The 126153-nt window shown below is 39.6% G+C and overlaps 2 protein-coding genes and 1 pseudogene across 10 annotated transcripts in view; 2 read left to right on the top strand and 1 right to left on the bottom strand.

Moving 5' to 3' along the window:
• Window positions 1-8934: 8934 nt before the first annotated feature.
• Window positions 8935-79781, bottom strand: P4HA1 (prolyl 4-hydroxylase subunit alpha 1). Of its 4 annotated transcripts, none has more exons than XM_027858562.1 (15): window positions 79685-79781; window positions 59830-59937; window positions 58265-58361; window positions 56830-56981; window positions 46082-46219; window positions 34501-34740; window positions 32378-32583; window positions 26093-26269; window positions 22628-22698; window positions 17108-17207; window positions 15712-15765; window positions 13052-13117; window positions 12075-12143; window positions 11437-11533; window positions 8935-10046 (listed from the first exon to the last, which is right to left on the bottom strand). In XM_027858562.1, the coding sequence occupies exons 2-15, from the start codon at window positions 59912-59914 to the stop codon at window positions 9976-9978; spliced, it is 1623 nt and encodes a 540-aa protein (XP_027714363.1). In that variant the 5' UTR covers window positions 59915-59937; window positions 79685-79781; the 3' UTR covers window positions 8935-9975. The 4 variants fall into 4 exon arrangements, with proteins under 4 accessions (XP_027714363.1, XP_027714346.1, XP_027714357.1 ...); XM_027858545.1 differs by lacking the exon at window positions 15712-15765 and adding an exon at window positions 15822-15875; XM_027858556.1 differs by lacking the exons at window positions 15712-15765; window positions 22628-22698 and adding exons at window positions 15822-15875; window positions 23826-23896.
• LOC114040767 lies at window positions 34893-38563 on the top strand (annotated as a pseudogene).
• A 22363-nt stretch (window positions 79782-102144) lies between the features above and the next one.
• Window positions 102145-126153, top strand: part of NUDT13 (nudix hydrolase 13) — a 29598-nt gene continuing 5589 nt past the window's right edge. For 4 of the 6 annotated variants that reach the window (XR_003568669.1, XM_027857116.1, XM_027857145.1 and 1 more), the window contains exons 1-6: window positions 102145-102281; window positions 111155-111306; window positions 115446-115563; window positions 120188-120327; window positions 122921-123052; window positions 124781-124887. Coding sequence is in view for 5 of the 6 variants with exons in the window: in XM_027857116.1 (XP_027712917.1) it covers window positions 111207-111306; window positions 115446-115563; window positions 120188-120327; window positions 122921-123052; window positions 124781-124887 (597 nt within the window). In the remaining variant the exon portion in view is untranslated. The remainder of the gene's footprint in view (window positions 102282-111154; window positions 111307-115445; window positions 115564-120187; window positions 120328-122920; window positions 123053-124780; window positions 124888-126153) is intronic. The other 2 variants (XM_027857123.1, XM_027857154.1) reach the window with 2 other exon arrangements.

Here is a 126153-nt window from a genome sequence, read left to right on the forward strand (position 1 = left end):
AGGGAGGGAGGGAGGGAGGAAGGAAGGCAGGGAGGGAGGAAGGGAGGGAGGAAGGAAGGGAGGGAGGAAGGGAGGGAGGAAGGAAGGGAGGGAGGAAGGGAAGGAGGAAGGAAGGGAGGAAGGGAGGAAGAGAGGGAGGAAGGGAGGAAAGAAGGAAAGGAGGAAGGAAGGAAGGGAGGAAGGAAGGGAGGGAGGAAGGAAGGAAGGAAGGGAGGGAGGAAGGAAAGAAGGAAGGAAGAAAAAAAGAGAAAAAGAAAAAAGAAAGGAAGGAAGGAAAAGAACTAGAAAATAAGGGAGTACCCATGAAGTAAAGACTAGTGGAAGAAATTGTGGTAAATGAATATATAAATGAAATATTATTTTGCTATAAGAAATTACAAAAGAAATTATTTCAGAGAATCTTAGATAGTATGAACTAATGTAGAATGAAGTGAACAGAACAGGAGAAATAGACATGGACAATAATGTTGTAAAAGAAAGCACATTCGAAAAACTTAATAATTCTAATCAGTACTTAATAATTCTAATCAGTAATAATTCTAATCAGTCAGAAAGATCTGAGTTCAAATCTAGCCTTAGATACTCCCTAGCGGTGACCTTAGGCAAGTCACTTAACCTTGCTGTCTGCCTCAGTCTCCTCAATTGTAAAATGGGGATAATCATAATATATTATTATATTAATAACATTAATATGTTAATAATATAAAATCTAATAATATCATCAATAATAACATAATAAATGGGAAAAATGATAGTGCCTATCTCACAGGGTTGTTGTGAGTATCAAATAAGAAAAATATGTAAAGTACTTAGCAGAGTGCCTGGCATATAGTAGGTGCTTAATAAATACTTGTTCTCTTCCCTTCCTGATCAGTGCAACAGCCAACCAAGTCTCCAAAAGACCTATGATGAAGCATATTACTTACCTTTTGACAGAAAGGCAATGAATTCAAATGCAGAAAGAGACACACTTTTGGACACGGCCACAGTATGAATTTGTGTGGCTTAATCATGTTTGTTACACTTTTTTTCCCCCTTTCTCAGTTTTTAATTGGGGAAGTAATGGAGAAGTTAACAACAGTGATACCAAAAAAAGAGGGCCATTGAAATGTTTTTTTAAATGCACAAAAGAGAACAGGAGGAAATACAATCAAAACCATTTTGAAAGTAACATTTATTATACACTTTTTGTTATATTTTTCATTTATAATTTATTATAAACTTTTTTTATAACTTATTGTAAAGCAAGTGGTATGACATGGAGATTCATGGCTTCACATACAATTGTCTTCATACGTTCTTTTGTGTGCATGGAATTGCTATTTTTATTGGTGTTTAAGTTCAGAATTTAAAAATTAGGGAAAAAAGGAAAAAAATTAAAATAAAAGGAGATGAGACTAGGTAATTTCTAATATCTCTTCAAGTTATAAATCTTATAATGCTATTGTTTTTATTTGTGGTCTTCCCAAATGGCATTTGATTTTAAAATACAGCATTAGTGCCTAATTCCATTTAATGAGCTTGGAGAGCACTGGCAGCCAGGCTGTTGCGTAGCTCCATTCTCAGACAGCAATCGAGCCACACACTCAGGCAGACACAGACAAGGTGCCCTCTTGTTCCTATGTCACCCTTGACTGATTTGATGAAAAGGTCTTATATAAAAGAGCCCTGGGAGTTTTATCTAACTGATTGTAATTTAGCACCCCAGGAGACTCAGACTGCAAGAGGCTACTTGACATCACCGTCTGAGGTCATTTCTATGTGTTCAAGGAGAAACCACACCAGGTACCTGCAAGCAACCATGGCACCCCCATCTTCCTTCCTTTCAGCTGAAAACCTTGGCTCATACCTCCCCGAAAAAAAATAACTGAGGCTTTTCTTTTCAGCAATTTCTCCCTCTTCTCCCCTCCATTTCCCCTTACATCGTTCAGAAGTCTTCCCCCACTATCCTCTCCTTCACCCTTCTCAGATAAAGAGGTGGCAAACCCCTCTATCTGCACCTCGATCCATCCCATACCAGCTACTCCAACAGATCATCTTCACAACCATCCCTCTCTCTAATTTCCAGTCTCTCCCTTTCTATTGGCTGTTTCCCTTCTGCTTACCAATATGCCCAAGTGCCACCATCCTTAGAAATACTTCACTTGATTCAATCACCCCTGAGAGATATCATCAAAGGTCATTGGATGAGTGAGCAGAGGTGTCTCCTCTGACAGCTGCCATCCTGCTGCCTACCCTCATCACCTCATGTCTGGGCTATTGCAACAGCCCTGCCTTGAATCATTCCTGACTGCAGTCAGTGCTCTGCTCCCTAAAGCTCAGGGTTGACCATGTCATCCCCAGACTTAATTCCCTATTCTTCCCAGATCAAATGTAAAATCCTCTGTCTGGCTTTGAAAACCTTTCACAACCTGACCTCCTCCTACCTTTCGAGCTTCTCTTTACTCACCTACTTGTACGCTACAATACTATCTGCAGTCCTTCAAACACAACATTCCATCATCCAGCTAGGAGTCATTTTACTGGCTCTCCCCCACGCCTGAAATGTGCTCTTTCTCTTCTCACCTCTACCTTCTGGCTTCCTCAGAGACTCAACTGAAGTTCGACCTTCTTGGAAAAGGTCTTTCCATTCCTCACACTGCTAGTGCCTTCCCTTCCTCATTTACACTGTATATATCTTCTACGTACATAGTCGTTCACGTGTATTCCCTCCTATTAGAATGTGAGTTCCTTGAAGCCGGGATCCTTTTTTTTGCCTTTGTACCTCCAGAGTTTAGAAATAACGATGCCCCCTCCATAAAAAAAAAATAGTCATTGAAACATTTTTTGAAATGTGCAGAAGAAACTGGGAGGAAGTTCAAAAGGAAGGAGAGATAATCAGGATAGTTTTGGAAGTAACAGGTAGAATTTTTGAGTACTTTATTGAGTACTTTAAAAAATAAGAGGGAGAGTCACAGTTTCATACACAATCTTCTTTTGTGATCTGATGAATATATACAAATAATTGTGTTTCATTTCAAAATAAAAATATTTAAATTAAAAATGTTTGGCCTCCCAAGTGGCACTTGGAGAGTTGTTTAGAAAATGTGCAGTCCAGTTTTTAGAACAGTTATGGAGGTCCTCCCCTTCCCCCCACCCCATTCTGCCTCTCATGATTACCATTAACACCATCACACTGCAGACAAAATTCCCCAAAAGACTAATGTTTTATCATAGACTTATGGAATTTAGAATTATAAAGGATTTTTAAAATCATCTAACCATAGGATCATAGAATTTGAGCTAGAAGAACATTAGAAGCTATCTTCGTTAACTCACTCATTTTACAGATGAGGAAACTGAGGCCCAAGAGTTTAAGTGACTTGCCCAATATCATATAGTAATTGTCCAAACTGAGATTTGAACTCGGATCCTGATTCCAAACATCTAGGCAGTGACAAAACATGGAATAGAACCATATTTCAGAATCCTAGTGGATAGTAGAGGTGGGTAGACGAACGCCGGGCAAAGCCCTAGGGACCTGAGGAACTCAGCTGTTCAGGAACAAAGATATACCATAGAATACAATCTTAGGATGGGAAAGAGCCTCAGAAGTCTAGTCCCAACTTCCCACTCAATGCAAAAAAACCATCTACACCTCCAATACACTCTGAACATTTTCATGGAAGAAGAGTTCATTGCCTCCTTAGCTAACTTATTCTACCGTTAAACAACTCTCATTATTAGAAGATTCTCCCTGGATCTGAGAACTCCAGAGGGGATGTGGTTAAAGACCCCCAAGTTCCTCTAGGAAAAAAAGACAATTGAAATTCAAAGGTAAAGGAACATTTGCTTCACTTCCAGAAGGGGGCTTTCACAATGTTTCTCCTTTACTGTTTCCATCTTGCATAAGTCTAAACTAGAAATGCCAAATATGCAGCCCATGGGCCCATCATCTTTACAAACCTCCCTAGTGCTGCTGGAACCACATTAAAATGTAGCTAGGAAACATTTAACAAAAATAAAAACATAACAAAATATGTTAATATGTGGTTTTCTAAGCTAATATGGCCCACAGGCATCCTGGTATAAAGTTTAGTGGCCCTGTTCCTTTTCGAGTTCGACACCCCCAGTCTAGATCCTACGACCATTGGGAGGGGGGGAAGTGAGAAGTCTTTCAATTCAACAAATACTGCGCACCAGCTTTTACAAGGAGAATACAGTAGAGGATTACAGTGAGTCATAGCGGTCACAAGATCACAGCCTTGGGGCTGGAGACCATCAGGAGAAATCCTGACAAATGATTTGGAAGTCACGAGTTCTGGTCAGATTCATGTACAAGGCCCAGCATGTGCATGTTCTATTCAAGAGGCGAGTTGTTTGTCTGCAGCATACTGGGGGATGAACCTGGAAAGAGACTGGAACCTTTAGGCTTAGCCTCATACTTTGAGTGATTTGTGATTTTATTCTTATGGTTATTTTCTCTGCAGAGGCAGACCACATCCTGCCGCATCTTCCTACCTTTTAAGAGTCCTGTCCATGCCTTTCCCATGATGTTCCACATAAGAGCCACCTCAGGAGATTGATGCCTTCCTCTTATTTACTTAATGAAGCAGGAATGTTATTTTAGTGTTGGAGCAGACCATCTGTTATCTTTTATTCCCAATACTTGAGCAGCCCACCTTTGTGGTCACACATGTCATATGACAGATTTTCTTTATTAAGTTCTAAGCTTCTCCTCCCTACACTCACACCAAAACCCTGACATCAGGGTTTTGCAGGCTTAATTATTTAAAACTGATTGTCCTGATGAGAAAGTGTTCCAGCTGTGGCCAAGGCTTTCTTTTTCTGGTGGTGATCAGAGGAAGAATTATGTCATGTCCTAATATCCTACTCTCCTGAGAGCAGAAATCAATAAAATATAACCAATGTATAGAAACAAACCAATTAGCCATCAACCACACAGCTCTGTCCTACCCCCCCCCAATTACTTACATATCTCACAAGCAAGTCAAAGGCTGAAATGTCTTTTTTACGAGGTACACTCAAACGGAAAACCTGAACAATTTGGCTTAAACTATGAATAGTTTGAGCATATTGAAAAGACAGAAGGTGACAACTTTAGATGTGCTATTTCTTCTCTGAATAAGTGCTGTGACTGGTAACTCTGGCTGGAAGTAATAAAATCTGAAGAGCTGCCATTTTATGTTGGATTAATGCAAAAGATGAAAGTTCAAAAAATACATAGTATTCCTGAACCTGTGAGAACAGATACAATTTTAGTGATGTCTTAAGGATGCTATAAGCACAATAAGCAGGAACAAAGAACCAATATGACAATAGTTTACAATGAAAATCATTTTTAAAATCTGAACACGTGATGACTTTCAGTTCCTTGAGTGCAGAGACCACGTAGTTCTTGGCCCCCTCCTCTACCACCCATTATATTGTCTTGCACATAGAGGACATTTCCTAAATATCTGTTGAATTGGCAGGCCTAGTTCCTCAAGTTAATGAATAAATGTTTCCCCTTTTGAGAGGTTACTTAAAGAACAACTTGTCTTTGTTCTGATTTAGGACTGATCCTAAAATGGAGACAGGATTAAGCATACTGTTTTCTGCCTGGCCAAAGAAGATGAAGTCCGGTAGCTAGCCTTTCAATACAAACATAATTCTCCTTTACCCTAGGCTTTTGACAATGACTTGGTAACTTGGCATGACTGCAGGGGAGGTGGTATGCAAAAAAAAAAAAAAAAAAAAAAAAAAGGCAGCTCAGCATAGTGGCAAGAATACTGCATTTGGAGGCTGATAACCAGGCCTTCACTTGTTTAAACCTTGGGCAAGTCATTAAGCTTTCTCAATCAATACTGGGTTTCCTCATTTTGATAAAAAGGGGATAAGCTAGCTCAGGGGGTTATAAGGATCAAAAGAGGACATTATGTAAAGCACTAACTTTGATAGAAAAATTGAAGGTGGGATCTGAGGAGATAGAGGGAGTTGGAGTAGGTGTGGGGGGAGTGGAGGGAAAGGGCTGAACAGGGAGGGTTGAGAAATAGCTTTCATCTATAAAAGAGAAAAAATATTTCCTCTTTCAGGAAAAAAAAAAGATTCAGAAGTTCTTTTAGGGAAAAAAAAGACATTTCTGGTAACAAATCTATACAACATGCACATAAAAGAACTAATACCTTCAGCCTCGGAGTATATACACAGGCAAATAAAAACTCCTACCCTCTATTATTTGATCACAGCAAGGCTAACAGAGATGATAGAGATGGATATGACTGGGGCTCCAAATGAATTCAAAGTATCCAGAAATCCTTATGACTAATGCTCTCTTCTAAGCATGCTTCATACAAATAAGGTTAGCTGCGAATAGCCTTGGTATCAGGATGTGGAACACATGGCCCTTGCCATTCATACCTGTGAAGGGAACAGTCTATCATTCCCTCCCAAGGTCAGAACGCTGAAAGAAGAACGTTGGCTCCTTGGTACTTACTGAAAGGTGGGTAGTACACAGCCTTTACCTGTCATTTTATTGTTTCTCTTTAGAGGTTTCAATCCCAAATATAACCAACAATTATAACTTTTTTTAAAACTTCAGCACTTTTAAAAAACTTCAGCAATTAGACGTTAGTCTAGTTGAGACTTTAATGCAGTTTTAGGGACGAAACCCAAAAATACAGGTTGATTATATCCTATCAAGAAATTCCCATATCAATGTATTTGAAATTTAATAATTCTAATGAGTATTAATAAAGCCCCACAAAGCAATGTAACTTCAAGAGAATGTGGAGGACTTTTATTTTAAACTCTACTTCTACTTTTTGAAAAATTAGGAAAGAAATCAGACAGTGAAGTCAATCACCTGCCAGTCACCAGTCATATTTCACAGAAGGCTGTGTTCACACAGACACAGAGCTCTAAATTCTGCAGTCCTTAAAATAGTTAAGAAAGGACAACGAGCAAAAAAAACCACTTCTCTAAGGCAGGTGGCTATGAGAGAAATGGGATGATACACGTGTACATGAGCAGAGTGTGAAGAAAGGACCTCTTTCATATACTGTTGAGAGCTAGTCATTCAAACAATTGCTTGTCTTATTTGGCTTCTGATTAATCTATTTTCCTATATGCTATCACCTAGAGCAGTTGCTCTTATCTATACAGTCTGAGTAAATCAATATAAATAAAGGAAAAGAGATGCATCATTATGTTGCTTTCTGTCCTGAGTTTCTAAGATTAAAATTTGAATTTTTTTCATACTTATCTCCCTTTGCTTCTAAAGTTTCTCTGTATAACTGATTTCACCCTAAATTACAAGTTCTTTTAGGACAGGTTCCTGTTTTATCTTTGAATTTCCCTTCAACTCCAGCATAGTGTCTTGGACAAAATAAAAGTAGCCTTTTATTTTTGTTTAATATTTATTCGAAGTCCTGTTGTTGTATATTATGGCACATTATGGTAAGCCTGTGGAGTCGGGAGTTTGAGGGGGAGGAGGAAAATTGTCCAAGAGACAGACATAGATAGAGCAGTCCAAAGCTTACTCTGTGCTCATACTGAGATTCGACCTGAGTTGCCTCCACATTTCCAGCCTGGGCACCATAGGGAGACCAGTCTTAAAAAAAATTTTTTTTAAATAAAAATATTGTGTCTCTTATTTAATGAACAAATGTAGGTAGTGATCTAAGTTGAGGGTGGTGCTGCAAAATGTTCATCCTGAGAATGATTTTAGAACATGTTTTACCAACTGTCACAGTTGTGATAAGGTTTATAAAATTAAGAGAAATGAGACTTTTTGCTGTGATTGATTCTGGTCTATTTAGATATTTCAATAATAAATTCTCGAGTCCAACAAGATATACTGGATGTAATTAGCCTATATCCCAATTTTACTTCCATACTTGACATTTACAGTATTTCCAAAAGTGGGGGTGGTCATAGTCACTGTAATTCATGTGACTTGTTCAGAATTTACTCGCTAAATGAAAAGTCATATTTAAATCTCATTTTGTTTCTATTAAAAAGGAAGAAAGTAAATTCATTAAATTGACAGAAGAAGAGCAAAAAATGACAGCTACATTTTCCAGGGGGGTCAATCACATTCTTCTCTGAATATTTAATTATTGCCCAAAGATTTGGTGATGATGAAAAGCTCTAAAAATGGTATTAGATTAAGCATGAGTCTAATAGATTGTCAATGCCACAAAAAGCCTTTGTATGAATTAGATTAGCTAGAAGAATATTTGTACATGTTGCTAGAAAATTCAGATAAGACCCAATTAACATACTTCATTAGGTTCCCACAGTTTTATAACAGCACAGGACAGGGACTGCACCTGTGATTTCACTGGTTGAGAAACTCCCAGGTGTGGAAACTCTCTTGACCAGTACAGGTTGGCGCCTTCTCTGTAATCTATAATTGTAGAGAGCTGTTTGGCATAGTAAGAGGTTAAGTGACTTGCCCAGGATCATACAAAACTATATTTTTAAAAATAGAAAAAAAAGGCATCTGAGTACCATTACCATCACCATGCCTGTAACTACATTAAAGTGAGAGAAATCTTTGTGAGAACTCACTCAGATTACAACGTTACTAAGTCAGGGCACCTAGGTGGTGCAGTGGATAGAGCACGGGCCCTGAGTCGGGAGGATCTGAGTTCAAATCCGCTCTCAGACACATAACACTCACTAGCTGTGTGACCCTGGGCAAGTCACTTAACCCCAATTGCCCTCACCCAAAAAAAAAAAAGTTACTAAGTCTTTGAAAACTTCCTGAAGGCATGACCACATATTTTCCAAGATAAGGTCTCTGATAACTCAGCAGGATCAGAATGAGGGTAAAGCAAGAGTACGCAGAGGCCACCCCATGTCCCATACCAGGGGGATGCCACAAAAGAGAGAGGTGAGCACCTCGTTTGAGATGCATTCAAACAAAAGAAACACACAGAACCAGCAATATTTAAAAAAAAAGATTTAAGATTATAAATAATAGGTCATTGTCACAAAACATTTCAGAATTGAAAAAGCAAACAATTTGGCTTTTCAGGAAGAAAACGCTTTCAATGCTTGTAATTTTACCTCATTATTTAAAGGTCTTGTACATTAACTTTCCAGTCTCCTAAGGCACACTTGTTGATTCAAAATGCTAATGTTACCATCCTGTTCTGGCAGGAATAACTGGCAAAGCATTAACACTAAGATGTGAGAAGAGCAGCAATTGTATGGTCACAATGATTCAGGAAGATAGGAGAAACAACAAAGTCTTGGGATTTTAGGAAGAGTCAATACTTAGGAAGTTATTTGGCAATCCTGCTAAAGGACTTCAGGTACCAATCTGATCTGAGTCTTTCATTTAAAGTCAAATGCACTTCTGGGGTCGGTGAGAGACGATGGAGATTAATGATGTGTCAGAATCTCTTTTTGAAGGCAGGAGAGCTCAGGCTGGCATATAGGTGGGATAAATTCTACACTCTACCAAGTGTAGAGGGCAGTCACATTATACCTCCTGCTTTCAGGCAGACTCTTAAGGATGAAAGGATGAAGCGAAGGGGTTAGTTAGGTAAACATGATTCGCATGCCCAAAGAAGTTGCTCTCAAAAATCAGCATGCCCATGCCTAGCCCGCCATTCATAGATTGGAAGAGAGTCATCATATAGTTTGACATCCACACGCTAGATTTCTTTGAAAGTCAAGAACTTCCTCAGGGTATATCCTATAACAGTCTTATTATCTTCTTATGCGAGACCCTGACTTGGTGTTGTCCCATCTTGTGAAACCCTAAGGTTTTATATACGCACAATGGGTATTAATTTGTATTACTTTAGAAAGAAAAAAAAAGTAGGAGATGGTCCACAGATGAAACACGGGATGAGGTTCGAGACTGCATCTGTAGCGGAGTGTTGTTAGTCAATTGTAAACTGCTAAATTTGGAAAAGTGTGTACTAGACAACACACATATTTAAAGGCTAGGAAGAAGGAAGGGAATGGGGAAAGTCTGTATCATTCCAACTCTGACAAGGTGCATGGCCTTCGGAATTCCTGTCCGCGTTCGTGAATCCATTTATTGGATACTAGGAGAGGAAAAAAAAAAAAGAGTTTATTTCTTCTTCGCCTTTCTCCAGCCTCCCCAGCCTCCATTTGCCTCATGTTTCTATGAAGAATAGCACGGGATAGCGGTCGGAGCACCAGATTTGGAGGCGCTAGGTTCTAATTCCACATCTACAGTACTGCCCCTGGGTGACTTTGGACAAGGGACGTGACTTCCCTGGACCTCAGTCTTGTCATCTGAAAAACCGAACCAGCCTTTTAACTTTTGTGTGTGTCATGGACCCCTCTAGCAATGTCTAGTGAAGTCTACGGGCAACCCTCTTCTCAGAATCAAGTTTTTAAATAAATAAAATATATAAGCTTACAAAAAAAATCACATTGAAATTCAATTTTCAAACTAGTAAAATAAACAAAAACAAGCTGATGCAGCCCAGGTCCTGAAGGAAGACCTCTATGAGGCTCTTCGAAGTGCCAAATTCTATTATTCTTCTGAACTCTTCCCATTTATTTGACCTCTAAGAGGTAAATCATCAATAAAAATCCAATGTGGGCTAAAATTTAAGAAATCAGAACCTGGCTAAGAATTTTTTTAAAATCTGATCTGCCACTAAGAATAAGAAAGAAAACAGGGGGAAAAAAGTTGCTAGACATTGAGCTTGTTTTCATTTCCTAGTGTTGGCTGCTTTTTAAAATCAAGCTCTAAAGCAACCACCCTTGTGTTCCTGTGAAGGGCACATGAATCTAAGTTCTATGTTCAGAAAAGAGACTGCAGGCGGTAGTCAAAAGTCTCCCTGCATTAGCAGAGGAGCCTTCAGAACTCAGAGTCCTTTGCTATCCACTTACTTATCTGCTTAACTGATTCCTCTACGTTTGTTTGTTTACAGGCAATACAAGTTTCTGTTCAATCCCACTTCGCACAGCCCCAGCCACTGCCACTGTTTTAAGCTATGAATACCGAAGGCAAGAAATGTCATGGCCCCAAACCCAAAGACACTACTAATGAATCCAGAAGTGAGACAGATTATGTGCCATGTAACTTTAGGATTTCCTCAGTTCAATTTCTATGAAGTTTTAAAATTACCTGTCCCTTTCTCTTCCTGGATAACATCCATTTTTAAAAAGACACTATGGAAAATAACAAGCCCTCTTTAAGGCAGTGTAAAAGGACAGCTGACCTGACTCTCGTCTCTGACACAGCCTCAGGTCTGGCTGCCTGACCCTGCAGGTCATATCTCTTGTCCATAGCACTCCCCCCAAGGTGCAGAACAGGTAACAAATTGCTCTTGGTAGGAGGTGTTAACTATACCAATGACTTCACAGGAAGTTATACCCCAAAAAGTTATACTCAATTGTATTTTACTGTGTGGGGCAAAGTTTCAAATCTTCAACAAAACTAGGAGATAAGATGCCTACCCCATTTGTTTCCAACTAGTACTGGACAGGCCGCATGCCTGGTACTATAGTCGCCTTCTCCGCTTGCAAATAGATTATACCAGAACACTGCAGTTCCCTGGGAAATGGGAGGAAAAAAAAACCAAACTCATTTTGATAGCACATAAGTCAGGCCATCCCTTCCCTGGACATTTAGAACAAACTTCTTTGCATTTCTATACAGGAGGATTCTTCTCAAGCAAAGCCATGTCTCCCCTACCCCTGTTATATCCATGTCTTAGAGAGTTAAATCCTTAGGACTTGAAAATCCTAAACTTTTAAGAATTGAACAAGATGAGAAGGCGAGACAGGATTGCAATCTGCACCAAGGGAGAGCCCCAGGAAGAGATCACAGTGGGAACAAAAACTTTCAGCTTTCTTCTTTTTTGGGGGGGCGAGGGTCACCCCACCACCCTCTGGGTCCCAAAGGAGCCTCTCTCCCATTCTAGGTCTGAAGATTTAAAACGCAGACCCTCAGTCTTCTTCCCACCTCACATAGACACATGCATACAACTGCATGCTTCAGCAGACACACCTCACAAAAACACATAACCTTAACTGAATTTAAAAAGCACAGCTCCTTAACTGATCAGCAATTAGAGTTTAAAGGCAGAATTTACCTTCTTGGGCCAAACACTGGCTCCTACTTCAGGAAAGACAGTAGCTCCCCCTGCTGACACATCACTCATCTACAAAAGACACAAAAACAGGATGATGGAATCTGCCAGGATTCTGCAGAGCTAAATACTGAAAGCCCACTAGCATCTAAACAGACTTTGGAAGCTCCATCCGGAGTCATCTGAAGCACTTAGATTTTCAAGTTGTGCCAACTTGGGGGGAAGGGGGAGACCAATTTCACTATTTTACCCACTATCTCCAGAGAAAAGAGTGATAAACTCAAGATAAGCAGAATGGAGTAACTGGTTAATCAAATACTGAGATTGACTACCACATATCATACATGGATTATTAGCTTTGAAATATTTAGAATTTGTGATGTTTCTGTTACTGTTATGATTCAAATGAGGGGAAAATAAAGCATCTGTCTCTACTCAATTCACGTGAAGACCTTAAACAAAGATGTTAAAAGTCAACTTGCTTTAGTAAGACTAATGTAGCCAACTTATAGGCAGCTAGGTGGCACAGTGGAATACTGGGTCTTGCAGTCAGGAAGACCTGAGTTCAAATCCTGCCTCAGGTACTTACTCAGCTATATGACCCTAGGCAAGTCACTTCATCTCTCAGCCTTTGTTTCCTCCTCTGTAAAATGGGGATAATAACATGTCCCTCCTAGGATTGTTGTAAGGATCAAATGAAAGTGTATGTAAAGTGCTTTGCAAACCTTAAAGTGCTATGTAAAGGCTAATACTATTATTCAGTATTAACAAAAGAGATATGAAACGAAATGTTATGACATTAAACTATGGTATAAACAAACTCTATGACATTGTCAATTCACTGGCTGGGTCAAAGTCACGTCAAATAGTGCCCAAAATAATAGAGAAACCCTTGTCATGCAGAGATTTTTTTTGTTCTAATAGAATGTGACCCATACCAACTTTCCCAGAGAGAGCAGAAAAGCCCAAGGGGAACTTACATAGAACAACCAGGTAGCGATTCTATTGCCTGTGCCCAGCTCTTTGAAAGCATCTGGTTCATCTTTCTGTGGATAAGGTGGAGAAGGTTAAATAGATGTCAACCTTTGGGAACCAAATAACCAACACACCGGCAACTGATCACTCGAAGGCTGAAGCTTCTGCCAAAATACCAGAGTTTCCTTTGCATACTCGGAGCTTTCCACACAACATCTGACTGACATTTGTAAAGTTGTACCATTTCAATATATATGTATGCTAAATACTTCTTTTTAAACCAAAATACTAACAGAAAAAGAAAAAAGACTATCTACCATCACTTCCTACCCATGTTACACCAATTAGAAACAAAACAAAGAAGATGCAAATCCAACTTCCTAAGTATGACAGCCTATAGTAAAAGGAAGTTTTTTTTTTCTGAACAGTGCTCATATATGGGGCCTATCACCTATTTTTTTAAAAGCTGCCTAGAGATTTATGCTGCTCATACAATTGATCTTTGATTAGAAAATTCTTTGAAATTCTAAAGGACAGAAGTAACTTCCACAACTGAAGGATTTAATCTTCCTCTGGCAGTTACCAAAAGACATTTCAGGGGAAGTATAAGTAGGTCATACTCTGGAGTTTTTTTGTAGGCTAAAAAGTTCAAGACACTTTCTACCACCAGGCCTACCCAACGGCAAATTTTCAGAAAAATTAAGTTACTCGGTATTATCTTTCACTGTGGACAGCTAGCATTTTAATCTCTCTATAGGAAAATGTAACTTAAATCTACTTTTACAGAGAGTAGGGTCAATTCATGTTACTGCTTAAATCCCATATTTACATAGTCATTTAAAATGAGTCATTTTTAGCTTGTTAAGATATAAGGGTTGAGAAATGTGTTTTTGCTGGCACAAACAGATATGGCATCGAGGAATTTTGCTTAAACCACTGAAGAGTTGTGCACCACAAAGGCTGATGAAATTCTTTTTGCAAAGTCCAAGCTGTTTTTAAACATTAAGGAGTCTAAAAAAGTTAATTGAAATATTTGGCACAACAGGACAAGGCGTGCTATTTCTCATAATTCTGTATAATTAATCAGAGACTGAGCAGCAAGACAGACAGTGTAGCAGCCTGTAATGCAATTATATTACTTGAATAATAAGGGAGGTGATTGTCCCACCATATTCTGTACTAGTTAGAACCCATCTGGAACACTGTGTTCAGCTTGTCACCTTTCCAAAACATGGCACCCCAAACTGAAGCATTTCTAGAAGGTGAGAAAGAAGCCATTCGATCGGAACTATAACATGGGAGGATCAGTCAGAATTACTGAGGATGTTTACTATAGGGCAGAGAAGAATTAGAAGAGCCACAGCCTTTGTCTTCAACTATTTATCTGTCATGTGGAATAAAAAAAATAGGCTTACTAATTAAAATTAGCTATTAAGAAGACAGGCAGATTTAGGCCTCAAAAGGACTCCCTAACAGCTGTCCACAACAGAAGGGTGGGCTGATTTTGGCAGATTTCTATTCCTAGAGTAGATTCACGATGCAAGGAAGAATATAACTAGATAATACCTATTAATCTCAAAGATTCCATGACCCCCGATTTTACAACTGGACTTTAAAATGTGGTTTTTGTTTTGGAAGATAAAAGGGAACAATATTTGTGCAGTAAACCTAAGCATAAATTGTCTGAAAAATGGAGGAATTACTATTTCATGACAATACTGTAAACACCTTCTCCCTCCCTTCATTAAGTAGACTATGAGGCAATGATAAGATTATATGCTATGTACTGAACAGTACCAATTTTGTTGCTGGGTACAACAAAAGAACAAAGCTCATCTTTACTGATTTACCTTCAAATTGTTTTTGTTTCTCCACAATCAAGGGATATGCTCCTGTTATTCATTCACATGTGAATTAATTTGCTTTATATGAATTTTAGACCATTTCAGAAGCTGATTCATGCAATTAATATGTATGTGCATTAGTTTCTACCATAATCAAGAAAACAACAGTGTTTTTTCATCCTACTGATTTCCAGCAAAACACATTTCATGATGGTTAGTAGACAGTCAGTAGACCACATTAGTGTCCACCTTATATTAATGCACAGACACCCAAAGTCACCAGAATTCAGCAGTGGTGTTTTAGTAATAGCTACATGTGCAAATCACAAAAATTTATTTTCGTAAAGAAGACAGATTTGAGTTTAGTCAAAAGCACAATAAACTCCAGGAAATCCAAGCAACTGGAAGGCAAAAGACCTCTTTTCTGGTACTTTTTTCTAATTGAAAGTAACATTTATATTTTCAATTTAATTTTATTCCAATCAAGTTAGGTCCAATTTACCAGTAATGCTCAGAAGAAAGTATTTGAGACTTAGAAGGGAACAACACACATCTAACTGGTTCTGGACTTTTTTTTTTTAATATAAAATGCATCATTTTCACCACAACATTCTTGACTGAATGTAACTTATGAGTTAAATGGTGACCCCCTTCATTTATCTGTTCCCCTGGTGGTTTAGTGAGCTTCACTCAAATAATTTGAAAGAGGTGGTAGGCCAAGGAATTTTTTAAAAATAGTAATAATAGCAAGAATGTGGAGAAACACTGTGTATCGCCTACACTTTAGTGGATTATTTTCACCCCTTAATCTTTTTACTTGCCCGTGCAAAGTCAAAGTGGGGTTCATACTGTCCTCCCACTCCATAATTTGCCACCTGAAAAAGAGAAACAATGCACATAAAGAACAAAATATAATAATAGCTGGACTTACCCTTCCAAAATCAAAGTGAGGCTCGTACTGGCCTCCTACGCCGTAGTTGGCTACCTATGGTAAAATGAGAAGCGACATAGCTAAAAGCAGTTACAGTTCCTGGGGAGTCGGTGAGAGAATAGGAGGCATTTATTGTGTGCTACCTTTGAATTGTTCATGGTCACTTTCAGCCAAAATTTGGGAAAAGCCAATTCTTTCTCAGTGCCCTCACTCATAAATCAGTGCAGCTGCAACATCATGGCTTAGCACTAAAATCTCAAAGGAAACATTCAGTGAAGATCAAGGCTTCTTCTCAAGTCCAAAATGGTGACGAATTCCCAACTGCTTTTGTTTTCTACTCAAACTAGGTCCTTGTCCTGCCAGTTGTGGGGGTTTTTTTTCCATTTAAGGTAGTACATAGAGTGCTGACCCTGAAGTCAGGAAGGCTTATCTTCCTGAGGTCAAATCCAGCCTCAGACACTTACTAGCTGTATGACCTTGGGCAAGTTACTTAACCCTGTTTGCCTCAGTTTCCTCATTTGTAAAATAAGCTGGAGAAGGAAATGGCAAACCATTCCAGTCTTTGCCAAGAAAACCCTGAATAGGGTCACAAAGAGTTAGACATGACTGAAAAACAACTGAAAACAGGGAAGAAGTAAACACACACACACAATCCTTTCTGCTGGATGTCCCCAGTCAAGTAGTTATAGTTTTCTTTCCATGCTAGGCTATCCTTTCCATGCTCCAAAAACCAAAGGCAGGATACTGAGCAGAGAGGTATTAGCTAGCGGTCCCTGTGAAGACCAGAGCAGGGAAAAAAGAATGAAGGAATAACTGAACATAAGGTCCACAGACCTCCTAGACATTCTCAGGATGTGTGTGTGTTGTAAATTTAAGCTTCTATACTTGGACTCTGCAAATACACCATTCCTTTCCCCCCACAGTCCTTTAAAATATATATTTACACACACACACACAAACACACACACACACACACACACACTACTGCAGGAGCAGAACAAGTCTTAAGAATACATTAGAAAGACGAGTGCTTTGATCCAATGAATGTCAAAAAAGACAGAGATCCCTAAGTCACCTTGTGAATTCTCCTATGGTGGAGCCTCTTTCACCTGCCTGTTGGAGCCTGAGCAACAGGTGACATTAAAAAGACAAGTCGTACCTGTTTTTAAATGTGGTATTGGGAAATGTATCAAGAAGGATTTCTTTAGGAATGGCAAAGATGAAAGGTCCCTGAAGCAGAGTTACGGGGCCGGGGTAGCACATTCCTTTTTAATTGGGTGACCTACCTGGAGCTCCTCGGCCGTGGAGACGTCCAGTCCGGTCAGGTCCTGTATTCTCATGTTGATTCGAGACACCACAGGGTCTTCATAGCCAGACAACCAGGCACTAAAACCAAAACCAAAATCACTTCTATCAGCAGGAGTCCAATACATTCATTAATGCTTGTTTAGAAAATAAAAAAACCCCAAGGCAACAGTCTTCTAATTAGCTCTTTAAGTCAAGGCAGTGAGCCGGTTAGGCTGTCTGATTCCCATCCCCACTCCCTCCTTTTAGCTGTGGGCATTCGTATTCTGAGGCATCATCAAGCACGAAGGGCTCTCAGATGTTACAACAGCCAAGGGAGAGGTCCGGCAGGTGCTGCACCACACTCAAAAGGTTTCGAGGACTTGCCCAGGGATGTATCTGCTGTCCAAGGCCCAGCCTGGGTACGTATGGAGAGACACAGGACAACTGATTTTTCAATCACAGAACCTCTCAAAAATCATCTACTAAGTTAAAGAATGGCTGTGATCTGTGCCAGTGGATTTGTTATTAAAAATGCCAACATATATAAAAGAAGAGAACTTTGTCTTTCTGTTTATATCTCTAGCCAAACTCTTACTATGGCGCCTACTATCATAGTAAGTTCTGAACCAATGCTTTTTTTTCATTCATTCTACAGAAGAGCAAGGTTTCAGCATGTTTTGAAGATGGGGTAGTGAGAAGAAGGGTAGAATTACTCTGAACCTTTAAGTGAAAAAGGTAGCACAAGAATCTTTCCCTTCTCTTCCTTATCTATATCATTTAAAATTATTTTTTTAAACTCCACAGGTAAATATTTTAAATATACTAGCATATTTCTGATCAAATATCAAGTAACATGAGAACATAAGAAGGGTCATAAAAAATTTTTCCCACTATTTTCTAAGATTAAAATATTATCTGAAATCGGCATTGCTTTTCTGATCTCCCTAACAGGACCGATGCAAAACTAAAATACTAAGTAACAATTCCATTACTTGACTAGTCTGCAAGAAGTTCACATGCTCTAGCAGGTGATTCAAAGCCAATCATTTAAAATACAGACAGTTCTCATTTTATGTAAATTCATATTATGCAAATTTGACTTTACACAAATTCTAAAAGAAATCTGCATTCCAAAAAAAAAACCAAAACCAAACACCTACGTAACTATACTGTACAATACTGTGCTCTCTCTCTCTCCCCGCTCCTGCCCCTTGGCTCAGTGCTCAGCAGCCTCCCACCCCACCATGCCTCCCCCAAAAAGCCAACCCCCTCCAAGTGAAAGCAGAAGAACAGATGCTAAGAGAGAACACCACTGCCCCATTCTGTCCATCTGCACGTGGGTACCACGTGTCATCGCCCTCCTCTCCTGTCCATATCCATGTGCGACTCCCATGTGTCTACCTTTCTATGTTCTTCCTCTTGGTTCCGGCCACGCCTCCACGTGGCTGACTCTGGCCCCCTCCTCCTGCTCTCCCTTCTCTATCCCTGGTCTCAACCTATCCTTGAACTGTGTGCTGGCCCCTTTCCCTCCACCTCCCACCCTCTCTCTCTTCCCCATGTCCACAGGCAAATCCACATTACATAAAAATCACTTTCCATAGAAGTCTGCAGAACAATCCACTGATATAAAGCAACAACTGTAACACTTGTCCGTGGTTGTCTATGACAACAGAAGCTGTTTCCTAATGTCCAACTTCCTGGCTATCACAAGTCTATTGTACAATGTCTACAAAAGCAAATGCCTACCCGCTAAAGCTAACGGGTACCGTGGCTCACATTCCTAGCTGCGTGAACCACTGTAGTCTCTCAGAATGGCAAAAGCAAACAAAATTAATTACCAATGTAGGCAGTCCTTCAAGACCTGAAGGGTATGACAAGCAGCCAAAAAAACCTACTTTCTCTTGTGAACAATTATTCAGAGGGAAAAAATCACATGTTTATCTAATCTCTCTTGTCTTTCCCTTCTTTGTCCATTATAAACTTCATGTGAATCCTCTTTTAAACAGAAAAAGGACATGGGCATGGTTATTGGGATTGGGGCCAAAAGGCAGGCATACATTTGCATTTCTTGTCATCTCCCCTACCCTGAAAAGTAAAATGCATGTCCACCTCTACCCCCACCCCTATACAGTTTATAAAACTGCATACTCCTTAGTCTTTTCATTTATTCACTAACCAAAAGAATCTGATTCTACCCCCTACCCTTATTCCTGGAATGGTTCTGTTTCCCAGCCACACCAGTAAAAAGAGCACTAGATTGGAGTCACAGGATATAGGTACATCAAATCCTAGGCTTGGCCACTTCCTGGGTAGCCTTGGGCCTGCCTCAGTCAAGGTATTACCTTTATTCTTCTAGGCCTTAATATGCTGCTAAATGAAATTGGAGAAAATCATGAAACTATGTTGACGGGATCCATTACAAATTTATGTTACACAACCTCAACTGGGCCCTCACTGATTGTGGCCAATCCTTCTACACTCCCTTATCAACCCACTATTCTACTCTAGACAATGGCTTTCCTAAAATTTTTCATCTCTCCTCAATCCTCCCATGGCTCCTCCTCCTCCCATGGCTCCTCCTCCTCCCACTCCCATATCGCCTCATCTTTCACGGAAAATATTGAGTCTGTTTGCTGTGAGCTCTCTCTTCTCCCATCCTCGTCATCTCACACCACTCAGATATATCTGCCACTGCCTCCTTCCTCACCCTTGTCTCATGTGAACGGGTTGCCTTTCTCTTTGCCAAAGCAAATCCCTGTGCAAGGATGAGCACCATTCCATTGTGCCAAGACACTGGAGAGGGTTTTTGTTGTCACTGTTTTGTTAGTATTCAAAGTACATTTTCTGGTAAAAAAAAAAAATCACTATCAGAAATATGCTAACAACATCAAATATAATCTTATAATTTTCTTCTGAAATTTAAAGCATGCTTATTATAAAATCCTGTTTCTTAACTTTAGCTGGTCCTTTTAACCTGCCTACAGAGTATCATCTATCAGACACTAAACTCTGTTTATTGACTGCGTGCTAAGACACAGTTAGCTCCTCCTTGACAAGACTCTTAAACAAAAAGCATTTCAAAATCTAGGTTTGAAAGACATAGGTGACTTGCCAGCAACTTGCAGATGGTCACAGAAATAAACAAAAGTCCTCTTTTCTAACAGAAAGAGAGCTACACACACATTTTGCCTAAGAAACCCTTTTTGGAGGAACAAGCAAATTCTTATTTCAGCTGAAGATGATGTAATCTTTTATAAATTTAAAAAATAATAGTCTTTGAAGTTCTTCATTGACCCTTTCAAAATAAAGATGGTCCCAGAGCAAAAGACTAAATTACTGCTTACTGACATCAGCATACATAAATCTTTTCTCATGCTATATTTGAGAAAGAGGTTCTCTCCCTGCCCTCTTCACCCTTCCCCCAGTATAATTCAAAAAAGGAATGTAAAACATTCACTTAAATACAGTACCAAGTTATAGTACCATACTTTTTTAAATAAGATTTGTAATGGAGAGAGAAAAAGTTCAAGTACACCTTGAAATATTTCTTAAATCATCAGAAAAGTAAAATTCACTTTCTAAATGCTATGCTATTTCAAAACAACTACATCACTATATTAGTTTCAGTAGTTCAGGAAGAAGAGCATTAAAAAATAATTTAAAAAAACCATAATCAATATTGACAAGACTTGAAATCATATTGGAAGTTTTCTATAGAATTGCTTTCTTAGCTCCTGCTTTATAGGTAATAAGAATATTTTAAAAGGAAAAGAAAAGGTAGTAGATCCAATTTTCCTAAGACAGACTTTCTGAACCTTACTGTGCCATGGAAACTTTTTTAACCAGGCAGTTTTTAACACACACACACACACACACACACACACACACACGTATATCTGCTCTTTGCCAACACTAAATTTATTCTGGCATTACTCACAGTTTGTCATGACTCCTGATGCTACTGGCTAAACTACCTTCCTTTGCCACGTTCTACATCAACTGTGACTATGCCCTTCCCAGAAATCCAGGAATTCCATCTTTCAGAAGAGTGGTTTCATTCTAATATGTGAGGTTTGGTTGTTTTTTTTTTTCTTTTTAAGGAAACCTGGAATGTTTAGAAATATTTAGTCCATGAGAAAAAAGTTAAGTTTCTAGACTGCTGTTCTAATAGTGATTTGTTTTAAATTGTAGTCAAAAAGCCCCATAGCTGTAAGGGCAATATATTTATTCAAAAAGCCTATTATAAATCTATGCACCTTGAAAAAATTTTCCAATAAACTAAGTTTGCACTTTGTATTTACTCTCTACATAGTTCACTGAAATGAGTCTAATCTATACATTTAGTAGTTAGTATCACTTTGACACAAAAGTCTCCAGAATAAATAACAACCTAATTTCTGTGAAAAAAGACAAACTTCCCTGTATTTGTGAGACTTTAAAGAAGAAGGTTATGTTATCGCAGAATTGGGATAAATCACTCAAAGTTTAAGAACACTTTAACTAAAAGTTGACTTTTAAAAAGTCTTAACCCCTCAGGAAGTAGGCAGACTCCAAACCTAGCTACCAAGAGAAGGCTCTCTGTGCACTGGCAGCCATTAGTAAGGCTCCTTCAATGGAATTCTCCTCATATGGCCCAAACTAAAAGCACATTGTAGCAAACACAAATTTAGTGCCACTGGATTATTTTGGTTTATGAAAAGAACACACACACTGAAAACTAAGCTAATGCACTAAAGCATACACGGAATCATGCCAAAGTAAGGAAATGCTAAATTAAGGCCCTCTTTCCAGCCTTGGCACCAGTGAGGTGATGAATTACAGATGCTATCAAATGCCTATTTCAGCTGAATTTCCTACCCTCCATAGGCTGAAACTGCCTACTCACTTCCAAGTAAGTATAATGTTTTAGCTTCATCTCCAAAGCTCCTATTTTCAAGTTTTGGTTACTGATGATCCTTTTGGATTATACAACTCTACTGTTGACCCCTCTCCTTCCAGAAGAAAAAGAGATGGCGAAGTATATGATTTATTTTGGGGAATTTAATTATTTCGGCAATGAAAGTTCAACTTCACTCATATTCAGCAGGCTGATTTTTTTTCCTCTTCATTTAGGAATTGGTATTCTCTGGGGATTTTTTTTTTTTTAGGTAGCTCCAAAGATTATGATGATAATAAATAGGCCTAAATCTTAATCATCCTTCTCTAGACTCTGCCTAAAAAGTGACTTAATAATAACCAGCCCATCTTCACTTTGACATGTTTGACAGCAGTTTAGCTATTTAAGAAAATGCATGCAGGTAGGCAAGTAACTTTTATTAGTACCACCACTATCAAAATACCACTTCATTACATTTCATATCCTTTACATTCTCCAAAAAGCAGCAAGCATAAGCATAGCTAAATTCTACTTTGCTTCCCAGTTAAAGCAAAGGGAAGAACAAGCCGGAAGATTGAACCAGTTGGGATCAGCTGGAGAACTCCTAATTTCACATATGTTCCATTGGCTACTTTCCCCTTACCTCTTAGATACTCTGTACTGTGCTGTGGTCAATTTTCCAGTCTCGGGGTCATGTACTGTAGCCCGGCTCAGCTACAAAAAAGAGAAAGGACAAGAACTTACTCTTGCAAGAGGCTTTGTTGTTTGTTTGTCTGTTTGTTTTGTTTGTTTTGGCCAAGCCACAGATGATCAGAAAGGTTCTGATTGGTCTGGATAGTATGGAATGCTCTCAAATTGGCAGAAATGTGGCAGCAAAGGAGCCACTTCCAAATCAAGGAGAATTGGAAAAACAGCTTTCGTGGCAAATTGGTTGTCCTTTCACTTTTTTAAAAAGTCATTTGAAGCTTTCTACAAATAACTTTTAGCACTGTGTTTCACAGGAAGTCCCCAAACTCTAGAAGGTTAATGCATTTTGTTTTTCTCACCTAGGTTTCATCTACAGAGAGAATAACATGCATACTCAAATTGACTTCCATGAAGAAAATCAATACTGATTAATAGTTGTCAGAAACTCATCTTTTTAAAAAAACAATTCACTGAAATAAAGTTTTCTGGTTTGGATATTTTTTAGCACTTTTCTGGAGAAAATAGTAAGACAACTGAGTTCACAACTTACAGGATTTGGAAAAATACCTTGAGAGATGGGAAAATTGCAGTATTTTCTCTTGGTGCCATATCTGAGTCAGCAAATTTGTAAAATAAAAAAAATCCAAATGGGACAAAGATTAAGACTCTGGACAAAGTGATTTTATGTGACTGATGAACAAATGTTTCTGAAGGCTGATACTAGAATGACAGAGGAGAATGTGAATTCTCTGTAGCACTGGATGTGATGGACATTAATAAGTATCTGAGACTGCCAGACTCATCCAGGCCTAGTTTTCTGGGCAGGGACAAAGAAAAAGAAAACAGGCATCCGACCACGTTCAGGGATATTTTGTATCTCAAGATCAAAGCTGCAAAATGTCACATTAACTCCCTGGAAATAACACTGGATCTAATTAAAAACTAAAGCCCTCACTTCTAGCTGAGGGGCTCCACCTGTGAAACACAAGAGTGGCTTCTCTATGTGTATTATAATGGCGGTGACTTGAGCTAGAGACTCAAAAATGAAAATATTGGTTTAGAAAACAAGCTTCTCTCCCTGAATGAGCACAATACCTGTGGGAAGTACAAAACACTCATTACAGGGCAAAATATTCAGCATTTGTCTCTCTTACCTTTTGCTAATTCTGTAATGGGCCGTCTCCAAGACTCCTGTTATTGGATTTGAAATGGTGGCTCGCCTCAGCTGTGAAGCCAACCATCAAAATAGTTGTATTATAAAACAAAAATTGCATCACATTTATCCGACCAATCAGAATCCCGAGGTAGGGGTTGGGGAATGAGGGGCAGGGAATGAAAAACTCATATGATTTAGATACTATGTGAGCCTTGAAAGCAGACTAGTTTTTCCCTACAGGAATTGGGGGAGGTGGATTATGGTAAGGTGTGGGACTACAGTCATAATTTTTGTGATGATTTAAAAAAATAAAAATCTAGACTTATGATCTCATTGATATAGAGAACACCCAGTGGCAAAACTTCCTCCTTCAAAGAAGATCAACGAATGTTTTGCAGCTTATGGTCTTGGACAGTTGACTAGAGCAAAGAGAGGTTAAAAGACTTATCCAAGATCACACAACCTAGTAGGTATCAGGACAGGACCTGGTCCAGTCTTCCTGACTCTGAGATCAGTTGTCCATCCTATGCTAAGCGGCATTTTATTAGCTAGAATCTATCTTTTTAAAACTGGGCTATTACATCTCTTAAAAATGGATATTTCAAATGTTTATTGTTTTTAAGAATGGATATTTCAAACAGCCATTTTATTCTGCCTTTAATTTTTTTTAAGAGAAGAAACTCTTCCTAAAAGTGTTGTCCATTTAAGCAAATAACAAATACATTAAAGGAGGCACTTTAAGACAGATCAGCAACATTTAGAATTACTTTCCTCTCAGCCAAAGGAAAAAAGCAGATTAAAAAAGTTCCATCTTAAATTCTAAAGATTACAGGATGTAGCCACGTTGAGTTCAAAATGGAAAGATCAGTCTTATCCAAATAAGATTAGTAAATTTTGTTGGTAAGATCAGGGACTTGTTAACTACAGATAACATCCTTATGAGACCAATATAGGATGGGGACTCATCTTCAAAAAGAAGACTCTAAACACAAACTTAATTGTAAATCTGATTATATTCAATATTGCCAAGGGCATACATACCACACCATGTAAAATTTACTATTATTTAGTAGGGATAGCTATAGGACATGACTGATTCACTGAGATAGAAATTCAGAGACGAATTGATACCACATAGTAGCAGAGTTGTTGTGCATGAGATTATAAATTGTAAGATTTCCATTTCAGGGCCCCAGGATTAAGGACTAACGCACAGAGCCATTACATGGTAAACCACTTTTCCTCAATTTACAAAGTGCTCCTCTGTTGGTAAGAAATTAAAGAACACCAATTTGAAGAGCTGTTATGGCTTAATTCAGATTTTTTTTTTAATTCAATTAAGAGGCTCAAAAAACTTTAACCTTTCATTTTTGAAGGAACCAAGGAAGCTATTCACATTAAATTAACAATCTCCTCTACTGTTTATTCTGTATTCTGTATGCAAATGGTGGCAGTTTGTTTTCTTTCCAACACAATCAAAAGCAGTCGGTTCAATTCTACAATTACAAAACATCTTTTAAAATGAGCTAATGGGAAAAAAGAGGGCCTGGACCATGAATTGACATTTTAATCTAGTTCCTGGCACAGTCTTGTGAAATAAAAATTCATTTTCATCATTTACATACTCATGTTTGTGCTATTTAGCTATTTAATGGGACTAATAAGGGCTGGAATAAGAGCCAGAAAATGATGAATTATCCCCTACAACAGTGCATGATACCGTTGAGACTATAAACATATAAGCAAGCATTAAAACATAGTAACAAGGGACCAAAACTAAATGAAATATTTCAACTGCATTTTCTGAATGCATTTTCCACTGAAGGTGTGGAAAAGCAGAAACCTTCCCAGGTTAGTGGATTACAAAACCCCAGAACATAAAAAGCATCTGGGCATAATGCTGAAAGGAGAACTATCTTTTTTTTAAAAAGTATCATATATGTTTTTCTCAAAGATACGTTCAAATATAATTACAATGTAAATCTGCATGTATTGACAACATACTGGGAAAGAAACTGGCACAAACAGAATCTAACAGCTACATTTACATAAGATGTTATGCGTTCTGCTAAGATTCCCATTTAGGTTAAGCCATAACCCAACAAAAATAGATTAGGTATGTCACAATCTAGTTCAGTCCATTCTTAAAAGCTTAGAAAGGAAAAAGAAAACTGCTATAAAATTGTCAGTCTTAAAAAAACCAAACCAAGTTCTTGCATGTGGCACTATCTCCAAAACTCCAAAAAATTCAAATGAAAGTTTTACCCTGGGTTTTGCTAGGTCTTTAACAACTTCAATCTCAGCATCAGAAATTATTTCATGAAAACGAATAATGCGAGGTTTGTCCCACTCATCTTCTTGTTTGGCTGGGGCCAAAATAAACTTAGGGTTCCGATTTCCATCATGGTAGCGGCAGAAGAGTTTCTTCTGTCTCCGAGGGGTCTGAGAATAAAGGTGAAGAATGGAAAAATAGTTCAAAATTCTCTCTGGAGTTTGCAAACTAGAATCTCCAAGTACTTTGTAAGAAATTCCAGACCTTTCAGTAAATTGGCCACCTTAAAGCAGATGTTATGCATTTCTTTGGTGCTATGTAGGGGAAAATTTCAATCTATTAGGAAAACACTATAGTCTTTGTATTGTGAATAGTAATAATATTCAATCACTAGAAAGGATACAGGACTAATAAGTAAGAAATTCCCAGGTAAATTTAATTTACATTGTTGGGGGAAAAGGGTTATTTCTCATATAATAAAATTATCTCAAAGAGCTTTGGCAAACAGTGACTCTTCTTTACATTAAAAACAATCTGACTTTCAGAATGAAAAATGAATTTTGTTATGGGGTTTTTGTTTGTTTGTTTTTGTGGAGAAGAAGGATGGCAATGAAGGAAGAAATAGGTGTTTTTCATCAAAATAAAATTCCAGGTGTCAAAGATTCCTTCATAGTCATTGGGCAGCTTCCTTATTATAAAGCAGCGCTTTCTTTGGGTTTTCAACCCGCTCTCCCAAATAATTTCCAGATATCCTTAAAGTATCATGGAGAACAGGGCAGGTGCTGGTGGAATGAAAAAAGACAAATGTCTTCATTCTCTTTTGAAAAAAAAAAAAAGATAATAAAGTCTGCAAACTGTAAACCTGTGAGCTTTAATTAAATTTCTGGCAAAACTCTACACCATATTAGGGAAAGAATGGCTTAGTGAATACATAGACAAGGATGGGATGCCCACAGAGAGCCAGCAGGGTTGCATCAAGAAAGGGCCATTCCAATTTGAAATAACTTGAGAAAAATCACAAAACTCTTCTTATTTTTTGTCCCAGAAATTCAACTCATATAGGTATAAGCCCCAAGAAAGTCCAAGAGAGAAAACTCCCTTATATCAAAATATTTATAGCTGTACTTTTTTTCATGGAAGCAAAGAAGCTAAAAACAAAATGGATGTCCATCAACTGGAGGATGGAGTGACTGATACAAAACATAAAAGGGAGAGACCATGTCAAACTATCCTTATGTCCTTTTTTAGTTTGTTTTTGTTTATGGGGTCACTAAACTGGTACATCAGGGTGATGCTGAAGTTACTGCTTTTATTTAGATTTTATCAAAGCATTTGATAAATCTCTTATGCTATATTTGTGAAAAAGATAACTAGAAGAGAGCTCTCACAAGAGCAAAGTTAGATCAATTCAAAACCGGCTGAGTGGCTGGGCCCCAAGAAAAGTCATTTAAATGGTTCGATGTCAACCTGGGAAGATTCATGGAACACCGCCAGGGATACGCGAGATTTAACATCAGTGACTTGGAATAGCTTCAAATCTGCAGGTGTCACCATACTGGAAAGCAGAGCTAACATACTGAATAGCAGAGTCAAATTTCAAAAAGACCTTTCGAGTCTAGAACACTGGGTCAAATCTAAGAAGACATCCCTCAGGTCCCTTTCCTGATCTCCAATCGTGCAACCAAGACCCGATTTCACACCCTCATTACCTTTTAACTTACCTTGCCTCAAGTCCCTCTATAATCCACTCTCCATATAGTTTCCAAAGTGACAGTCCTAAAGCACAGGCCCAACCAAATATCTTCTCTGCTCAATAAACCAGTAGCGATTACCTCTAGGATTAATTTCAAGATCCTCTTTTTAACACTTAAAAGCTATGCACAAAATTCTGGCTAATTTGCCTGAAGGGACACAGATTGCCTAACTCAATACCTACTGCAATAAAAAGCTGACATTCATATCCAACTACATAATGACTACGAAGTCCAATGGGAATATACAATAAGTGATTTTTCAACCTCAGAGCTGCACAAAAAAAAGAGTCAGCCAGAAGCCCTCAGGCAATAGAAAAAGAAACCATCCTCAAAGCCAGCATGGCAAAGAATCCCAATTTCCTCGCCTGACGGGCTAGAAACCGGTGTGGCCTGCAAAGCTCTGTGTCTGGAGGCAGCAAGAATGGAAAACCCTCAGAAAAAGCCCACAGTTGGGGACATTGGAAGATGCAGGGGGCTGGCAATAAGAAGAGGGACAGAGCTCAGACTGGGACACCCCCAATATTCAGGGGATCCTGAGGTTACCAGCACTCTGTTCTGAGCTGCTATAGAGGGTCCTGAAGATCTATCTCTCTAGCTCAAAGACTGGAGAACAGAAGCGGGGTAGGGAGAAGGATTAACACTGGGAAGTAGAGATCAGTGCTGGAACACAGCCAGTTCAAGGGGAGATCAAGCGAGGATGACTATCCTACCCCAGGAACAAAGCTCCAATTCAGAAACTATAGTTGGAGAAACCAACCTATCAATGAAGACCTCAACTAGTATCAAGAATTATTGCAAGTTGGGGCAGCTAGGTGGCGCAGTGGATAGAGCACCTACCCTGAAGTCAGGAGGACGTGAGTTCAAACCTGACCTCAGACACATAATACTTCCTAGCTGTATGACTCTAGGCAAGTCACTTAACCCCAACTGCCTCACTAAAAAAAAAAAAAAAAAGAATTATTGCAAGTCTAACTCTATAAGAAGTAAAAGTAGTAAATCAAAGGGAAAAAAAACAATTTTCCATAAAGACTACATGAATCCTTAGAAGAAATAAAAGTATTTTTAAATGAAATAGAAGCTCTAGAAGAAGGAACTGAAGAAGAATAAATAACTTAAAAGAAAAGTGCCAAACCTTATTCGAGTAATGGTCTCCCTGAAACCAAAATAGATCAAACAGAAATAAATTACTCCAAGAGACAGTAAGAGATATTAAAACAAAATCAGAAGATTAAAAATATAAGGTATCTGATAGCAAAAATAACTGATGTTGAAAACAGGTTAAAGAGAAATAACTAAAGAATCACTGGGCTCCCTGAAAATCATTAAAAAAAAGGCCTAGAATTCATATTTTAAGAAATCATAAATGAAAAATGTCCAGATCTCTTAGAACTAGAGAGCAGCGTGACAATAAAATCAATCCATTGAACACCTCCTAAAAAAAAAAGAAAAGACAAAAGGAAATGTCCCAGGAAGGGATAAACATTCTGATTATACTGAGGAAAAATAAGTTTAATTTGTATTCTACCATTTGATCTGGCCTACAGAATGGACAAAGATGTGTCACAGATAAATCAGTCAATGGGTTAATGTCCACAACAAATCAGAAACTTAGTGGACTGTTTCCATTTCTGTTCTCTACCTACTGGTTTGACTTATAACTGCTATCCTCATTCTGTTCTGTAAAGAGCAACACAGAACTTTACTGAGACTCGCAAAATATTTTTAATTGCTTTACCCTTTGATTCCCAAGGCTGTTGATTTCAGGGTTTGTTTCTTTGCATGGGAGGGGGTGTTTGAGGGGAAGGTTGGTGTTTAATTTTACAACTTTTGGGTGTGCCTGGGGAATCCCTGAGGAGGACAAGTGTCAAATGAATACAATTAAAAAGCAAGTCATGCTATCTTTTTAAGTAATTGCCACAAGTAATTTTTGAAGCACTGACACATGAACAGCTTATGTTCTCCAAACAGGAAGTCTCTCACCTCTATCAGAATGGGAAAGCACATGAAGTACAGGACGCCGTCCTGTGAGTCTATGAACATGCACAGGCACATGCGTGCGCGCACGCACACACACCCCCACCCACCCACCCTGGCGTTATCATCCATACTACATTGCAAGCTCATGAGGTTAACTCTCGCATCTCATTCTTTCTACCCTACCACACCTTACACATACAGTTGGTGCCTGATAAATATGGTGAGTAAATGGATGAACGACTTTCTGATGTTAATCATTAGCCAAATGACAACACTCATTTAGCAGATAATATTTGTTATAGCAAATATGGTTTGAATTCATTCGTGGAAGACATTAGGAGTACATGAGTTACTGACATCTCCTTTTTCTAAGTGATTTATACCTCTTCAAAAGATACTCCCTGCCCAAATTCATTATTTCCTTTTCCTATGCCATTATGTTAGAAACATGTAAATGTTCACCATTGACCTTGGAAATTAAGTATTTCAGACACCTTAAAGAAACATTTTGTGCATATTAAGGAAATATTAAAGTGAAATTCTTTCTATTGAATCTCCACACTTTGAAGTTTTTACTTGAATAAAACTAAAAAAACAAAATCAAGCCAAACAGACTGGTTCAAGTTGAAAGAGATGATATATTCACAGAATTCTATACTTTGCACAGTAATTCATTATGTATGCTACCAGTATTGATAAGATCTGATCATTCTTCCTCAAGACATTACTAAAATCTCCACATTTAATATTGACATCAATTCCCTTTTACTGAGTGGAAAATAAAATACATTTTGTAGGAGAAGCTTAAATGTAATTGAGGCCTGGAAAGAGGACTTCAAAGTGTGCGTAGTGGAGGGAAACAGGGCTAGCTTCACAAACTGTTCACCACTATCATATGTGAAGGAAGGTTCATCTACACCCATTACCTCCATTCCCTTCTTACTTCTCAGCCTCTTGCAATCAGTCAACACCACTTGAATTGTTCTCTTCAAGGTTACCAACAATCTCTTAACTGCTAAACCCAGTCTTCTTTCAGTCCTCTTTCTACTTGAGCTTTCTGTAGCTTATAACACACCGTCACTGACCCCCTCTTCATCTCTGGCATCTGTCTCCTCTCTATGCACACGCCCACCACCCTAGTTCAGGCTCTCATTACTCTCTTCCTGTAACAGCCTCCTAACTGATCTTCTCACCTCAAGTCTTTGCCTTTTCCAAAATATAGCTGCTGAAATGCTATTCCTAAAATATAGGTCTGACTCTTTTAACAATAATAATAGTAATAATAATAATAATAATTTTTATTACCTTCCTATTGCCTCTAAGATAAAACACAAAATTCTCAACTTGGCATTTGAAGTCCTGCACAATCTGGCTCCCACTTATCTTTAGTCTTATTTTACATCACTTTCATTCCCACACTCTATTCTACTGGCCTACTAGCGGTTTTCCACCCATGGGATTCATCTCCCACCTCTGTGCTTTTGCAAAGGCTGTGCCTCATGTCTGAAATGGACTCTCTCTTCACCTCTCTGACCATTAGACTCCCCAGGTTGCTTCAAGCACATTTCAGGTGCCACCTTCTATGTGAGGACTTTGTCATTTCCTCCCTCCCACTCCCCACTGTTAAAAGTTCTCCTGCTGCTCAAACTACTTTGCATATGCTATTATATTTGCTTATCTGTGCATACACTGCATTCCCCAGTAGAATGCAAGCTTCTTGAACCTAGGTCTCTCATCTGTGACTTTGTACAGATAGTACGTAGCACAGGACCCTTCACAAAATAGGCACCTATATTTGTTCTATGCTGCTCCAGGGGATAAGGACAGAACAAGGACCAGTGTGGGGATGTCACAAGGGAGCAGAACTCTGTGAAATGGTGGCTACCCCAAACCAGAATGTGATGTGAGGTTCCTCTCTAAGTGTTCAGACACTCTGGATAATCACCGGTCCAGGACACTGCAAGACAGGATTCTGGCAAGGTCTCAAAGACAGGTCTAAAAAGATCCCTTCCAATATCAGGATGCTAGTCTTCTATGGGTGATGCTACTAAGAGCGATGCTACATAGTATGAGTGACAGTCCTAAATAATCCTACTTGAATCTGTATCGGAAATAGAATGTAAGGCAGTCCTTGAGGGCAGGGTCTTCTTTGCATCCCAGCACCTACCATCACCTCTACAACAAGTAGATAATTAACAAATGCATGTTGACAGACCCCAAATGAAGTATAGCAGAGCCTAAAGTCCCTGTGGACCTACACTAGAAATGGCTTAAATAATCTTTTGTCATGTACGCTGACTGGGATAACACAAATGTTATGTTTACAAATTAGTGGAGGTCATTTTCATTATTATAAGAAAAATTTCTATATTTGCAGCCACTTTAATATCTATTCCCTGGGTATAAAGGCACTTTTGACCTTCCCTATATGATGCTTTGAGTATCAATTTCTGGCATTTTCAGGTGCCCCCCCCCCTCACACACACACACACACACACACACACACACACACACACACACACACACGAGTTGGCTGTTCCACTTTACCATTTTGAGACCCTCCCCACGGCACAGCATTTCATACTTCCGCCTTTCAGACAGGTAATCCTTGCCATGTTCCTTTCTTTTAGGAGCACTTTCCTGATCAGGATGGTCATCAGCAGTCTTTGAGGTAGATTTATTGGCATCTTTTTCTTTAGCCATTATATACTCAAAATATTTTAAGTTTCCATTGGCTCTCTGATGTTCAGGATCTAGTGACACAGTAAGAAAGACCACAGATGTTTAAGGATCAGCACACAGTAAGAACACAGCAGTCCTGAAGGAGAAGTATTTACTTCAGGCTAACAGATACTACACTTCTACTTTGGAAATTTACTCAACCACAACTTCTTGGTTATCAGTGAAGAAAGTCTTACCCATCATGGTTGTGTCCAGAACAAGGGAAAGGATTTTTCTGAGACCGAAACAAAAAAAGTCATTAGTATGTGGGATGTCTACTAACATCTCTCATTCTCGTGCTTCATTATGTCACAGAGGTGATCCGGCGCTCCCAAAAGGCTATGCTAGTGGAGCACAAGCTTTGATAGGTCCTACACTGAAATAAAACAACTTCAAGTTTCGGTCCATCAACGTCTGTCAAAGGACCAACCTAGGATCAAGGATTTAGAGCTCAAAGGGATCTCAGAGGTCCATCTAGTCCAACTACTTCATTTCACAAATGATGAAACTGAGGCCTTAAAGGTTAAGTGACTTATCCAAGGTCATAGAGGTAGTGAACCCAAAGTTGGGTCCTCTGACTTAAAGTCCAACACTTTCCATTACCGCATTTTCCTAACTGATCTTCCATGATGCCTCCATAGCTAAGTTCTGAGAGACTAATCACCAGAATAGCTATAGTGGGATGAACTTTTTTTCAGTAATTCTTAAAGACAGAGGTTTTGCAATCTGCATTGGCGAAAGGAATGTCATACAGACAAAAATCAGAGATCTTATTTAAGTACGAAGAAAATAATGGGCAGAGGTGAAAAGCAATGACCGCCGCCACCAACAAATTACAGCAGAATTGGCCTGCCTCTGAAGTCTAGGAGCATTTTAATCCCAACATTCCAAGAAGGAAGAGGAAAATAAGTTACATTCATAATTTCCAGATAAGCTAGAAGCCAATAACTACCACAGAATTGCTAGTCAGAGATGCCTACTACTCTCAAGGATGAGAGGTTAAAACTTTGGAAGAGAAAATTAGACATCACACAAGTGAAAACAAGTCTAGAAACCTGTATCTATCATCTAGATTATAAAATGACTTCTGATCGTAGTTCAGATGTTACCCGTGATACTTATGACTCTAATTATTCTCCGTTAGGAAAGAGTTCAAAGTGAAAACACTTTCTGAATTTCAAGGGTTACTTTTACATTATGTTATATGCCCTGCCAAGTAACAGTTGTGCATCTACAGAACAAAGATATTAGGAAGGAAATGTGAACCAGATTTCCAGTAAGACAAACTTCAAGAGAATCCTAGAGCTCTGGTTCTGCAGAAAGAAAACCTCGCTTCCTTTAAAAAGAGTGAAATTAAAAAATATGGCAACCTAAGTTGAGCTACAGGGTCTAAACCTCATTTTTTAAACTAATAAAATGTTTAAGAATTAAGCATTTATATCACATAATATAAACTGTATAACTGCTATATACAATGTACATTATAATATGTTAATAATTATGATAACTGCTTAAGGATTAAACCCATATTGTATCTCTCCCATATTATTAGCACTGTCATAATTTATTTTTAAATTCAAAGTACTGACAAGTGTGAAAATCTATTTTAACTCAATGAAATTTTTTTAAAAAAGTATAATATATCAAACAAAAACCCCATGCCAAACTCTGTACCCATAAAAATTAGGAAGCAGGCTATAATTTAATACTGCATTAGTTTTAAATTGAATAAGCCATTTTACAATGGGATTATGAAATTCCTTAAGAGAATAAGGTAGAGAAACTCAAGCAGTCTTTAACAGAATGGCATTGTCTAGTTTTATCAAAATTGATCCTTAGAAAGTTCTTGTGAGAACATGAGAGAGAAGAAGGAGGCAGGCAGGCAGCTCCCCTATTTCAGAAAAGGCTAGGTCAGGAATACCTTCGGGAGAGGATCAGTTCTCACCTACCCAGTTCAAGAAGCTTCTTGGTGAGCAGAAGCGCTTTCTCCAAGTGCCCTTGCTGGTACACAGCATAGCTCCAATAGTCTAGAACTGAGACTTTGTCAAGGGTGGACACTTCTCCTTCCTCCAGCTGCTTTAACGCTTGTTCCATCCACAGCTCAGTGTGGTAGTAATCAGCTTCTGTGTACGCTATCTTGCCCAACTCAAAGCAGTCCTCGGCTGTCAGAGAAGACTTGTGTTTTACTCCTGCAAAAAGAACAAAGCCAGTAAGATACAAAGAGTCTTATACCACAAGTGTCTGTTCTTACATCTTCCATAACAGAATCCTGTAAGTAGGTACTACAAGTACCATTTTTTCTTAAATTCCTAAGATGTTTAATAGCTCTCCCAGAGTTAACATGCCACCAACATATCAAGTCATTAAAACGCGTTGCTTATCTAAGCACAGCACCACCATTTTGTTACTCTTAATTCACACAGGGAGTTCTAACACTAATATCAAATGTTATATTTACTAGATATATAGCTCTTGTTGGCTCAGTGCAGCTTGAAGGCAGAGGAGAAGATCACCGTATTCAGAAGTGAGAAACTTCAGAGATCAAATGGTCCAACCCTCCCACTTTATAAAGGGGGAAACTGAGGCCCAGAAAGGTTAAGTGAAGTGCCCAAAGTCACAAAAGGAAGCTAGTATTTTAATAATGCTTTAAAGTCACCAAAGCACTTTATGTACATCATCTCCTCAACCCACGAGTTAGGTACTAAAGGTATCCCTATGCCAGTTTTATCAATCAGCAAACTGAAACTCAGAGAGATTAATTCCAAGACTAGCCCTCTTCTTACTACACCACATTTGCTACCTGTTCCTCTCTAGGAGAAGTCAAAGAGCAAAGTCAAGATTAAAATTCAAGTGCTGTGACTCTACCACCTCTGCCGCCTCTTCTAGAGAACAGGGCCAACGTGCCAACACAGCTCATTTCTCAAATGAGGCTTTCACTTGGAGAAAAGGATGTTCCACCAGGGCCTTTTTGAATGCTCAATGAAAGTCCTGCAGAGAAAATTGTGTATTTTCCTTTCTGTTACTATAATTTAGTGCCCATCAGAGGGAGAGACGAGATGCACAAACTCTGACGACAAAAAAAGCACATTCGGCATGTAAGAGAAAACAATGAAACAAAAACTGTTTCTGTACATTATCCTAATAGGGAAGTACTCACCATAATATATCTCCCCCCCCCCCAACAAGAGAGATTCAGAGAATAAGAAGAAAGCAGGGAAGGCAAAATGAGAAAAAAAAATCATCAAAGGCAGGCTAATCAGAATTTTATTTGAGGAGACAGGCAATTCTGTATCTATTGAATAAGCTGACTTTTACAAAAGGGGTAGAAGAAAAAGGAGTTTATAGCTTATTTTAAAAATCTGTTTAACAAAGCCAGCATCTGGGATTAAATATAATACATCAGGAACTCTCTGTATTTAGGTTTACTATTACTTTATTTTGGAGATAAAAGGTTGAAAGCTTCTTGAACTGGTTCAGAATTGCAATTTAGGCAAGCTATGATGTTAGGAAGCAATATATAACTTCTAGAGAGGATGGCATGTTTTATTTTTCATCTTTACCCAGTTATGGGCAGAAATTAAACTAGGAAGAAATTAACTCTATCAACACAGCGCTCAGAAAGTGTTTTCGAAATATGATAAAGAAATATTTGTTTCACAGTTTCTCATGTTTATTTAAACCAAGAAATAAAGTTCAATTACATTATCTGTTTCCAGGGAAGAAACAAATCAAGAGCCAGCAGGAGTCTTACAGTGGAACTAACCTCATTTTGCTAATTGTTTATCATTTATCATTCCCTGCTCCTGGAGCCTACAGGGAATCTGAGGCTTTTCTAAAAGAAATTAAGAAAATCATTGTGTACTCTGAGCCTAAAAATAAAGTTTCTTTTAGGCTCACCATTTTACTTTTTTAATCTTTTGATTATAGGATACTGAAGTGAACTCAGTAACAAACTATTAACTACCAACCTTCTAGTTTTAAGATAGTTCACTTTCATCTGAGAAAAGGTATGAGAATTTCAATTCAACCCAGCAAGCAGTCAGTAAGCTCTTGCTACGTACAAGGCACAAAACAAAATGACCAATGGTCCTTGCTCCCTGCCTTCAAGAAGCTTATATCAATTGTGGTGAGAAAAAAAATGTTAACAAAAAAGTAGAGAAATTATTGAACACAAAAAAATTACTAGATATGATTTTTAGAATAAAAAGCACTGCCTCTAAATTAAGGAAAAGAAATGGGTTGGGAAAACAATACTTCTGATAAATACGTCTGATAAAGGTCTTACATTTAGAATTAACAAGAAATTGAAAAGTAATACATCATTCCCAATGGAGAACTGGTCTAAGGACCTCAAGACAATTTTGGAAAGGAAAAATACAAATCAATAATACCCACCTATGAACAGTACTACAGCTACAGCAAGTCGCCCACCCATCAGACACAAAGGGAGCCCCTTCTGAAGTTCACATTATGAAGAGCATCAAGACTCTCCCTTAAAACATAACCTTGGTTTGTGTGGAAACAATAACAACTACACGAATATGACTGATGATGCCTTCCTCGCTGCCAGAGAGACATTCCATAGTCCGAAATCCCACCGACCACTCTGCCTCCAGAATCAGACCTTGGGAATGTCAGATGTGCTGTTACCCTTCGGAGGCCTCAGTGATCCACTTACCGCACAGGGAGATGAATTTATACCTCAGTTTCTCTTCAAGCCTTGCATCTTCCTTCTTTTACAATATCAAGAAACCTTGTGAACAGGATAGTGTAATCCATGGCAGTGAATTGCATATGGAGCATGCTGTCATATCATCAAGCTCACTCCCTAAACATGAAGTCTAATGTCTATATGATAATAATGCTCATTCTGGAATTCTACCTGCTGCCCACCTCACAATCATTAACTAATCTAAGCTCAGTGCCCAGCTGTAAATTTAGGGGGTGCCACAGTGCCTCACACATTTCCTTCACCTCCTGCAAGCAAATCAGTAACTCCTTCCCCATTAAGCTCTATCAGTGAAGACAATGCAGATGAAACAGAATCACTGGAGAGAGAAGAGCTGCTCCAGATTCTGGCAAGAAGCCCAAAATTCCGAAGAAAAAGAAAGATCCCAATAAGCCACAGAAACCAGTGTCAGCCTATGTCCTATTCTTTAGAGCCACAGAAGCTGCAATTAAAGGTCAAAACCCCAGCGCAACCTTTGGAGAGGCCTCAAAAAATAGCAGTATCAATGTGAGAGAGCCTGGATGAAGGACAAAAGCAGGACGCGAAAGGAAAACTGAGGCTGCCAAGAAAGAATACCTAAAGGCACTTGCTGGTTATCAATCAAGTCTCGCTTCCAAGGCTGCTGCAGAATGGCAAAAGCACAGACGATTACAGTGGGCTCTGGCGTCTACTAATTTATCATCCTCCCTGCTCCTCTTTCTCAACATGCACCAATGTCAAACTCGTCCACAGTCACTTCCCAGGGTAACTGCTCCTAAACAACTAACCACAAGGCTGCCAAAGAATCAGACTGTAGCTACTGTTAACATTGCAGCCAACATGCCAACAAACATTTCGGCCTCATTAACTAGCCGGATGGGAACAGCCATGGCTGCCACACCATCACAGTGAAAGCTCAACGGCATCAGATACAGTCACAGCAGCAGCAGCTGCAACAGATGCATCAGCAAATCCAATAACAAATGCAACAGCGGCATTTTCAACACCACATGCAACAGCATTTGCATCAGCAGCAACAGAGCCATAAAATTCATCAACACCAAACGCAGCAGCAGCAAAAGCAACACAAGCAGCACCAGTCTCAGACTTCTCGACAACATTCCCCTGTAGCTGCACGGATCGCTTCACCTTTTCCTGCCGTTAGAAGTCCCCAGCCAGCCCCTCAGCAGCACCAGTCACAAATACAGGCCCAGACACAAACCTCAAGTATTATTACGGGTCTGTATCCTCTGAAGATAAATACTGCAAAACTGATTTGCATTTTTTGGGAAGAGGAGATGTAAGGGTAAACCCTATTTGGCTAAAACTATAAATTGTGGACAGTGGTTATGTAGGGGTGCATGACAGGTCAATGGTCCTCAAAGAGTCAATAAACAATATAATGTAGCTGTGTATCATCTTTTAGCTAACTATAAATCATTTGGTTTTGAAAGAAAAGTAAAGTTGAACTCTTTCAGGTAATGCCTTTTTGATTTATTCAAACTTTACCTACAATATGTGAATCCAATGGCCTAATAAATATGGGACATTATGATAAAAAATTTAATTGAGCTATACTATCTTTTATTCATTAAATTAGCAAAATACAAATGTGACAAAAACTCACTTTGATGTTGCAACAGGGGGAGACTACACACAAATACAAACACTTGGAAGAACAATATAACGATATATAGTAACTGTCACAAAACTGACTCAGCCATCCTATTGCTGGAATTATATCTCAAGGACATTACTGAAAGGGAAAAAAGACCTATGTACAAAATTATTAATAGTCACTGTATCTGTATGGAGGCAGGGCAGGTACAAAAACAACAAGCATGTCCAACCATTAGGGAAAGTTGAATCAATTAAGGTATATTAATTTGCCCCCACAAACTCCTTGTCTGACGCTTCACTGTGGTGTGTGGGTGGCTCTGAGTTCTAAAAGGCTCTTCAAGCAGAGTGTAAACTTTGGCAAGTGCTACACTATGCTGGAAAACCTCAGAAGTATGGTCCTAGCCACAAACCATCCAACTTTCAGAGGATCAGACTAGCTAAATAAATACAAAGAGACTTATCACTTCCTAGCAGGTTACTTGGTGGTGAGAGTTCTTTGGCCATGGCAACCCACGAAACAAAGAAAAATAATAAATGCCTCTGTCCTTCATAGTTCCCTTATATTTTCGCAGTGACAAAGCAGGAGAAAGGAACAGAGGGTAGTGAGAACAGTGAGATTTTTAGACCACATATAAATACTGATTTAGCTACTGGCATTCTAAACGTAAGATTTTTGTCTTACATTTAGGTGAATGGCTAGATACACTATTTGAGGAATTCAATCATACCAGTCTTTACATTCTTACTATAAATTAAATGAGAAGACTAAAGAAAGTTGCAGCTAAATACAAGGATGTTTCACATTTCTTTATACAGGATAAATAAAGGAATTGGTGGAATTATTTTTTCATGAAATTAAAAGCAAGAAGGCACTTTTCATGGGACACTTGGTCATCTCATCTTGCTGTACCCACAATATACATTTGCAAAATGACCAGTATGAATTAATTGCAATATCTGTGGCAAAGAGGTCAACAGGTGGAAAAATTCTTCAAAAACCCACTGAGAATATACTGGAAAATGAATATGGTATAAAAAAGACATCAAAGAAAAAAGCCCTCATTGAGACTTTCCAAATTAAATCAACATGAACTTCAATATAGTGACTTAAATGCAAAGATGTATAAAACAGAAGACTGTGCAAAATGTTCAAAAACACAATTCAAAAGTAAAAAACAAGAGTTTTGTAAAAAGGCTTATAAGATTGTTATATTAAAGATTATTATGAGAAATGTTACACATATATCATAAGTGCATTCTTCTGGAAGATTGTCAGGAAGCAATGAGCATGGTGAGTACCAAAGAACATCACAAACAAGGAAATTAATTATAATTAGCTCTACTTTGACAGACAGGAAACAACTGTAGGAATCATTTCTAAATCAGCTTCATATGGGCAGACTATTGAATTAGAAAAAGCTCAATATCAATAACAATCTAAAAGAATATAAATAAAATAACGATTTGCAAATGAGACAACTCTAAATCTGGTTTATTTAAACAAGTTATTGACACACAAAAAAATGTATAAAAAGAACAGACATCAACACAGACTATCATCATTTCCTAAGGAAGTTTAACAGATATACACCAATTGCCAAATGAGACAAAAACAGCTTAGAAAACTCATCAGCTACCACACACTTGCTCTCCCTTACCAGGTAGATAGATTTGGCAGTCAAGGAAACCAGAAAAATACAAATTCATTTGTGAAATATTACAGAGAAGGATGATGAAATATTATGAACAGTAATACCTCAGATAATGAGAAGTCTGGGAGAAAAAACAACTCTAAAAAAGCTTGACAATCAGGGGCAGCTAGGTTGCACAGTGGATAGAGCACCGGCCCTGAAGTCAGAAGGACCTGAATTCAAATCCAGCCTCAGATCAAGCACTTCACGATTACTAGCTGTGTGACCCTAGGCAAGTCACTTAACCCCCATTGCCTAAAAACAAAACAAAACAAAACAAAAAAAAACCTTGACAAGAGATCCAACCAAGGCAGGACATCCCAAGGACATTTAAACACAAAACAAGAAAAAAAAACTAACAAAATATATTGAAAAGATATTACTAAGAGAGTTCTACAACAAACTTCTCTATCCATGACATTGGAAACACCCACATTTGGAACCTAACATCCCTGATGTATTGCAGGAGAAGTAAAAATAGCTCTGAAGAAAATGAAGATGGGAAAAGGTGGCTGGACTGGAACAGGCAAGATAGAGAGGGTCCATGCTGGATGCAACACAATTTTGAGGACACTGAGGGATTAATTCTCAAGATACAAGAAAAAAGAGAAGATGTCAAAGGCTTAAAAAAAAAATCACAGACCCTGTTATCAAAAAAGGCATCAGAGAAAATACCAAAGCTATCAATCTATGTCTTCTTTCCCACTTCTTCAAAATTTTTAGAATAATCTGCACACACATTGGGTGAATCTTTCATGAAGGTATGAAAGAGGAAGAGGCAAGCTTTCCTAAATCACAGCCTCTAGCAGACCTGAACTTTACACTCACACAAATGACTGAAAGGCATGGAAAACACAAGTATGTACTGCACTTATTGTGCATTGAATAAAAACAAGCATTTACTTCTCTACAGCAAAATGCTACCACCTTTATAGGCTCTCCTCTTCTAACAAGCTAGTTTTCCAAGTATGTTGAGATTGTTTAAAAGGTCACAGATAACCTTGTTCAATGACACTGAATATTAATATGCAGCGAAGCACAGAAAACGAAAAAATAAGACTTTTCTTTGCCAAAGTTGTCTGACATCATATAGGATGTTCAGCAGAGAATCCAAATTGAAAAAGGATTGCCTATGGGTGGCAAGTTCCTCCAGAGATGCCTGTTTGTGGTTGACATTATATTTACTAAATTAAGTTCCAGAATGTTGCAGAACCATCTATATTCTCACAATACAGAAATGGATGAAGAAAGCCTGTTGTCCAGATATACAACTCTATGTACAACCCATAGATCTGGTTCATCTGTACATTTATCCTTGATAGATTCTGATGTTGAACAATGAATTGGGCCCTAAAATGAAGAGAAAGAAAGTAGTTTGGGTTGTCCTGGGGAAAGGGCAGAGCTCCTTCCCTGACCCCAGGCTTTCCATGAGGGCCCATCTTTTCAATACTAACATTCTACCAGTTTTACTATATTGCAACGAGACACAGAAATACAGCCACCTCTGAAGAATTAAAAGTGAATATCACAAAGAGAACAATGGAGAGGCATATGATGGATGTGAGTGCACCGAAACACAGAACCAACAAGGAACTCCTGTGAAGAACAATAGTAAGGACATCATCAAAGAAGAAAAGATGGGCTGCTCATGGGGCAGGAATGAAGGATGACAGGTGGACAAGCAGGGGGGTTCCCTCCCTTTCTCCCAGTAGCAAGAGAAATCAAGGAAGGCCTCCTTATTGAAAACTTTTGAGAAGCCATGAACTGGAGTCGCCCCAGATGGAGAGCTGTGGATGAGGATGATCTAGATTACTGGCAGGAACTCCCAAATTAAAGAGATTGCAGATCCATTTGAGTAATCTTTCCAGTGGGGCTATACACTGCAAATCATGGAATACCCATTTCTGAAACCACATGTCATTCAAAGAGCAATGGGTAAAGAAGTGCCCGTTAGGTGCAAACAAATCACAACCTATTACCAATCAAGAAATATGCCAAAGAAGTAGCATAAAGAATACCAGAGATGTACGACCAGAAAATCAATATAGCTAGACATACAACAGAAGCAATGGACGACTAATGGGCAGCCTGTGTACTCCACTAATGTCTATTCAATGTCAAGAAATCTAGAAGCTCCCAGCCTGTTGAGCAGACTCCTACAGAAAAAGGACATGAACATGACCAGGAAGACACGAATGATGAGTAGCAATTTTTAAAAAAAATTTTCTCAAATAGAAACAACGGACTTTCTCAACATAGATGAACTTACATAATGAGTTAAAATTCTCTAAGTTAAAAAGCGTCAGTAACATATCACTAACATAAGGTGCTGAGCTCTCAGTGGATAGAATCAACAGTACAGTTGTAGATTCAACCAAGAGTTTGTCTTATCAAGATGGATAATGACAAATGTTTCTTTTTTTGGGGGGCAGCGTTACATTTGGAGTTGGTAGGTGTCTTTCTCCCTACCTCCCAACCCAGCATTAGAGAAGGCCAGCACTTGATATAGCTACATATGTGGAACCGCACAATACAAACTTCCATATATCGGTTCTTTCTCTGGAGGTGGATAACATTTTCTTTCATAAATCCTTTGTAGCTGATTTGAATGTTCATATTACTCAGAATAGCTTAATCATTCAGCTACTCTTCGAACATTATTGCTGTTACTGTATACGATGTTCTCTCGGTTCTGTTCGTTTCACTCTGCATTGTTTCATGCAAGTCTTTCCATGGTTTCCTGAAATCAACCTGCTCATCATTTCTTACATCACAGTTGTGTTTCATCACAATCACATGCCACAACTTATTCAGCCATTCAGCCAATAATAAATGTTTCAAACCCTAGTTATAAACTGCAAGCAACTTAGAAAATTCACAGGAAACAAAGGAACCAAAAGTTAATTTTTATAACCAGCAATCATTCTTCTTATCAGAAAAATGAGAGTGTATTAATAGAGCAAAGAAACAAAATTCACACATTGCTAAAATTTCATGAACTTTTGAAAGCTTATAGACTACACTAGGATTAGTGTTAATGAGAAGATGAACAGAAAAATGTAACCATTATTCAATTCAATTCAATCAAAAATAAGTGCCTACTATGTGCCAGGCACTGTGCTAAGCATAAGCGATAAAAAAAGAGACAAAAGACAGTCCTTGCTCTCAAGGAGCTTACAACCTAATGTGGGGGAAATATGTAAACAAACATATAAAGCAAGCTACATACAGGATAAACAGGAAATAATTAACAGAGGGAAGCCACTGGAATTAAGAGGGGTTAGAGAAGGCTTCCTGCAGGAGGTGAGATTTTAGTTGGGACTTAAAGGAAGTCAGTAGTCAGAATGGAGGAGGGAGAACATTCTAGGGTAGGTGGGACAGTCAGAGAAAATGCCCCAAACTCAGAGACGGAGTGTCTTATTCATGGAACACCCTTGAGGCCAGTGTCACTGGATGACAGAGCATGGGTAGGGGAATAAAGTCTGAGAAGACTGGAAAGGTAGGAGATCTATGAAGGACTTTGAATACCTAGCAGAGCATTTTGTTTTTGCTCCTGGAGGCAACAGGAAGCCCCTGGAGTTTATTGAGTAGGGAGTGACATGCTCAGGGCTGCACTTTAGGAAAACCACTTTAGTGGTTAAATGGAGAAAGCACTAGGGAGAGACTTGTGGCAGGCTGACCTACCAGCATGCCATTGCAGTAATCCAGGTGTGAGGGGATAAGGGCCTGAACCAGGGTGGTGGCAGTGTCAGAGGAGAACAGGGGTCACATATGAAAAATGTTGCCAGCCTTGGCAACAGCTTAGATACTGGGGGAGGGGGGAGAGGGGAGTGAGAGATAGTGAGGAATCCAGGATGATTCTTCAGCCTGAGGGACTTGGGGGATGGTGTTGTTCTCAGCAGTAATAGGGAAAGTAGGAAGGGAAGGAGGTCTTGGGGGAAAGAAAATGAGTTCCATTTTAGACATGTTGAGTTTAGAATGTCCACTGGACATCCAGTTTGATATGCCTGAAAAGCAGTTGAAGATACAAGATTCAAGGTCAGCAGAGGTCGGGGCAGGAAAGGTAGATTTGAGAATCATCAGTATAGAGATGGTAATTATATCCATTGGGCCTGATGAGATCAACACGGGGAATGGTATAGAGGAAGAAGAGAGGAGGGCCCAGGACAGAACCCTGAGGGATACCTAGGGTCAGAGGGTGTGATCTGGAGGAGAATACAGCAAAGAAGACAAGAAGAAATGGTCTCATAGGAGAACCAGGACAGCACAGTACCCTAAAAACCTAGATAGAAGAGAGTATAAAGGAGGAGAGCGTGATCAGCAGTGTCAAACACTGCAGAGAGGTAAAGGAGAATGAGGATAGAGAAAAGGCCACCAGGCTTGGCAACTAAAAGATCATGAGCACCTTTGGAAAGAGCAGTTTTGGTAGAATCATAAGGTCGGAAGCCAGAATTCAAAGGGTTAAGAGAAGAAAAGGTGGAGGCACTCACTGTAGACTGCCTTTAGGAAGAGTTTAGCTACAAAGGGCAGAAGAGATAGAGGACAATAGTTAGCAAGCATGAAAGGATTAAATGAAGGTTTTTTTTTCAGTATGAGGAGACACGGTCATGTTTCTAGGCAATAGAAAAAGAGCCAGTAGGGAGGGAAAGATTGAAAATAAGTAAAAGAGCAGGGATGACAGGGCAGGGGGGGAATCTCTTGAAGGAGACAGGATGGAATGGAATTACTCGGCCAGTTAGAGGGATTGGCCTTGGTAAGGAGTAAGCAAACTTCATCATGTGAAATTGTGATGGAGGAGAGAGTCAGAAGGCATTTGAGTGATAGGATATGACAGCAAGGGGGGAAGAGGAAATTCACAGCAAATTATCTCAATTTTTTCAGCTAGGAAAAAACTAGTTCCACTTCTCTTTTCAAAATACAAAATCAACCAATTCAAAAGGTCCCTTTAGCATTAATCTAAGCAGAGGCAGCAGGTATAATTTCCTATTTCTCTAAGCAATAGAACCAAGGAAATCCCCAGAAGCACAGAGTGGTGGCAAAGTAAGACTTCATATCCCAGGCTTGGTTGGCAGCTGACAGGGATAGAGGCCTGTGCCAGAAATAAGTAAAAAAGCAGGATATCCTGCACAATGCAGAGCACTTTTAAAAAAATCTGATTGTGTATATCCGCCACATGTCCCATCTTGAAATATGGTATATACGTACTGTAATAGCCAACTTTGTGGAAATTTTCTATACAAAGCAGGAAAACTAAGAAAAAGAAAAATCATTATGGAAAAGTTTTCTTTCCTTATTTCTTTAAACCAATTTTGCCTTCCAAGGTCAATTTCTAGCATGCAGCTAACCTATCAAGTGCTAGAAAAAGGAAGGTTATTTCAGGCCTCAAGACTACCAGTCATACTATCAATTACAGATCTGAAAATACAAAAGCTCCTCACATTGTCAGAGTACTAATGGACTGAGCAGTTCAGTCAGGTGACAGGTGTTTTGGAAAGCATGGGCTCATCTTACCTGGAAGGTTACCCTTTGAGATGGTATCTGTATCTAAATTGTAGGTGTCCTGGAGACGCAACAAGGCTTTGGCTGCCCCAGTCTGATCTTCATCATTTGGGAAATACTGTCTCTGAATGGTCAGGTTGGAAATGAAGCCTGGGGAAAAATAGAGAGAAAGAGAGAGAGAAATTAAGCCTCCAGATTCTATTTAGTTCATCAATTCAGAGTTTACACATAGATTTGTAAAGAAAGATCACTGAAACTATTGTATATATAGATACAAGAATAAAGTGTTTTTGTATTTGTTAAGAATTCAATTACTGAAAGTGATGCAGTTTACTTCCATCTAATCAAAATTCTGTGGTATACTTAATATAGAATGCAGAGGTAAATCTGGGTCTCTCTTCTATATCAGCATCTACAACTGGGATAAAAGCAAGCTCAAAATTCAGCACTGGAGAACTGATGGCTATATTGGTTAGCAAGAAAACAGGAAGCACAATCATAAAGGATTTATGAAGGATGAACAAATTCGTGGTTTTTAAGCTAAAAACTCTTTGGTCTATTAACAAATTTTGATAAATGAAAGGGCTTTAAACTAAAAAGAAGTAGGAAGGGAGAAGACTGCCCGTTTATGTCCTACACAGCTACAGTTAAAGAAGAACAGCCTTTGAGATGGCCATAGGTTCACAAGAGGAAAAGAAGAAATGCAAGACACCAGTAGTAAGACACCTGACCTCAAACAATTATAGAGAAATGGAAGTGGAAGACCAAAATCAAAAGGACAACTTTGACCTCATAGGCATCACTGAGACTTTAGTCACAGGATGAAACATGACTAAACATGGTCCTAGATAAGTATTCTTTATTCTAAAGAAACAGGACAGGCAAAGGGATAGAAATAAGGTTGTGGATGGTAGAGGATGGAAGATACAATTATAAGGAAAGTGTATTTAATTTATGTAAGGAAATCCAGGAACCAGAGGAGGAAAATACATGTGGAGAGCATTTGGGTGAAGGTCAGAGGGAGAAACAGAAATGATTTTATTATGGAGGAGACTACATATCAAGACCTCGAGGTAGCACTGTGGATACAGTGTAAAGACTGAAGTCAGAAAGACCCATGTTCCTGAGCTCAAATCTGACCTTAGACACTTACTAGCTGCATGATCCTGGGCACATCACTTAACCCTATTTGCTTCAGTTCCTCATTTGTAAAATGAATTGAAGGAAAGGGCAAACTACTCTAGTATCCTTGCCAAGAAAACCCCAAGTGGGGTTACAAAGAGTTGGGCACGACTGAAAACAACTGAACAAAAACAAGACTGCAGATTCCCTGGACCAAAAAAGAAAGAAAGTAAATAGATGAGACATTTGGGGAAACAGATCATAAGCCTATCATATGGGCATGAAAGAGTAGTGACTGGAAACCTCAATTATTCAGACACCTGTTCTCCCCTCTCCTTCTCTACGTAAGAGCAGCTAATGACTTCTTAACTTGACATAATGACAATTTCATCCTCCAAAATGTGCAGGGAACCAATAAGGAGCAATCCTATTCTGGATCTAATTCTCACCAATAGAGGAAAATTGCTGAAGTAGAAGTGGTGAGAACAGGGGAGATTAGGGGAAAGAAGGAGAATGACAGAGGAGAGGAAATCTTGTTGTAGTCTGATAAGTACCCTAGATTTGGGGAAAAAAAAAGTAGTTTTCAAAGGGAGAGGAAAGACTGTTAGAATCGCATAAACTAAAATTCAACAGGAGAAAATCAGCCCAGAAGGGTTAAGAAATTCTCAAGAATGAAATTCTAAGGACACAGAAACAATCTGAATGAGGAAGAAAAATGAGAAATGTTTGAAGAGACAACTATGGATACACAGGAAACTTTACCAACTAACATATCGTAAAAAGAAATGTGCAGAAGATTGAATCAAAAGCAGGTTAAAGAGGCTGATATCAGAACAAGGCACAATCCTCTAAAAAATTATTCCTTAAGTGTTAAAACTTGTGGTGAATTGATGCCAGCTATGGAAGCTAATGGCAACAAAAAACAGCAGGCTGCTGGTTTGTTGTTTTGTTTTAAGCAATACTGGGAGAAAAGGGAATAACAAAGAAGATGGATAGAACTTTTGCTTAAGGCAGGAGGGAATTGGACTGTAATAACTGGTTTGTCTCTGTCAAGAAGACCTTTGCACCAGAAATGAGAGAATAAAAAATTGCTAACAACAAACTGATATCCAAGATAAGGAAAGCAATAGAAAAAGAGCACCTGGTTGTCCTTGATGGATTCAAGTCAGCGGTCTCAGATGAATTATATCCTGAAACAATTGGCAGACATGAATGCCAAGCCACTGTCAGTAATATCTGAAACATCATGGAAAATATGAGAGGTACTGTAAAACTATAAAAGGGCAATTCTTGTCCTGATTTTCAAAAAAAAGGCCAAGAGAATGGAGCATATAAGCTACAGGCCAATAAGCCTGTTCTCTATTCCTGGAAAAATTCTAGACTAGAATATTAAAGAGATGGCTAATGGACATCCAGAAAGCAGAGCAATAATTATAAATCATCAAGTCAGAGTCATCAAGAATAGGTCATGCAAAAAAAAAAAAAAAATAGGTCATGCTAGACAAGGAAATTTTGTTTCCCTTTTAACAAAGTTACCAAACTTCATACATTAGAGAAATACTATATAGTTTACCTGGATTTTAGGAAAACATTTGATAAAAGTATCTGAAACTAGAGAAAATGGAGAGTTGTGGACCAGCTGATAATACAACTTGAGAGATTCTGAACAGACTTGAATTGCCAAGTTCAAAGAACAGTCATGAATGGCTCCCTGTCAACATGACAGGAGGTCTCCAGGGGAGGACTTAACTGATCTGTGCTTGGCTTTGTACTGCTTTCATTTTTTTCACTGACTCGGAGATAGTCATAGATCGCTGGGAAGGTTAGCTAACACAATAGGTGAGTCAGGACCTAAAAAGATCCACTGGACTAAATCTAATAATAACTTGTAATTTAATAAGTGATAAATGTGGAGTCTTACACGTGGGTTAAAAAAAAACAACTTCACAAGAATAGGATGAAGGAAGCTTGGTTAATCAATAGTTCTTTAAAAAAATCTGGGGGCTTTAATGAACTGCAAGTTCACTATGAGTCAGCAGTACAACATGGCAGCCTAAAAACCTAATATAATCCTGCTCTGCATTAAGAAACGCATGGCTTCCAGACACCATCCCAAAGAATAGTTTCCAAGAGTATCGAAGTATGTACTGTGTTTAATCCTGGATACCAGTTTGAGAAAAACACTGATTTACAAACTGAAGAATGTCCAAAGGATGGCAACAAAGGTGATGAAGGGTTATGTCACATGAAGAGGGATGGAGGGAACTAGGGATATTTATCCTGAAGAAGAGAAGATATGGGGGGTGGCATGATCATTGTTTTCAAATATTTAGAGGGTTGTACATAGAAGAAGGATTAGATATATTATTTTTGGCCCCAGAGGGCTGAACCAGGAATAATGGATGGAAGTTGCCAAGATGCAAATTAAAGCTTGATATCAGGAAGAATTCCTAACAACCAGAGTTGTCCAAAAGTGTAATGGGCTGCCTTACAGAGGAGGTGGGCTCCCCTACAATGGAGGTCTTCAAGAAGAGGGCAGACTACCATTTGTCAGGTTTACTATAGAAGTAGGCACTCCTTTCATGTATGGGTTGGACTATGTGGTCACTGAGATACTTTCCTACTCTCAAATTGTATCATTCTGTGGCAGGAAATTTTTCAGGATAGCTTGAAGCTAGCTAGACAAGATAAGATCTAGAGTCCAAAATCAATATTTGAGCTTCTTTAGTAGTGTTGTTTTTAGGCATGATTTAATTTCAGGCATTCTACAAGTAAAAAAAGCGTTTAAAAAGATTCTGATATTCAAGATTTGGGTTTCTGTTACTTGTCTTATATAAGACCAAAAGTCATTCCACAAGAGATAAAGTGGTCAAAGCATATTAACAAACATTTCTCAAAGGAAGACTGGTAACTGTTAACAACCATATGAAAGAATGATCCAAATCACTTAATAATTGCAGAAATAAAAGCAAATCAAACAAAACTAAAGTTCTTCCTCACACTCAGCAAATTGGCAAAGATGACAAAAGATGAGACTAGGGATTACAGGAAAATAGGTACAATGAAAAAAAAAGAAAAAAGAAAACAGGTACAATGATGCACTATTGGTGGAGCTGCAGACTAGTACTACCATCCTGGAAAGCAATCTGGAATTATACAAAGAAAGTGATTAAAATATCCACATCTTTCAACCCAAAAATTCCACTACTGGGTACCTATTTCAAGAAGGTTGGTAACAAAAAGACGGACTCCAATTACACCAAAATATTTAGAGTAACACTTTTTGTGGGAGTAAAGAATTGTGGAAAAAGTAGATGCCCCTCAATATGGGAATGACTTCTTGTTTGTCTTTTATTTTTGAAGAGGAACAAAGACATCAGTGATGTCTTGACTTGTTAGTGAAACAGATTTAAGTGAAATAGAGTTGTGCAAAACTCTTCCAGAGTCATCAAAGTCAGGAAAACTGGCAATGGACTAGAATGCAGTGGATAACCTTGGCATCTTCGATGTTTGACCAAGCTCTAAGCGCTCCACAGCACCAGCTTCAGCCACCTTCATAGGCATTGGAACAAATTGTTCTCATCTACCCATTCCACTTGGAGAAGTCTTGACATACTTGGGATAGAAAGCCCCCTAACTCATCAATGGGTTTGAGGCCTGTCAATTACCCCTAAATCTGGCAACTCATCTGCTGAGATTGTTTTATGGGAATGTGGCTGCTGCACATGCTACAGCTTCTTGGAGCCATAGGTGAAAGTTGAGTGAAAGGTGGACAGGAAAGGTAGATGAGTAGCCTTAAAAATACTCAGCAGCCCTCTCAGCAGAGGTGCTAGTCCTTCCTGAGTACCCCATACATCCTATGGAAATGACTAAATAAATTATGGTATATGAATGTAATGGCATATTACTGTGCTATAAGACTCAATGTTGTTCAGGCTTTTTAGGCATGTCTGACTCTTTGTGACTCGATTTAGGGTTTTCTTAGCAATCTTTGCTGGAGTAGTTTGCCATTTCCTTCTCCAGCTCATTTTATAAATGAGGAAACTGAGACAGAGTTAAGTGACTTGCCCAAGGTCATACACCTAGTAAGTGTCTGAGGCTAGATTTGAACTCAGATCTTCCTGACTCCAGGGCCAACACTCTATTCACTGCACCACTAGCTGCCCCATAAGAAACAATGTACATGAGGAATACAGAGATTCCTGGAAAAACTGCTCTTAACTGATGAGAAGTGAGGTAAGCAAAACTAGGAAAACAATATACATGACTACAATAATGTAAATGGAAAAAACTGTCCACAAAAATAACTAAAACTAGACACTGAGAAATCAAAATGACCAACTGTATTCCAAAGAGTAATATGAAAAAATACCTTTCTCTCTACCCCTTCCCCTGCTCCTTTGCAAAAATGGGAAACCATGGGTATGAGATACTGTACATATAGATAGACTTTTAAAATGTTTAGTTTTGTGTTACTTTTTTCTTTCTTCCTTTCTTCATATTTTGCTATAAGGGATGGCTCTCTGGAAGGGATAGACTGGGAAATGTAAGATAATGCAAAAAGAAAAAGTATCAATAATTTTTTAAAAGTCTTAACAATTTATCTCAAGAACAAAGGTTTTAACTAATCAGTGGATATAATGAATTTCCTATGATCAAAACTAAAAATGAAGGTTAAATCTGGAGTCTATAAGCACACATTTCTTCAAGATTATATAGAAACATGCAAGAAATGAGGTCTGATAGTTTTTTTAATCAAATATACATGAAAAATTTGATAAAATGAGCAACAATATAATAAAGATATCTTATTTCTCTCTAGGGTATCACATACTTCTATCATGACATCAGCAAGGGAGCTAATGAAAAACTGGAAAGGTTGGAAGACTGGCTAGATCTCCTTTCCTGAGCTTCAAAGGAAATCTTATACTTAAGCAGATTTAAACGCTTTATCAGTGATGACTCATCATGTGCACAGTTCCATCCTAGGAATTACTATTCAGAGATTCAGAGAATGTGGACATGTCTCTCTGAGGTTACCATCCCAATTACTGATAATTATAACTTTTTGAAGAGAAAAGATGACGAAGACAAAGATGAAGAAGAAGAACAAGAAGATGAAGACGAAGATGAAAACAAAGAAAAAGAACAAGAACAAGATGAAGACAAAGAAGAAAAAGAAGACAATGAAGACGAAGACAAAGATGGAGGAGGAGAAGGAGGAGGAGGAGGATAAAAACAGAGCCAACATTATTTGATCATAATAGTTATTTTTTCCAAAAGTGCTTTACGACTATAGGAAATTTCAGTCTTATTTGGCCAGCAGGGGGTCAGACAGCTTTCTTCTAATGGATATGTATACACGAAAAGCATCTAGTTCAGAGATCTAAAGTCAATTGAAATACGTTCAGTTTGAAACACCGACTGCCAAACATGTAAAATTCCATGCGGAGGGTAGGGTAAAAATCTCAAAATGTGTTTTTCCATAACAAAGCATGAGAATTGCAATCTTAAAGAAAAAAAAAGAAATGAGCTGCACGTTTATATTAGCATTATGGGGCATAACTGCACTTAAAGTCATTGAGATTAACATTGTAAAGGACTTCTAAATCATTCAATCTTACTCCTTAAACCAAAATAAATTTCTGTCAGCATCTTCAGTGTTACTTCCTCCAGATCAATATCAAATAATCCCATAAACAACTACTTAAATTTGTGAATAGATCATTATGTGGTGATACCTTACCTTTTTAAAAAAAAAAAAAGTTTTAGCTTATACTCCACAATTCTCTTTATTATTTGTGAAACATTTGTAATCATGTGACCAGCACTTCATAAAGAGCTCAGATCTCTTTCCACAAAGGCTTTAGCTTCCTAAGTCATGAATTGAACTCAATTTTCTGCAAGATTCTAGTACTAAGTATCTGAAACATACCACTGATCTTGCCACCCACAAATGTACCATCTCTACGTTGGAGAATTCTGAAATCTCCCTGTCCAACCATCATCTACTGGGCTTCCACCTCCCCCGCTACCTTCCTTTCCCAAACCCTACTTATCATCCACACTCCAATCCCTTTGTCCTTCAATTCTCATACAGGCCATCTCCCCCATACTAGCCACTCTTTCCTCTTTTCCTCATCTTAACTCCTTGGTGGACCAATATAACTCTACACTTTCCTCTTCTTTTGAGTCCTAAGCCTCCTCCTCATTTTTCCAATTGTGCCCCATCAAGCCTTAGCTTTGAACCACTCCAAGAGCTCAGTGCAGAGCCAGGAAGAGAACGTAAACTGGCTGACCTGGTGCCCTCCCCAAAATGGAGGCTGCCAGAACTCACCAGTGGGAGAAGAGTGGAGGTATACTCCGGGGTGAGAAGGCCCCAGGCACTGAGGAAAGCTACAGGGTGAGACAGCAGCTGAAGCACAGCAGCAAAAGCAAGAAAAGAAGAAGCAGAGCAAGGAGGAGAATACAGAAAGTTGGCCAGCCTGGGTCCCTCCCTAAAATGAAGGGCCTCGAAGGAACTCATCAATGGGAGAAAGGGGAAGAATGCTCCAGAATTCTCCCAGATAAGAAGGCTGCCGGGGAAGACGGAGGTTCCGAGGCAAGGAGGTTCTGAGAGAAGTCGTTCTGGGCAGTTCTGAAGAAAAAATGCCTATGGGACATCCCCATTCAAAATGTCCAATGGCATTTGATGATGCAGAACCAAGACTCAGGAACAGACCAGGCTGCATATATAAAAAGTCATTTCTACGTAGAGATAACTGAACCCATTGAAGCTAAAGAAGTCACTGAGTATAGAGAAAGAGGAAAAAAATGCTCAGGACTGAGATTTGAGATCCGTTAGAGGGCATAAAATGAATGATGATCCAATAAAGATGATGAAGCAGAAGCAGTCAAGAAGCTAGAAGGAGTATAACATCACTAATGTGAAAATATGTTTAATAGGAATGTATATGTATAACCTATATCAGATTGTGCGCCGTTTTGGGGAGGGAGGTAGAGAAAAATTTAAAACTCAAAAGCTTATGGAAGTGATTGTTGATAAATCAAAATAAATTAATAAAAAATTTTTTTTTAAAAAGCTAGAAGAAGAACAGGAAAAAGCAATGTCACAAAAACGCAGAGAAAAGAAGGAGGTCCACAATGTCAGAGAGGATGAGAACTTACAAAAGACCACTGAATTTGGCAATTAAGAGATCACTGGTAACTTTGGAAAGGGAAGTTTCTGTTCAGTCATGGGGTCAAAATGCAATGAGTAAAGGAGCTCATCAAAGAAATATCTGATCAAAAGAGCATGGGCCTCATTCCAATTGCAGGGGATAGATGAGGAAGGATCCTACAAACCTCCTGAGAGGTGAAACACTCAGTTTCTTATTTCTTTTCCATACTGACTATTTTGTTTCTACATTTTCAACCCTTGCCCTTTCTCAGTCTATGAAGATTGACGCTAACAATTCCTAAAATTTGGAGCAGGTGTGTGGGGGGAATTCTATCAGACTAAAATGTTATACACACTGACTTTAAAGGTGTGGGGTTTTCCTGATAAAATTATACCCTCAACTCTTCAGAGGCTTATAACAGAAACATGAGCATGACTTCAACTGTGATGTTTTGACTCTTTGAGATTGTTAGTATTACAACAATTTTTTAAAAAGTCAATGCACTGTACCTCAGTGAGTCAGGACAGCACATCATATTTTACAAAGTTGGTATTCAAAATACATTCAAGGCAACTCAAATTTATAAACATATTTGCTAATTTTTTCCATTCCTATTCTCTCTTTAATTGTTTTTGATCCTTAATATTTTGCCAGTCACTTTTTTGAAAATTATTTGGGAAGGGAGAAGTCATAATAATACAATAAATTCATAAACATCTAAATTAATTCATTTAACAAGCATTTACTTAGCAATTGTATGCCAACAGAAGAGCTGGTTAGAAATAGTCATCTCCAGAATATTTGTACTTAAAACAAAATACCTTCATCTTTAACAGAGAAGCCTAATTAGAAATATCACCATCAAATTATTATTTGTGAAGTAATCAAGACTGGAACTAGATAGCTTTCAAGGCCTTAACTTCTTTGCCATTGCTTCTAGTTATGAACAAAAAATTCCAAAGTCAAAAGTCAATGTATTTTTTTAACTTAAAAACTCAAACGTGTCAAATGTGGTCATACTCTATCTTTATTGGGGTAATGGGTATAAAGAAAGAGATGTTTTGTTGCTGTTAAGTGGTTAAAGAATTTCTTTAATTTTGAACCTGGATCCAAGCAAACCTCTCCTCTAGGGAGTGAGCAATGACACAGCAATCTGAAAAGAGGGTTACTAAAGTCAGGAACTTAGCCAGGGACAGATACCTATTATTGTTCATTGCTCCTAAGTGTGTGACTGTATCATCTCAGATTGGCTAATGAGCTGGAAATCAGGGAAGATCCACTGGAGGGGTATAGAATCAGACTAAAGGAGAAAGTGGAGAAGGAAGTCAGTCTGAGAGCAGCATGGAGACACCAAGCTAAAGGATGAAATCATTGAGATGTAGTCTCATGGTCCCAGGACACAACACAACAAGAATGGGTCTAGACGCCAGACTAGAGAAATAAGATGGAAAAGGCATCTTCATCACAAAAGAAAACACACACACATACACACACCCTAAATCAAAACCCACCACAACAATCTCATTAGGGAATTTATTTCAGGCAAACCAAACAGGACAGGGGGTGTGGGAGAAGAGAGCACTTCCAAAATCTGAAGCATCCAGATCTTTAGGAAGATGACGGAGGCAATTCCAGTGCTTCTTATGGTCTGAAGACACATGAAAGGGAAGAAATCTTGGGAGTCTAGATAGACAAGGACTTAGATGCCTAGGTAAGATTTCTCCCATAAGCCAAAAGCTAAGTTTCTTCAAGATCCTAAGTCCAAGAAAACCAATCTGTCATATGGAAAAAAAGAAGGAATTCGTATAAATGGGCTCCTCCACCCAGAGCCATGGTTAAGGAAGAAGATTCTGGAAGAACTAAGTCACCACACCAAATCCACTGTCTAAAGACTAGAGCTAAACTTATCCAACTCAGACAAGACCAAGCTAGCTGAACCTAGACAAGACTTGGAAGAGCACCAGTTAGGTTAGGGAGAATATCAAAGAAGAAAGCCTAGATTCCTGATAGCTTACATGCAAAACTAGGATCAATTAAATAAGTCCTCTAAGTTGTAACTTTCTCCATTTGATTTGATTTATGGTTTGTTCTAATTCCCTGATATATTTTCCTATACTATTTCTAATTAAAAAAAAAAAAAGCTAAGAAGCATTATGTTCTTTTTTCAGGGAACAAAGCAAAAGAGAAAACAACTAACCAACCAACCAACCAAAAAACAGTTGAGTCCTTCCTCTTGCAATCTAAGTTGGGGGTCAGAAACGCAGTTCAAAGATGATGGCAGCAAGAACATGGCACCAGCTGGGCTAGCCAAGTCTTAGGGTTTTATTGGCAGAAAAAAAAACTGAGATCACAGATAAAGCATACTTAGATATTATTTCAGTTACTGCACAAAACACTCTGTGCCTTGGGATTAACTGTATCCTTAATCTTAGCAATCACTATAGGATGAGGCTCTTCTTAAACCCTCCTCAGACTTACCATCTGACATGTCTTTAAGGACCAGATTCTCCAGTTCACCCCACTCAGTGTTCAGCCGTTTCATTAGCTTGAATGCATTTACAGGGTGCCCAAGGAACCCCTCTGGGTCCTTTGTAGCTGTGCTGGTTAGCTGATCTAACTTTTCTGCCCACCTAAACACACAAAACAAATAAATGGAACATGCATGAATTAAAAGGGAAATCTCCTTTCTAAACACAACTGTAAAGTGCTCCATTCCTTGACATGTGTCAATACTGGGTTATCAGTTATATTTACACACACACACACACACACACACACACACACACGAGATTTAATGGTTTCAATCACCCAAAATTTAGTGGTAAATGTGATCTCCTGACCTGCCTGTGTGCCTGAACTCTGAGAGAACGCAGCTGCCTATTTTGATCCTTAGTTTGAGATGTGGGTACAATGTGACTTAGCACCTCCCAGTATCTCAGAAAGTTTATTCTGAAAGGGTCCATGTAAGGATGTATCTAAAAATACATTTTATTGCTTGTCCTTAAGCTAAAGAAATTTACTTTGTAACTCAGTTTGCTACACTCAAATTGTGTTTACCCAGTTTATCAAATAAAGATGCCAGGGAGGACTTTGTAAATGACTGACTTAGTCACCTGGAATTTAAGCTTTATGACTTGTTATTATAAATGTAGCAGACAGCAGGGCAGACTTGGAGTCAAGATCTAGATTTGAACCCCACTTCTCATGATAACAGCAAGCAGACTTTATTTCTGAGCCTTAGATTTTTCCTCTGTAAAATGGGAATAATAATATTTATCTTCAAAGGGTTCTGAGGCTCAAATAAGATTCTGCGAAGATGTTACAGAAATACTGTCTTCTTATTTGATCCAGACCTACGATTTCACTGGTGAGGGGAAGTTGAGGGAAAACTCACTTCATGCAACTCATCTATAACTTTGTCTCTTCAACACCTGTCTTGGATACTGAGATGTTAAATAACTTGGCCCCATTCACTCAGCCAGTCTGTGTCCAAGGCAGGACTAGAGCCTGGATCTTTGTGACCCCAAGGCTAACTTTGCATCCCCGGTGCCATGCTGCCTATTATTATTATTTTTATTAGTAATCTTCTCATCTTTTTCAATGGACTTTTATATTCTATCTCTGCCCAAGTGATTGGACTAGCCCATCTCTGATCTCTCTCCTGCCAGTCCTGTCCAAAACACCCACCGTTCCTGCCCCAATTCCTACGGCTAACTCAGTCCTTGCTTTCAGGTGTTGCTCCCTTCCACCCCAGGCCTTACTCCAGGCCTGGCTAGGGCCTCATCCCTTCCAAAGACTGTCATATGGCTTCTCTTTCCAAAGGAATATTTGAGGTCAGGGTACCCTCGCTGTATCCCTCATACATCCTAGCGACCATCCCTGCCAAAGCTCATTTGTGAAACCCACTGCTTACTTTTTCACTTGTTCCAATTTGACTTCCTCGGCTTTAATATAGTCTTTCAGGGACGTTACCAGGTCTTTCTCCGTGTGGATTAGATCTGTCATATGACCTAAACAGGAGAAATTTTAAGAGTGATATTATCAATTTTCTCTAACCTTTTAAATTTTGAAAAGTGAAATACATGGAGAATTCTATTATAGAATTTAACTGGAAAAGAGCTGAGAACTGGAAAGAATCTTGTTTTACCAGATGTTTTTCTGGTAAACAAAAAGATGTAGCCAAAAATTTCCTTGAACATGTGTTCGACTTCTAATTTTTAAGCTACTCAATTTTCCAAGCTTCAGTTGGGTTAGCAAATTGTCTTTTCAGCTGGAAATTTTAAAGAAAAAAATGCATACACATATTTCATTGCCCAGAATCAAAACTCCAAACTTTAAAAAAAAAAATACTTACTTAGGTTTGAATTTTTTAATCCAAAAGAGAATACACTTACAGTACTTCACAACTGAGATTTGCTCAAGAAATGGTCACATTGGATGATGACAAATAAATATTTGTAAAGCATCCTGAGGTTTGCAAAGCATTTTCTTCACAACAATGATATTTTATAACATTTCAGGCATTATTCCTGTCTTACACACAAGGATACTGAGGCTTAGACAGGTCGGCTAACTTACCAATGGACACAATACCAATAAGGATCTGAGGTGAGATCTGAACTCCAGATCTTTCCTGACTCCAAGTCCATGGATCTTCTCATTAAACCATGCTATACTTCTCCATTATTCTTCATGTTAACTGTTATGATTAGGGGGTCGTTGATGTATGGTTGACTATGCTTACTGGTTATAAATTAGATAATATTTATAAAGCACTTAACACAGTGCCTGGCACATAGTAGGCCCTTAATAAATGCTTGTTCCCTTTCCTTTTTATAAAGAAGAGGGTTTTTTTTTTCTTTTTTTGGTTGAGGGTGAGAGTAGAAAAAAGGGGAATAATAGTACTTCAAAAAAAAAAGAGAATGAGCAAATGCACAGAAATGGAGGTCTAGAGTTAAAAGAGACAAACAGAGCTGCTTTGGAACTAATGTGCTTGAGGTATTATATGGTTTTAAAAAAACCACCAAGCTATACCTAATGGAGATTCATGGTTTCTTGCACAATTCTCTTTTCCTATTTTTCTTTGTATATGGAAAATGCTCATGTTTGCTGATATTTATCTAGCTCAGAATAACAAAAAAAATTAAATTGCATTTTTAAAAGAATTACTTTTTTAAAAATGATTAGGAGGGCCACAGAAATATGTACTATCCAAATATGTACTATCAGTTATAGGGTTATGCAGTTATGGCAGCCAATAAGACAAAGTTTCATGTAAAACAATAGCTATATCTAGCTCATTTAGTCACCTCAAATTTTTATTTTATTTTATTGTAAGTATTAGAAGGGACTTTTAGGATGCAAAGGAAAGAACCAAGTTAGTGCTATGATGGGGGTGGAGAGGAGGGTCAAGGGGGAAAAAGCAGTAACATAAACACTGAATGAACTTGTTTACATAAAAATAGAACCAGTTCTTACCAATTGAAGTGAAGAAGTCAGTATGGGCCAAAGAATGGCGAAGGAGTCCTACGATTAATATGCACCAAAACATCCTGGAAGGCATAATTTTATCGACTGTCACAAGACCTAGAAAAGGACATATCACAATTGGTGTTTTGAACTTTCTGAAAAAAATTTGTGTTTTTTTTTTTTAGTGAATGAAATCCTTAAATGTTGCTGTTATGTATCAGATTTTGAACTTCTTAGTAGAGTGAGACAGCAACAGTCAGAAACCAGTTCGAAATTGTTTCTCAGCAAGGATGTTTTGATAGGCATTTTACATTGCTGAAAGGGATAATTTCTATGTACATAGAACCAAATATTCAAACATCTTTTCTTTATAACAACAACTTAAATGAATAGCAATGACAATTATTTTTAACAGAATCAGAATTTCAGAGTTGGAAGGAATCTTAGTGCTGATCTAGTCTAATCTATACTTGAAAAATAATTACCTCTACAATATAACTCACAAGAGATTAGTGTAGTGTATAGGGCCTGGGCCTGGAATCAGAAAGACCTGAGTTCAGATCTGACCTTATACAATCCCTAGGTCTGTGACCCTAGGCAAATCATCTAACCTTTGTCTGCCTCAGTTTCTTCAACTGTAAAATGAGATAATAATAGAACCTACCTCATGGGGTTGTGAGGATCAAATGAAATATTTATAAAGTACTTAGCACAGTTCCTGACACATAGTAGGTGCTTAATAAATGTTTATTTCCTTTTTTCTTTCATCTAACCTGTCCTTAAAGGCATCTATTGAAGGAGAACCCATCACCTCCTAAGATAAGTCATTCAACTTTCAGATAACTCTCTTGACAAAATTTTCTTATATCAAGCCAAAAATCACCTCTTTGACCTTACCCAACCCTCCTAATTGTCTTTTGGGGGCCACGTAACAGTCCTTCAGATACCCAAAGACAGCAGTCGTCACCTCCAGTCTTCTCTTCGACAGGTAAGTTCAGACACCCACAAATTCCTTCAAATGATCCTCGTAAGGCATGAATCTGAGGCCCTTTGCCATTCGGGTTGCCCTCCTCTGGACAATGTCCAGGTCAATGTCTTTCCAAAAATATGGCATCCAGAGCTAACAATCTTCCAGATTGGTATTTCCAGGGTTGAGCACACCAGGGCTGTCACCTCATCATTCAATAATGTGCCTCTTTTAGGTTGTTATTTTCCTTGGCTTACATGCCACACTCCCAAAACACTAAAACCTCCCAATCTTTCTAAAGTCACATCAAGCCACACTTCCCTTCAAATCCAGTCAATCAGTAAGCATTTATCAAGTGCTTACCAAGTGCCAAGCACCGTGCTTGTACTTAAGAAGCTGTTTTTTGGGATTTTTTGGTAAACTCAAGTACAAGTGTAGAACAGGTCATAACCCTGGATTTGGCATTGAGAACAATTGGATTTGAATCTAGCTTCAAGACCTTACTGACTATATAGTTTGGGCAAAAGACCTCTCTAAGCCTCAATTCCCTGTTCCATAAAATAGGGCAAACAGCAGGTGCCTCACAGAATCGCTGTAAGGCTCATACATGATAATTTGCAATTTAAGGAAAGCACTTTGTGAACCTTGGAGAGCTCTATACATGTCAGCTGTTACTGACCATTTGAAATATCTTATTAGACATGGCCCAATGAAATGGTCTGTCAAGAGCTTTTTTAATCCACAAGCATTAATTAAGCACCTAGTATGTGCCCTGAGGGTACAAATGCAAAAGTGAGACCCTGAAAGATCTTACATTCTCATTGGATTGTCTTCTAGTCAGTTAGCTGTAATGCCCACCCAGGTTTGTGTCATACCCATTTGATGAATGGGTATGACACATCTTTATTCAAGCCAATGATAGGGATAGGCTCTAAGCCTATTTACATTGGCACTCCTGTATGAGGCACAGCTATGTGGGCAGCTATCCTCCCTGCAACTTCCTAAAGCACTTGGAGATGAAGCGATATGCCCAGAGTCACACGGCCAATATATGTGCCAAACACAGGGCTTGAAGTGAATCTTCCTGGTTTCCAGGCCAGGAGCACAGGACCAAGCACAGATCCTTGGGGCACTCCACTACGGGCCTTTCAAGGTGACATCAGACCACTAATAACTACTTTTTGGGTCTGGCCATCCAACTAATTCTAAATACATCTAACTGTATTATCTTCTGGCCTGCATCTCACCATCTTTTCCATAAGAATAGCATGACACCCAATGCTATGATGCAATCTAGGTAAATTGTATCTGTGGTGTTCCCCGTCATAATCATATCTATCACTTACATAGCCTTCCATGTGTACCAAAGGCTCTACATATATTGCCATTTTAGTCACCACAAAAACCCTGGGAGATGAGAACCATCATCGCTATCATCATCGTCATCATCTTCCACCCTTTTTATGGATGAGAAAACTGAAGCAGAGCAAGGTCAAGTGATTTGCCCAGGCCCTCGCTGCTAGCAAGTGTCCAAAGACGCTTTCCTAACTCAAGGCCAACACTCTGCCCACAAGCAGCTGCCTAAAAAAAGGCAACGAGGTTGGTCTGTCACGGCCTGTTGCTGATGGTGAAGCAGCCTATGAAACGGACCAGGAATCATGAAGATCTGAGTGTGAAACCTCTTCTGCTAGCTCTGAGAGCACCTGCGTTCAAAGTCCCTTCCCTCCTCTATGTGTGTGCTCTTCAGCAAGTTTCCTGCCCTCCCTGGGCCTTACCTGGAAGAGGAGGGGCTTAGACTAGATGGCCTGAGGTCCCTCCTCGCTCTGGAGCTTAGATCCTGGGAAAGACCAACTAAGATGAGGTCCTTCCATCTGTCAACAAAAAGGTCCTCTTGGCACGGCTTTCTCATAATCAGTCCCTGGAATTGTTATTTCAGCTACTCGAGGAAACTACAAGTTTGTCACCATCCCTCATCCTTTTCTAACTTTGCAATTTGCCGCTTGGGTCCAATTCCTTCCTCTGTTTTTCCCTTACCTTTTTCTCTAGATAGAGTACAGTCGATGGTGTCGCACTCACATTGGCAGAACCACCAACCACATCAGAATTAGAGCTGGGAGGGACTTCCGAGAGCATCTAATTGAATCTCCTTTTTCATACAATTGGGAAATGGAGGCTTAGAGGAGATGTGATTGGTGAAAAGACCACAGAGGGAGTACAGAGCCAAGGCAAGACTCCAAATCCAGGTTCTACTACATTGGCTATTTTTAAATAGATTTTTATTGATAGCTTTTGTTTTTACACCATGGTTTCCTCCTATGTCTCTCTCCCTGCCAGCCCCACAGTAATTCCTTATAAAAAAAAAAAAAAGGAATGGATTTTTTAAGACAAAAACAAAAAGAGAAGGAAAAAAATTCTGCAAAACCTATCAATGTATCAAAACTGATTCTATGTGCATTGTACACCAGACATTTTAATGGAAAATACACTGTTGTGTCTCAGATGATGATTCAATTTTCAAATAGATCAAGGTAAACAATGCTACCAAATATATTTAGAGATAATACATGAAGTAATATCAATTCAATTAGCAAGCATTTATTAAGTGTCTATGTGTCAGGCACATGGGATACAAAGGAAAAAATATATATACCCCACCCTCAAGGAGCTGACAGTATACAAAGGGAAACAACACGTATACACAGAAGTCAATACAACATAATATTGGGGTGGGGGACACTAACAACTCTGGGGATCAGGAGTATTGCAGGAGGCAGCTCACGAGTTTGAAAGGAGGCAGGTATTCATCACAGACAGGACAGTAAACGAGTCAGGAAGCAAGTAACTTAGTATTTCTCCTCCTTGGGTTTCTCAGCTGAAGACGAGGGGGTTGGGCTTGCCGACCTCTGAGGTCCCTTCCAGCTCGAAATCTATGACCCCACGGGTCTGAGAGGTGGACTGAGGCAGGAGGACAGCATCCCAAGGATGGCTTGAGAGATGAAACGTCACGTAGAAGGAATAACAAGACAGGCCAGTCTGACTAAAACGGGGAGTGGGAGTGGGGGAGGACTGTGTAAGCAGTATGGAAAGATGGGCTGGTGTTGAAGGGCTTGGAATTACTTCTTCAGAAGGGAGGGAAGGGAACGGAACAGAAGGGGAAGGGGAAGAACAAAGACGGAACAGCGAGGTGGCTCCACACAGAGCACAGATCACTGGGCCTGGAGTCAGGAAGATAAGAGTTCAAATCCAGTCTCAGACATTTAGCAGCCATGTGACCGACCCTGGGAAAGTCACTTACCCTCTCTTCCTCAGTTTCCTCATCTGTAAAATGGGGATGATAGCCAGCACCGACCTCTCAGGGTTGTCATGAGGATCAAATGGGATAACAGCTGTGAAGCATTTAGCACAGCGTCTGGCACATAGTAAGCGCCAGATAAATGTTAGCTATGATTAGAACACTGTCACCTGGGAGGCAAAAGCAACCAGGAGAGTGATCAAGAGTATCAAATGCTGGAATGGACTAAGAAGAGTCCACTTGGACTTTAGCAATTAAGAAATCCTGAGTAATCCTGGAAATAATTGTGTCTTCAGGGTGGTGGAACCAGCAGGAGGTGAGAAAGCAGAGACGATGTGAAGACCATTTATCACGGCATAGAAGTGACCCAAGAGCTCCTACAGAGATGATGCCAGAAGAGTAGAATCCCCACCAAGTCCCCATCAAGCTGGAAAACCTAAGAATATGGGTCCCCAAACCGACTACTATCCAAGAACCAGTCTGGCTAAATGGAGAGAAGGTTTATCGCTGAAACTATATACATCCAAGGACGATTGGGGGACGAAGAGAGAATGCAACTCATGAAACTACCTAGAAAGGTAACCAGGGTTTGCAATTTACTCAAGTGAGTATCTGCACAATGAAATCACATCTTTAAGAATTACACCAAGGGGAGCAGCTAGGTGGCACAGTGGATAGAGCACTGGCCCTGGAGTCAGGAGGACCTGAGTTCAAATCCAGCTTCAGACACTTAACACTTACTAGCTGTGTGACCTTGGGCAAGTCACTTAACTCTATTGCCTAGCCAAAAAAAAAAAAAAAAAAAAGGAATTACACCAAGGCATCTCCAAAGTCTCATGTTGGAAAATGCTATCCACATCCAGAGACAGAACTATGGAGTTTGAATGCAGATTTAAGTATACTGTTTGCTCTTTTTTTTTCCCTTCTGTTTTTTGTTTCTTCTTTCTTGTGGTTCCTCCGATTGGTTCTAATTCTTGTTTACAACATGAGTAATGTGAAAATATGTTTAATAAGAATGTATATGTAGAGCCTATATCAGATTGCACGCCGTCTTGGGGAGGGAGGTGGGGAAGAAGGGGGAGAAAAATTTAAAACTCAAAAGCTTATGGAAGTGTATGTTGAAAACTAAAAATAAATTAATTAATTTTTTAAAAAAAGAATTACACCAAGGACTACTCTCATCAGAAAACCAGGGAATATGGGAATGAAGTGTTCCATTCCAGGCACAGCATTTTAAGAAGAGCACCAATAAGCCAAAGAACATCCAGAAGGACAACCAAAGAGTGACGGACCCCAAGTTCATGCCATTAGAGGATCACTTAGAAGAACTGGGGATATTTGACAGGAAAAAGAGAAGACTTCAAGAGAACACAACAGTAGTTTTCAAGTACTGAAAGGGCTATAAAGAGAGTTTAATCTTACTCTGCTTGGGCCCTAGAAGGCAAAACTAAGAGCAACGAATGGGTAAAAGTTGTAAAGAGGAAAAGAAAAAAACTTCCTAATAATTAGAGCTTTCTGAAAGTGGCATGAGCTCCCTCAGGAGGGAGCTTGAAGGTCATTTATTGGGTCTGGCATAGGAGGGATTCATTTTTATGAATGGCTTGTATTTTTTGGCCCTCAATTCCACCCAGACTCTGAAATTCTGTAATTTGTAAACTTTTTAAGAAAAAAAAAAAACATTTGATCTGGTAGTGGTCAAAGTACAGAGTCACTGATTCCCAAAGCTTAAGGCATCGTCTGTAAAACAGAACAAACAAAAGACTTCTCCTGTGCCTGCTCCCAACTAACCAAAAGGTTAGTTTGAGATTTGAAAGATTATGACAAAAAGACAGTCCCCAATCGCAATTTTTTTTGCAGGAGAAAGAACTTGCCTCCTATTCTTACCTCTGCACAGACTGACTTCAATGTCTCTCCAGCAGCACTTAATAACTCCCTTCCTCTTTTACAACTACCTAACTCTCCCAAGAAACTCTCTCTTATCTCAGAAGAATTTTAAACATTTAAAGCCCCACAAAGAAGCTTTAGGATAGGATTTTAAAGCCCCACAAAGGTTAAATTTTTTTAGTACACATTTAAAGTAGTTTAGACACAAGATTTAAATATATAATCTACTCATCTACTAGTTATTAGAAATAATGTCTTATAATCAATAAATATAAAAGTATTAAATAGTTAAATAATATAAACAAAAATCTTAGGGCTATTTTTGTGTTATTTAAAAATAAAATGGTAACTTCTAAACACATATTATAGTGGTAGACAAATAAAAACATTCAATTCTGATTTCATAAGGCATAGATTTCCATAATCATAGAACAGATTTGTATTTGACAGTCTATCTAATCTATATTCTCCTTTTACAGAGGAGGAAGCAGACTTGGCCAAAGTCACACATCCCCAGTTTGGGAGAGAGCTACCCCAGTATTCTTTCTACTGGATCATCGTGACTTTATTACAACAAATGACATCATCTATGAAAATGAAATCAGAGACAAATGTGCAAACTATGTCATTCAAAAAGATGATTGTCAAACAAAATAAACCACATGGCATAATGAAAAGATGGCTGGATTGGAGCTGGGGACCTAGGTTCAAATCCTGACTCTGTCATTTACTTCCCAATGTGACATTTGGCAAGTGACAACCTCTCTTGACTTCAGATGCTTCATGTGTGAAATGACGGTGTTAAACTAGGTTATTCTGAAGGTCTTTTCTATCTCTAAATCTATGATCCTTTGAATCATAATTAAATATTCCAAAAAAGATTCAAGTTTCCACCCAAGTGTATACTGCACATTTCCAAAAACACAGAGTAGCGAAATAAAAACTGTTCTATTGGCTGTGTGACAACAGAGCCTCTTTGGGAAAAGCTTCTAGAACATAACAGATGATCAGACTTCCTCTCCTGGGATCCTGCCAAAGTGCAAGTCTTGGACTGACTGAGGAGTCTAGAATTTTCTCTGTATTGTTTAAATAGGACTTCTTTAATTATTTGCTTTTAATTTAATAATGTTTATAAAGGAACAATTTTTCCTTCTAATAACAGATATCTAATCATAAAAATTTAGCAGTTTTTCATTTCAGGAGAAAGTTTAGATATTCCAGATATGAGAATACAATTTATTTACTTTTGTCTTTTTTTCTTTTTGCTCTTAAAATTTTTTTATTGATATCTTTGTCTTCATGTTACATTCTTTCACTATATATCTCCAGCCACTCCTCTCCACCCCCCCACCCAGCCTATTCTCATAAAAAGATGAAAAACACAAAAGAAAATTCAGCCAAACTAACCATCTACTACCATATCTAGCAATAGTAACAATTTTTCTACATTCATCATGAGCTCACTTCTCTGATAAAGGAAAGGTGTTAAGTATTTCTCAATTCTTCAAGGCCCAATTTGGTCATTTTAATTACATAATATTCCATTTCATTTTATTGTTTTTTTCATATATACTGTTTTAGCTGTATTTATTATTATCCTGATTCTACTTACCTCACTCTCTATCAGTTTACAAATCTTCCCAAGCTTTTCTGAATTCTTTATATTTGTTGTTTCTTGTGGCATAGAATTCACGTACCAAAATTTGTTTAGTCAACAAGAGGCATCCTCCCTTGTTTCCAAGTATTTGCTCTAACAAAAAGTGGTGTTACGAATATTTTGGTGTATATAGGACATTTCCCCTTTTTACCTCTCTGATGCATAAGGCTAGCAGTCATCTCTAGGTCAAAGGCTAGGGGAATTAAAGTTGTTTTCTCAGTATAATTCCAAACTGCTTTCCAGAACTGTTGGACCAATTCCACCAACAGTCTATCTTTCCACAGTCTCTCTCACATAGAATAGTTCTACCTTTTGTCGTTTTTGCCAATTTGCTGAATGTAAGGTGAAATCTGAGAGCTGATTTGCATTTCTCTCACATTTGGCGCAAATTTGTGGTCAAAAGTTTGTAATTCTGTTGAAAACTGTTCATACGTGTGTGTGTGTGTGTGTGTGTGTGTGTGTGTGTTACCATTTATTCACTGGGGAATGGCTCAGTCATATATTTGTAATAATTTCTTATATGCATGCTATAGACCCTTATCATAGATGTATTAATCCCACATATATTTTTAATATCAGTTCCAAAGATTTTGAAATTGGCAGTTTCCCTCATGCTAGCCGCATAAAGTTTATGCAAAACTTTTCAATAGCACTGAAATGAAATGATCTATTTTGTAATCTCCTCTATCCTTTTAGTCAAGAGATCTCCTCTAGCCATAGTTCTAAGAGATGAAATTGGAATTTAATAATTTGTGCAGGGTTTCCATGTCTTCTGCCCTCTCTGATCCACACATGAAATCCTGAACTGTTTAGCCTGCAAAAATACTGACAACAAGTTTATTTCCAGTGCTCTCTTTCAATATTCTAAATGCCTAAGAGATTCTATCACTTGCTAAGTTATTGTTTACTGATCAACCAACCCTATCATCTTTGTCCTGTTGCCTGCTTAAAGCACTGATTCAAATCCCAGATGATATTCACTCGCAAACTGATCATGATTAAGTAGCTCATCCCTGAAATGAGGATGAAACTTACTGTGCAGTGGGTCTCAGTGGTCAAAGTGTCAAATGTGGGGTCAGGAAAACCCGATCTCGGTTCATGTTCTGTTCTGATATGGGCTGTGGTTGCCATGTGAAAAGCACTTAACATCTGAGTCTTAAATTCCTCCTTTATACATTGGACATAACACCACCTGTAGTAAGTACCTACCTCATAGGATTGAGAGGCTAAAAGGAGGATATAAAATGCTTGAGAAACTCTAAAGCGTGACATAAAATTTTATAATAATAACAATTAATAATAATAATAATGAGCATTACTTTCCTCAAAGAATTGCAATGATGAAAGGGTTTTCTAAGCCTTAATGTGGCTATATCAATACAAACTATTATTAGCACCACCACCACCAATCCTTCACTTCTATTTGTCTTCAGTCTCACTCTACTAATGATCTTATGTCAGTTAATTTGTTGTAAAATCTTAGATCCAAACACCCCCCAAAAGATCCTTTAAGAGCTCTGGCCAATTGTAGCACAGTTACTTTCTCTTCCATATACCCACTGAACTATTAAAATACAATCAAAACAAACTTTTATATTAAGATGGAAAATATGGATGCATCTGTCAGGCCACATCTCAACAGCATGCCTTATTTCAAAAATAACAAACATCAATACTGGAATGCGTAAAAAAAACTGGAATGTGTAAATAATGACAAAGCAAATACTATTAGGATATTAAAGGTCAAATGTTAGCTTTAAATAGTAGCAAAGACTCTTGGGAAGTCCAACAGTATTTCCCTTCCCCTCAGGTAAGCTTAGGTCTAGAAGAGGACTATTGATGCAAACACAAAACTTCCCTACCACACTTATTCCAGGAAGGCCCTGCTCCAAATGTTCAGCAGGATCAATAAAGCCTGGGCATTAATTTCAAAACAGTTCTACTATATTGTAAATATTTACAACTTGGAATTATCAGGATTCATTGAATTAGTAGTACAAGATATTCACTGAATTAGTAGAACACAGAATTTGGTAAATATTGGTCTGTTTTAAAAACAAATTTCTTACAAGAAAAAAAATTTCAAAAAAAATTCTGTAGTCTCCCACAGCAATCCCTTCAAACATAGAGAAAATATGAATTACAAGGTATGATCAACTGACAGTCATTTTTGTTCCATCAAAAATCTATTTAATGTATTGTAACCTTAATTATAAATTATAATCTATAGCTTCTAGGTTGTCCTCTCTCAGTTACTCAATATGCCACCAACAGTCACCCTCTAAGACAGCTACTTATTAATTTGATCTTCCTCATATCCTCCTTCTTATTTTCAATTGTAAGCTGCCCCAGACTTCTGTACTCAGCCTTGAATTTCGAGAGCTTCCAACAAACCAAAAGAACATCAATCCAAGTATCTATCTGGTTTAAGCCCATTAAGGTGTGTTATTGTAATTGCTACAATCACACAGCAGATATTTTAAGTCAGATGTGGAATTAATACTAATGGAGCTGGTAATGCCCTCTTGCCCATCCAAGTACCTTGCCTTTTTTGTTTTTCGGGTTTGGTTTTTTTTTTGTTTTTTTTCTTTTTTTTTGGCTAGGCAATGGGGTTAAGTGACTTGCCCAGGGTCACACAGCTAGTAAGTATTTTTATGTGTCTGAGGTCGGATTTAAACTCAGATCCTCCTGAATCCAGGGCCGGGGCTCTATCCACTGCACCACCTAGCTGCCCCCAGAGTACCTTGTGTTTTTACTTTACTTCAAAAATACAAGGCACACATTTGAGGCAAAAACAGCTTTCTCTCTGAAACAACCAGGGAAGACCATTTCTCCTGATTTTTAAGGGTCAAACATCCTCTCCCCTAAATGGTAAACTTCTTTAAAACAGGCTTGCTATTATATTTCGTTTTTCTATAAAGGCATTTAATAAAATAAATAAAATAAAATGCTCACTGAATTAAGCACCCAACTATCCTGATTTTCCCTTCCTTACTGCTTTGGTATCATGAAATAAAGCACCTAGGTCAGAAGACCTAGGGCTAGTCACCTGTCATCTTCAATCTAAGTTTCATTATCTAGAGAAGGATGAATACCTCTACTATCTACCTCACAGAGTTGATATGAAGATCAAATGAAATCACGTACATGAAAGTACTTTATAGCCCTCAAATGCTAGAAGCAACAGCAATATTGACAGAAGGTAGATCCAAACAGACAATATTTGTAAATGCAGATTAGTCATGACTCTGAAGAGCAGGGTTTGGGAATCCCAGCAGTTCTGATGGGCCATGTCTTAAAGGCTCTCCAGAAGTTGTGTCTTTACCCTTGAAAGTTCAGTAACTACAACAATGTAAATGGAAAGAAAAATTGAAAATGAATGTTGCAAAACTATGAAGAACTAACTCAGTCCCAAGGAAAAGATATGAGATGACACCCCCCCCCAACATTTCCCTCAAAGAGGTGTGGGGAGAGGCAGTCCATAGATACGGAACATTCATATGTGTTTGTGTGTGTGTGTGTGTGTGTGTGTGTGTGTGTGTGTGTAATATATACATATATATATTTGCCAGATTCCCCCCCCCAATATATTGTTAGTTTTGTTGGGGGAGGTCTCCATCTTTTTTTCTTAAAAAAAATTTTATTTGTCAAATGAGCTGGGGGAGGGATGGGAACAGAAGGGAACATTGAGGTGATATTACAACAAAAGACAGCAATAGAAATTATTTAAATAAACAAAAGTCTCAAGAGGAAAAAATAATAAAAACACTGGGTAAATGTTTCCTACCATCCTTGCCACCCTCAACTTTATAGAAGAACTCTGACTTTAAACTTATAACTAACAAGTTATCCCATTTTAACGAAATTAATTGCATACATTTCAGTTTTGTTCTCCTCTTCCCTAAAGTGTTTCTTCAAGGTTGTTTTAAAATACATCAACCTTTTAATTGTCTAAAAGGTCTAACAAATGTTTAGTTTCAACCAACAAAAAGAATTAAAGTGATATTACCCATTTAGGAAGGAACTCAAGATGGAATTTGGGTTCCCATTTGGAATAAGACAACTGTTTGTACTCTGTTTAAAATCTGTTTTAACTAGGACCAAAGAGGTCAGATTCCTCTAACCCAGGTAGGATTTCCTAATAAATGTAGGGGGGAGCGGAAATTTGAGAAAGAAAAAATGGATTCCATTTATTCACTATAATAACAGGAAAATGTGCAGATCCTTTCATAAGGATAGGCTACAGCTGCACACCTTACATGATCTTCACATAACCTTTGTGGGATACATTTCATAGTCTTAGAGAGAAAATTTCATTTGGTTTTCCCATACAGGACAGAGAACCTCAAATTCCAGGCATCTTTCCCCACTCCCCAATTTGTTAAGATTCATTAGAAGTTTGCAAGCGATTCCTGATTTTTTTTAGTAATAATAAAAGTAGACCCAGAAAAAAAAAAAGTATCCATACATAAAAAAGATGAGAGAAGAACAATTAAAAGTAATATTGTTTCAGGACAATAATAACCACCAACAAGAACTTTAGGGTAACAACGTATGAAATAAATCATACTGTGCAATATATGCTTTGTTTTCAAACAACAAACTTGGAATGAAGAGTCTGCTAAATTAGAAAGCACAATTTTGCTTTACTCTGTGCAAATTAGCAAAGATGAAGCAAGACAAGGTTTGCCAATGCTGGTGGTAAAAGAGGGAGATGGGAGCCTTGAGCTGGGCCTTCAAGGCTGGAGAGAATCTGAAAGAGGGGTAGGTAAGGGCAATGCAGAGTAGGGGACTAAAAGTTCATTTACTTCACACTTGTGCGGCACTTGGTGAATTTTAAATGTATTTTACTTGCGTTATCTATCTATTCCTTACAATGGCTTTCAGGTTGGTAGTCCAAGTAGTAATCCTATCTTACGAGAAAACTGAATATCAGAGAAATTAAGTTATACAAGGTCACACGGCACAACCAAGACCCCACATCCACTGGTGAAAAATCTAATGTTCTTTTTATGACAGCATGCTAGTTCTTGGAAATAGCACTGTTCAGTGAGGAGGCCAGGCTGCAATCTGCATTGGGAAGGCAGTGTGGATTTTTCTCTGTTGTATAGTCTGACGTGTTCCAATGAATTCACCTCTTGATACTAACAATTTTCTAGCAACCTAAAATAGCTTTCTATATTCAACCAAATTTCTGACCTCATTCTCAGTACTAGTCATACCAAAATTACCATTTATTCAAGATAAGAGGTATGATAGTGAGTGGATATAGCCCCGAAACTTAAGAGCCAAAAAGAACTGGGTTCAAATCCCACTTCTGACATTTACTGGCTGTGTGACCGTGGGCAAGCCACAACTTCTCTGAAATTCAGGCAACTCTTTAATTTTAAGGTGAGTTGTGATGGGTATCCCTGCAGGGAGCTCCCACATAGCAAAGAAAGAAAGCACCATCAATCACTACAGCCCTCCTGGCTTTCCCATGTCAACACCTCTGGCTCTGGATTCACTTTCCAACTAGTTCAACCTTACACTGTCCTCTCCTTTGAATTCTTGCCCCCTTGCCCTAGTTCAGCTCATCCCTTTCCTCCCAAACATATTATCTCTCCCTGTCACACACCCTCACTGAATAAAAGAAAAACTTCATAAAAATATGTGTATTATAGCAAAACAATTTCCCACTCTGGCCAAGTCCAGATCATTATGCAATTTAAGTCCATCACCTTTTTGGCAGGAGGTGAGCAATGTGTTTCATCTCCACTCCTCTGGACTTAAGACTTATCATTTATTGCACTGATCAAAGTCCTAACATCTTTCAAAATTGTTTTTCTTGACAACGTTGTTGTCATTGTATAAACTGTTCTTCTTGTTCTGTTCATTTCATACATGTCTTCCTAGTTTCCTCTAAAAATTATTTCTTCATTTCTTCTAGTATATTCCATTATATTCATTCACCATAATCTGTTCAGTCATTCCACAATAGGGAGGAGCCCTTTTAGTTTTCAGTTTGGGGCTACTTCAAAAGGAACTGCTATAAATATTTTTGTACATACTTTTCTTCTTTCTTTGACCTCTTTGGGGATATAGGCCTAAGAGTGATATAGTTGGATCACAGGGCATGCGGTTGGTGGCAGGGGGTGGGGGGGAAGGGACACACTCAGTGTTCCAAATTTATTACCAGAATGGCTGGACCAATTCACAGCTTTGTATTTCATGTCCCTGTAGCCCTTCCAATATTTGTTGTTTTCCTCTTTTGTTATCTTTGCCGACCTGTCAAGTATGCAGTGGACCCTCAGAGTTCCTTTATTTTACATATTGTTAGTGATTTTAGAGCATTCTTGTATGGTTTTTGATACTTTGGAGTTTTTCCTTTGAAAAATGCTTGTTCATATCCTTTGATCATTTATCTAGTGGGGAATGGTACTTAAGTCTTATGGAACTCAATCAGTTCTTAATAAATCTTGAATGTGAAACTTTTATCACAGAAATTTGCTACAAAGATTTTTTTCAAGTTATCTTTTCTCTTCAAATTTTGGCTGCATTAGTTTTGTTCATGCAAAAGCTTTTTTAGTTTTATATAATGAAAATCATCCATTTTATCTTCTGTGATCTTCTCTATCCCTTATTTGGTGATGAATTTTCCCTATATCCACAGATAGGGAAGGCAATTTAGCTCTTCCTTTTCCCAAATCAGACCCTGGATTACTTGGTTCTACTTGACTGCTGCTAAATATCACTAATAAAAGTCAGACAAGCATGCTAACTAGGTCTGCTAAATTGGTCATCTACTCTGCCTGTCCTGCTGTTGCACTCCATTTATTTTATTTGTCTTTATATTCCCTAGTTTCCATTCCAACTAGGCAACTCGATGTTGAAGTAGATAGAGTACTGGGCCCAGACTCAGGAATACCTGAGTTCAAATTCAGTCTTAGACACTTCCTAGCTCTGTGACCCTGGGCAAGTAATTTAGCATCTATCTGCCTCAGTTTCCTCAACTATAAAATGAGCAGAATAATAGCACCTACCTAATAGGGTTGTTGTAAGGAGCAAATGACATAATATTTGAAAAGTTCTTCACACAGTGCCTGGAACATAGTAGGCACCTAATAAATGCTTATTCCCTTGCCTCCCTTCACTATTCCAAATCTCTCCTCAAACTAAATGCATAGCGTTCTCCTCAGCAGAGGATCTTGACTGACCCTTTACTGAAAACAAAACTGAGGCCATTTATTACAAGCTACCAATTCTCCCCAGTTTTACACCTCAAATTCCCTTGCCAAGGCCAACTCTTCTGCTTGTTTTGACTTACGTCCCCTCCTCTTCTCTGGAACTCGACCCTTTACTCATCCCCTCTCTCTCCCTAATTTTCAATCTCTCCTTATTCCATCAGTTTCTCCCCTAGAATCTATAAACATGCCCAGATCTCTCCCATCCTTAAAAACCTTCACATGATTCTATTATATCCTCAAGCTATGTCCTAGTTCCCTTCCTAGAGAAGGGTGTATACACTTGGTGCCTCTACTTTCCCATCTCCCACGAACTTCTCAATCTCTTGCAATCTGTCTTTGGACCCCACCACTTGACTAAACTCTCCCTCCAAGTTCGCCAACGATCTCTTTATAGATAAATCCAACAACCTTTTCCCAGTCATCCTTTGGGACCTCTCTGCAGCATTTGATACTGTTGAACATTCACTCTGGATATGGTCTCCCCCTTGGCTCCAGGTTCGTGTCCTATCTGTTTGACTGATCTTTCTCAGGCTCCTTCACAGGATCATCATAGATGCCCCACCCCTTTTCTGTACCTCTAACCTTCCACTCTACTAAGTCCTCTACTCTGCTCTCTATATACTCTTTGGGTGATCTCCCCAGCTCCCATGGATTCAACTACCATCCCTATGCCATTAACTCCCAAATCTACCCATCCAGTCCTCATTTTTCTCCTCAGCTCCAAGTCATTAACTGGCTGCTATACATCTCAGCCCATCCCATAGGTTATTCCAGGTTATGTTCCATTCAACATCACACACACACACACATACACACACACACACACAGCCCCCTTCATCTCTCTTCCTAACATCCTTTTCTGTTGAGGGCACCACCATTCTTTACATAAATTCATAATCTAGGAATCATTCTCAGCTCTTCACTCATCTGTTATACCCAATCAAGAGACAAGTCTTATCAGCTCTACCACTACAAGATGGTATCCCTCCCATCCATTCCCTTCTCACCACCAGTCTAGTTTAAGCCCTTACCACTTTTCACCTGGACTACTGCAATAGACTAACTCATTTCCCTCTATCTAGCCTCTTCCCTCTCCAATACATACAATTATTCCTAAAATACAGGTCTAGTTATGTCACTTTCCAAATCAAGAAGCTCCAATAGCTTCCTATTGACTCTAGGATACACTATAAACTTCTCTGGTATTTTTGCAGCCCAGCTCCAGACTATCTTTCCAGATTACATATGTGTGCCTTATCATGAAGCATCTCATCACACCCATTATGTTCTAGCCAAACTAACCTATGTGTTGTTCTTCACATATGATCCTCCATATCCTACCTCGGTGTCTCTGCACAGGCTTTCCTCCTTGTCTAGAAACCTCTCTGCCCACCTCTGCCTCTTGGAAACCCTTCTAGAGTTAGCTCCAAAGTCATCTCCTACAAGAAGTTCTTCTCAATTCCTCAAGTGTAAGAACTCTTCCTTACTGAACCACCTGTGGACATTTTCTTCCTTCCTTCTCTCTCAAGTAGAACACAAGCTACTTGAGGGGAGGGAAGGAACAGTTTTCATTTCTGTCTTTGTATCCCTCGGACTAAGCATAATACCACCCAGCAGGTGCTTAATAAATGTTTGTTGGATTGAATTTTTATATAAAGAAGTCTCACAGGGTAGGGAATTGGTAAATGTTAATAATGTCCATTTAAAGGAATGGGAAATGTTTAGCTTGGAAAACAGAAAGAAGACTTGGAGCAGAAGTTCTTAAGTGGGGTCTGACCAGGTCTATGGATATTGATGGAAATGAAGATATATAGTCCAATGAAGCAAAGACATAGAGAGATCATGTTAGCTAGAGGACAGAACTAAGAACAAGGGATGGAAGTTTCAGAGAGGCAACTTAAACTTGAGATAAGGAATATCTTCCTAACCATGGGAGCCATCCAAAAGTTGAACTAGCTGCACTTACATTCACTAGCAGTCTTAAAGCAAAATCCAGATGACCAATTTGCTGGGAAATGTATAGATGGAATTTTTGTTCAGACATGGGTTGGATTAGCTGGTCTCTTGGGTCTCCTCCAATTCTGAGATTCTGTCCTTTTCTAAAAGTTTATTTGTACTGTCCATCAATTTGTAGTTTGGAATCTAAACAGACTCCCATGCTGAGTGGCCAACTGCCCAACACAGTTTTCAAGAAACGCAAATTTATGTGATGCACAGAAATTCCAAAAGAATATTCTAATATTTTCTAAGTGTTATATCCCCCAAGGCATTGTTTTAATAACAGAACTAGGAAGGCAGTGTCATTGGATCAAGTGGATAGAGGGGAGTAAAGTGTGAGAAGACTGAAAAAGTTGGAAGGTGCTAGGTTATAAAGCATTTTAAAATCCAAACAGAGGACTTTATATTTGATTCTGGAGGTAATAAGGACAAATGGCAGTTTATTGAGGGGGTGGGGTGGAAGGTACGATAATCATATCCGCTCTTTAGGAAGATCATTTTGGTAGCTGAGTAGAGGATGGACTGGAGTGTGGAGAGTCTTGAGACAGGGATACCAAGCTTTTAAGCATTTGATTTCTGTGGAATGAGAGGCTCATTTTACTTAAAAAATAAAACAAAGCCCAACAACAGTTAATTATTCATTGGAATGAAAATACGGTTTTGTTATTAAAACAATGCCTTGGGGGATATAACACTTACAAAATATTAGAGTATTCTTTTGGAATTTCTTGCTATTACAAATATCTGGGCCAATTTAGCATTCTTATTTCTTCTAGTTTCTATAACACAGATTAGCCATTGCAATAATCCTCTTGCAAAAAAAGTAGTTTGTTTTTAGTACTTAAGTCTTGGTTTTCAATATTTCAAGGATTCGACTCAGTTCAAAAGGTCTACTGGAAGAAGATTGTATAAATTAAGAAGTTTATCTACTTCCAGTCTCAAATCTATAATACACATTTGATTTCAGTGACTTATAATGCCTACAGAATACAAAGCACATACATGCTCTAGCAAAACCCAAACTAATCACATCCTTTCAAAAGTATGCAATCTGCATTTCCCAGACTGACCAATGTTATTCATCTTAAAATATGAAATTCATATTTATGGACACATGCCTAAAAAACAAAGCTCATAAGAGGCATTAATCTAGACGTAAAAAATTTTAAAGCTCTTCAAAACTTTCCATTCTTTTGAATGATCAAGTAAATTGTAAAATCCCATTGTGCCTTTAGAAGTTTAAAGCTGGAAAATCCCTCCAAGAAAGTATTAACTACTACTATTCCTGCCTCGTGAGAGGTATTTTTAACCAGCTATCTCAATAACACCTATTCCACATTCGCATCCTGTAAGTGTAAATAAAAAAGAAATAAGTGATTTTCTCTTGTGAAGTAAGCAAAAAAAAGGTTGTCGAAAGAATGTTGCTGCCACGTATTTCCCCTTCCCCCCACTCATTCCTCCTCCAAGAAACTGGGATCTTAAAGAGTTAAGTTAAAGCACACGGATCTTTGGCTTCTTACATCAATTCCAAGAGTAGACTCTCCATTTCACAATCCATTCTTTAAAAAAGAAGGGTACAAACTTGTAATGACCACAATATTCTCAAGTCCAGCCTAAACGTGCTAAAGTGTATTTCAACTGCATTTTGTTACCAGATTTCTTTGAAATATGAATTGCTGCAGCCACCTATTCCACAAAACTGAATTATTCCCCCCCCTTTTTTTTACGGAGGAAAACAAGATCTAATATTAACGTATTCCCCTTCAACAGCATTTTGGCCACATTAATCACTCCAGGTACTATCCCAAACAAAGGCTGAATTTAACTGATGAAATCTTTAAAATACACACAACACTTAATCCTACCCGAACGTTTTACAAAAATTTCAGGCAAACAGATTTCACTTCAGAGAAGATGAGTAGGAGGGAAGGAAATTAAAAAAGGGGAAGATTTCCTCAGGCTAACTTGTGTCAGCTTGTGGCTATTTCCTGGGCGCGCACGAAGTCCCGAAACCTTGGGCCCTGAACTTCAACTCTACAGCTGAGATTTTCACTACAGCCCCTATGCGCAATAAAAGAGGTTGAGTTTGGACTTTTCTGGGCACTTCTATTTCCAGAGACCTGATGCCTTGTCAAGAGACCAAAGACAGCCTACCTAGGGCAGGGCTTCCAGCTTTCGGCGGGGGGAAAAAGTGCGATTCAGAACTTTGAGACAGCCTAGCTCCATCGTCTCATGCTAGCCATCTGCTTGGCAGGCCAAGAAATCCACGCCCAGTTCCCCCACTTCCCCCTTCCCATTCTCCCACCCCCGCCTGAGTGGGAGAGACTCCAGGGGAGGGGGGAGGACAGGTATGAGAGGGGCCTCAGGGAAAGGGACTGGTAAATTTCAAGCCCAGAAAGAAAATTCAAGAAGGTGCGTCCAGGTCCCTTAAGAATTCGGGCTGCTCCACTACTCAAGTGGAGGTGGGGGAGTTGTGGAGGAAGGACCAAGCTGTAAGGAGGGGGGCGATTCAGCTCCTAAGCTACGCAAGGGGAGAGGGAAGGAAGAGAAGGAAAAAGTAAATGATGAAGAGGTGGAGAGAGGAGAAAAGTGGGGATGAGGAAGAAGGAGAGGAAGAAAAGGGAACTAGGAGAGCCCATGAAAGCAGCTAGGGTTCCAGGAGAGCGCAATCCCCCAGAGCAGCTGCGGATGGAGGAACGGCGGGGGATGAGATAGTAAACAGGGGCGACCCCCCCCCTCAACTTGCACATCCCACCCCCAGCCCAGTTGAGTCGGAGAGGAGAGGGGGCGCCCGGCTTCGGCAAGGCCCTGGAGACTGCTGACAGCGAGGCGCCTCTCACCTGGGTAGGCAGTAGGGTAGAAGCCGTTCGCCCGCCCCCACCTCTTGCTCACACCCCGCTTTGCCCGTAAACTAGAGGAACCTCCCCTCCAGCTGGCAGCGGTTCGACTGAGCGATAGAGGGAGCCCGTAAGTCCTTTTATAGCCTCCGGCGGCGCGCGAGCCCGCCCCGCCCCTTCACCGCGAAGGCGGGGGAGGGAACTCGCACTCCTGCTTCCAAGCTGAACCCGCTCTACGTGAGCTAGATCACACCAGCAACTTGGTGCGCAGGCGCCTTCGCCAGCTGGCCCATCCCAGACAGCCGGCGGAGGAGAGTGGGAGGAGAGTCGGACACGCTTTAGGAGGGAGGCGGGGCTGGAGCCTAAGTAGGATGCAAGTGCGCGTGCGCAAGGCTTCCGCCGCTACCCTGTGGGTTAGGCTGGGCTCACGGGCTCGCCCACATCCCCGCCTTGGATTCCAATTTAAGCGCCCGAGGTTTTCCTTAGTGGAAAGTCCGCATACCGCCTCGGGCCACGCCTGTGGGTGCCCGGTGCAGAAGTGAAAGCAAGAAAAAGCTGGAAAGAAAGGCTGCTAGGGAGAAAGGGGGTGGGGGAAAAGGGAGGAAGAGTCAGGATTGTGGAGGGGGGTTGGTGAATGCGTCTCGACCCCAGTGTTTCAGGGTCACCCTGGTTGGCCTGTCTTGCCGCCCCTCGCTCCGCTCATCTGGAATGTGTTGTGTTTGTGAGACTCTGGGAGAGTCATTTACCCGCTGCCTGCCTCAGTTTCCCCAGCTGTAAAGTGGTGGTAATAATAGAACCGCCCTGGTAAGGTTGTTGTGAGGGTCAAATGAGATAGTAATTGTAAAGGCCTTAGCACGGTGCCTGGCATCTGGGAAGTGCTATATAAGTGTTAGCTATTGTTATCGGGAAACGTGTTGCATCCGCTAGCTGGGTGAACCTGGGCAAGTCACTTGCTCTCTGCTTTCCTCAGTTTCCCCAACTGTAAAATGAGGTTAATTTTAACTCCTACTTCCCAGTATTGTTGTGAGGGTCGGATGAGATAATAATTATAAAGCACTTAGTGCAGTGCCTGGCACTAGTGAGTGCTATGTAAATGTTAGCTGTTATTATTATCAGGTAACTTTTTGCATCCCCTAGTTGTGAGACCCTGGACAAGTCACTTAACCTCTGCCTTCCTCAGTTTGCCCATCTATAAAATGGGGCGGTTAGGTGGTACAGTGGATAGATTGCTGTGCTTGGAAATCAGGAAGATTCCTTTTCCTGAGTTCAAATCTGGACTCAGAGACTTACTAGCTACGTAACCCTGGACAAGTCACTTAATCCTGCTTGCCTCAGTTTCCCTATCTGTCAAGTGAGAAGGAAATGGCAAAGCACTGCAGTATCTCTGCCAAGAAGACCCCAAATAGGGTCGAGAAGAGTCTGACGTGACTAACCAGAACAGAACAATAAAATGGGCATAATAATAGCTCCTACCTCCCAGGGTTGTTTTGAGGATCCAATAAGACAATATTTGTAAAGGGCGTAGTTCATAGTAGGTCCTGGATAAAAATGTGTATTCCTTTCTTGGGGGTTAGCATTGTAGCATTGCAAATCCAAAGGTGTTTGCATAGGAACTTTTACAAGCTTGGGGAACTTAAGTGATTTGCCAAAGGTCAAACAGTAAGTGTCAGAGAGGAGATTTGAACCCAGCACCTCTGACTGTAGAAGTAGGGCTTTTTCCATTATCCCACAAATCAGCAGATTTTTGGAAGCCTAGGGGAAAGGAAAGAGTGGAATCAGAAGCTCAAGATTTGAATCCTGCGACCTTGGACAAGTCACTTAAGTGCTTTAGTCCTCAGCTTTGTCACCGTACATAGAGTGAGATGATTGGATTAGATAACCTCTAAGATTTCCCCACATCCTTTCCAGCTGGTGAGGTCACCTTCTATAGGCAGTCTTCCAGGATTGCCCCTCCCATTCTTGTTAGAAACCTTCTCTTTCTTAAATTACCTTGGTTTTACTTATCAATCAATCTTGTTAACAATTGTCTGTGCAAATGCTGTGCTTCCTACCCCCCCAGTCAAATATAAGGTCCTGGAGTTCGTCCTCCAGGACAGTTTCATTTTTGTTTCTGCATTCTGTTCCTAGCCTTGTGCATGCTTAATATATGTTGAGTTGAAGCCTCAGTAAATGAGTCATTCATCTCTTCAATATCCATCTGGATTCAGCTGCCAGCACTGGGGATTGTTTTATGAAAAGGTCCTCCTGCCATGGTTCAACTCAATTACATTCCGTTCATTTATGTCTATTGTTTACATGACAGGAAGCAAATATACCTGAATAGATTGCAAGAGGCAGGAAGGAAACACCAGTGTAAGAAAAGAGTTGTCACTTACTGAATAAGTGCTATTGAAACTTAAAACCAGGATGAAACTTACATCCAGGACCCTTTATCTCAGTGTTTGGGAGCTCCCACCATCACTGCCAATCACAAGCCCTATACATTTTCACATTTAGTTGGTGTGGCATCTCCTAGTGGCCAGCCTTTTGGGGGTGATGGCCTCCAATCTTGGAATGGTGCTGAGACAACAGGCAGTCTGTTGGGGCAGCTAGGGGCCACAGTGGATAGAGCACCGGCCCTGAAGTCAGGAGGACTTGAGTTCAAATCTGGCCTCAGACCAAACACGTGACACTTACTAGCTGTGTGACCCTGGGCAAGCCACTTAATCCCAATTGCCTTAAAAAAAAAAAAAAAAAAGAGGCAGTCTGTTGCCAGTCTAGGCCTCAAAACCTTTATGTCTTGGTGGTGTTCATCCTTAGTTGGACCAATGACATCATGATATTGGGGTAAATTAATGGATGATGGGTGATGTCTTTACTTGAGAGTGAACTGGACTTAAGTGAGGCAGAGTTGCACAAAATCATCGGCTTCACTTTCTCTTCCAGAGTCATCGAAGTCCAGTGGCAGGACAAAAGTCAAGATGGCTGGATGTAGTGGATGACCTTGGTGTCTTTGATGACTAAAATCTAAGCGCTGCACAGCACCTGCTTCAGCCACCTTCATAGCTATTGGAACAAATTGTTCTCATCCACCCATTCTGCCAGAGTGAACCCTAAAATCTTGTGCCTTTGAGCAAATTCAGTTGAGTGCAAGAACAGTGCAGAATATAGTCCAAGCTTGGGTGCAAGCATAACAGGGGAGTAGGTATCTCATATCCCAGTGGGAATATGGTTAGTGGGAAAGCAGGTCACTAGACAGTGGTCAGTATAGGAAGGAAATATACCACCCATCCTACAGGGAGTGAAGCTGAGGATACCATGCCAATGCCCTGGGACAAAATCCTGGTTGTCCAGGTGCTTGTTATAGTTCTGACCCAGATGGTACTTTTGAGCCACAATGAGGCACAAAAGAAAGATTGTAGAAGAAAATACCAAGTGAGCTTAGTTTAATTATGATAAAAAACCTTTCAAACATATTTTTAAAAAGATTTTGAGGCTCAGATTCCTTAAGAACCTAGCCAAGGGCTCAGATTCTTAGGAACTGGCGTACTTTCGCTAGCGATACAAATGCTTAGATTCCTTAAGAGGCTGGCCAATATGATGGATTCTTTAACTCTCACCCCGAGTGATGTTCTAGTAAACCTTGTGTTTGGCTGGAAAAAAAATTTTTTTGAAAATAAGTTGCTTGTACTGCTACCCATGTAATGTTGAAATACTTAGTTTTCGAACAAACCAATAAAATATCTTCAATGGAAGATATATAAGATGACACAGGCAAGAACCACACAAAATGAAAAGAGTAGTAATGAATCTGCACTGTTGGGCAGAGGGCCTAATATAGTCCAAATAAATTGATTTAAGAGATAGTGAAGTATTGATATGTAGGAAACAATCTATATCTAAAGATAGATTACTTTATTACTTTATTTTTCTTCCCACATCCAATCTTTTTTAGTATGTTTCTTCTTTAGGCCATCTCTTACTGTTTGAACACGCAAAATGCTATGTATTGGCCATAAAAATCTCCAATCAATATTTTCAGGAAATATAAAGGTTATTCTGAGAAATCTTCAGCAACTATCCATCCAAGTATGGGATATGCTTAAAAATATACCACCCTAATCAAAACCATCAGCTGCATTTCAGAAAAATGCTCCTGTTTGTCAATAAAGAACACCCAATTTGGGTGTTTGAAGCAAAGCTTAGTCAGGCCAGGCATTCTTCCACCCAAATCAGCTTTCCGAGGGCACAAACAGCCGAGTGAAAATGCCAGAAACACAAGCTTTATTTGGTTAAGAGAGTTGAAGAAATCCCTAGTGTGTTCAGTTGAATAATTATGGTGTGTTCTGTAGGGAGAATAGTGTGTTTTGCCTTCCTGTCTCTTGGCTCAAAGTCAGGGTAAAAATGCTGACTGAGGAATCAGACGCTCATGCTTTTCCCAGCCCATCTGATAACTAGGTGTGACACTGAGCAAATAATTTAAGCCCTCTGTGCCCAGATTTCTTCAGCTGTCAAAAAGTAATAATAATACCAGTTTTACCCACCTCGTTAAGTTGTGAGAATAAAATGAAATAATAACAGACTTGCAGCCAGCCTTGCAGTCAGGAGAAACCAGAGCTGTAACCACAGCAAAACAATGTGGGCCTTGCCCCAGGGTGCTGAAGCAGAGAAAGTGTTGACATGTATGCCAACAAGTGAAACAGCTGATATTTGCTCTCATTAACAAGAATAGTGAAAATAGACAATGTTTAGGTGGCATCTTAGGGTCTTCCCCCATAGCAGACTTTGGGGTATCTTTTGTGCTGCTTGCCCCAGGTGCTTTTTGAGGTGCTTGTCCCAGGCATCAGCAGTGCCGATATAGAGCTGGGTTCAAACCCCTCCTCCGACACTTATATCGCAGCATGGTAGTGAGCAAGTAAGTCACTTAAATCTTCAAAGCCTCAATTTTCTCATTTATAAAATGGAGACCAAGACAGCAGAGTTGTTGAGAGGAAAGTACTTTGCTAACTTTAAAATGTAGAAATGCAAATAATTAATGTGTAAAATGCTCTGAAAACTGTGAAGTACTATTTTTAACTGTTGTGTCTAGAAAAGAACTAGGTCCAAACCAAACTCCCTGAAATGAGTGCAAGACACATTAGAAGATGAGCTCCTTTAGGACAGGGACTGTTTTTGCTCTTTTTTTGTATCCCCCCAGTTAGCACAGTGCCTGGCATGCAGTTGGTGCTTAATAAATGTTCATTGGCTATTGACTGACTGAATTACTACACTAAGCGCTGAAAATACAAAGACAAAAATGAGAATCATTGCCCTGAAGGAATTTTTATTCGTTTAGGAATGAGTATACAAATATGTATAAAAAGAAATAGAAAGTGATTTCAGGAGCGAGAGATCCCTAACAACTAGGGGAAAGGAAATCAGGAAAGGCTTTGCATTCCTGGAAAACAACTGAACTCAAGAAAAATGTGGAAGAAGACTTTGTGAGGATTGGCTACGGTTCCATGTGAAGAAGTTAGCCTTGCTGGGAGCATTTGTTCCCATGAGACAAAATCCTTTTGCAGACTCTTTCTTACAGGGGACTGCTGGCCACAGCCAATCACCTAAGCAACTCATTGTTCAACGTCATCAATCCATTTCCAGAGGAATGTAGAGTTGATAACGAATCATTCCTTATGTTTGTGTATTAATTGGTAGGTCAAGCCAACTCTTGCTCCAGCAATGGTAGATAAAGCTAACAACACATTTTCAACTTTGCCTTTTGGGTCCTCTCTGGTCCAGCTTAGTGAGTTTTGGACCTAGCTGTATCGTGACTTTGTGGAGCAATCTGTAAAATGGGGGTGGGTGATAATACTAACCTCAGTTTGTTACTTTAGAGGAGAAAAGAAAGCTGTGGTGTTGACCTGATGTAGTCTATGTTGGTGAGTAGTAATACCATTTCACCTAAAAGGAGGTGAAACATGTCAAACAGTAATTGATTGCTCCTTATTTGGTTGCTTCCATTGATTTGTTAAACTTAATAATAATGGCTAGCATTAATATAGTGCCTTACGGTTTACAAAGTCTTTTACAAAGACTATCTCATTTGTTGGTCACAGCAACCCTGGGAGGTAGATGCTATCATTATATCTATTTTACAGATGAGGAAATTGAAGTAAGATGAGGTTAAGTGACTTGTCCAGGGTCACCCAGCTAGTGTCTAAGACTAGATTTGAACTCAGGTCTTCCTGACTCCAGGTCTATCCACTGCACCACCTGTTTTACTTATTCCTAAGTTATTCTTATTGTGCACCTATCATATCCCCTCCCTCAAAATAATTTGAGTTCCTAGAGAGCAGTTTTTTTGGCTTTATATTTAGCTTTTAGGTGGCAAAGTAGGTAAAGTCAAGAAGATTTGAGTTTAAATCCAGCCTCAGACACTAGCTATGTGACCCTGGACAAGTCACTTAGCCTTTGTCTGCCTCACTTTCCTTAACTGTTAAATGGAAATAATAAAAGCACCTATTGTATTGGATTATGTAAGGATCAAATGAGAAAATAATTGTCAAACATTTAGTACAGTGCCTGGCACATAGTAAGCCTTTATAAATGTTAGCTATTAATAACAATAATAATAATAATAATAATAAATAATTATTCCCTTCCCTTTGTGTCTCTACTGCCTAGAACATTATATATATGAATATATATATATATACAAACACACATACACATGTGTATATATATACTGTGGTATGTATGCTGTAGTATATATATACTATAGTATAAAAATATATATACATATACATACATGTATATGTAGTAGGGAGTTAATAAATTCTTATCAAAGGTCAATAATGTCAGTATTCTTGACACCTATGTAGAATGCATCCCATCCACACCTTCAGTCAATCAACCAATTAACAAGCTTGTAGTAAGCTCTGTGTGCCAGTTACTTCTCATCCTGCATGACTCTTATCCACAACTTATAAATCCTCCCCAGAGGATTCATCCAATGGACTATAATACTATTCAGATAGTCCCCTACAAATCCGGCCATTGCTTTGGTTGTGGTGAAGCATATAGGCTGTCCCTCTGTTGTTCCTTGCTCCCTGTACATGAACATCTCACTTTCTCTTTGAGGAAACATCTCTTTGATGATATCTTTTATGCCATATCAGTGCCATGATTGGAAGTCCTGAAGTCTATGTCTGTCCATCTTCTCTCCATTGCCCTTTTGGTGACCCCACAAATGAATTTTTCAAGGGCCGTAGCATTCCATGATTCATGGTTTCTAAGAAAAGATCACTGGAAGAATACTGGTTTTAAAATATGGCCCTTTGCTTCAGGGAAAAGCTTGAAGTCATTTAAAGCATTTCACAATTTCCCAGATGCAATACAGTCAACTCCCCTTCTTTTATTTAATTCTGGGCCAAGTTCATTGTCCATTTGCAGTGCCTGTCCAAAAAATATGTACTGATGCAGTATCTCTAAAGGTTGTCTATCCAACCACTTACCAGTCTAGATAATAGGCTTCATAAGTGATATTAATTATTAAGGAATACTTGTTTGTGTAGAAGCCTTTGCTATACCTTTTCATATAATGTGGGTTCCAGGGCAGGCAAATTACTTCCAAAATCTTTTTTAAACAATGGCTTAAGAAGGTCTAGAGCAGGAGTGAGTAACCTGTGGCCTCGAGGCCACATGTGGCCCTCTAGGTCCTCAAGTGTGGCCCTTTGACTGAATCCAAACTTCACGGAACAAAAGCTGCACTTGAGGACCTAGAGGGCCACATGTGGCCTTGAGGCCGCAGGTTCCCCACCCCTGGTTTATAGGATGTCGCCATAATTAAGCTCGCTTGTTATTCTCTGCTAAAATCCTTTGATGACTCATAGTGACACAAAAATGACATCTGGATCAGAGCTGTAACTAGAACCTGGGCAGCCAGGATTTTGTCCTACGGCACTGACAGGATCTCCCCACACATGCAATGGTGAGGAAATTCCCAATTACTCCCAAGCTCTACTGTCCTTGGCTTGTGTACCTCATCCCACTGGAAAAGTCACAAATTTTTCTTAACCGGCATGTGATTTACAAATCACCTAGCCTCCTCAAATATTAGTAAGTAGTTCGTTGTTGTTTGTCCTTCGTTCTCGAAGAGGGCCATGACTTTAGGAAGGTGATGCTATGGCTTGTAAGTGAACTGGATTTAAGTGAAGGAGGGCTGTGCAAGGTCATCAGCCTCACTTTCTCCTCTGGAGCCATCTGGGTCCAGTGGCCAGATGTAGATCAGGATGAGTAGACATGGCCCCTAGTAAGTACTAAGTAAGTAACCAAGGGAGAGAGAAGACGTGTCACATACCAAATGGGTCAAACCATTGCCGTTACCACCCCTCAGACTATGGAAGTGATAACCCAAGACCCTAAGCCCAAGATCCCCAGGAATAGCAGCTCCCTTCCCCCACCCCTCAGACCACCCACCCTGATTTCAGCCTCCCCCTGCTTCTATCCTTAAAGGAAGCAATCTCTATAGAGATGGAGCCATTTCCTGGCATTCCCACCACTACGAACAACAAGAAACACCAACCAGCTGCTATCATTGGTAGATAAGTCCAAGAACCCTGGAAACACAAATTCCCTACAGATCAGTAGCCTGCTTTCATACCACTTCAGCCATCATTCAGCAAAGCAACCCTTATATCGAGGCCATCTAGCAAATGACTCTGCAGGAGCTACAGCCCCTACTACTTGAGTAGCCAGAGCTACTAAAGACCCCCAAAAGAAAGTTCTTGCCACCAACATCCTTGGCACTGTCAAATTGCTCAATTTTTTAAAATGAATATAGTTTTATCAATGAAAATGACATTAGAAAGTTCCATATCATGTGACCAACAAGATAGCAGATTGGACATTTTCTCTGATCCTCACAACCTTTCAAACCTGTCCAAAATAATAATGTGCACAAGGTAAAACAATTGTAGCTCTCTTCCATGGTCTAAGACACTAATATCCATAAAGAGATAACAATTTGATGAACTGACAGCAGAAAAGGTTAATCCCTAATCTCCAAACTCTCACCAGCACCCCCTCCCCCACCAGTTCTGGAAAGGCTGAGTAAGACGATAAATATACTGATGTGAAGGATAATCTGGAAATAAAGGAGCAAAATCAATAATGTTAAAAAAAAATACACCATCTCTATACAAGCAAAACCTATCCATCTCAAAGACAGCAAGCATAGACACAACCTAAAGATTGTAGGTCTCTCAGAAGAACGCAGTAATTAAAAAAACCTGAACACCATAATGTAAGAAATAGTACACGAAAACTGCCTAGAACTTTTATACCTACGAAGCAAAGTGCCAATCCAAAAAAATAAAAACTCTATCCTAAAAGCCCCAAAACACACAGTGATTAAATTTAATGATTCTAGTGACAACCGATTCTCCAAGGGACCAGGAGAAAGACCTTCAAATATAAAGGAAAGAATATTTGAATAATATATAAGACAATTCTGCACCCATTAAAAACTACAGAAGGGAATGGTGTGTGCTCTGAAGGACAAAGGAGCTCAAGATGAGACTCAAAATGATATACTGTACAAACCTAAGCCTAATCATCAATGCAAAAAAAAAGAAAAAGAAAGAAAGAAAGAAAGAGGAGAGAAACAGAAAGAGAATGGAAGCAATCTTACAAAGAAAACTGGGCTGAATAGATTATTTGCTTTATAGCCCAGTCCCCACCAACAGAAATACAAGAAAAGTTAATAAATAAAGCAACCAAAGAAAGCATAAGTGATGAAATAAATTACCCCAGGGACATAAAAAGGGGGAAATGACGTTAAAGAAAATGTAGTGCCATCTCTCTTGTTGTACCCTGCAGAGCACTGAACCCTTCCATCCAATCTTGAAGCTAAAATCTCCTATAATATGTCATCTTCCTCTATTAGAATATGAATTCCTTTAGAGGAAGGACTATTTTGCTTCACACTGATCTTTGGACATAGTAAGCCCTTAATAAATGCTTTTTCTATCATTCAACAGTTAATACAATAATTCAAATAGATTAGAAAAACATAGGAAAAAACAAGAAGCATCAATATATATAAAAAAATCAGCCACTATATCAAAAAATAAATTTCAATTATTTCCCATCTTCAACCCACTTTCCAGGGCAGGGTCTATCACCCCTCTTTAGTCTACTATAGCAGAGTAGATCATATGGATTTAAAGCTGGAGGTAACCTTAGAGGTCATTTTCCCCATCTTCTCATTAATTTTTTTCTATTTTTTGTAGCTTTTGTTTTTACATCACTTTTCCATTTAGATCTCTCCCCTTTCCATTATCCAGTGAGATACTCTTTGGAACAAGGAATAAAACAGAAGAGGGAAAAAAGTAGTTTAGGAAAACTAGGCAATATATCAACCAAGTCTGATAGTATTTACAATATTCCACACCCTTACTCCCCCACTTCTATAAATCAATGAGGTAGGTGTATTTTTTAATCTTTTCTCTGGGGCCAAGCTTGGTCATTTTAATTAGACAGTGCCAGGTTTTTTATTCTTCTCATTTACATTGTTGTAATCATGGTGTATATTGTTTTCCTGGTTCAGTTTATTTTACCCTATGTAAAAAAAAAAGCCTACCCATGTTTCTTTTAATCACTCATATTCCATTTTTATGGTACAATAATCTTTCATTCCATTCTCATATCCACAATTTGTTTAGCCATTCCCCAAACAATGAACTCTGAATATGCTGGTGCATCTAAGACCTTTCTTTCTGTCTTTGAACTCCTTAGGGTATATGCCTAGCAGAGAGATCTCTGGAACAAAGGGATGGACATTTTACTTTCCTAATTTTTTAAAATATAATTCCAAATTTCTTTCAGGAATGATTGAATCAGTTCAAGGCTCTAACAATAATGTATTCGATGGGCTTTTGTTCCACAAAATTTCCCACATTGACTATCCTCATATTTCATCAAATTTGCCAAATTGCTGGTTGTGAGGTAAAACCCTGGGGTTGTTTTGATTTGCACTCTTATTTTTAGTCATTCAAATCAATAATTCAAATGGTTGTTAATAGTTTGAAATTCTTCTTTCAAGAACTGTCTGGTCATATCTTTTGACCACTTACCCATTGGGGAATTGTTGTTGGCTTTATATATTTGTATAAGCGCCATCTATGGCTTGGATAGCAGACCTTATCAGATACATTTGAGGCAAAGGATTTTTCCTTCTATTAACAGCTTTACTTTTCATCCTAGGTGAAGATGTTTTCTTTTTGCAAACTTCATGTCATCAAAATTATCTATTTTATCTTTTGTGTTCTGCTATACATCATATTTGGTTGATCATTTTAAGACCATGAAAGGTATTTGATCAGATTCTCTTCTTTTTTTAAATGATGTGGCCCAAACTTTAGATCATATATGTTGTAGTATCTGGTACAAGTTGTTCAAATCTATTTTCTGCCAAACTACTTTCCAGTTTCCCCACAAGTTCTTGTTAAATAGGTAGTTTTTCCTGAAGTAATTTATATTCTGAGGTTTGTAGCATATTGAGTTCAATTATTATTTACTTCTATTTTTTCCCCAAATGATACATGGTCAAAGGATATAAATAGTCAGTTTTCAGATGCTATGTATAGTCATGAAGCTATGTGTGGTCAAAGCTATGTATAGTCATGAAAAAATGCTCTAAATCACTACTGATTAGAGAAATGCAAATAAAACAACTCATACCTATCATGTTGGCTAATATGACAGAGAAGGAAAATGATAAATATTGAAGGGGATGTGGGAATATTGGGATACTAATGCACTGTTGTTGGACTTATGAACTGATCCAAGCATTCTGGAGAGCAATATTTCCTTCTGTGTTTTGTTATTTCTACATAGAAATGTTGTGAACTTTGGTGGACTTATTTTGTATCCTGCTACTCCATTGAAGCTATTATTTCTTTTGATTTCTTTGCTGATTGTCAGCTGATTGCTAGTTTTAAAGTAAACATGCCATCACCAAATAGGGATAATTTTTTTTGTCTCTTCTTTACCTATATTTATGCCCTTAATTTCTTTCTTTTGCCTTATTACTATCACCAGCATTTTTACAAATAAGTTAACTAACAATAGGGAAAGGGGACATCCTTACTTTACTCCTGTATTCACCGCAAATACTTCTAATGTTTTCCTGTTATAAATAATAGTAGCTTTTGGTTTTATAGAAATACTTTTATCATATAAAAATGGTCCTTCTGTACCTATTATTTGTAGAAATTTTAGCATTAATGAAGTCCTTAGGTGAGCAATAGAAAATTTAATCCATTTGCAGATAATTAAAAGTTAACTATAATTGTAGTTCATGACTCCTTAAAACATTTTTAAACCAAAATTGTTAACAAGTAGTAAAACTGATTCATTGTTTTGATTTTTCTTCCTGTTCCTGGTCTGATGAAAATACTAATGAGTCCTATTTTTAAATGTCCAGAAAAGAGACATTAAAAAAGAGTTAGAAGAGGGAAAGTGAAGAAAATAGTCTACCAGCCATGAATAATAACCTCTTGAACAATTAAAAGTTAACTATACTGTACCAACAATACTCTAACATACACAAGCCATTCATGACTTTGTTATTTCATAAATTTTCTGTTTTCCTTTGAGACATATTTGATCTTTGTCCTCTAGCCATAGCCTTTGGACTGTGATGGAATTTGAATTCCATGGAAAGACATGTATGTACTGATGCAAAGTGAAGTAAGCAGAAACAGGAAAATTATATACACAATGAATACAATAATATAAATGGAAAGAGTAACATGCTGGTAGTGGTGGTATATGCTTATGATCCTTACTACTAGGGAAGCTGAGGCTGGTGGATGACTTGAATTCAGAAGTTCTAAATAGCAGTAGGATTCAAGCCAATTGGGTGTCTGTATAAAGTCTGGCACCAGTAGAGTAAGCCATCCTCCTCAGCAGCATGGGGACGTGCATACCCAAGGAAGGGGCTAACTGGCCTATGTTAGAAATGAAGTGAGTCAAAGGTTCCACGCCAGTCAGCAGTGAGAACAGGCCTGTGAGTGGCCACTGTACTTCTGGACTAGATAAGAGAGAGAGAAAGAGAGAGAGAGAGAGAGAGAGAGAGAGAGAGAGAGAGAGAGAGGAAGGGAGGAAGGAAGGAAGGAAGGAAGGAAGAGAAAGAAAACAGGAAAGAGAAAAAGAAAGAAAGGAGGGAGAGAGGGAGGAAGGAATAAAGAGAGAAGAAGGAGGAAAGAAGGAAGGAAGGGAGAGAAAGAAGGAAGGATGAAAAAAGAGGGAGGGAGGAAGTGTAGCCTAGCTTAATCTGAGGTTTCTAGCTTTAACATTTTATGACCATAACTTTCTGCATGGATCACCTGGAGCTCTGTATTTAAGGCTTATTTTACAAAGGGTGCTAATGTTTTATTACTTTATAGTGTAACAGCAACAAAGTACTTTAACAGTTAAACAAATGGCTTGGTGCTTGTAACATCTCTCTACATGTTCTGGTTTTATTCCATATACAGTACAGTCACTAGTCATACTGTGACAGAAATAATAGGACCAGAAGCCTGTGGGATTAAAGGTCTATAAAAGTTATTCTCTTTCCTTTCTCTGCTATTTGCTATTTTTAAGCGTATCATTCCTTTTGCATCCTATCATTTGAAGGCTGGGCTCAGATTCTGCAGCCTGGAGCTCATTTTGAGTCCCCCTGAAGGACAAAGCCCCATTTCCACTGGATTTCAACAGCATGAGCACAGCCCACCTTCAGTGTGAATACTCTCTGCCGCTAGGTGTGAATATTCCTTCTTACAATGCAAATTGCGCTTCATTCACACCTCACCCTCTGGGATCTTCATCCAAATTTTCTCATAAATCCCCTGCACAAGCCCCACTCCCATGCTTTGGAGGCCTTCTCTGAGGTTTTGTTTTACTTTGTTTTTAATATGTTGTAGGTAGTAGTAAAGCACGCAAGCTGCCCATATGTCTTTCTCTACTCTTGCTCTATGAACATAAAGTCATTGATTTAGAGCTGGTAGGGATCTTACAGACCATGGAGTCCAACTCTTTCCTTTTATAGATGAGGTTACTAAGGCACAAAAAGCTAAGTGACTTGCCCAGGGTCACATAGCTAATAAGTTTCAGGGGTAGGATTTGAATCCAGGCCTTCCTGACTCCAAGTCCAACGTGCTAGCCACAACTCTACCAGATGTCCACCTCCTCTTCCAATCATGCATTTCCTTGATGATATTTCTTTTGCCCCCTCCTGCAAACAAGCCATTGTTGATCATGGGTTTAAATCCAGAAAGGACGTCAAAGACCATCTAATCTAGGGGCTCTCAATATTTTTTTAATGTCATAGACTCCTTTGGCAATCTAGTAAAGCCTATGGACTTTTTCTCAGCACAATATTTTTAAATGCATAAAATAGAATGTATAAGACAGAGGTGGGGAACCTGCGACTTTGAAGCCACATGTGGCCTTCTGGGTCCTCAAGTGTGGCCTCAAGATTACAGGTTCCCCACCCCTGGATAAGATTACAAAGCAAATCAATTATATTGAAATAATGATGTAGTTTTTTCCACTCAAGTTTACAGACAACCCCCACAAATCTATCCATGGACCTGTTGGAAGTCTATGAATCTGAGGTTAAGAACACCTGCATTAGTGCAGCCCACTCATTGTATCAATAAGGAAACTGAAGGTCAGAGAAGGTAAATGAATTGTCCAAGTTTATGCAAGTCAAAAATTGGTAGAGATATGGGATTTGAACCCTGGTTTTCCTTTTTTTCAATTAATTAATTAATTAATTTTTATTTTTTGACAATCACTTCCATAGGCTTTCGAGTTTTAAATTTTTCCCCCTCCCTCTTCACCCCCCTCCCCAAGATGGCAAACCCCGGTTTTCTTATGAAAAATCTACAATGTTTTCCTCACTACTCTACCTCATATAATAAAGTTATTGTCCACTGAACATCTATTACCCTTTGCTAGATGTCACCATAGAGATGACTTTATTTAATGATTCCTTGATAATCAATACCATATGGGACATAAAAGCCTCAAAAGTCATTCACAATTTTGCTTCTTTGGAGATCATAGTGCGCAGTGATTCAGAGGAATATAACATCACTAGAAGAATATTGGTTAAATATTAAAAAGAGCATTTTGGAGCAATTTGGGATCACTGAAAATGCTATACACTAACCCAGGCCACTCTCTTCTTAATATTAATTAATGGGTCCATTAGCTGTACCTCTTTGAGATACATGTACTGATGGAATGGTTCAATGGGCAATTTGGACTATTTCATTCAGATGGAATGAAAATTTCATCTGAATGAAATAGTGTGGACAATACGTATTCTTCCTCTATCTGGTTCTTCTGTGGATTGCTAGGCCAGTATTTTGTTAGTGACATTGGATCCCAAAGGTGAATAATAATAATCGTAACATTTATATAGCACATTGCTAGGCACTGTGCTAAACACTTTACATTTGTCATCTTATTTGATCCTCACACCAACCCTGGGAGGTAGGTGTTATTATTATCCTCATTTTACCGATGAGGAAACTGAGAGATTAAGTGACTTACCCAAGGTCACACAAATAGTAAACATCTTGAGGTCAGATCTGAACTCAAACACCCACAGCCCCACCTATCCTGTCTGCTGTGGAAAATTATCTTTTTCCCTTCTCATATTTTCATCAAGAATACCCTCTATGTATGTGTAGGACATTTTCATAAAATTTCATAGAGGTGAAGAGGTGGGCCTGTGGGGTAGTAGCTTCTGATGTCTTCTTGATTGATTGATTGATTTTGTACACTCACACTGTTCAGTTTGCTTTTCCAAATGTTTGGCATTTTCCCTTCCTTTCTTTGAGATATACTGAAAGTTGATCCCTGAATACCTTCAAAATTATATTGGCTCTGTCCTAGATTTCTTCTGTTTGTACTTAATCTAATCCAGTTACTCTTCCTAACTTTCTCTTCTTAAATGTCATTTACACTTAGCTCAAGTAGCACTTTAGGTACTTAGATGGTAGAATTCAACTGCGGTTCAACAGTTCCATTGTCATTGGTAGTAAGAGTAGTAACACTGGCAAATCTGTTCCATTCTCCATCTATTTGTTATTCTCTTAGTTTCTTCTGTGTCAAATTTGGGGTTCATTACAATCTTTCCGCAGGTTTCTCACTCTTTCTGTTGTTTTTCATTGTTTTCTGAGGCTTGTGTCCTCCAACATCCTTCTCCATGATGCTTCACAAATGAGTTTGTACTTTCAACTGATGTTACCTCTGGGTCCCATGACTGTGCTTGACAAGAGGCTCAAGTGTTCCCAGCCTACGACAGCTTCTGGGCTCTTGTAGCTTCCTTGTTGTGGTAACGTTCCATTCACTAAGCTCCTACAGGGCATGGTGATAATCAGTCAAATGTCTTTGCTTTTTTCCCTTTTCCATGTTTTAGAATCAGCGTCTCTTTGGCGATTTTGTGGTTGTTTTCAGTGTCTCCTCATCTGATTGAGGCTTCAAAGGCAACTGTTATATCCTAGGAAGTTTGAACAACGACTATAGTTGTTGTTCAGTTGTTTCAGTCATGTCCAACTTTCTGTGACTCCATTTGGGGTTTTCTTGACAAAGATACTGAAGTGGCTTGTCATTTCCTTCTCCAGCTCATTTTACAGATGAGGAAATGGTGTTAAGTGACTTGCCCAGGGTCACACAGCTAGTAAGTATCTGAGATCAGATTTGAACTCATGAATATGAGTCTTCCTGACTCCAGGGCCCGTGCTCTATATACTGCACCACCTGGCTGCCTGAATAACAACTAGGATTTATATAACACTTTATGGCTCAAAAGTTAGTTTACATATATAGTGGGTGATCAGGAGAGCCCTGTGATCTACTCTTCTGCGGCTTCTTCCATTCCATGGAACATGTATAATAAGGATGGCTCGAGGCCCTTGGCTACTTCCAAGAGACATGCTCTGGCTCAGTGCTGAGCACTGAGCTTACACTTTGGGATGATGTAGCAATACCTTATTAATCCTTTGGTCCCTGTGACACCAGGCAGGGGGAGCAAATGTAAAAGAGGATTGGCCGCTGAGCTGAGAAGAGCCCCCCACTCAGCTGTCTTTAACAGGAATGAAAACACCTTCTTGAGCTCTTTCTTTTCTTTTTTCTTTTTTTCTTTTCTTTTTTCTTTTTTCTTTTTTTTTGGTGAGGCAATTGGGGTTAAGTGACTTGCTCAGGGTCACATAGCTAGTAAATGTTGTGTGTCTGAGGCCGGATTTGAACTCAGGTCCTCCTGACTCCAGGGCCGGTGCTCTATCCACTTTGAGTTCTCTTTCTTTCCATCAATGTTGGAACTCTTCTAGGTTTCTCTTCAACAACCAAGGAGGGTGGGCAGGATCCCTCCAAGCAGCGAAGGCCTTCACTCATACTTTGCTGCAAGTTCACATGCTTGTCCAGTGAGCCTGAGACCAGATCTCAACGCCATAGCTGCCTCTACTGCTTTGTGTTTCTTTCAATGAGTGGAGGTCACCAAACATCTCTGCTGAGAGAGAGAAGTCTCTAGCTGTGGCAGCTGCCTTCTAAAGTCAAGGAGCCCTGAAATTCCTGGGTTTGGGTGCTAGCCATGGCAGCAGGAGGTGATCTCTATGCAACTTCTTAGTAGAAAGCAAAAGATCACTAGCAGAATGATGCTACAGATGAAGAGACAGAAAGCAAGAGCCACACTCTGGCCTGTTAGAAGATACGGACCTTGAGTAAGTGGCTTGGACAGGGAAGCTCAGTGGTAAAAGTGAAATCCCTGCTCAGCAGCATGCCCCCCCAAATACTTCATGTTTTGATGTTTTAATTTCAGTGAGTGATATGAGTAGAGGAGTGGGCCCCACATGTGCATAGAGGCTCCGTGTGTAGTGAGGACACTATCTGTGTGTGTGTGTGTGTAGTTCTAAAGGAGGCAGAATACACATTGCTAGCCTCTTATCCCCCCCACCCTTCTCCAAAGAAGACTTTCATTGCTGCCAGGAGGGGAAGCAGGAGTTGGGTCCAGAGGCCATCACTCTGCTTTCCTCAGAGAATAAGGTACAGGAGGGCTAGAAGTATATCTGCTTCCTTAAATATTGTTTATCTAGGGAGTATGAGCAAGTTTGAGCTAATGCTTGATTGCTTTGTCATTTTGGGGGGAAGGAAGACCTCCCCAAGCTCCCTAGACAATGCTTGACCCCTTTCCCATCTACTATTAATTCCACAATAAACATACATAGAGAATAGCAAAGAAGCCCATTTATCCAAATCATAGCAAAATAGAAATCAGAGACGGTACACATGGGAAAATATGTATCATATATATGTGTGTATATGTATATATGTGTATGTATATACATGTACGTATGTGTATACGTGTATACATATTATATACATATATGTACATGTATATATACCCAGAGTGAAGGAGCTTTCCCACTAGGAGCAATGTAACTCAACTCAACCAAGAGAGAAAGTCCTGGATCTCACCCGAAGGGAAACTCTCCAAAGTCTCCAGAGTAGCAAGTCAGTAATAGGGAGATGTGATGGGGATTGCCTGCTTCCTTCATGTCTTCCCAGAGTCTTTTCCTTCCGCAATCTGAAGTAGGGTTGGCCTCTTCCATTTTCTCTCTTTTGAAGCTTTTCAGCTTCTGCCAGGAACACCTGAATGATAAGTCCTCAAAGGGGAACTGGCCAAGGACTGAAGCTCTTACCTTTCACTAATTCATCAGGCCCCTCGTGCAGGACAGGACCTTCGTCTCCACCAGTGAGGAGAGAGTCCCATATCAATAGGCTTTGGAACAGGGCTTACATAAATATCAACCTTCAGGGAGGGTATAATAGGAGTTATGGGTCACTGCTTTGTGTCTTAAGTATTTGTCAATGCATGCATGTGAACTTTTTGTTCTTAAGCATTTCTTTTGAAGTGGAGGAAATAGCTTTCTAAACCTATCTACTTTGTACATTGAGTACCTTTCTGAAAGGGACCTTTTGGAGAGACTTTGGACATCAGCCATATCTTAGACTTTATTTAAGAGATTTTCATGGGAGTGGATACATAATGAGCTAGAGAGTGCAAGAAAAAGCTTGACCCTTCCCTTCATGGCCAGGCTCTCCCAAGGACTGAAGCCAGTCTGCATGGACCCAGAACTGGATCCCCTTGGTGAGAATAGGGTGTGTATACAATATCACACTTGATCCTTAACAACCCTATGAGGTTGTAACTATTGTCCTCAATTTTACAGATTTATTTTTACCAATAAGAAAACTGAGGTTTAGAGTCATTGGCTAACTGTGAGTCTCATAGGTAGTAAGTGGCAAAACCAAGATTCAAACTTGGATACAAGTCCAGGGCTTTTTTCTAGTGTATCACTTTAAAATTTTCAGATTTGGGGGAATCTTGTAAAGTTCTTCATAAAATTTCTCTACTTTTTATCTTCTACAACAGATTTTGGTGTCTAAGCCATGGTTATCTTCATAGAGGCCTTTTTCCATACTCTCATCATGAAAACTGCAAGGCCAGATGACCTAATAGCTCATAAAAATTATGTTTCTTGTTGCCTTCGGGTACTCAATGAAACCAACACCGCCAACTTCTTCATTCAGCTCTTGGATGAGAGCCCGTGAGGCTCCTTCCCTTTACAGCAACAATTTTACGTCTTTTGGTTTCATTTCTAGTGATACTATATATGTGACCAGTATGTCCAGCTCTTCCATTGTTGGACAAAGATCTTACATTTAGAATAACGATAGCTAAACTCATTATTTTAGACAGTCTAAAAATGATAAGATTCTTAAGAATCTCTGGTTCCCTTTTCCATCATTCTGCAGGGTGTTTTCTGTTATTTCTTCTGCTCTTGGATTTATACTTTGAGATCTTTAAACATTATAATTGGTTGAAAGAGCGGAGGAAGGACAGAAGGAAAAGTAGAGAGAGTACGACTCATCTCATGGTTGGCTTTGCAAATTTATTGGGCCTGTTGTCAAGGCCTGGACTGGACTCTGTGAAGTATTTATCTTTAAATTTCCCAGACTCCACAGGGACACCTGTAGCTCGTTAGGTAAAGGGTTTAAAAGTTTGGGAATACAATATTAGCAAAAACAAAACAAAATTAAAAACCTTTCACCCAAAGGTACGATCAAATTTGTTCAAGACCTGAATTTCTGATAACTCAACTCTCCTAAGCTATTTTGATTCCAAAGGACTTTTTGATTAGTACATGACATATTGGGGTGACATACATCTATTAAAGGAATTGGCAGACAATCACCAGGGGCTACACAGCAGAGTGTGAAATAGAGGGTGGTGGGATCTGAGTCAGAAAGACAGGCATCTAAATTCCACTCTTACACTTCCTAGTGGCGTGATGGGTTTCAGGCAATTCCCTAGGCCTTAACTCAATCTGCATTGGTAGAGGGAGTTCCCACACGCTGAAAGTCCCCTTCCTGACAAAATCAGAGATATTTCATATATTGGAATATATGCAAGACACTGTGCTAAATCCCAAGGCTGAAAAGATGAAAAATAATACAGTTCCTACCCTCAAAGAACTACAATGGGAATGCAATCCAATTTGTATACATTTATATAAGTGAGAATAATACAAGGTGAAAAAAGCAAAGTAGAAATCCAGATAGAATATTTGAAAAAAATATAAGAATAGAGAAGTCATTTTTAGCTGGAGAATGCAGGGAAAGCTTCATAGAGGTGGTAGCATCTGAACTGGGCCTTGAAGAGAAAAATACCTTTCAAAAAGTATTAGTCTAAAGGGAATAGGACCAGGCTTAGGGGATCACACACACACACACACACACGCACGCACACACACGTGTTGGACAGACAGGGAAGACTGGCTAACTTGAGTTCAGTTTTGCTGAAACAGAAAGAACAGAAAGAGGAGGAGCATGAAATAAGGCATGCAAGATAGATCAGGGTCATGTTATGACATTATGGAATTATGGAATTATGGAATGCCTTAAATGCTAGGCTGAGTTTATAATACTGAACAAGAAAATGACACAATCTCAGATATATGTCTTAGAAAGATTTTTTTTTTTTGGAGGCAATTGGGGGTTAAGTGACTTGCCCAGAGTCACACAGCTAGTAAGTGTTATGTGTTTGATGGCAGATTTGAACTCAGGTCCTCCTGACTCCAGGGCCGGTGCTCTATCCACTGCGCCACCTAGCTGCCCCCTAGAAAGATTATTTAACTAGCTACATGAAAGGTGGATGCCCGAGGAGAGATTGGATACAGGGAGAGAAGGTGGGAAGTAATTAAAATATTAAATGATAGCTGATTAGAGTCTGAATTACAGCAGTAGCTTATTGAGTGGAAAGAGGACAGATGCAAGACATATTATGGTGGTAGACACTACAAGATTTAGCAGCCTGTTGGACATAGGGCTCTGGGAAGAAAGAAGAGTCAGAGATGGCTCTGAGGTCTTGGGTCCTCAGATGTGGAACCACAAACAGAAACAAAGAAGTTAGGGAAGGAGCAGGTTTAGGGACCAAGAAAATGAGTTGAGAATTGGATATGTTCAGTTTGACGGATTGGTAGGAGATGAGGGACTAGATAGAGCTCAGGGAGGTGAGCCTCAAGTGAGGCTGGATTATAAGTTTGAGAGTCAAGCTACGTTGTATTTAACTACTTGTTATTAATTATCTTGATATTTATTCTGTATATACTTATACAGGGTGTCCCAAAAGTCTTAGTGCAAGTTTAAGTTCTAATAGAAATGCATATGCCCTTATTATTTCCACCACTAGTTTCTTACAAATAAGAATTGTTACATTCATCATATTGCCTAGCACATAGTAGGCACTTAATAAATGTTTTTTGAACAATAGGTTGATAGAGGTGATAATTGACAGCATGGGAATGAACAAGATGCACAAGGGAAAAGCACTATAAAATATTATCTCATTTGATCCTTACAACAACCTTATGAGATCCTTTCACTATCCTCATTTTACAGATGAGAAAACTAAGTTGTTGAGAGGTGATTTGCCCAGAGGCAAACAACTAGCAGTAACTCTTCACTCCAGGTCCAGCCTTCTATCCTTCCCACTCCCTGACTCCTTAAAAACAAAACCAAAAATAAACTTGAATATAGTAGGAGTAACTAATTAAAATAGGAAACTATTGGATCTTAAGCATTGTGAGCAACTACAGTAATTACCTGTCATCCAAAGGATTTCTTAATTAATTCTTGGATGACTTTCCCATCATGAATTACAAAGTTGAATTGAGGCAGCCATCTGCCTGTTTTCGTGCCCCTTCTGAATTACTTGCCTGCCCCAGACTTGCCTCCTACCTCCAAGTGCCAAAATTGCCCCTTGCAATCAGCAGTTTCTTTACATGGGCAAAAGAAGAAGGGATACGTCAAGTGAACTACATTTCCCAGAGGACACCACTCCACAGAAGTCAAGGAGGGGGGGATTCTGGGAAGGGTGGCTGTAATAGACACGGAAATAGACAAGGAAAACTAACTTCCTAGGCTTTCCCACAGTGCGTGGGCTCCCGGGGGTTTCCAGCTGCCTGCTGATTCCTGAGGCTGGGATGTCCTCCCTGCAGAACTAAGAGGACAGTGAGTACAGGTAAAGTAAGGCACATGCAGGTCTGCAGGCCTACCAGGATTGGTTTTGCAGCAAGGTGATAGTATTTGCTGCTGAATTTATAACTGGAAATGTCCTTGGTCACAACATTTCACTGTTCTAGTCACTTTTGCCCACCCTGAAGGACCTCAAAGGGCACTTTCATTCATGAGCTTGTCATAGGACTTAGAGCTGGAAGGGACCCTAGAGGCCAGCTAGCTTGACTCCCTCATTTCACCAGTGAGGAAATTTAAGGCCCAGAGAGGTTTAGTTTATAGTAAGCAAATCCAGGTTCTTTGACACCAAAGCCAATACTATTTTTATTATACCACGTTGCCTCTCCTAATTGTTTTAATTTTTTTAAATTAGTTTTTATTCATTTACATTTTCCGAGAACAAGAAAATTTGAATTTCAGTATCTTTTTTATTGTGTGTGTGTTCAGTCATGTCTGACTCTTCGTGACCCTATTTGGGGTTTTCTCAGCAAAGAGCCTGGAGTGGTTTGCCATTTTCTTCTCCAGCTCATTTTACAGATGAGGAAACTGAGGCAAACAGAATTAAGTGACTTACCCAGGGTCACACACAGCTAGTAAGCGTCTTAGGCCGGATTTGAACTCAGGTCTTCCCGACTCCAGGCCTGGTGCTCTGTCCACTGCACCATCTAGCTACCCCAACAGTATCTCTAGGAACTATAAACTAATTACTGTAGGTCAAATTTTTGTTTAGTGGTACATATCATATTTGAATTCTGTCACTTTCTAGCTTAGGGTAGTCATTAATTCTCTCTATGATTGTTTCCTTATCTGGTTTTTTTTTGGGGGGGGGGTAGCAGAAGGGGGTCCAGATTTGTAATTTCGTCTGTATAGGAAAACTCGTAATTTATGGCGATCATGAGATTCCAACCGAAAGTTAAACTATTTGCACATATGGTAAATGAATCAGAGATGGGACTTCAACCCAGGCCTTTCAGATACCAAGGGATCCACTCTTTACCATACCTCACTGTGTCTCTTCCTCCCCTATAAAATGGAGATAATCCGTACTGCCAACCTCAAAGAACTGTTATCAGGGCAGCTGACCTGGAGTTAGGAAGTCTGAATTTGAATATTGCCTCAGACACTAGCTGTGTGACCCCGGCAAGTCATTAATTGCTTCTTGCTTCAGTTTCCCCATCTGTAAAATGGGGATAATAGCACCTACATCGTAAAATGGTTGTGAAGATCAAATAATATTTGTAAAGCACTCTGCAAAATGTAAAGAGATATGTAAATGCTAGTTATTATTATGAGATTATATACACAGATATGTGTGTGTGTATGTGTGTGTATGGAGTACTGGGCCTGGAGTCAGGAAGACTCATCTGCCTAAATACAAATCTGGCCTCAGATATTAGCTGTATGACCCTAGGCAAGTCACTTAACCTTGTTGACCTCAGTTTCCTCAGCTGTAAAATGAGCTGGAGAAGGAAATGGCAAACCATTTCAGTATCTCTGCCAATAAAACCCCAAATGGGGTCACAAAGAGTCAGAAAAGAGCGAAAAAAAACTGGATTGAATGTGTGTGTGTGTGTGTGTGTGTGTGTGTGTGTGTGTGTACATATAGTGCTTTGTAAACTGTAAAGTTCTACATAAATGTCAGCTCTTTTTACTAGTGGTATTTCAGGGTGTTGTTAGCACTTGTCCTATATGAAATTTCATAGAATCATAGAATGTCAGATCTGAAAAAAAAAACCCCAACAACTTGATAAAACATCTAGTCTACCCTGCTGATTTTTATAGATGAGGAAGCAGAGATCCAACGGTTGAAAAGAAAAATAGGACCTCCAGCTGACCATATTTAGTGTAAGGAATGAAGTTCTGTTTGTCCACACATAATGAGGCCCTGGAACATGGCTTTCATTTTCCACAGTAGCCGCTCTCTACTTAGGCTCCAAAAGTTCAGGAATGAATTATAGGAACGCTGCTTTGTTGGAAGAAAGTCATAGTTAAGAAAAACCTCCTGGCCCGGGAACATTTTATTTGGGCCACAAAAAACACACCGACCTCCTTTCTGCTCCATTCAGCATCTGTCATTGTATTCTAGGCGCTGGGCTGGGTGCTGGTGGTGTTACAGAGACAAAGATGAAGGCTCCTCTGCCCTTGGGGAGATTGCCTTGTCCCAGGATGATGACACCTGTACCCAGTTAAGTCCTTAGAAGGAGTTTTGAGGACCAGAGTGTTAACTACTGGGGGAATCAGAAAATGCTTTGCCTGAGCAGAATTCTGAAGGGAGGGAAGGATTTGTGGCAGATAGAAATGAGAAGTGCCCAGGTAACGGGCACGGAAAAGTGGGCATATATAGCAACGAGCAGTCCCCTCAGTCTGGCTGCAGTGTGGAGGATGTGATGAGGGACAGTGGTTCAGGAGACCAAAAAACGAAGTTGGTATTTGTGGTTTTATGCCACATCCTCAGGACTCGCATCCAAAGGATTCGATTCATGGTGCTCAGAATGGAAAGACGCCAGTGCAAGACCCACCCAGTTCTGATGCTAACTCCATCACCTCGAGGAGGTCACTTAACTTCTCTAGGGGCCTCAGTTTCCTCATCTATAAAATGAGGATAATGATAACGTGGGCCGCCCGAGAATAACAGCTGGCATCTTCTATGGGGCTTTTAGGTTGGCAACGTACTTTACGGATATCATTCCTTGGCTTCCTTCAAATCCTGGCTCAAATCCCACCTTCTACAGGGAGCCTTACCCATTGTCCCTTAATTTTACTGCCTTCCCTGTGATGATTGTCTCCAATTTATCCTGTAAATAGCTCATTGTCTCCCGTTAGACTGTGAGCTCCTTGAGGCCTCACCCTTCTTTGTATACTTAGTACTTAGTACAGTACCCGGCATGCAGTAGGCATCTAATAAGTGTTTATTGACTGACTGACATCAGCCAGTGAGGTGGGTGTTACTATTATGCCCATCAGTAGTAATAGATAATAATAATAATAATAATAGTAATAAGTACTAGCATTAATAAAGTGTTTTTAAACTTTGCAAGGCATTTTACATATGTAAGCTGCTGTGTTTTGGTCATTCTTTGTATCCCCAACACTTACCACGGGGCCTAGCACATAAGAGGTGACTAATAAATGCTCCTTGACTTGTTATCTCATTTGATACTCCCACTTCTATTTCCATCATACCCCCAGTTTGTTGTAAAGGAAGGGACTTTGAAAACCTTAAAGCATTAATTAATGCTGATGATATGATACGATATATGATATGCTGTGAAATATGTAACATGATTGATATGATATGATATGATAATTCCTCACCACCACCCCCCATGCTTCAGTTTCACATGTGTAAAGTGTGGAGTTTGGACTGACTTCTCTCTAAGGTCCCTTACAACTATAAGATTTGGCAAGTTGCTGGTTCAGACCTTTACATATCTATAATTTCGGCCCCTCCCCAACACATACCTGTGATTACGTTACTACAGGGAACTAACTCCTTATATAGAAAACTCCTTCCATGAATGAAGATTGGCGATTTGCAACTTAGGACCTTTAGAGAGTTTCCTGAGGCCCTTCCAGACTAAATGACTTGTCGATGGTCATCTAGCTAGTATGTATTAAAGGGAGGGTTTGAACTCGGCTTTTCGTGATTCCATATCTTGCCCTCTGTCCATCACCTTAAGCTGGCTCTTGAGGTAATAGACAGTTACTCTTGAGGTAACATCCTGCTGTTGACAATTTTCAGGATGGACATGATGGTATTTGTGAACTCAGTGCTATAGAACAGTTTGGGAAAGAGCTTGACGGGGTATCTGCCTTTGGAGATGATAATACTTTTTGTTTTTTTAATGAAAACAGAGCTTTCCCATCCACTGTCTCAATAAATCTTCTCACAACAATCCTGCCGTTCTCGCACGTATTTGCACATTATTGTTTTTGTTGTTTGTTGTTTTTGAAGGGGTTCAATGTTCTCTTTCATGTATGAATTGGATTTCAGTGAGGCACAATACTTATAAAAGTAGTATCCCTGTTTTATAAAGGAGGATAGGAAGGCTCAGAGAAATTAAGTGATTTGCTTAAGGTTGGTCAGGAAGATCTGAGTTCAAATCCAGCCTCAGACACTTACTAGAATGATGGGTGACCCTAGGCAAGGCACTTAACTGCTGTCTGCCTCAGTTTCCTCATCTGTCAAATGGGGAGAATAATAGCACCTACATCCCAAGGTTGTTGTGAGGATTACAGGAGATAAATTTGCAAACTTTTAAGGCACTAGATAAATGCTCACTATTGCTATGACACAGCAAGTTAATGGAAGAGCCAAAAACAGCCTTTTGATTCCTAGTCCAATGCTCATTCTTCTCTGCCTCTGTCTCCCTTTGAGACAAACAGACCCAAACATTTGCACTGAAAAGAAAACAGAATCCAGACTTCTGTTGATCTATCAGCTGCAGCAAAATAATGTAATGCTAAGGATGGTTTGGTTTTTTCCTTTCTGAAGCATTTTCGTGATAAACGAACCTTCAACCTCAGTGCAGGGTCAGGCGTAAAATGCTGTTAATGATTTGACCGTCAGTTCAAACAAAAACAACCATTGTGTTCCTAAGGTGGTGTTTGAGCAGGTGTTTACCAGGCCAGCAACACTTGGGTCTGTAAACACTTGTTCCTGAGGCCAGGAAAGCCTAGGAACAGGGAGATCACCACCACTACCTCCTCCTCCAAAGGGAGAAGGAACAGGTGCTCATGGTAAAACGCGGAGCATCCCGGTATGGCCAGACCGTAGCTTTTATGGCATCGTTACAGAATGGTGCACAAAATCAGAAATCATTAGGCCCTGGAATCAGAAAGACCTGAGTTCAAATGCAACGTCAGATACTTGCTAGCTGGGTGATCCTGACCTAACCCCATTGCCTCAAAAAAAAAAAAAAGTTTCTGCAACATGCGTCTCTTAGTCCAGCGACTGAGCAGTACAGCCGGGGGTGAAATGATCAGAATGGTTCCTCACAGCTCCTTATTTGATCCTCATAACTCTGTGAACTATGTACTATAGTTATTTTTATCCCTATAAACTATAGTTATTTTATATTTTATTTACAGTTAATTTTACACGTGAGGAAACTGAGGCTCAGACGTGAAGTGTCTTGCTCCAGGTTATACAGCTAGTGAGTGTGAGAAGCTGGATTCAAATTCAGGCCTCTCCCTACTCTAACATTCTTCCTATTATACCAGGATGCCCCCTATTTTTTTTTTTTTGTTGTTGTTGTTTTAGCTAGGCAATGGGGTTAAGTAACTTGCCCAGGGTCACACAGCTAGAGTGTTATGTATCTGAGGTTGGATTTGAACTCAGGTCCTCCTGAATCTAGGGTTGGTGTTCTATCCACTGCGCCACCTAGCTGCCCCAAAGGATGCCCTTGTTACAGTAACATTCTGTCATCAGAGCCGTAACTCACACTTTTTACACAGGGCAAATGCCACAAAACATAGCCTGGGGGCAAACATCATGAAAGGAGCCCTCAAATTCACTTCTTAAGATTTTAAAGGGTTGGGGGAAGGAAATCCAGACCATCATCCTATTTTCCACCGACCTAGTTTCCTATTTTATCTAGTCATTCTTGCAAACTAGATGCAAAGCTCAGTTTGTTGTGTTTGCTAAGGGAGGACAAGGTCTCTTAGGACCCTTTAAATTTCAGTGCCTTGGAGCAAAGACCTAAGTCCTCCCCTAGTTACAGCTTTTATTGTCCTTATCTGTAAAATGGGGATAATAATAACACTTACCTTCTAGGGTTGTTATGAGGATTGAGTGAGATAATAATTGTAAAGTGCTTAGCACAGTGTCTGGCATATAGTAGGCCTATATAAATGGTATATAGGGTAGTAGTAGTAGTAGTAGTAGTAAATGTTGTTTTAAAAAAATACTATAATTTTATGGACGTCATCTAAATGATCAATAAAACATTTTGAGGCAAATGTTTCATTTCATACCAAAAAATGTACAAGTACTATTTAGAAGGAGAATTCAATGTTCTCTACCTAACCTCTTTTCTGTGGCCTCTCCTTCAGATGGACTGGGTCCTCCCAGAATCTTCATTTTAAGGAGGCCTAGGCCTGCCATGTCTTCATTCCTCTCCTGGATATCCTCCTGGCCATGTACTCCCCCTTCCCCTTGTGAGGGCACCTTCTCCTCATCCTCTCTTCCTCCCCCTTTTCAGCTCCCTTTTATGTGAGACCTAACAGTTTCACAAAGGTCCTAATATGCTGTCTAGTTTTCTATCGAAAGACTCTGGTTTAAGCCTTCATTTTCTGTGTCTTAATTTGAAAGCCACATTAAATGGTTGGCTGCCTTCCCTCGCCCAACAATTCTATGATGAACTCACGAGTCAGCAACCTGTAACTAAGCTATGAGTGGCTGATGTTTTCTTGGTATTAGGAACTAGACATCATCAGGCCATAAGCTAGAAAAATCCCACGGTATTGCCCCACAAATGACCAGGAAAGCGTCACCAAGAAAGATAGCCCTTGTAGTATTCAGGGTTCCCCTAAAGGAGCCTCACTGTTCCCCAATGAGTAGATGAAGGTATTTCTGGGGAGCAGTGGATAGAGAAGGACTATTTGCAGAGTTTGTTTGGAAGGCTGAAATTTAGACCACAGCTCTGCTGGGGCATTATATGAATGGCAGGGAGGGGAGGAGGCAGCTTTCTAGATAGAGGCTGTACCTCTTTCTTGATGGTATCTCCCCATAATGTTTAATTTCCAGCACTCACATACCTTTAACCTCTGTTTAACCTCTTTTTGCCTTAGTTTCCTCACCTGTAAAACGGGGATATTAATAGCATCTCCCTCCCAGGGTTGTTGTGAGGATTAAATGAGCTAATATCTGTAAATCATGCAGTACCATGCCTGGCCCATAGTAAGTGCCATATAGATGCTAGCTATTTACTAGCTGGTAAATTCCTTGAGGGCAGGGACCATGCCTTACATAGCTACGTATCCATAACATTTTGTGCCTTTATGGGGAGGTATCGTGAGAGAATGAAAAGTGCCTGATTGTGGAGTTAGAAGGCTTCAGTTCACATCTCTATGGGCAAGTCAATGAGCTTTTCTGGGCTTGAGTTTCCTGATCTATAAAATGGAAGGGGCTGGGCTAGCCGACCCCTCAGGTCCCTTCCAGACCTATCCAATAAGCATCGATAGCTTTAGTGGAAAGAACATGGGGCTTGATGTCATCAGAGACCTAAGTTCAAATCTCACCTTTGACATTTCCAAGCTATATTTTTATGTTAGCTATTATTTATACAGCACTTAAGGGTTCACAAAATACTTTACAAATATTATCTCATTTTATCATCACAACAATGCTGGAGGGAGGGATAGGTGCTATTGTTATCCCCATTTTATAGATGAGGAAAATGAGACAAACAGAGGTTAAGGGACTTGCCCCAGGGTCACACAGTTAGGAGGTGTCTAAGATCAAATTTGCGAGTCTTCCTAATTCTAAGCCTGGTACCTTATCCACTGTGCCACCTAGATGCCTCAGCTGTATATGGTTTGCTTTTAAGGATGTCCTAAGTAGCTGCCTCAAATCTAGTCATTGATGATTCAGCAACACATAGCCAAATTTCTGGACTAGCCTTCCAAAACGCCTCAGGGGTTCATCTGAGAGTGCCACTCTTGCGTAAAGCTCTGTTCTTTTTACGTGTTGCTGCTTCAGGGAGACTTCTGACTTTTTCTGTGGCAAGACGATAAACATGGTAGACAGACCTAGAGCCCAAAGAGTGGAAAATGGTGACTGACATCAGAGGCCTCCTTTCTAGAGACAGAGTTCCCAAACTGCAGAAGTGGTTGGAGATCCATATGACGGGACCTTGGTGGAGAAGATTAGCTTTTATGAAATCCTGCATATTGTTTTAATGGTCCTTTTTGATTAACCTAGAGGCAACTTTGTGTTTTATATTTCTGAATTTAGGCAGCCCTTCCTACTTCCTTCTAAGAGGAGTCTTCGGTGATTTTTAGCGGATTTGGTATATTTGGGCATCTTAGGTTTTTCCCCTTGGAAGACTGTCCAGGCTTCTTTCTCACCTGGCTCCACCATTTCATTTGCTTAATTCTATTGGGTATTACCGCAATGCTGAAGTCACCAGCTCTAAAACAGAGCTATACAGCTTTGTGGGTATGTTCCATGATATCCAGGAACACAGTTCATTTGTGTGGCCTTCAGGGAGTACTAACTTCCAATTCAATTCGATGAGAAGTAAGTAAGCCCCTACTATGTGCAAGACTACTCTGTGCTGTAGGCTGAAGTTACAAAGATACACACCAAAATAGCCCCTGCCCTCAAGGTTCTTAGGATATAATGGGAAGAAGAGAGAGGTAGAAAAGTGGGACATAAGACATGGATACAAATGAAAACCATAGAGATGGGGCAAAGAAAAAATCTGGACAATACATTATCCATCCTTTTTGCAGCTCTTTTCCTAAAGCAGCTAGAAAGATCAGTAAAGGTTTCATGGGGGAGATGGCACCCAAGCTGCCTTGAAAGAAGACTTCAGCAGAGGAAATGAGGAAAAATGTAGTCATGGGGGTTGGTCTGTCCAAATGCACCAGTGTAGAAAGAGGGAAGGGTGAGATGGGGGGAAGAGCAAGCAGCCTAGTTTGGATGAAACATGGAATCAGTGCATAGTAGGAATGCTGGAAAGGTAGTTTGAGACTTGATGGTAAAGAGCCTTGAATGACAGATGTGGTAGGAGGAATATCTACCAGAGTCCTCTACTACATGGGCTGGGTTAGTTCTCATCCTTGAAAGGTATTGAGACAGTCCTCAAGATTGATCTGGCCCAGAGGACCAAAGAATCAGGCTGTTGACTTTGATTCCCCACTGTCTATGTACAGAAAGTTCAGGAAGAGCCCGAGTTCTTCTCCAGTGCCTGACCTGTGGACCACTATGGGCAACTCGGAGGCAGAGGAGCTATACCCTACTGAACCAGCATGGTTTCTTCATTCAATATCATCCGTGTCGAATATCCTTCCCCTGCTATGGCTAAGTAAATCTCCTTTTGTTAGCTGTTTGATGGACTATGATTGTCTCATTTCATTCCAATCTCAAACCAGAGAATTGTCTGAGCTAGACGCAGCTCATGACATAAGGCTAAGGAGTTTGTATTTTATACAAGAGGCAAAAGTTATCCACAAGAGATCATTCAGGTGGAAAAACAGAGACATTATATCTTATTGTGCCTATTGTATCCCTCTCCTAATTAAGCTGCAAGCCCATTGAAGGCAAGGATTATTTCATTATTTATTTTTGTATCCAAGATCCTGAGAGGCAACAGTGGCAGAGTCCTCTAGCTACAAGGCCAGTCTACAGGACCCGGGTTCAGATCCTACTTCTGACACACACTAGGTACTCAACCATGGGCAAATCACTTCTCAATGCCCCAGGCAACTCTTTAAAATTATTAAGTTATTTAACCCTTCCCCGCAATACAAGGATCTAAGACAAAGGCTTCATGATGGAAAATGCTATCCACATCCAAAGAAAGAACTATGGAATTTGAATGCAGATTGAAGGATACTATTTGCTATTTTTTTTTCTCTTCTGTTGAGTTTTGTTTCCTCTTTCTGGTAGTTCCTCCTATTGGTTCTAATTCTTACTAACAACATCACTAATGTGAAAATGTTTAATAGGAATGTATATGTATAGCCTATGTCAGATTGTGCACCGTCTTAGGCAGGGAGGTAGGAAGAAAGGGGGAGAAAAATTTTAAACTCAAAATCACATGGAAGTGATTGTTGATAAATCAAAATAAATTAATAAAAAAATAAATAAAATTATTAAGTTATAGAGATATTGATCTGAATCTGTAGGGGAAATTTCCTCACCAGGAGTTCCCCACAAAGAAGAAATTAAAGATCCAAAGCAATCTCCATCTCCTCCCTGCAAAATATCCCATCACTGAGCAAGAAATCTTGCACACAGTAGGTGCTTAATAAATATTTGTTTAGAGTTAATGAAAGGGAGGCGGAACCAAGATGTCAGAGTAAAAGCAGTGACTTGCTTGAGCTCTCCCCCAAACCCCTCCAAATACCTGTAAAAAATGGCTCTAAACAAATCCTAAAGCAGCAGAACCCACAAGAAGACAGAGTGAAACAAATTTCCAGCCCAAGACAACCTGGATGAATGATCAGAAAGGCATATCGCACCAGGCTGGGAGAGGAGTGCAGCTCAGCATGGGGGCGCAGGCTGCAGTGAACCTGGAGCAGACTTCAGAGGACTGAATCACGGGTAGCTATGGTGGATTCCAGACTTCTCAACCCATGAGCGCTAAAGACAACTTAGAAGGTCAGTAGGAAAAGTCTGTTTCTGCGGTGGTGAGAGAGAAGCGCGGTGGGGTCCCAGCCCCAGTCCTCGAGCATGGCCCTGGGATGGCGGCTGCCTCCAGAGCTTCCAGCCCACAGACTGAGGGGGAATCGAGTGAATGATCAGAGGGGGATTGTAGGGATCTCTCTGCTGGTGCAGGATTCTCTTGCTTTGTCCATGCTTGGATCTGGGTCACAGTTCTGGGTGGCAGTCCTGGGGCAAGGAGGAGCACTGGCGTAGTGGAGCTTGTAGTGACTGTGGAGAGGAAATTTTCCTCACAGTTCCAAAACAGAAAAGAGTGCTTGTGGTCATTCATAGACCAGAGCACAGGTCAGGAAAGGAGTAAATACCTTGCCCTTGATCATAGCACCTTGGAAGAACTGAAAATTTTCAGGTCCCTAGGAGTATCTCTGAAAACAGCTGCACAAAACCTCCAAAACTTGGGACAGTACATTCTCCACACTGGAAGTAGATTCCTACCTTAACAAAGAGTTTATAACTTAAGTAATTGGCTGGGATCATGAGCAAGCAGCGCAAAAAGAATCAGACCATATAATCTTTCTTTGGTAACAAAGAAGATCAAAACATACAACCAGAAGAAGACAGCAAAGTCAAAGCTCATACATCCAAAGCCTCCAAGAAAAATATGAATCAGTCCCAGGCCTTGGAAGAGTTCAAAAAGGATTTTGAGAAGCAAGTAAGAGAAGTAGAGGAAAAACTGGGAAGAGAAATGAGAGTGATGCAAGAAAATCATGAAAAACAAGTCAACGGCTTGCTAAAGGAGACCCAAAAAAATACTGAAGAAAATAGCGCCTTAAAAAATAACCTAACCCAAATGGCAAAAGAGGTCCAAAAAGCCAATGAGGAGAAGAATGCCTTAAAAAGCAAAATTGGCCAAATGGAAAAGGAAGTCCAAAAGATTACTGAAGAAAATACTTCCTTAAAAATTAGAATGGAGCAATTGGAAGCTAGTAACTTTATGAAAAATCAAGGCACTGTAAAACTAAGCCAAAAGAATGAAAAAATAGAAGAGAATGTGAAATATCTCATTGGAAAAACAACTGACCTGGAAAATAGATCCAGGAGAGAGAATTTTAAAATTATTGGACTATCTGAAAGCCATAATCAAAAAAAGAGCCTAGACATCATCTTTCAAGAAATTATCAGGGAATACTGCCCTGATATTTTAGAACCAGAGGGCAAAATAGAAATTGAAAGAATCCACTGAAAGAGATCCCCAAAGGAAAATTCCTAGGAATATTGTAGCCAAATTCTAGAATTCCCAGGTCAAGGAGAAAATATTGCAAGCAGCCAGAAAGAAACAATTCAAATATTGTGGAAACACAATCAGAATTTAGTAGCTTCTACATTGAGGGACTGGAGGGCATGGAGTATAATATTCCAGAGCGCAAAGGAGATAGAGTTACAACCAAGAATCAGCTACCCAGCAAAATTGAGTATAGTCCTTCAGGGGAAAAAATGATCATTCAGTGAAATAGGGGACTTTCAAGCATTCTTGATGAAAAGACCAGAGCTGAATAGAAAATTTGACTTTCAAATACAAGACTCAAGTGAAACATGAAGAGGTAAACAGTAAAGAGAAATCATAAGAGACTTATTAAGGTTGAACTGTTTACATTCCTGCATGGAAAGATGATATTTGTAACTCATGAGTCCTTTGTCAGTATTAGGGTAATGGGAGGGAAAAAAATTATATGTATGTATGTAGATAGCTAGCTAGCTAGCTAGCTAGATAGATAGAGGGCACAGGGTGAGTTGAAGATGAAGAGGTGATATCTGAAAAATAAAATGAAGGGGTGAGAGAGCATTATATTGGGAGAAGGAGAAAGGGAGAGGTAGAATGGGGTAAGTTATCTTACATAAAACAGACAAGAAAAGGCTTTTACAGTGGAGGGGAAATGGGGGAAGGTGAGAGGGAATGAGTGAATCTTATTCTCATAGGATTTGACTTAAAGAGGGAATAACATACACAATTGGGTATGAAAATCTATACTACCCTACAGGAAAATAAGGGGGGAAGGGGACAAGAGAGCAGGGGGATGATAGAGGGGAGGGGAGATTGGGAGAGGGGATAATCAGAAGCAAACACTTTTGAGGAGGGACTGGGTCAAAAGAGAGAATAGAATAAATGGGGGGGTAGGATAGGATGAAGGGAAATATACTTAGTTTTTCACAACATGACTACTATGGAAGTGTTTTGCATGACTACACATGTATAGCCTGTTATCGAGTTGCTTGCAAAAATTTGTTTTCCCATGCAACTGGGAAATAAGATATATAGGAAATGGGGTATAGAAATCTATCCTGCCGTACAGGAAAATTGAAGGGGAAGGGGATAAGAGAAGGTGGGGGAGAGATAGAAGGGGGGGCAGATTAGGGGTATTCAGAATGCATGCCATTTTGGATTGGGGGAGGGACAAGATGGGGAGAAAATTTGGAACTCAAAATCTTGTGGAAGTGAATGTTGAATACTAAAAATAAATTAATTAATTAAAAAGATAAAAATTTTAAAAAAAGAAAAAAATAAATATTTGTTTAACTGAAATGAAAAATGCGAATTCTACCAAAAGGAAGTGCAGAGGAATTTGACTGTTAGCCTGGTGTAAAGAATATAATGTTCTAGTGGTATATACATATTGAGTTTCAAAGTAGCCAAGCTCTAGGAAGTATGCTCAGGACAAACTCCCATCTTTATGGGATGCATTGGGTCTTCTCCAGATGATTCAAACGGACTCTGGTCCCTTGTCCTTGCTGACAGTTCAGTCCCGTTCCTGAAGGTTCATTTCTTTCTCTTGCATGCAGCGCCTTTCCTTCTCACATCAAAGGAGTTAGTGATGTCTCTGTCTCTGTTCTGGCGAGCAGCTTCCTGGAAAGCACCGCAGGCATGCAGGCAGGTCTCTACCTATGTCACCAAGATGCGGTAAGCATGTCTGCATCCCTGGCTTTGCTTTATTCCTGCTTGGGGCCCCATTAGTGTATTTCCATTGGCATAAGACCTAGAAGAAAACATTCTCTGCTTAGCCTAGAGCAAAGTGTTAAGTGAGTTTGCTAATAACAATAAGTCATGTTTATTTATTTATGTACATATTTTATCTCTTGCTCCTCCCCCTAATTACAGTACTGGTGGTACAGTGGTACAGTAGAAAGAACCTAGATTTGCAGAGAGAGAACCTGGCTTCAAAAACTGTCATTTACTACCTGCATGGTTTGAGGAGAATCATTTAATTTCTCTGGCCACCTATTTCTTCATCTGTGAAAAGAAAGGTTTTAGACTGGAGACTTTCCCTTCTGTCCCTAAATCTGTGACTCTTGCAAACAAAGATTACTCCGTTTCATCTTCATAACTGTAGTGCCCAGCATGTAGGGATGGGACTTGCGCCTGGGACTGGTTCAGGTCCACAAAGGTTTATTTCCAAGCTTTTATGAGTAGGCACTTTGAGAAGCAAAAAAAATGAGCCAAAAAAAAATTTGACAAAAATAACTGTCCTCAAGTGGCTTATATTCTTTTGGGGGTGGGGGCAGGTTGGCAATAAGTTCAAGGAAATTATGAGGAATCAGGGAAGGCTTCACAAAAGAAGTGACCACTGGGCAGCTAAGCCCTGGAGCAAAATGAGGAGGTTGGGAAACCATTTAGGCCTCAATGGCAATTGTGTCCTGTGGTTTAATTACTTATTTTTAATTTAATTTAATTTAATTAATCATCTGTGCTTTTAATATGATAGTTTATTATCTGCCGTAGGAGTTGATTTTTTGTGTCCTCACTTACTCCTTCAATTAAACTCCTTTGTTCAAAGCCCTTTGCTGCACCCTGCAGATCCAAAGACAAAGATGGAAGGACTTGTCCCTTCCTTCAAGGACCTTCTTTTTGTCCTCCTGGGGGAGGGGGTTGCCAGTGTGACTTGCACACAGATGGTGAAATAAAAAACATTCAAAGTAAATGCAGAGACATTTGTTTAGGGAAGGGGGAGTGGCAGGGAGAGCCAGAACAACTGTGAAGATTAAGAATGACCTCATGTGGAAGAGGGGGCAGCATCCTGAAGAACAGGGAGGGATTCCCAGAGGTGGAGAGGAGGAGGCAAGTTATCCCAAATATAGTGCACTGAAGAGGGTTGTGGAATGTTGCATATGGAGAACAACAAGAAGGCTGGTGTGGCTGCAATATAGAGTGGGTGAGGGAAAAGAAAAGTGGGAGGAAAAGAGGGAGCATGCAGAGCCCCGGCCCTGGAGTCAGGGAGACTGTTCAAATGCAGCCTCGGACACTTACTAGCTGTGTGACCCTGGGCAAGTCACTTAACCTTCTTTGCCTCAGTTTCCTCATCTATAAAATGAGCTGGAGAAGGAAATGGCAAACCACTTCGGTATCTTTGCCAAGAAAATCCCAAATGGGGATCCCCACTCCCGAACTAGACTATAAACTCCATGAAAGTAGTGACTGTGTGTTAATGACTGCTATGTAATAATAGCTCACGTTTGTATACCGTGTTAAGATTTATAAAGTACCTCACACATTTCATCTCATTTGATTCTCGTGGCAACCCTATGAGGTAGGTGCTAGTATCACCCTCATTTTACAGGTGAAGCAACTGAGGATAAATGACTTCAACCAAGATTATACGGTTAGATCAGGGCAGGATTCCTGACTCCAAGTCCAATCTTTTTCCCACTAGTTTCCTTATGGTGCCTCGTGTTCTGTTGAGCCCTCTATCTCAAAAAGCACCTTTCCCTGAGTAGGCATTCGATAAATATTTGTGGAATTGCTGAATTGACAAAAACCGAAATTCCTCCTACCACGGTAAGCTTGAATGGTGGTGTTCACAAGTTGTAGAGAAACTTTGTAAGCTAAAGGCACTGCTTTGAAAGGGATGCTGAGAACCTCTAGAACCACCCTCTGGACTCCCCCTTCTCATGAGGTGGTATCAGCCTGGTTGTTTTGTGTTATTGTTAAGGTTACCAGGGCAAACAGGATTACACCACCTTCACCCTTCCTTTGAAAGGGAGCTAATATTTGCTCCAGGCTATCAGCCTCCTAGTCACTATTTATATTTGGAAAGCCCTGAGTGAGATGAATGTTTTCTCCTTTGACATACCACTGGGCACTTGGCTCAGAGGGCAGCACCTGGTCCCAGGGAGGGTTTGGAACACTGGGGGACTGAAATTCTAGCACAGTCTTTTGTCTCCTATAAAGAGCTCATTGTAGTAACCCCTCTTCTCTTAAAAGGTCCCAAACAGACTGCTGGGCTGGAACTCCATACTGGGCCAGAACTACCTCCTTGTGTTTCAAAAGTGGCCTGGCCTTTTCAATGCACACCTGTGGGCTGATTGTCCATTTAACTGGAATTTTTGGCAGGGAATGTTCCCCAAGGTCAGGGAGTTCTGGGTCTGACTTTGAACTCTCAGTCTGAGTAGGGCTTAGCATAGACTGAAATGGCTACTCCTGAGGCCTGGGAAGGAGAAAGAAAGGATTATTGAAGTCCTGTTTGTTTCACGGGGTCTTAGAAGTGAAAGACAGAGTGAGCCATTAAAAGAGAGGAGAGAAGATCCTGGCCAACTTGCTTTGGATTCTCTTTTCTTTTTTCTAAATTTAATTTTATTTGTTTCAATTAATAAAAAGCTATTTTCTCTGCCTCCTATTTCCACCCCACTCACCCACACAATTAGAAAAAGAAAAAAGAAAAACAAAACCTTTGTAACCAGTATGCAGAGTCAACCAAAAAAAAAATCCCCACATCGGCCATGTCCAAAAAATATGTTCCATTCTGCACCCTGAGCCAGTACTGCCTTACTTAGTGAAACCGTTTTATAAGATGCTGGCTTTTTTCATATGGGTTATTAAAAATATTAGCCTTTTTAGTGGGCCTATTATAGGTACCTTTCCCTCCCAAGTACCCTGAAATAAAAGGCAAAGAATTAATAATCTCATGAGAGGGCCCCAAGTTCTTCCCTTGGGTTCTCTAGTTTGTGGTGCAGAAGCAGATTTGTAGTCATAGGAGCTGTTCCTGCCACTTATTACTTGTGCGACTTTGGGCAAGTCACCTAATCTTTCTGGGCCTTGATTTCCTTCCTCGTTCTGTAAAATGGGGAAATTTAGGCTTAGAAAAGTTAAATGACTTGCCCAGTAAGACTCACACTTGGGTCTTCCAGACTGCAAGTCCAACGCTCACTAAACATCTCTGGGTCTCGGTTTCCTTAACTGCAAAATAAGGAGGTTGGACTACATGACCTCTAAGTTCCCTTCCCGATCTGGACCTGTGATCCCATGATTTTCAGTTTTGCCTCTTAGAATCCCTTGCTTCCTTCAAAGACAGCTCTGGAGTCACCACCCCTGAGCTCCCCGACTAGAAGCACCTTCTGGCTCTTGAAAACACTTTTTATTCTTGTGAACATATTGTATCCTTAGAATATAAGCTTCTTAAGAGCTGGGGTTGTTGCTTCCTTTCCTCCCTCCCTCCCTCCTTCTTTCCTCCCTCTCTCCTTCCCTTCCTTTCTCCCTCCTTGCCTTTATTTCCTCTGTTCCTTCTTTTCTTCCTCCCTTCTTTCCTTCCTTCCTTTTTTATTTCCTTCGTTCCTCCTTTCTTTCCTTTCTTTCTACCTTCCTTCTTTTCTTCCTTCCTTCTTTTCTTCCTTCCTTCCTTCTTTTATCTTTCCTTCCTTCCTTCTTTCCTTCCTTCTTTTCTTCCTCCCTTTTCTTCCTCCCTTCTTTTCTTCCTTCTTACTTTTTTTCCTTCCTTTCTCTCTCTACTTCCCTCCCTCTTTCTCTCCTTCTCTCCCTCTCCCCATCTCTCTCTTTCTTTCTCTCTTTCCTTTATCATTGTATCTTCAGCACTTAGCCCAGTATCTTGCACATAGAAGCACTTACTAAATACTCATTGGATTTAATGGAAAGGCTGGGCCAGTAGAGTATGTACCATGGCAGATTCTATGGGGTGGGGAGTGTTCAAATAGGGTTCCAGCTGCTTCAGAGGGACCCACCAGCCTAGCTCAGTACAGAGAGACTCATCATCAGTAGATTGGCCACTGGAAGAACTCTTTGGCTGTGGCAGCCCATAAAGCAAGGACAAATAAGCAAATAAGTAGACCGAATAAGGAATTCAATCTTACATTCAACCTTTAGCACTCAATAAAGTAGAAACAAAAAAATAAGCCCACCACAAATGGTGTGTTTGCCCTGTGTTCCCTTCTAAGTTCCTCTCTGGCTCTGTTTTCTCCAAGTGGATGAAGATTTATTTATCATCTACCCAAGGTCAGCTGCTATTGAATGCATGGTATTTGCTTCTCGTTGACACGTCTCTGGAGTGAGTAGTACTGTACTGACCCTCACCTCTCTGCTTTGAAATCTGCCGTACAGCTGCTGCCATAAACCATGTGTGTTTCCTTCTCTCCTCTAGCTCCCGGAGGCATCCTGAAACTGTCCTAGGGATGTGCCTTTAAACGTGACCTTCATAGATGTTAGCTATGTGATGACCAGAAAAATCGTTGTCATGACTAGGGACTCTGCGGAGAGCTGGGTTAGGTCCTATAATGACTCATCTCTGTCCCAATGACAGGTACCTGTTTGAACTTAAAGAAGATGATGATGTATGTCGAAAAGCCCAGAGTTCAGGAATGTTTTACCTTTTCCATAGCCTGGCTCCTTTGCTACAGATGTCTGGGAACAGATACCTGGCGCCTCCATTTCGGGCTTCAGGTAAGCCTAAAGGCCACAAGTCTGAACACCCTGTCATCAAGTGGAGCGCCAGCCAGTGCTGAACCTTTGTGGATTTCTGGAAAAATTGAACCAGAGGGCGCTCTAAGCTGTGGGCTTGTGAAGGTTCATTCCACCCCTAATGATTGTGTGATGTTGTTTTCCCCAAAAGAATATAAACTCCTTGAAGGCAGGAAGTGTTTCATTTTTTGTCTTCATATTCTCAGGACCAGCACACTGCCTGGCACACAGCAGGCACTTAATAAATGCCTGTTGATTTATTAATGATTGTGTTTTAAGTACCTAATGGGGTCCTCGGTCAATGTTGATTAACAATGATGAGGTCCCTACACTATTGATTCCCATTTCCTCATCTCCCATTTCCCCTCCTCCTCTTAAATAAGTTAGTGTGATTTGCATTTTTTTAAAATGTGAAATGATATGAATCTTATTTTTTGAGAGGGAAAATGTTGTGCTATTTGTGTGAATGGGTTTGTATAACAGGTATTTATTCTCTTTCCCCGGACCTTCACTCTCAGAATTCTTACACCCAGGGATGTCTATGCATTTCCATGAGGTTCCTGAGGAAAAAACCTCCAGGACCCCCATGACAGTCCCAGAGCCTTCTTTTGCTCTATGTAAACAATAGAGCAAAGTAGCAAGTGCCCAGACATAGGAAGGTTACATTTGTGTGTGTGTGTGTGTGTGTGTGTGTGTGTGTGTGTGTGTGTGTGTGTGTACAAGATGTTTTTATGTAGGGAGAAACCATGAGATCTTACACAATTAAGGGCTGGGAATTCTCCAATTCAGCCTGAAATTTGCAAGCTCGTATAATATGGATATATATGAGTGTCTGACACCTACCAGTGTATACGTTGAAATACTGGGGTCCCAGATGTTGGGGAGTAGGGGATAGGGCTGTTTTTAACAGGGGAGAATAGGAGAGATTGGTAGAAAGGTACCAGACTCTGTGCTGAGACCTAGCACCAAGCAGGGAAGGGTGAGTCCCAAGGCACTGAAGGGTGCTCTCCCTGCATGCAGTGCTGGACTTGTACTGGTCAGGGCCTCAGGGGAGCCACTCCCCTTATGTGACTGCAAGAAGTGATGAGATCTGCAGGCCAGATTTTGTGATTTGTGGGATTGTAAGATTTAGAGTTGGGAACGACTTTAGACAATAGCTAATCTAGCCCCCTCAGTTGAGAGATGGAGAAGCTAAAGCCTGGAGAGGGTGAGTGAGTGGCCCAAAGTCACACAGCTAGGAAGTGTGAGGCTCAGGTTCCAGCCCAGGTGCTCTGATTCCAAATCCTGCTCTCTTTGCACTTCTCCGAGAGACCTTATTTCTAAGGCCCCTAGTTCTCAGAGTATGGTCCAGGGACCTTTGGGTGTCCCCAAGATCCTTTCAGGGGGTTTGCAAGGGCAAAACTATTTTGGTAATAACACTAAGATGTTTTAACATCTAATATAGTAACTATTAATAGACACAACCCACAGAAACAGAAGCTTTCTGGGTAGGGGGCTTAATAATTTTTAAGAGTTCTTTCACAACATGACTAATATTTTCACATGATTGCATATATATAACCTATATCAAATTGCTTACTGTTTTAGGAAGAGGGGAGGGGAGAGAGGGAAGGAGAAAAATTTGGAACTCAAAATGTTGTAAAAATGAATATTAAAAATTGTCTTTACATATAATTGGAAAAAATGAAATACTATTAAAAATAATTTTTAAGAGTATAATGGGGTCCTGAGACTAAAAAGTTTGAGAACTGCTCACCTAGGCCGTTAGAGATACGAGTTGGTGACTCTTACTCCACTTAAGGTATATGAGTGGGATATTGAAAGCGCTATTATCTTTTGCAACCGAGGCAGCTAGTGGTAGAGTGAACAGAGGCCTAGAGTGACTGAATTCAAATCCCACCTCAGGCACTTACTAGCTTTGTGACCCTGGGCGGCCTGCCTCAGTTTCCTCACCTGTAAAATGGGGATAATAATAGCACCTACCTTCCAGGATTGTTGTAAAGACCAAATGAGATCGCATGTATAAAACATTTAGCATAGTGCCTGGCACATAGTAGGTTTTATTCCCTTCCCTGCTATTAAAAATCCCCATGGGAAAGCATGATAGTTAGCCAAAGATACCTTTTTTTCCCAAGGTAAGAAAGCAGAGTCGGGTTATAGATTCTTAAACTTAGGAGTCTCAGAGACTGTCAAATCCAGTCCGCGCCTGAACCAGAGTCCCTCTGTAGCAACCCTTTCTACTACTACCTTTCCAACAGTAAATGAAACAGTAGAATTGTGTGATTCCATAGCAGAATCAAAATTATTTTCATGGATTCATGGAATATTAGTGAGGAGGAACCCTGGAGGTTACTAAGTACAACTGCCCCCATTTTATAGATGAGAAAATGGAGGGTGAAAGAGGAAATGACTAGTCTAAAGACACAGTTTGGTGACAGAGGCAGGACTCAGTTACCCTAATTACGATGCTTTGCTGGTCTGAGAAATGGAACTCCTGCTAGCTTCCTGCAGTTGTGATGGTTTAATTATTCTTCGTGTTCTTCTTTCCTCCTTTTTTTTTTTCCTGTTTTCCTAGAGTTGGAAAGGCTCCTGAGCAAGTTTGGACAGGATGCACAGATGATAGAACACTCAGTCCTGATTGGCTGCTCAGACCAGCGTGAAGCATGGTTCGCCCTGGATCTCGGTCTGGGAAACCTTTGCTCCTCAGGTAAGGGAGACTCATTGGTCCTTGCTGCCCTGGAATTAAGGGCAGCCTGCAACCCTGATGTAGGCAAAAAAGGCTCCTCTCAGGCATTCCCTGACTCACAGAATCTCGCAGTTAGAAGGGGCCTTTGACACCATCGAATTCTGCCTGAACTTATGAGTCCCCTCAACAACTTCCCCAGCCTTTGCTCGGAGATCCGTTGTGAGGGATAACCCAGCCCATTCTCCTTTTGGAGAACTCTTAAGTGTTCGAGAGTCTCTCATCGAGTTATAGATCTAAGTCTGGAAGAGAACTCCAAGTCCATCTAGTCTGCCCCTTTCATTTCACAAAGGAGTAAACTGAGGTCAGGGAAGTTAATCACAATAATAGTTAAGCACAACCGCCTGATATAAGGACTGACAGATTGTGCCACATTCCACGTGCAGCATTTGGCACAGTGCTTGGCACGTAGATGGCACTTAATAAATGCTTATTGACTAAGTGGCTGAGTGATCATAACCCACCATCTTCTCCTAAGAGGAGGGCACTGTGTTCAGCATCAGGCTTCTTGAACCAATGTTGATCATTGTACTCAGTCTAGCTCCTGTTGTCTTCATCTGCACCATCGTATACACTGTGTATGTTGTTCCAGAGTCTGCTTCCTTTGCTCTGTATCAGTTCATGCAGTTCTTCCCATGCTTCTCTGCACTGTTCATATTCACTGTTCCTGATAGTATAATAATAGTCCATTGTTTACATGCCATAATTTGTTCAGCCATTCCCCTGTCCCTGGCATGCCTAATCCGCCATGTCTGGAATTTTCTTCCTCCTCACCTCTGTTTCTTAGAATTTCTAGCTCCCTTCAGGGCATAGTACAAATGCCACTTCCTACATGAAATCCTTCCTGACACCCCACTCCCTCGGGGGTTAGCGCTCTCTGTCTCCTGAAATTACTTTGTGTTATATCTATTTTGTATTGGCTCCATGTCTCTATACATGGTAAATCTCTCCATTAAAATATTTTTGTTATTGTATTTCTGTTCCAGTAAGTGCTTAATAGATGTTTGAATTGAATTGAATTGATGGGCACTACTTTGTTTTCCATTTTTTGGTACTATGAAGAGTTGCTACCATGACTATTTTGGTATATTTTGGATTCAATTTATGTAGCACGTCCTGTGTGCAGGGCTCTTATACATATACTCATAATTTTACATGTAGATATAGATGTGTATCTATATTTCATATATCAATTCATTATATAAATTATTACATAAATTCATTGGCAGCTAGGTGGCACAATGGATAGAGTGTTGGCCCTGGAGTCAGAAAGACCTGAGTTCAAATTTGACATGAGACTTTTACTACCCATGTGACCCTGGGCAAGTCACTGAACCTTTCTCTGCCTCAGTTTCCTCATCTGTAAAATAAGGATAATGACACCACTTCCCTTTTGAGGTCTTTGAGAGGATAAACATATAATATTTGTAAAGTGCTTTGCAAGCCTTAAAGCATGTTACAAATGCTTATTGTTATTATTATTATTATAGAACCTTTTTTACTGTCATTAACTTTCTTAGAGCCACATGCTCAGTAGTGGGGTGGTTGAGTCAAAAGATATGAGCAGGTAGTTATCTTTTCTTACATAATTCCAAATTAATTTCCAGTTTAGAAAGGTTCTGTTAGAATAGAGTCAGGGGCCCTTATATTTTCTTAGGTATTACATTCCTTTGTCTCTTATTTTTCTCCTAGGTTGCTTACAGAAATCTGAAATGGAAACTGAGCTCCAGGGTTCCTTTATCGAGCTAAGAAAGGCTCTATTCCAGCTGAATGAGAAAGATATTTCCTTGATCTTCACGGTAGATGCTTGCATTTTCCTTTTTCTAGGGCACATTTTGCTTGGGGAGAGTTTTGTGTGTGTATCCGTGCAGAGGTGTGTGGGTGTATGTATGAGGCAGCCAGGCAGTGTCTGATCTCTTACCCTGCAGGTCGAGGACCAACCTTCCACAAACCATTTCAAAAGGAGAGTCTGAGCTACATGGAGATTGCTTATTCTCTCCCCTAGAGAAGAAAGACAGACTGAGCTGAGCTGGGCTTTCTAGCAGACAGATCTGGTTTCGACAGTAAAACTGTGCAAATAGACTTGCACCCGGTCAAGGAAACCTGATTTTCACCAAAGGATGGAAAGAACCATAAGGATAGAATCTGTGAATCTCACTAAGTGTCTCCTGTAGCACAGGATGACTGACTCAAGCACAGTGCACAAAACAGGCTTACACACCTCTCCCACCTTTGTGTATTGCAAATGTCACTCTTGACTACAGTTTTTTTTTCCTCTTTTCATTAGATCTCCTTTTTTATTGTTGCTGTTCGGTCTTTTTTTTTTTTTAGTTGTGTCTGACTTTTCATGACCCCATTTGAGGTTTTCTTGGCAAAGATACTGGAGTAGTTTGCCATTTCTTTCTCCAGCTCATTCTGCAGATGAGGAAACTGAGGCAAACAGGGTTAAGTGACTTGCCCAGGATCACACAGCTAGGAATTGTGAGGCCAGATTTGAACTCAGGAAGATGAGTCTTCCTGACTTCAGGCCCAGCAATGTATGCACTGCGCCACCTAGCAGCCCCTAAATTCCATTTAGGAAACTACTTTTAAGTGCATTTCCCAGGTAACTAAAAGAGGTGATGCTATAGTCATTTTTCTTTTTCTTTTTTTCTTTTTTTTCTTTTTCTTTTTTTTTTAGGCAATTGGGCTAGTAAGTGTCAAGTGTTTGGTCTGAGGCCGCATTTGAACTCAGGTCCTTCTGACTCCAGGTCTGGTGCTCTATCCACTGCGCCACCTAGCTTCCCCAATAGTCATTTTTCAAAGCCCTAGGTCCGATCACATCCCATCATGCAAGAAGCAAGGGTTCACGGATGGTACGGATGATAGGGTAGCAAGCATTTATTTCAGAAAAGTTCCCAAATCAGCAGGATAGGCCTGCCCTACAGTACAGAATGGAGCTTGTGGGAAGACCAGGAGGAGCCCAAAGAGTTAGTTTCTTTCTTTCTTTCTTTCTTTCTTTCTTTCTTTCTTTCTTTCTTTCTTTCTTTCTTTCTTTCTTTCTTTCTTTCTTTCTTTCTTTCTTT

Source organism: Vombatus ursinus, unplaced genomic scaffold (genome assembly GCF_900497805.2).
Source record: "Vombatus ursinus unplaced genomic scaffold, bare-nosed wombat genome assembly UNPS02000749.1, whole genome shotgun sequence".
NCBI lineage: Eukaryota > Metazoa > Chordata > Mammalia > Diprotodontia > Vombatidae > Vombatus > Vombatus ursinus.

Excerpts from the sequence above, each read along its gene's own strand:
- P4HA1 (XM_027858562.1), bottom strand. The coding sequence starts at position 59,914 with ATGCCTTCCAGGATGTTTTGGTGCATATTAATCGTAGGACTCCTTCGC. Across the intron at positions 17,208-22,627 it reads CAGTACAGAGTATCTAAGAG|TGCCTGGTTGTCTGGCTATG; the intron begins GTAAGGGGAAAG and ends TTTTGGTTTTAG. Across the intron at positions 11,534-12,074 it reads CCAGTGTTTGGCCCAAGAAG|GGAACTGCAGTGTTCTGGTA; the intron begins GTAAATTCTGCC and ends CCCATTTCCCAG.